We start from the raw sequence: 144,179 nt of genomic DNA on the forward strand, positions 1-144,179 counted from the left end.
AGTATAAGAGTTGTATGAAAAATAGCAGAACATGTGCAGTAATCTCTAGCCTCTTAAGTGTGCACAGCTCCATAGAGAGCCAGTAATACAATTTTGGACAACCTAGACTAGAGTGTAACATTTCCCTCCGAGTTCCGAACTGAAAAAGGAAGTGTTTTCTATAGTAACAATGGTCTTTCACTTGTGTACAATGGAGCAGACATGTTTATAAAGTCTCAAAGTCTAAGTCTATGAAATCATTCTGACGTCGTGTAGTTTGATCCTGATTACACAAAATTCCCACAAGAAGGGAAGTACCTTTAAGCTAAAAGCCATTCAATACTAGTACAGGATATCCTCTACTTGTTGATAATTTCCTCTGTACAGACGAACATAGAGCACATAGGATTATTGAAAGAGACAGGTTGTCATTGACTGTGTATAAGGAATATTGTTCCGAGCACTTAATGTTTCCTTTTGCATGTTATTAAGCCATTATATTAAGTCAAAATGTTAATGCCAATTATACAACATAGGAAAAAAATATTTTGAGCTGTATATATATATGTACTTCTATGCATCAGAAATAGAAATGCCAGTCATTATAGGGCATCTAAAATTAATTAAAAAAAATTTAAAAAAATTGTATTTCACTTGTCTATGGCCAAATGTTACCAAAGCCATTTGTAAAGCTGGTCATACACATAACCTAGCTGTCGGCTGACCTCATATCGGAAAAGTCAAACATACGTGCTTACTTCAATGGAGAGGGAGAATAATCTGCTAAAAGACCCCTCTGGCAACGGATTATCTCCAATATTGACACAGGATCAGGCATGTCGTAATAGTCATAACGTGGGAAGCCAGAACAAATGGCTGCTATGTAGTACCTCATGGGTACTATGAAAGATTCAAAGACATAATTTACAATATACTGTAGAAGTGCTTCAGATTCAACCAGTTTATTTAAATACTAGGCATTTTAGTACTGGGTACTCATGGGTACTATGAAATATTCAAAGTATATTCAAATATTCAAAGACATAATTTACAATATACTGTAGAAGTGCTTCAAATTCAACCAGTTTATTTAAATACTAGGCATTTTAGTACTGGACCAGTGCAATAACCATGCATAATGCCTAAAGAAGGCACTAGTAGTATGCCTGATGAAAGTGCAGTGCCAAAACGCGTACCATTTCTACAGTATGGTCATCTTTTAAGATCCCACAGCACCCAGCACCCAGAAAAGTTGACCAGTTGCCTACAGCAACCAATTAGATAGCTTTTTTCATTTTTCAGAGGATATTTCAAAAATTAAAGGAGCTATCTGATTGGTTGATATGAGCAACTGGGCATCTTTTCCTCTGCACAAGTTTTGATGATTAACCCCTTAGGGACTCAGCTTATTTTCACCTTAAGGACAAATTTTCGTTTTTGCTATTTCATTTTTTCCTCCTTCCCTTCTAAAAATCATAACACTTTAAATTTTACACCTACAGACCCATATAAGGGCTTGTTTTTTGCATCACCAATTGTACTTTGTAATGACATTCCTTATTTTATAATATAACCTGCCGCGAAATAACAAAAAAATTATTTGTGGGGTGAAACGAAAAAGAAACGCCATTTTGTACATTTTGGGGGCTCCCGTTTCTACTCAGTGCACTTTCTTGTAAAAATGATACCTTATCTTTAATCTGTAGGTCCCTATGGTTACAAGGATACCCAATTTATATAGGTTTCATTTTATTTTAGTACTTAAAAAATTATAAACTACATGCACCAAAATTTGTATGTTTAAAATTGGCATTTTGTGACCCCTATAACTTTTTTCCGCATGTGGGGCATTATGATGGCTAATTTTTTGCGCTGTCATCGGTAGTTTTTATTGGTACCAATTTTGTTTTGATGGGACTTTTTAATCGCTGTTTATTAATATTTTTATGGTATAGGAAGTGACCAAAAATGCACAATTTTGGACTTTGGTATTTTTTACGTGTATGCCATCGACCATGCAGTTTAGCTAACCTTATATTTTAATAGTTCGGACATTTATGCAAGCGGCGGTACCCAATATGATTATTTTTATTCTTTATTACATTATTATATTTAAAAAATGTAAGGTGTACTTTTTTTTACACTTTTTTCTTTTCTTTATTTTAGCCCAGCAGGGTTACAGCATGCAATCTTCTGATTGCTTACACTGTTCAATGCTATGCCATTGCTTAGCATTGATCAGTGTAACCGACGATCTGCTGCTCTAGCCTGCATGGAGCAGTAGACCACCGATCGGATGACGGAGAGGCAGGTGATGACTCCCGTTGTCCGGTAAGCAGATCAGGACATCGCGATTTTGTCGCAATAGTCCCGATCAGCTCTGCTGAGCTGCCAGGATTCTTTTACTTTCGCTTTAGACGCCACTATGAACTTTGATTGCGCGTCTAAAGGGTTAATGCCGGGCATGACGTGGGTCCTGGCTGCCCGTAGCAACTGGGACCCACTGGTTTTAACCAGTTCTCCAATGGTGAGAATGGTTTAAACCCGTTAACCTGGACCAAGTCGTACAGGTACACATACGCCCTGTGTCCCCAAGAGCTTAAGGGTACACTCACATGTACAGGATCCTGCGCAGATTTGATGTGCAGGATTTGTAACTGCCGATTAGAAGTTGTGCTCAGTCATTTATTTACATTGAAATCTGCAGCAGAAAATCCTGCGCATCAAATGCTGCACATCAAATCTGCGTACGTGTGAGCGTACCCTAAAGGAGAAATGAGGTGAAAAACTTTTACCTTCCCCTGTGCCCGAGCTGCACAAACAAACAAAAACAAACTTTAGCTCACCTTCCTACATTCCCCCATTGCTCCGGTATAGGTGTCCCGTTCCTCCGGCGCTGCTCGGGTCCCTGCTTCTTAGGTTCGAAACGTCACACTGCAGTCAGTGTATTGCCTGCCGCAGCCATGTCCCGCCTCAGTCGGTGATAGGCTGAGCACACTATCATGTAAGGAGCCGGCCGGCCCGTAATGTTTCCCCACATTTTGCTTTTCTGGCATAAATTCTTCAGATACCTGGTATCTGAAGAAGAAGGTGGTCCGCCTTTATAACGCGTTATATGTGTACATTAAATATTTTTTACCTTTTTCAAGTCACTTTTGGTTCCAACTTATTTTATCGGTTGCGCTCGGTGATCTCTTAGGAGGAGAGGTGGATGTCTGGATTCCATCTAGATCCTGGTCTGCTACAGGATTCAAAATAAGGACTGGCATAATTTCTGTGTCCGGTTCCCATCTGTGGCACTATTTCCGGTTTTCTGACTTCATCACATGACAAAGAACAATGGCATCCCAACAGATTCCATTAACTTTAATGGGGTCTGTTTCCATTTTGGTTTTCATCATTTTACTAGAAAAAAATATATCCTACTTTTGACCGAATCTGTAGGGCATGCTTCTTATTGACTCCCCAAGCACTGTTCTACCGGCAGGGGCACTTTTTTCACATACAATTTGTCAACAGTGCATTATGAGAACCAGATATGCCCATTAATATATCCTGCTGATAGTACAATTTAGAATAGCCTTTTCATAAAATCCCCTTCTCTTAAACTGTTTAGTGTCATAAGTGTTTATTTAAAGCTATGGTCCCAGTGTTGAACACCACACCATTGTACAAATATGGCGCATGTAGAAAGTTTAATGGTTAGATGCTCGAAAGTCATGTCTTTTGCAGCTTACAACAAGTGATATGTGGTGAATAAAAGCAGTGGCATTGTTGTTACCTTTCCTGGGCCCAGTAATTGAAGGGTGTAATGACCTCTTGGGTGCTATATTAGCACAGATTTACCAGTCTATCTGAGACAAAAATTGCCTAATTTGCCCATAGAAACCTATTAGAACTCAACTTTAACTATACTAGGTCAACTTAAGGAGGCTGAGTTGTGAGTAGGAAAAACTAATATATATATTATATATAATACATGAAATACATAGAAAGAAAAAAGGAAAAAATCACATACATATGCCAACCGAAACCATCATCATAGCCAACCCACTCACCTGACACTTATTTTTATTTATATAATAAAATAAATAATTTTTGTGAGAATTTGCTCACTTAAAATATAGAGTAATACAAAATAAAAAAATGTAACATAAAAAAATTTATATACCCTATATAAATATAATGTATGAATGAAACAATAAACTACCCTACAAGTCTCAAAATATTGGTACAAAAATTATTTTAGAAGCCCTAAAAATAAAAAGTTAGGATCATGTTAGTCAAATTGAGTATCTTCATTTGTTTCATAAACCTTTGTCGTAAGTCTATGGATTAGTTAGCAATAGTTTGTTACCACTGCAGTATAAGTATAAGTAACAGTGTCCACAACAATTATATAGGATTTCGACTGTCATTGTCAGCAGGTCAGCCATTATTGGTCCACTGTAGGTAAATGTCAGTCATAGTGACGTCACGACAGTGGCCTGTGTCTGGCTTGCTTATGTGACATGTCACCCCATATGGAAAATATTGTCCGCACATATGTGGAGAGAACGAGGAGGATACGATGAGCATCAGCAAGTATTTGGTAACGTTCAACAGGGACGTGCACAGAAATTTTAGGGGGCAGGGGCTCAAGTGAAAAAAGGGCACTTTTTTTGTTGTGTCGTAGCAATAAATTTGAGGACCTCCCAATGAGACCTACTGAGAGGGCTCCTACATACACTGTCATCCTCCACACATGTTGTCCTCCTCCACGTTGTCACTCCTCTAAACACACTGTCACCCTTCCCCCTTCACATAGCCGCACTTACATTAAAGAGGTTATCTGGTGGGAGTTTTTTTTATTTTATATTTTTTATTGTGAATGATGTCCATTCTACATTATATAAAAATATTATCCTTTACTCACCTCCAGCACTCCCACAGTGCCTCTAGTGTCCTGATCCAGTCCCTGGTGCGATCCTTTTCCTGAATAGAAGAATTGGGCCCTGGCACCAGAAAGAAGTCCCCAGCCTCAGTTCAATGTGTCATACTTGTGCTCAGCCAATCACTGGCCAAAGTGATTCATGTTGAAGGAAGAGGAGTTCCCTGGAGACCACCACTCCCACCAGGTCACCCCTTTTATCCCCTTCTAATCCTGTCACTCCCACACTCTCCAATTATAACACACTCTCCTTTCCTCTCCGCCTTATAAAAAAAAACTATACATAATAGTTACTGACTTGTTCTTAACCCATTAAGGGCTCAGCCCATTTTCACCTTGAAGGGCTTATCCACCATAAGGTGAATTTAGTATTTACCTGCCAGAACTGGGTATTTCCTGTTGGTTTTTTTTCTCTAAACTACACATCCCACAGTTCCATTCTTGAAAGTTTAAGTTCACTTTCCTTCCTCCCACACAGCAGCCACCCCACCCATAGAAACATAGTGTTTTTTAAACCGTGGGCCTACAGCTGTTGCAAAATTGAAGCAGGACAGGCTCCCTCTGATCACCTGACTAGTGATGTCAGGTCTTGATGCAGTGTACCCTGGGAAATCCCGAGACATGAGTAATTTTGTATGCTGTTAAAAATTAATATTGGGGCGATAATCTCAGAAGAATTGTGAGATGACCATCACATACAGGTACAGACACTGTTGTAATGTCCTTGTATTTGTTTTTGTATTTTTCTGTTTAGATGTGTATTCACACTGTTACGTTATGCGCTCTGGCCACACACGCTGGCCGTGAGTGCATGGTCCCCACACCTTCTGCTGCCAACGGGGCTGGGACTTGCATCGCGGGAACGCGCCCGCATGCAAGCTCCAGTCCGTCTCTCTCCGGCTGTTTCTCCTGCCTCAGCCTCTCTGCTCCGGCACGCGTGTCCCAGTCCCCTAGGGCACGCACGCGCCGGAGTTTTAAGATTTAGAGGGCAAGTATGCTCATTAGTGTAATCCACCTGTGGCTCATTTATAAATTCCACCACCATCCTCAGTTCCCTGCCGGATCTTTGTTGCCTTGTGCCTTTGAGAAAGTGTTCCTCTGTATTGCCTTGCCGTGTATCAGATGTCTTGCACTTGTGACTTGACCTTGCTCCTCTGCCGCCTGCCTACTGAACTCCTGCTTCGCTTTGACTATGCTACTGTGCCGCCTGCCCTGACCTTCTGCTATACAGACTATGAGATGCCTTATCCCTCCTGTGCCTCGCATCTCCTCAGTGGCCTGTGTGGTCGAGTCGTGCCAGGGGTAGCGACCTGGGTGCCACCTGCAGCAGCAAGTCCATCCCGCTTTGCGGCGGGCTCTGGTGAAAACCAGCGGCACCTTAGACTCCGCTGCCTGATATGGTCCGAGTCATCTGCCACACAGGTCCAGCGGATCCACATACACCGGGTTCCTGTCTTCAGAAACGTGAGTGTTACACACACACTAGTTTGTTCAGAGCAGTTTGCTATTCCACCTGGATAGGGAATGGTTAATGCTCTGAACGAAGGAGAACTCAGGTGGAGTTATTTAGCCAGAGTTCTCCTGCATTCTGGTGCTGGTTATTGAGTGCAATACTACTATGTCTGTTTGTGCTATATTCTGACTATGTCTGCTTGAGCATTTACCTTGTATTTATCTTGTCTTTTTATCTGGGTTTTTAGCCATGGTTATATAGCATGCTCCTCGTATTTTAGTCTGTTACATTAGTCAGTTTTAGGATTATGTTTGTTTCTTTGTTCTGCTCTGTCTGTGTTCACACTGTATCTGAGTCTTGCTTGTACCCTGTGCTCTGTATGTTATATTCCTGTTTGGTATTCTGGAGTCTATTCTGGAGTCCGGTTCTAGTCTAGTGTTTCATGTATTATATTTCCGTTTCCTACTGGGTCAGCATTTTGTCCACACGGTGGAGTGTGTCCGTTGGCCAGTAGCCTATTTGGCTTTGTTATTAATGGCTACTCCTTTTGTGGAGTGGGGTGTCCAGTTTGTTTGTTCTGTGTCCCGGTGTGAACAGTGTCTTTTGTTTCCTTATCAGTTTGCCTCTTTATATTCTGCCCTGTTAGTATTTGTATTCTGTTTGGTATATCTGGTTGTCTAGTAGTTTTCCGTTTCTGGCCTGTGACCGACTATGTATATTAAATGTCTTTATGCCACTGCACTTTAGCGCAGGAAGGGACCGGTGCCCAGTTGTCGATCCATCGTTTAAGATGGATGGGCAAGTAGGCAGGGAGAGTCTTTTTAGGGTCAGTTAGGGCTCACTCTCCCTGTCCCCCAGTCGGTCATGACACTATATTATGAACTACACTAACTTTACAGCCCCTGTAACACAGTGAAATAAAAAAATTCCTGGAATACCCCTTTAACCCCTTAAGGACTCAGCCCATTTTGGCCTTAAGGACTCAGACAATTTAATTTTTACGTTTTCATTTTTTCCTCCTCACCTTCTAAAAATCATAACTCTTTTATATTTTCATCCACAGACTAGTATGAGGGCTTGTTTTTTGCGCGACCAGTTGTCCTTTGTAATGACATAACTCATTATATCATAAAATGTATGGTGCAACCAAAAAACACTATTTTTGTGGGGAAATTAAAACGAAAAACGCAATTTTGCTAATTTTGGAAGGTTTTGTTTTCACGCCGTACAATTTATGGTAAAAATGACGTGTGTTCTTTATTCTGAGGGTCAATACGATTAAAATGATACCCATTATTACATACTTTTATATTATTGTTGCGCTTAAAAAAAATCACAAACTTTTTAACCAAATTAGTACGTTTATAATCCCTTTATTTTGATGACCTCTAACTTTTTTATTTTTCCGTATAAGTGGCGGTATGGGGGCTCATTTTTTGCGCCATAATCTGTACTTTTTTTTGATACCACATTTGCATATAAAAAACTTTTAATACATTTTTTATAATTTTTTTTAAATAAAATGTATAAAAAAAGTAGGAATTTTGGACTTTTTACATTTTTTTTCGTTCACGCCGTTCACCGTACGGGATCATTAACATTTTATTTTAATAGTTCGGACATTTACGCACGCGGCGATACCAAATATGTCTATAAAAAATGTTTTTTACACTTTTTGGGGGTAAAATAGGAAAAAACTGACGTTTTACTATTTTATTGGGGGAGGGGATTTTTCACTTTTTTTTTACTTTTACTTTTACATTTTTTTACATTTTTTTTTACACTTGAATAGTCCCCATAGGGGACTATTCATAGCAATACCATGATTGCTAATACTGATCTGTTCTATGTATAGGACATAGAACAGATCAGTATTATCGGTCATCTCCTGCTCTGGTCTGCTCGATCACAGACCAGAGCAGGAGACGCCGGGAGCCGCACGGAGGAAGGAGAGGGGACCTCCGTGCGGCGTTCTGAATGATCGGATCCCCGCAGCAGCGCTGCGGGCGATCCGATCGTTCATTTAAATCGCGAACTGCCGCAGATGCCGGGATCTGTAATGATCCCGGCACCTGGAGGGTTAATGGCCGGACGCCCGCGAGATCGCGGGCATCGGCCATTGCCGGCGGGTCCCTGGCTGCGATCAGCAGCCGGGATCAGCCGTGCATGACACGGGCATCGCTCCGATGCCCGCGGTTATGCTTAGGACGTAAATGTACGTCCTGGTGCGTTAAGTACCACCTCACCAGGACGTACATTTACGTCCTGCGTCCTTAAGGGGTTAAAGACTCAAAACTATTTTAATTTTTGCACATTTTTCCTCCTTCCCTTCTAAATTTCATAACACGTTCAGTTTTGCACCTACAGACCCACATAAGGGCTTATTTTTTGTGTCACCAATTGTACTTTCGCATTATCTATATGTGAACAAAAGGAACAGCAGAGCCTCTCATTGCGTAGTAGTCTTCAAAAAAAGAAACAGACTAGTGGATAGTTTAAGACCCACTCAACTGTTGTTGTTGTTGTTGTGTGGGTAAGACACAACAACTTATAGCGTTTTGTCATATGCAGTGCAGCCACCAGGTGCCGGATGAAGATCCACTGATCCACCGTGAGAATCCAAGATAACAAACACACAACGAAAAAACCCAGGTCCAGGCGCAACCGCAACAGCGGTTGCGCCTGGACCTGGGTTTTTTCGTTGTGTATTTGTTATCACCAATTGTACTTTGTAATGACATCGCTTATTTTATAACATAATCTGCGGCGAAACACAAAAAAAAATATTTGTGGGGATGGAATAAAAAAAAACACCATTTAGCAAATTTTGGGGCTTCCGTTTCTACGTAGAGATGAGCGAACTTACAGTAAATTCGATTCGTCACGAACTTCTCGGCTCGGCAGTTGATGACTTTTCCTGCGTAAATTAGTTCAGCCTTCAGGTGCTCCGGTGGGCTGGAAAAGGTGGATACATTCCTAGGAAAGAGTCTCCTAGGACTGTATCCAACTTTTCCAGCCCACCGGAGCACCTGAAAGCTGAACTAATTTACTGTAACGAATCGAATTTACTGTAAGTTCGCTCATCTCTATTTCTACGCATTGCACTCATCTGTAAAAATGTAACGTTATCTTTATTCTGTAAGTCCATACGGTTACAAGGATACCCAATTTATGTAGGTTTTATTTTATTTTACTACTTAAGAGAAATGATAACTACATGCACCAAAATTAGTATGTTTAAAATTGTCATCTTCTGACCCCTTTAACTTTTTAATTTTTCCGCATATGGGGATGTATGAGGGCTCATTTTTTGCACCGTGGTCTGTTGTTTTTATCGGTACCATTTTTGTTTTGATGGGACTTTTTGATCGCTTTTTATTAGTTTGTTATGGTATATGAAGTGACCAAAAATTCACAATTTTGGACTTTGGTATTTTTTTTACGTGTACGCCATCGAACATGCGGTTTAGCTAACCTTATATTTTAATAGTTTGGACATTTACGCATATTTTTATTTTTTATTACATTATTTTATTTAAAAATGGGAAAACGGAGTGATTTAAACTTTTAATCTTCTGATTGCATATATTGATCAATGCTATGCCATAGCATTGCATTGATCAGTGCTCTCGGTGCTCTGCTGCTCTAGCCTGCTGAGCAGACTTGGACCAGTAGATTGCCGATCAGATCAACTCCTATGAGCTGCCGGGATACTTTTAGTTTCGTTTTAGACGCCGCAATCAACTTAGATTGTGGCATAGAAAGGGTTAATGCCGGGCATCGGCCCGATTGGTGGTGCCTGGCATTAACCGTGGGCCCTGGCTGCTGATAGCAACCAGGACCCACCAGGTTTAACCCATTCTCCTCTGGTGAGAATGGATTAAACCCTGTTAACGGGACCAGGTTGTACAGGTACACCCTGAGTCCTTAAAGGAAAACTGTCAGCTTTCTCCCCCTGCACTAACTAGCGGTACTGGCTAGTAGTGCGGGGGACACTGATCAGTTTGATCCTTACCATGCCCGGATCCGCTGCGCCATTCGGCCGTAATCTTCTATTATCGGTAAATTCAAATGAGGTGCTAACTGGCACTCTGACGTCAGTGCTGGGCCGCAGCGCTGCCCAGCTCATCAATATTCCTCCCCTCCCTCCGCCTCTCCCTCTTCTCCTTGCTCTGTAATGAAGAGAGAGGGGAGGAATATTGATGAGCTGCGCGGCGCTGCGGCCCAGCACTGACGTCAGAGTGCCAGTTAGCACCTGATTTGAATATACCGATAATAGAAGATCATGGCTGAATGGCCCAGTGGATTCGGGCATGGTAAGGACACAACTGATCAGCGTCCCCCGCACTACCAGCCTGTACCGCTGGTTAGTGCGGGGGAAGAAAGCTGACAGTTTTCCTTTAAGGATTTGTGAACGGGGACGAATGCGTATGCCCTGCATCCCCAAGGTGTTAATTACTTTTACAATGAAACAATAATGTTATGTATCCCGCACGGTGAACAAAATAAAAAAAAAAGCCCAAGAATCACTCATTTTGGTCCGAAACTTGAAAAAAAAATAACAAAAGGTAGCATATGTCACATAAAAATGGAACCAATACATAGTACACCGCATCTCGCAAAACAAAAGTTCCCACGCAATGCAATATTTTTAACACCAGCGGAAAATATGGCTGCATTGCAATAGTAATCATCTTTGCTTTATGGTGTTGGTCTGAGGGGTTATAAATGGGCTTGGTCATTAAAGAAGATCTTCGTCGAAAAAACGTAGATGACACAACTGGTAGATGACACACGCTCCTTACTTAGAGCACCAGGGTCCCATCCCGGTCAGCAGTCAGACCCTCACAATCAGCTACTTATCCCTTATCCTGTGGAGTGCTCCTTTAAGGTCAAATCAGGAGCATCCTTAACCCCTTAACGACGCAGGACGTATATTTACGTCCTGCGCCGGCTCCCGCGATATGAAGCCGGATCGCGCCGCGATCCCGCATCATATCGCGTGGGTCCCGGCGCTAATCAACGGCCGGGACCCGCGGCTAATACCACACATCGCCGATCGCGGCGATGTGCGGTATTAACCCTTTAGAAGCGGCGGTCAAAGCTGACCGCCGCTTCTAAAGTGAAACTGAAAGTATCCCGGCTGCTCAGTCGGGCTGTTCGGGACCGCCGCGGTGAAATCGCGGCGTCCCGAACAGCTGATCGGACACCGGGAGGGCTCTTACCTGCCTCCTCGGTGTCCGATCGACGAATGACTGCTCTGTGCCTGAGATCCAGGCAGGAGCAGTCAAGCGCCGATAATGCTGATCACAGGCGTGTTAATACACGCCTGTGATCAGGATGAGAGATCAGTGTGTGCAGTGTTATAGGTTCCTATGGGACCTATAACACTGCAAAAAAAAAGTAAAAAAAAAGTGTTAATAAAGGTCATTTAACCCCTTCCCTAATAAAAGTTTGAATCACCCCCCTTTTCCCATAAAAAAAATAAAACAGTGTAAAAAAAAATAAAAATAAACATATGTGGTATTGCCGCGTGCGTAAATGTCCGAACTATAAAAATATATCATTAATTAAGCCGTACGGTCAATGGCGTACGCGAAAAAAAAATCCAAAGTCCAAAAAAGCGTATTTTGGTAACTTTTTATAACATTAAAAAATGAATAAAAAGTGATCAAAAAGTAATATCAAAACAAAAATCATACCAATAAAAACTTCATATCACTGCGCAAAAAATGAGTCCTCATACCGCCCTGTACGTGGAAAAATAAAAAAGTTATAGGGGTCAGAAGATGACATTTTTAAACGTAAAAATTTTCCTGCATGTAGTTATGATTTTTTCCAGAAGTGCGACAAAATCAAACCTATATAAGTAGGGTATCATTTTAACCGTATGGACCTACAGAATAATGATAAGGTGTAATTTTTACCGAAATATGCACTGCGTAGAAATGGAAGCCCCCAAAAGTTACAAAATGGCGTTTTTTTTTTCGATTTTGTCGCACAATGATTTTTTTTTCCGTTTCGCCGTGCATTTTTGGGTAAAATGACTAATGTCACTGCAAAGTAGAATTGGCGACGCAAAAAATAAGCCATAATATGGATTTTTAGGTGGAAAATTGAAAGGGTTATGATATTTAAAAGGTAAGGAGGAAAAAACGAAAGTGCAAAAACGGAAAAACCCTGAGTCCTTAAGGGGTTAAAGGGGTACTCCAGTGAAAAACCTTTTTTTTTTTTTTTTTATAATCAACTGGTGCCAGAAAGTTAAACAGATTTGTAAATTACTTCTATTAAAAAATCTTAATCCTTCCAGTACTTATTAGCTGCTGAATACTACAGTGGAAATTCTTTTCCGTTTGAAACACACAGCTGTCTGCTGACATCACGAGCACAGTGCTCTCTGCTGACAGCTCCGTCCATTTTATGAACTGTCCAGAGTAGGAGAAAATCCCCATAGCAAACATATGCTGCTCTGGACAGTTCCTAAAATGGACAGAGATGTCAGCAAAGAGCAGTGTGCTCATGATCTCAGCAGACAGCTCTGTGTTTCAAAAAGAAAAGAATTTCCGCTGTAGTATTCAGCAGCTAATAAGTACCGGAAGGATTAAGATTTTTTAATAGAAGTAATTTACAAATCTGTTTAACTTTCTGGCACCAGTTGATTAAAAAAAAAAAAAGTTTTCCACCGGAGTACCCCCCCCCCCCCCCCCAACTAAGACACTAATATTGTAATAGGCCAAGGGCATACTGGAAGTTTAGCAACAGCTGGAGGCGGCCTGGTTTGGAAACACTGGTGTGTCTGTGTGTGTGTATAGATAAATATCTCACACACACTCTCCCCCTACCCCTCCTTCCCTGAAATTCAAGATAAGGCACTTTCAAGAGAGATCTTCAGTCTTCCTCACAGCAGGCGGGCAGTGTATACAGGACAGAGATAGCAGACATCCCCAGCATGCTTGTGGGTTCTGCTCAGATTTCTTCTTTTTTTTTTTTTTTTTTTTTTTGTTAAAGGGCCAGAACTTTTATTTTAAAGGAAATCTGTCACCAGTGTCACCTGCACTAACCTGTCGGTACCGGTGCAGGTTACACTGGTGACAACGGTACTCACCTTGTCCCATTCTATGGCAGGGATCTTCTGCAATCTCTTCCTTTAGCTCCCGCTCCAGGCACCAGGCTTGGTGCATGGGTGGAGTTTAATTATGTAACCGATGCTGTTCTCTCCCAGCGGGACTCAGCAGGGAGCATCACTAAGCTCCGCCCATGCCCCAAGCCACTGCTGTTCTCTTCTGGGTCCCACTGTGAGAGAACAGCAGCGGTAACATCAGTAAGCTCTGCCCGTGCCCCAAGCCGGGTGCCCTGAGCAAAGCTAATGGAAGAGATTAATGGAGATCCCCGTCATGGAATGGGACAAGGCATGTACCATTGTCACCAGTGTCACCTGCACTACCTGTTGGTACTGACAGCTTAGTGCAGGTGATATTGGTGACAGATTTCCTTTAAAGAAGATTTATTAAAAAATGAATAGATGCAGAGCAAGGGCGAGGAGGAGGAGACAGCTGAGCTGCTTAATTTATGCTGTCTCCTCTCCTAGCGGAACCAGAAGTGCACGGAACAGCAGAGGATAGGGAGCCAAGAAGAGGACATGTGTGATCCCAGTCCCTGCATCTGTCCCCCCTACCCCCCCCCCCCCTTTGATAGTCTGGAGTAGTGTTGGGTGCAAATATTCGCGATACAAATATTTATCGCGAATATCGCATATTGACGAATTCGCGAATATTACGAATATAGCGCTAAATATTCACAATTAGGAATATTCGCTTTTTTTTTTCACAGTACACATCACAGTGATCGTCCCTCCCTGCTTCCAGCTTGTGGTGTAAACAAGGCTCCAATACTAGTTACTGTATCATACTGACGGGTGCTTGAAAATTTCCATATGCGAATATTCGCATATGCGAATTTTCCCACATATTGGTCCCTCCCTTCTTTTAGCTCTTTTATTACGCGATATTGCGCATGCAAATTTTATTGTGAATGCGCATGCGAATTTTATGGCGCATAGTAAAAAAAAGGCCGCGAATATGCGAATTTTGTGAATATATAATGAATATGCATCCATATATTTGCAGAATATCGTGAATTCGAATATGGCCTATGCCGCTCAACACTAGTCTGGAACAGCCTGGCCGGGAGCCAGCACTTAAAGCAGGAGCTGCTGCACAGTACAATTCAGGAGCGCCAGAGGATGGGACACAGAAACTACACAGTACAGCCTCCAAAACACCGCCCTTCCCTTGCATGGTGAGGGTCCTGCACATATAACATTTTATTGATATAATAAACCATATTAAACCAAAAAGGGCTCCTGACAGAGGGGCATCAAAAGGGCAGGGGCTCAAGCCCCCTTTCTAGTCTATGTGTGCATGTCCCTGTATTTCTAATATAAGAATATATGGGGAGATTTATCAAAACCTGTGCAGAGGAAGAGTGGTGCAGTTGCCCATAGCAACCAATCAGATTGCTTCTTTCATTTTCCACAGGCCTCTAAAGAGGCCTGTGGAAAATGAAAGAAGCAATCTGATTGGTTGCTATGGGCAACTGCACCACTCTTCCTCTGCACAGGTTTTGATAAATCTCCCCCATAGAGTAGTTTATCATTTTACCATTTTGGGTGGAAATAAAAAATGTTATTTTCTTTTCTTTTTCAATAAACCCCCATATCTTTAAATCCCTTTCCAAAAGCCATCAGCCTAAACTCCTGGCACACTAACCCACATAGTTGGGAAAATTAACAAAGGTCTTTGTTCATGTAAAGGAGTTAAATGGTATCATTAACTTTCTAGAAATTCAGTGTAAATATAATCCAACTTGGCTTCTCTAAAATGTAACCAATAGGCCACACTGAAGAATGTGCCTTTTATGTAAGTCTGAAAAGATGAATATTGTATTACAATATACACCTTGTGCCTGAAAAAGGATGTTCTATAAATTGCCTCCGAATGCATTTCTTTATACAAAGTAACGGAAATTCTCTTTGTAAGGCCTAATATTTCAAGACGATTGACATCCGCATTCAGTTATATGCTGCCAAAGCTCTATACAGCGGAGGGACAGAAAGCTGAGAAGGAATCTGTATCAAACATTAGACATCTCCTTGTGTTTGCAATGCTCATATAGACGTAGACTGGGCTACAACTACTGTCTTGTAGACTGGACTTCTGGGATCTGATAATGACGTAAAGAGAGGTTCAGGAACTTGGAGATGTATATACTTGGATATATATAAATACCAGCTCATCCACCACTTATAGGAAAGTCATAAGGGGCAATTGCCCAGAAGGCGCCAACACCTATGACCTTCACTAGTTCCTTCTAGTGATTCCCAGACAATATATCCTGTATTGCTGGGAAGAAGTGTTGGGAAACAAAGGACCTTGGTGGGGGAAGTATCTGTTAAGAAAGTTTATTGAATTTTTATCTAAAGCCCCTAAGTTAAACTTACATTATTTAACACATTTAGGGTATGTTCACACGACGGGTTATTCATTTCCACAAGTAATACCTAAGTAGAACAGATACTGGCACTAAAGTCAATTAATAGCATTATTTGGAAGCGTTCATTAATCAGAATAGGTGCTCACATATGATGAAGACCCAGTCTGGAGCCAGAAGAAGCGCTATACAGCGTGAAACAATTGTCGCTCCTCCGTTTGTCCGTCCACCCCCGCCTCATGTCTGCACCTGTATACCTTGCTCCTTGTCATGTCTTGTAATGTCCAGTATGGAATAAACACATTTCTTGAAGACTTCATACCGGGGTGAGTGCTCCATTTCTTCCAAACCTCTTGCTGCAACTGGTTATTAATTTCCCGCTGCAGGTTTGAGCCACGGTGTCTTTTACAAACCCACAGCAGGAAAGTTGCAGGTAATCCGCCCGTGTGAACAAACCTTTACAATAGTGGGGGCCCCCACCAATCTTAATCCAGGTTCGATACCAAGTGTGACACCTGGCTGGACAAAGTGTCCATTTCAGATTCAAGCTACACAAAATGGGAAAGACTTAGGCTGGGTTCACCGCAACGGGATTCCACTGCACAGTGCATACTACGGAATTTTCAAGGTGCACTTTACGCCCGGAAAATCTGCTCGAAAAATTCCACCAGAACATTGAACTTGCTCAATGTTCTGGCAGACTTCTGCCCTGCAGACATTGATGTCTATGGGGACAACAGTGTCTGCACGGTCCTTGTGTCAACTGATTCAGTCGCCGCTGGTTACACTTGGAATCTGAAAAGTAACCCTGTCTTTACCATTACAAACGTCCCAGAACACTGGTAAAATTTGTTCCAAAATAGTGGCTTACATGACTTTCACCACATTTATTATGTGTTTTTAGACAGTTTTAGTTTTTCTTTTTTTCTGGTGTTTTTTATATTAGAAAAAGTCAGAAGTGGATCCAGTAGGAAGGAGAAGTATGCCTCCGTCCTTTATATTTCCCATTCCTAATTAATACACTTCTGGCTTTGGCTCAAAAACTGCAGTGGAAGTTTTCCATAAAACACCAGAAAAAATCCTGTGTGGTAACCTAGCCTAAAGGTAAAAGGGTAGTGACTTTGTTGAAAAGAGGGTGTGTCCTAAATGTGTCATTGTTCACCAAAATGCATGAAAAGTTTGGTGTTCTGGTGTAAAGTGAACCAATTTAAAGTTCATCTAAACTTGGACAAATGAATGCAAACTTAGACTAGACACTCTAGAGAGGCACCAAATTGTCCCTTTAATAAATGTGGTATATCTGAAGACTGTTCCTCTAAGGGTATTTTCACACTGCGGAATCTCCGCTTGCGTCAGGCGGCCGCCGAAGATATTTTGGCGGTAGGACCACGGGGCACTGCGCCGAAACCATTGACGGCTATGCAGCACTCACGGAATTCCGTGCAAAGAATGAACATGTTCTTTCTTTGAGCGGAACAATTTCAGCAGCGTCGCTGAAATTTCGCATTGTGAACGGGTCTCGCGGAAGACCCGTTCACACTGATGGGACTGTTCGCTGCGCGGGATTCTACTCGCAGAATTCCGCAGTGTGAACATACACTAAGTGTGCACTGTCTAGGAGAGTGGTCTCAAACTGTGGCCCTCCAGATGTTGCAAAACTTCAACTCCCAGCATGCCTGGACAGCCGTTGGCTGTCTGGGCATGCTGGGAGTTGAAATTTTGCAACATCTGGAGGGCCACAGTTTGAGACCACTGGCCTAGGACAAACAGTATTAGGGTGCATGCACACCACATTCTTGCTATACAGTTCCCGTATACGGTTTCAAGTTAAAAACCGTACGGAACCGTATAGAAAACCGTATGCATTGTCTTAACATTGTAAACCGTACATCATTCGGTTTAGCCTGTTTTGCGTCGTTTTTTTACCCGTACCCAAAACCGTAGACTACCATTTTTTTTGGGTCCCGGTGAAAAACCGTATTGAACCGTATCATTTTTTTTTCTTAACATGAGAGTCAATGTACCATCCGGTTTGCACTATACCGTTTTTAACTTTGCACTTTTTTTTTCTTCAAATTTCAATCAAACAAGTGAAACTTTATTCAAAATGTAGTGAAAGGTTTAAAACGTATACTTTTTTTTTCTTAAAAAACGGATGCAAACGGACATCATTTTTCAAACCGTATACAGTTTTTAATCGTATACGGGTTGAAATTTGTACACACGTTTTGATACAGTTTAGTCCAGTTTTGAGGAATCCGTTTTTCATCAAAAACCAGATACGGGAACTGTATTGCAAAAACGTGGTGTGAATGCAGCCTTAGTAAATTGAGGAAAGGACTTCCCATGATAGTTCTTCAGTGGTCTCATAGCTGCTGATAATACAGTATCCAGACGGTGCTGATATGGTGATAGGTCCCTTCTCCATTTTTCTGTCATCTTAGGTCCCTTCTCCATTTCTCGGTCATACAGGAGTGAGCTAGGAAAGGTTACAAAATCAGAGCGTATTATGGCACAGGAGGAAAATCTCTCACACACTTATTCCCATTGCTTGGTCATGTGTTTCTTGAGCAGCTTTTCAAGTAAGCAAAGTAGGGAGAGAGTCAGATGGGCGAGGTAGAGCATTCCATGAATGGAGTAAAATGTGGGAAAAAGCTTGAGGGCATTGGTGAGAAGGTTATACGAAAGAATGAGAGCAATAGGTCATTGTTGTAGCACGGCGAACATGTAGGAGTTTATTAAGAGATTATAACAATGAACTGAGAGGGAGACGAATGATTCACAGCTTTGTAAGTTGGAGGAGATTGACATTCACTTGGGAAAATACAGGAAGTCAGGGCTGGCACTGGCATAGGCGGGAAGCAAACGTGGCATGACGAGACGTGGACAAGTTTAATAGTAACATTGGGGGAGATTTATCAAAACCTGTGCAAAGGAAAAGATGCCCAGTTTCCCATAGCAACCAATCAGATCGCTTCTTTCATTTTTAACAAGGCCTCTGCCAAGTGAAAGTAGCGATCTGATTGGTTGCTATGGACAACTGGGCAACTTTTCCTTTGCACAGGTTTTGATAAATCTCCCCCATTGAGCACAGGATGGACATTGGAGCAACAGATGACGTATTAGAGCATTATGGTGGTCATGCAGAATAGTATAAGACAATTATACAATATTTTATGGAAACCTCAAGTGTAAAACGTGATGAACAGTGCCCTCCACATTCATAGGATGGAATACATTTGTGCTCGCGCCAAGTACCCAGTGACCACTGCTTTGCAGATGCTGAAATATGACAATACAACTATAATATTACATTCACCATATTCCATTATAGACAATGGGGGAGATTTATCATTGCTTTTAGAGCATTTTTTTTGTCTATGTTTTGGCGCAGTTCAGACGCAAGCAGCATATTTTGAGACTTTTATGCGCCTTTTGATATAGACAGTTTCACTCTTTTTGCCTACCCGTAGAACTTTTTCTTATTGACCATGCGGTGGTCCCATATTTATCATTTGCGACTTTTGTCAAAAGTCGCTATTGTGTGCGCAAAGGTACTTTTTAGGCACAAAGCTTCACCACCTACCAGTAGGCGTGAGAATAATTTCTACCTTCTACAATTCAACCTTTAACCTCTTGTGGACAACAGCGTCCCACTCCCCTTCTATGACACATGCTCAGGAGCTGAGTGCGGGTCATAGCTGGGTAGTCCTGGCGGCGATCTGCCACCAGGACCCATCTCTAATGCCAGACATCACCGATCACGGTGATGCCCGGCTTTAACCCCTTAGACACCACAATCGTCTAAAATGCAAGTAAAAATGTCCCAGCAGCTCTGTGAAAGTAAGTAAAAACACCGAACCTGCCAAATTCAGGACCCGGGAAAGTGTCTACTTCCCTCCCTCACAAGCGTCTAGAATAAGTGTATGTGGTAGAGCTTTTCCCACCACAGCAGAGCTGCGCAAAATTCATCATCCTGCTGCATCTTCTTGATAAATAAGATGCAGGCTAGTCAAACCCACCACCCAAATAAACGTGGGAAAATAGCTCTACCATAGACATTCTTTGATAAATCTGGGCCTATGGGTGAAATTTATCGAAACCTGTCCAGAGGTAAAGTTGCTGAGTTGCCCATAGCAACCAATCAGATCGCTTCTTTCATTTTTCAGAGGCCTTTTCAAAAATGAAAGAAGCAATCTGATTGGTTGCTATGGGCAACTCAGAAACTTTTCCTCTGGACAGGTTTTGATAAATCTCCCCCTTATATTCCTATGGACATGGAGACCACCAGTCTACAATATTTACCTAGGGGGAGATTTATCAAAACCTGTGCAAAGGAAAAGTTGCCCAGTTGCCCATAGCAACCAATCAGATCGCTTCTTTCATTTTAGAGAGGCCTTGTTAAAAATGAAAGAAGCGATCTGATTGGTTGCTATGGGCAACTGGGCAACTTTTCCTCTGCACAGGTTTTGATAAATCTCCCCCCTAGTGTTTATATGGGCAGCAGGGGGTCAATTGAAAACTGGCGTCAGGTATGAATAAATGTAGATTTGTAAGTGGCAGTATCATCTGTGCTTCTATCTAGATCAGTGTTTCCCAACAAGAGTGCCTCCAGCTGTTGCAAAAATACAACTCCCAGCATGCCCGGACAGCCAAAGGCTGTCCGGGCATGCTGGGAGTTGTAGTTTTGCAACAGCTGGAGACACCCTGGTTGAGAAACACTGATCTAGACAAAACAGACCGGCTGATGTCATCTAGATACAGAAAGTGCTATCACAGTGCGTTGGGTAAACAGGGCACAATAGGAGGAAGCCACATAAAAAAGGAAGACAATATAAAGCTAAGAGAGGAGCAGGTATGAAAAGGACAAACCGATCTTCAATGGGACTAGTTACAAGAAGTCCATAAAATGGTTCCTCCATCTCTGAGATGAATGATATCAGCAGTGGTGTATGCTAGGATAAAGGGGGGGCCATACACAAGCTGAAGGACATAGACAATTTCAACTAAAGACGCCCAAGCTTTGTTCACACAGCATAAAATTTCGCGGTGTATTTTATTTTACATGGGCATTTTTGGCCATAATCGGATTGTGGCCATAAATGTGCAAGTAAAAATAAAGGGGTACTTCGGGGAACCGAAACGAATGACCCATCTACAGCCCATTATTTACCGAATATAAAACTTTAATAGCAAAGTTAATGATTAAAGGGGTACTCCGGTGGAAAACTATTTTTTTTTTTTTATATATCAACTTGGTGCCAGAAAGTTAAACAGATTTGTAAATGACTTCTATTAAAAAAATCTAAACCCTTCCAGTACTAAGCTGCTGTATGCTACACAGGAAGTTAAGTTATTCTTTTCTGTCTGACCACAGTGCTCTCTGCTGATGTTCATGTCAGGACTTTCCAGAGGAGGAGCAATTCCGGGTGTAATGAGGGGAGATGTTGTTACCCTAGGGGCAGATGGCATTAACCCCTTGTATTCGTGACGCCAGGTTTAGCCTAAAACCACCCGAAGGTATACCGCTGGATCCTGGGCTAGGCACAGGGGCAATGAAGAGTCCGATGCCAAGTTACGGACAACGGTAGCTTTACTGAGGTTAGACAGTTGGTAAAGTCTATACAGTTCAGCCAGGGCCTAAGGAGGGGACAAGTGATGCAGAGACCTTAAGAGCTTGCTGGGACTTGTAATAGGACTGGACAATTGAATGCAGACCACGCTGACTTGTAAGATGACAGGAACTGACTTGACTCAAGCTGTGACTTTAGATTACTTGACTTGGTGGTGGCTGCAGGACTGGACTTTGAGGTCTCCAACACTCTGGACACACACACTAGGCACGACTGCTCTGGACCTCAGCTTAGCAAAGAGCAAAGCTCAAAGAGAACTGTAATGTCCCAGTACAGGACATGGTCCTGCACTACACTTAGGCCCTGTAAGGTTGAGTCCCTCAGTGACCTGGGGGCTCTCCTGAAGTGTCTCCCCTGCTGTTATTACAAGTTTCATTTATGGTTATAGGATTATAGTCAGTGTCCTAATGTATAGCTAGTCTAAAGGGCCTGTGAGATGTCTGAAGGACCTGTGAAATGTCACATGTTATGTTATGTTGTCATAGGATGTTATCCAGAGAGCACCAGCTTAACCTATGACCCACAGCTTGACCAATGGGCTTTGGCTCAGCTCCCTTCTATATAAGGGGGCAGCCATTACAATTCTCTCAGACTCTTCCTTTACTGAGAACCAGCCAGTACAGTTGTCTCAGTGCTAGTGACCAGCATCTGGAAGACCACAAAACTACAGTCATTCCAGTAAGTCAAAAGTCTATGTCTGCTGTCACATCAAATAGTCAAGTCCAGTCTATACTCAAGCCTGAAGTCAAATCTCTAAAGTTTATTACAAGTCTAATTGGTCCCAGCAAGCTGTGAGGTCCTTCTGGGTTCCTGGCCTCCTCTCTGGGAATCTGGCCTAGCTGTGAAGATAATTCCTTCTGTCTTAACTCAGTAAAGCCTCCGTTAAACCATAACTGGTTGTGGACTCTCCTTTCACTACCTAGCTAATGGAATAGCGGAGATACCGTTCATGTGGTTAATTCCATCTAGCCCCACCACTACACCGTTACACCCCTTGGTCCCGCCATACACCGTGGGTCACCACAGAACAAAACGAGCTCCACCCATGGCTTATATGGGGGAGGTTAGCAGGGAGCCCATAGGTCACTCTTGGGATCACCTGATCACTGGTACCTCCTGTGTAACAATCACATGACATATCACATGGTGTAACTATTAAAGCAACATTACATTTTATAACACGTTACATCGTAAAACATATATGCAATGGGGAGACACTGAAGGAGGCTGCCTGACAGGACAGCAGGAGCACGGGGTAACACCTCCCGTACTGGGCCACCAAATGGGCATTTTTTTTTATATCAACTGGTGTCAGAAAGTTAAACAGATTTGTAAATTACTTCTATTAAAAAACCTTAACCTTCCAGCACTTAGCTGCTGTATGCTCCAGAGGAAGTTGAGTTATTATTTTCTGTCTGACCACAGTGCTCTCTGCTGACAGCTCTGTCCATAGCAAACCTCTCCTGCTCTGGACAGTTCCTGACATGGACAGAGGTGTCAGCAGAGAGCACTGTGGTCAGGCTGGAAAGAACACCAACAAAGAACTCAACTTACAGCAGCTGACAAGTACTGGAAGGATTAAGATTTTTTTTTATAGAAGTAATTTACAAACCTGTAGAAATATATATATTAGGGCTCAGGGTTTGAGACAACTGGACAGGTTGTGTTTAAAGTAATATTTCAATTTATTGATTGTATATAATGTGACAATTGAATATTAGATAAAATGTAAATAGCAGCAACTGCGTCTCACAGGGCCCTTGTGTAGGCGCAGCACCAACTATTAAGAACTATAGCATATGTATAGTACAGTATATAAAATATAAAAATATACTTGTAAAAAATTTATAAAAGATATAAAATAAGAATATAGAGACCACCATAAACATATATATAGAGAGGGATCTGGGTGGGAGAGTCTTAGACCATCCTCTATGGTAAATAATCTCCTCTCATAAAAAAGTCCTGCTCATATAGACCGATTCTGGTATTGTGGTAACCAATGGCAACCATAAGGTTAGTAACCCGTAGCAACCTTTCTGATGAGTCCGGCTATTTAAGCACTTCAACGTTTAAGTAGAAGATAAACTTGATATTTGTAGACAATATTCAACATGAACAGCTAGTGTGCAGTCACTGTTAATATGCATGCATATTTGTATGATACTTTGTATCTCACCGCTCCCGGACACTGATGCGCTGAACTTCACGGGGATGCTGCGATCTCCTCCTGATGCGCTGTGTAATCCTGCAGTGTATTAGCACTGAGTAGCTGTCTTGGTAAGCGGCAGCATCACCGGAGACTCGGCCGTCTCCCACAGTGGTGATGTTGGTAGATGGTGGGTTGCGGGTGGTGTTGTCGCAGTGGTTCTGCGGATGCGCACGTACATGTGCCGGTGGCGTCCTCGTGGCAGCGAGGCGCGGATGTCTCCTTCACCGGGTGTCGGGTGATTGACAGTTTATTGTCCGGTATCGGACTGCTATTGACTTAAGCAGGGCAAATATACTGGTGGTCTCAATAGGTATTGAGGGGACGCTGGATGCGTTTCAGGACTGTCTCAGTCCTTTCTTCAGCAGCAAAGAATAAGTGTAATGGGGGGTCACTGTGTCGTATTTTATACATTTAACTCCTCCTCTATCAATTAGTGACATCAGATCCAGAGTAAACAAAGTAAACAAAACAAAATAGTGGCGTTAGATTTATGAATGAAAGTAGTAGAGCTCAGTACTAAATGAATAGGACTGTCTTGAATTACATATAGTCTGCTGTGTAATGCATTGAAAATGAAATAAAAAGACCTGTATTCAATAATATAAGTGAGTGAATTACAAAGTGATGTCTTTTTGTGTGAATGGAATGTTTGAGATATATAAAGTAAATTCATTGTGTGCCAATTGTTGACCATAAGTATAAAATCATAGTATCTGTGTACAATTGTATAAAAGTATGAGTACTATGTGAAAGTCTAAATATTGATGATAATGCAAATATTTAAAATATTGGGGTAGTGTGAAATGGGATATATATTTTGCTTGTGAGTATAATTGTGATGGTGAAACCTAATATGCAAATGTGGTGATTGTGGATTACTAGAGACCAGGTGTCTGAAGAAAAGTATCTATACTCTTAGTGTCCTACAGTCAGTATATCTGTTGCAGTATAGAAGAAGGGACTAGATAGTGTACATAAGGCATATGGTTGAATACAAAAGTTATAGACAATGGAGATATAAATACCCAAGTTGTGTGGATAAAGGCAAGGGCCCGATAAAGGGTCCGTCAGGGTGCTGATAGTACAGCCAGACCCCGACGGGCCGTCCAAAGGGACCTCACCCATCTTTATTCCAAAAAGCCGAACAGTTCCAGGTCATTATTCAAGCCCTTGGGGGCTAGTGACCCAAATTTGAATATCTTGCGAGATTCTGCCCTAGACATTTTCCCGATAAAATTCCCTCCCCTCCAATCTTTGTGTATCAGTTGTAGTGCCGTATATCTTAAAAGGTTAGGGTTACCTTGGTGGACAGATTTAAAATGTGCCGATAAGGGGTGTTTATCATTTTGTTTTTTGATGTTGTATCGATGCTCCAGAATGCGTTATGGAATGCCAATAAACAAATATCAGATCAAACTAAATTATCAAATAATCCACAAACACAAACTTATAGTGTACCCACATCCAACAAATACACAGCATTAGCTACAGATAATGCTTTTTCAGGGGTAACTCCCCAACAGCCAAATGCACCATTTTCCCCATATGCCACGAGACACAAACCAAAATATGGACACACAGCACATCAAACATATCACCGTTCCAATTCCCAGACTTATCCTCAGAGCCCTCGGTCTCCGTATTTCCCACACCCCAATTGGAGACAACCCAGACCATATGCTTCACACAAACCACGTCACCCAAAATTCAATTACACACATCACTACCCAACACCCCAACACACCCCCTCACACCAATACCCAGCTCCCCAACATTATTCCAACAGACAACTTCCAGAACTGATGTCAGTCCCAAACCCCGCTCAAGTCCCAGAACCACGCAGGATTATCAAAACAGTGGAAACCGTAGCTCAAATTCACCCGACACCATCAAACAGCATGGGAGTACCAACCCCCAACAGAAAAAGAGAATACGCAGAGGACACCATAGAAGAAACCGAAATACCAAAATCCAAAATGAGCAAACCATAAGTGACACAGATAGTGCTATTTTTAATCTTAGTTCCAAATCTCTCAATCCAGATCAACTCAAATTACTTAATAAAGGTCTAAAATATGCGCCAAGCCAACCGTTAGACAAATTTGGCACATACATTGGTCTAGAAAAATATATTCGCAAGTTATGTTTAAAAAAATATTTTATAAAAAACCCCATTCCGACTCCCACAAACACATCGATTTATAGCCATTCTATTTTAAAAAAGAAATCTTGTTTCTTCCCCTACCAAGAAGTTAGCACAGATATGTTATCATTCAAAAAAGCTATAGAGAATGAATTGAGAAAAATCAAAAAACCTAATAAAACATGGAACAATTTATCTCAGGGTGAAATAAAAGCCATCAAACAATTCCAAGAAGAGTTGTCCATCACTGTTAGGCCGGCCGACAAAGGAGGCGGTATAGTAGTGATGGACACTCCCACATACATGGCTGAATGTATATCACAATTGAATGACACAAACACCTATAGTAAACTCAAAGGGGACCCCACTATAGAATATTTTGAAGAATTGAATACTTTGTGCACTACAGCTAAAGAACAGGGAATCCTCACCAAACAGGAATATGAGTTTATTACTAACACTCCAAAAAGACTTCCAGTTTTTTACACAATCCCCAAGATCCATAAGAATCCCACCAAGCCCCCGGGCCGCCCGATAGTATCAGGTATAGGATCTATCACAGCAAATTTTTCTCAGTACATAGACCAATTCTTGCAACCCTATGTAAAAGAAACAAAATCCTATATACGGGATACCACACAAGTAGTACAAATAGTCGAGGCGATAAGGTGGGATCCAACCTGGATCTTGGGGACACTAGACGTCAGTTCCCTATACACAGTAATTGATCACCAACAAGGAATTGCTGCCATCCAATCCACCCTCACAAAGAAATCCGACTTACATCCAGACCAAATACAGTTTATTATTGATGGTATTCATTTTATATTATCACATAACTATTTCTCATTTGCATCTGACTATTATTTACAGACCAACGGTACGGCCATGGGCACCAGATTCGCCCCCAGCTATGCCAATCTGTTCATGGCAGATTGGGAAGACACCACCATCTATCCACAGCTGGGGACGGATCTGGTGTCCTGGCACCGTTATATAGACGACATTTTTTTCATTTGGCGCGGCTCTACCACAAACTTAGACCTATTTATTAATTCACTCAACAACAATAATTTAAATCTTAAATTCACCCCCAATACCAGCTCTGTTTCAGTAGAATTCTTGGACCTATTAATCACCACTAGCACTGACAGACTCATCTGTAGCACTTTCCACAAACCAGTAGCCAAAAACGGATTTATTCTTCACACCAGTTGCCACTTACCACAGTGGTTGACCAATGTACCAACAAGTTAGTACCGTAGACTTAAACGCAACTGCACACAGAATGAACAATTCGAACTGGAAGCCGCAACTCTCACACAACAATTCCTAGACAAATTATATCCATCAGAAAATTTGACACAATCATTAGAAAAGGTTAGAAACCTAGACCGAACAACCTTCTTTCTCCAAAAAAGCCCAGAAGCTCAAAATACCACCAATATAGACAACTCTAAACTAATCATCCCATATAATACTCAACACCGCAAAATAGCAAACATTATTAAAAAATATTGGCCATTACTCCAACAAGGTAAAACAATTGGGAGCCTCATCCCTGAGAAACCTCCCATTATATACACAAAGGCCCCCAATCTCGGCATCAAGATAGCCCCCACTATACGTCCCAATCAAAAACGTACCAAACCAGACTCTACTCTGGTTGACTTAAAAGTTTTTTTTAGATGTGGACAATGTCCGAATTGTAAATCCACGAGATTCGACAAGAGAACCGTGACGGTAAAATCTACAGTAAATGATTACACCTTTACTATTAAAGAATTTTTAAACTGTGCCAGTAAGGGGGTTATTTATCTAATTGAGCGTCCATGTCATAAACAATACATAGGACGCACGTCACGTGCACTTAAAACACGCGTTCTGGAGCATCGATACAACATCAAAAAACAAAATGATAAACACCCCTTATCGGCACATTTTAAATCTGTCCACCAAGGTAACCCTAACCTTTTAAGATATACGGCACTACAACTGATACACAAAGATTGGAGGGGAGGGAATTTTATCGGGAAAATGTCTAGGGCAGAATCTCGCAAGATATTCGAATTTGGGTCACTAGCCCCCAAGGGCTTAAATAATGACCTGGAACTGTTCGGCTTTTTGGAATAAAGATGGGTGAGGTCCCTTTGGACGGCCCGTCGGGGTCTGGCTGTACTATCAGCACCCTGACGGACCCTTTATCGGGCCCTTGCCTTTATCCACACAACTCGGGTATTTATATCTCCATTGTCTATAACTTTTGTATTCAACCATATGCCTTATGTACACTATCTAGTCCCTTCTTCTATACTGCAACAGATATACTGACTGTAGGACACTAAGAGTATAGATACTTTTCTTCAGACACCTGGTCTCTAGTAATCCACAATCACTACATTTGCATATTAGGTTTCACCATCACAATTATACTCACAAGCAAAATATATATCCCATTTCACACTACACCAATATTTTAAATATTTGCATTATCATCAATATTTAGACTTTCACATAGTACTCATACTTTTATACAATTGTACACAGATACTATGATTTTATACTTATGGTCAACAATTGGCACACAATGAATTTACTTTATATATCTCAAACATTCCATTCACACAAAAAGACATCACTTTGTAATTCACTCACGTATATTATTGAATACAGGTCTTTTTATTTTATTTTCAATGCATTACACAGCAGACTATATGTAATTCAAGACAGTCCTATTCATTTAGTACTGAGCTCTACTACTTTCATTCATAAATTTAACGCCACTATTTTGTTTTGTTTACTTTGTTTACTCTGGATCTGATGTCACTAATTGATAGAGGAGGAGTTAAATGTATAAAATACGACACAGTGACCCCCCATTACACTTATTCTTTGCTGCTGAAGAAAGGACTGAGACAGTCCTGAAACGCGTCCAGCGTCCCCTCAATACCTATTGAGACCACCAGTATATTTGCCCTGCTTAAGTCAATAGCAGTCCGATACCGGACAATAAACTGTCAATCACCCGACACCCGGTGAAGGAGACATCCGCGCCTCGCTGCCACGAGGACGCCACCGGCACATGTACGTGCGCATCCGCAGAACCGCTGCGACAACACCACCCGCAACCCACCATCTACCAACATCACCACTGTGGGAGACGGCCGAGTCTCCGGTGATGCTGCCGCTTACCAAGACAGCTACTCAGTGCTAATACACTGCAGGATTACACAGCGCATCAGGAGGAGATCGCAGCATCCCCGTGAAGTTCAGCGCATCAGTGTTCGGGAGCGGTGAGATACAAAGTATCATACAAATATGCATGCATATTAACAGTGACTGCACACTAGCTGTTCATGTTGAATATTGTCTACAAATATCAAGTTTATCTTCTACTTAAACGTTGAAGTGCTTAAATAGCCGGACTCATCAGAAAGGTTGCTACGGGTTACTAACCTTATGGTTGCCATTGGTTACCACAATACCAGAATCGGTCTATATGAGCAGGACTTTTTTATGAGAGGAGATTATTTACCATAGAGGATGGTCTAAGACTCTCCCACCCAGATCCCTCTCTATATATATGTTTATGGTGGTCTCTATATTATTTTATATCTTTTATAAATTTTTTACAAGTATATTTTTATATTTTATATACTGTACTATACATATGCTATAGTTCTTAATAGTTGGTGCTGCGCCTACACAAGGGCCCTGTGAGACGCAGTTGCTGCTATTTACATTTTATCTAATATTCAATTGTCACATTATATACAATCAATAAATTGAAATATTACTTTAAACACAACCTGTCCAGTTGTCTCAAACCCTGAGCCCTAATATATATATTTCTACAGACAAACTACAATCTGACACCTTGGGTATAAGTGTCTAATTAGGTAGCCCGGGTTTATTTGGTGGGTAGTCAGACAAGAGCCTCTCCAACTCTTCTAATTTACAAACCTGTTTAACTTTCTGGAATTGATTTAAAAAAAAAAAAATGTTTTCCACCAGAGTACCCCTTTAATACCTTCCCGCAAATTGACGTATATGTACGTCCATTGTGGGCTTCTTCTGTATGACGCACGCTCAGCAGGTGAGCGCGCATCATACACGGTTGGTCCCGGCTGATATCCGCAACCAGGACCCACAGCTAATGCCAGACATCGCTGATCGGGCTGATGTCTGGCATTAACCCTTTAGACGCTGCTATCAACTTTAAGCGGTTAATTTCGTTCCCGGATAGCTCAGTGGGCTGATCGGGACTGCCGCGGTGAAACCATGGCATCCTGATCAGCATCCCTGCTGTCCTATCGATAACACTGCCGTCCTACCGATAACACTGATCAATGCTCTCCTATAGAGAAGCATTGATCAGTGTATGCAATCTAAAGATTGTATGGTATAGTCCCCTATGTGGACAAAAAAAATGTTTTAAATGTAAATAAATATGCATTAACCCCTTCCCTTATAAAAGTTTAAATCACCCCCCCCCCCCCTTTTCCCATTTTTTTTTTTAAAAGGGGAAAAAAAATAAAACCTAAACATCTGTGGTCCCGATAAAAACTTCAGATCATGGCGCAAAAAATGAGCCCTCATAAATCCATACATACAGAAAAATAAAAAAGTTTTAAACATACAAATTTTGGTGCATGTAGTTATAATTTTTTTAAAGTAGTAAAATAAAATAAAACCTATATAAAGAAGGTATCCTTGTAACAGTATGGACCTACAGAATAAAGATAAGGTGTCATCTTACTAAAAAGTACACTGCGTAGAATCAGAAGCCCCCAAATTTACAAAATGGGGTTTTTTTCTTTTTCAATTTTGCCCCACAAATATATTTTTTCTGGTTTCGCCGTAGATTTTGTGGTGAAATGATTGATGTCATTACAAAGTAAAATTGGTGGCACAAAAAACAAGCCCCATATCGTTCTGTAGGTGGAAAAATTGAAAGTGTTAAGTTTTTTTTCCTCCTCACCTTCTAAAAATCATAAGTTCAAAAATTAAAAATGTCCCGGGCAGGAAGGGGTAAAGTATGGAAAGTGTTATATATGAAGTGGAAGACAGTGTCATTTTGTTTCTGATTTTAGTTATACACTTTACAAAAAGATATACGTAAAAAAAAAAAAAAGGTGCATCAGGGTTCATATTATGATGGCAAGCACTTGCATTGTCGACGCCAAAATAATGTATCTGACCAGATCCTGTTGTTCCATGGGACATAAAAATTAGACAAATCCCTGTTTATCTGTCCTCTTGAAGAAAAAAAAAAAAAAAAAAAAAGATCCAGACAGTAACATGTTAAACATGTTTAACCATGACGGAAGCTGCAATAAAAACCTATGAATTGGAATGTTTTGATAGGATAGTCAAACATAAAAACCTATCCTATAATGTCTATAACTATAGACATTACTTATGTAAAAAAATTAAAAAAAATTTTTTATTGAAACTAAATATTCACTTCCCTCTTATTGTAACATTGTAAATATCACTCGTGGTCTCAAACGAGCAGTGGTAGTACTCTACGTGGCCATGTGATGGCGACCATGTATAAGGATATTACAGATGGCTTCAAAAATGCTGCTTTGTGAACATAGTTGAGGCCATCCCATTACTTAGGTCAGTGTTTCCCAAGCAGAGGGCCTCCAGCTGTTGCAAAGCTACAACTCCCAGCATGCCCGGACAGCCTTTGGCTGTCCGGGCATGCTGGGAGTTGTAGTTTTGCAACTGCTGGAGGCCCCCTGCTTGGGAAACACTGACTTAGATAAACATATATTGGGATATTTGTGTGTAAATAAAATGAGTAGCTACTAAAAGCATTGCAAAGACTTGTCAGTGCTCAAATCCAACCTCGAAAACCTCAACACACCATCATAACAATTGTGCTACAGAACAGTATTTTTTATTTTTTTGAATTTTATTTAAAAACTAAACTATTTGTCCTGTATTTGACTCCATATAAAATTGACTCCATAAAATGAGCTACTGTATATCATAGAACATGATACAGTAAACTACAATAAGTTATTGATGAGAGGACAGACGCCTTCTGATATCAGGTCACTTGACCACAGTCACATGACTTCTGGAAATAATAAGGCATCGTTTACACTCCGGAAGGATCTAGTAGAAACTGAATTTACGAAGAAACAGAGTTATAAAACAGTTGAAAGGCAGGGTCACACGTGTGTATTTTCATTTCCATTATTGATTTTGCTACTCATTAAAGTCATTGGATGGCAAAATCCCCCGCAGAAAATCTGCAGCAACATATGCACCCCAAGGGTCTATTAACACGTACAGTATTCTGCGCAGATTTGATGCGCAGGATTTTCTGCTGCAGATTTCAATGTAAACTGAATGACTGAGAACAGCTTCTAATTCTGCGCATCAAATCTGCGCAGAATACTGTACGTGTGAATAGACCCTAAAAGAAGAACTTTCTGTTGCCCATAGCCACCAAATCGCATCACAGATTTAGTTTTATTTAAATACAAAATGAAATCTGCGCTGGGAATGGTTGCTATAGAAATATTTAATACATTTTCTTCCAAGCGTGTTATATAGCAGTAGTAGTGCTGGGAGTTGTAGTCTCACAGGAGGCACAAGTTGCAGATCACTAATTTATTTACTTACCGTCTTCACGACCTTAAAGGGGTACTCCAGTGGAAAACACACATATATAGATATATATATATTTATTTTTAAATCAACTGGTGCCAGAAAGTTAAACAGATTTGTAAATTACTTCTATTAAAAATCTTTACCCTTCCAGTACTTTTTAGCAGCTGTATGCTACAGAGGAAATTCTTTTCTTTTTAAATTTCTTTTTTGTCTTATCCACAGTGCTCTCTGCTGACACCTGATGTCCGTATCAGGAACTGTCCAGAGCAGGAGAAATCCCCATAGCAAACCTATGGTGCTCTGGACAGTTCCTGACACCGACAGAGGTGTCAGCAGAGAGCACTGTGGACAAGACAAAAAAGAAATTCAAAAATAATAGAAGTTTCTCTGTAGCGTACAGCTGCTAATAAGTACTGGAAGGGTAAAGATTTTTTAATAGAAGTCATTTACAAATCTGTTTAACTTTCTGGCACCAGTTGATTAAAAAAATAAAAATAAAGTTTTCCACCGGAGTAGCCCTTTAAATGAAAACCAATGATACTGTCTTTTAAAAGTATATGATATTACAGCCCCCACAGGAATGATAGTGTAACTAACAGTATTGTACAGGGAGACATAACTAAACCCCTGGTTTACAGCTTTACGTACCTAAATATGAGTGTGACACACTTTGATATTTGTAGCACACACAATATGCATCTAATGTAGCATGTCATTGGGTTACATGACAGGTACTAACATATAGGGATGCCACACAACTATAGGTAAATATTATTTCATAAAAATACTAACAATCAATGATGCCCCAGGGCTGGCTAAAGTCATAGCACCTGCATTATCTATATTAGGTAGTGTCACCCTCTTGCCTGGCCCTAAAAGGAACATTCTTTATCATTGCAATAAAAGTAAAATTTTAGTACAGTATGCCTCCAGCTGCTGCAAAACTACAACTCCCAGCATGCTTGAACAACCTTCGGCCATGCTGGGGCTTGTAGTTTTGCAACAGCTGGAGGTACACTGGTTGGGAAACACTGCTTTAAGAAAATATGTAGAATATACACTTGAAAAACATGGGTGGACATTCCACACGTTTGCACAATCCGGTGGGCATCAGGACTGTTTGGAAATGCACCGTCCCGCACAGACTCCGCAGAAAGAACAGACATGTCTATTTTTTTCTGCGGACTTCGGAATCATGATTTCTGCGGCAGAAAAATCTGCCGTGGAAATTCTGCCGTGTGCACAGTGCAGAAGAATCCCATTGAAATCAATGGGACTTTGCTGCAGCGGAATGTCCATTTGGAATTCTTCACAGAAATTCCATCATGTGAACTTGGGGTGCAGACAGGGGTAACACCCGCAACTGTTCCATTCATTTAAATAGAACTTTAAGAAATTCATTGAAAAAAAATAAAAAATAACACAGAGATGAATGGAAGTGATTTAAAGGGGTACTCCGGTGGAAAACTATTTTAAATTAACTGGTGCCAGAAAGTTAAACAGATTTGTAAATGACTTCTATTAAAAAATCTTAATCCTTCCAGTACTGATTAGAATCTGTATACTACAGAGAAAGTTCTTTTATTTTTTTTTCTGTCTGACCACAGTGCTCTCTGCTGACACCTCTGTCCATGTCAGGAACTGTCCAGAGCAGGAGAGGTTTGCTATGGGGATTTGCTCCTACTCTGGACAGTTCTTGACATGGGCAGAGGTGACAGCAGAGAGCACTGTGGTCAAACAGAAAAGAAATTAAAAAAAGAAAAGAACTTTCTCTGTAGTATGCAGCCGCTAATAAGTACTGGAAGGATTAAGATTTAATAAAATTTATGAATCTGTATAACTTTCTGGCATCCGTTGACTTAAAATTCTAGATGTGAATCCCTCTTAATTGAGCATCCAATAATTTAAGAATTTACGTGAATTTAAAGGGGTATTCCAGGCAAAAACTTTTTTTTATATATCAACTGGCTCCGGAAAGTTAAACAGATTTGTAAATTACTTCTATTAAAAAAATCTTAATCCTTCCAATAGTTATTAGCTTCTGAATTTGAGTTGCTGTTTTCTGTCTAACTGCTTTCTGATGACTCACGTCCCGGGAGCTGTCCAGCTCCTATGGGGATATTTTCCCATCATGCACAGCTCCCGGGACGTGACATCATCATTGAGCAGTTAGACAGAAAACTTCAGAAGCTAATAACTATTGGAAGGATTAAGATTTTTTAATAGAAGTAATTTACAAATCTGTTTAACTTTCCGGAGCCAGTTGATATATAAAAAAAAGTTTTTGCCTGGAATACCCCTTTAACAAATCTGGAGCAAAGCAAAAATTTTAACTTGACAATAAACCTGTTAATAATTTTACTAGGTAACATAATAAGCGTAAGCAAAACATTGAAATGATCACACTTGGACTCGTTTATTTAGTCACAGTAGACCAGTACAACAGTGATTAAACCCAGTACAGCAAAAAATAAAATTAAAATAAAAAACAAAAGGGAAAAATAAAAATCACCTTTCAGGCAAGTAAAAATGCATTCAGTGAGATATATACAAGGAGAACGGGAGCTCTTCTTAAATTAGTCTACCTGTTAAATAAGGTTCTAGTGCAGCAGACTGGGAAATAGATTAGAAGATAGGGCTTGGGTTGGATATTCCAGACTTCTGTGACAGCAAAGTAGCTTCAATGGGCACTACCCGACCTGCACTGGGTAAAAGCTGGTACTTGTGATTTGTCAACGCATGGCAATAAAAATTCAAAGAATAATACTTTACATATCAAGGAAATCTCTCATAGAATATCTCAACTGGAAAATATTAGCAAAAACTTAAAAAGTACAGTGTTATTGCTGAATGCGAATTTTGTCACAAATTAAGACTAAAATAGGTCATCGTTTTAATAGGAAGATTGTTCAAAACGTCTAAACTATGGGTTAAGTGCCCTGACACCAGGGCATGCACTGCTGAAAATATCACAAAAGCAACTTATAGTAAATCTTCAGCTGGGACCTGTATGTCGTGTGTCGTCGGTCGTTCCTGAAATGTACAGTGTTTTGTGAAATGATGAAAAAACATAAAAAGGTCATAGATGGGGAATCATTTGCAATGGTACCATAGTATCACACAGATTGGCAAATACATTGTAAATGTCTCAATGAGATGTCCAGCACAGCTGGACCATCAATCCCCCTCCCCCAGATCACCCCTTGCATAAAAACTATATTCAGTTCATGGAAATGTCCTAAAAGGCTCCAATCTCCGTCCCCCAGGGTCTGTAGGGTTTGCCTGTAGGTGCCGGTGCTGTCGGGCTCAGTGCATTGGGAGACAGTAAGTGGAAGGATCCAAAGGAAAATGGGAATGCTGAGAGGGAGGCCACCGAGGAGAGCAGCGGAGGAGACAGTTTGGATGGAGTCACCACTGGAAGAACTGACGTCAGGCTCCCATTGGAGGAAACCCGTAGAGTGGAAGAATCAGCGTGCGGTGACCCGGGAAGTCTGCTCTGGTGGTGAGCTTCTGTGGAGGAGGTCGTGCTGCTTGCATTTGTATGTGGAGTCTGTGCCAGGAGTAGAGGGTGAGATAGATGAGGATGGGGCCCAAAGGCGCCTCCCCACGGTATGTGTCCGATGCTGGTGTGGGCACTGCTGGCAGCTTCTCTCTGGGAAGCATAGTTGTTGAGATGGGAAACCAGTCGTACCCGGAGGGGGTCAGCATTGTCCAAGCCTTCAATGATACTCAGATACCGGGCAACCTCTGCAAGACATTCTCGGAAACCCAGGCTGCGATAGTCCATGGCAAGGGCGTGGGCATCAAAGTAACCTAAAAAAAATAAAAAATAAATAAAACACAGTCATGTTAAGGTTTTTACTAACTATGTATGGGCTTCCTTCATTATCTACTATACCTATAAAAAAAAAATGTAGCAGGGCTTAGTCCGTCAGTTTACATAAGGCTGTGTTCACACACAATAGTTTGGTCCAGATTAGGTCATTTTGATCCAAAAAACAGAAGTGGAACCATCATGGAAAGATTTGCAACTTTTTCTGTGTTTTGGACCCACTCATTCTTTTATGTGTAAAACTATATAGGGAAATGCACTCTTACTCATATAGTTAATACAAATGCAGCACCAATGACAAATGCAGCTCTGCTGCATCTATATATGCACCACACTAAAAACCAGTTCCATCATCTAAGCCAGTGTTTCCCAACCAGCTCTTGCAAAACTACAACACCCAGCATGCCCGCACAGCCATTGCAGCTCTAATGACAAATAAAGCTCTGCGGCATCTATATAAGATTATATTTATCATTCTTAAAACCAGTCCTATCATCTTAGCCAGTGCGCCTCCAGCCCGGACATGCTGGGAGTTGTAGTTTTGCAACAGCTGGAGGCACTCTGGCTGGGAAAAACTGATCTAAGCAGTTAAGCAGCAAAGTCCTGTACAGCAGTCCTGTATAGCAGTGGTCTCCAACCTGCGGACCTCCAGATGTTGCAAAACTACAACTTCCAGCATGCCCGGACAGCCTTTGGCTGTCCGGGCATGCTGGGAATTGTAGTTTTGCAACATCTGGAGGTCCGCAGGTTGGAGACCATTGCTGTATAGGATAAAGACTGACTAGAAACCCCATCAGGGCACCATATAACACAGCTGTACCCAGTCCAATAGTGTATTATATGCAAGATAAGAATCTGGATTGATGCGGACAATATATAGTTATTGTGTCAGACATACATATATATATATATATATATATATATATATATATATTTATTTATTAATAATAATTTTATTTATATAGCGCCTACAGATTCTGCAGCGCTATATATATATATATATATATATATATATATATATATATATATATATATATAACTCCAAAAAAGGAAAGCGGCACTCCAATGGCAGAAAAAAGGTGTATTTATTCACCCATCAAGTCAAAAGCATTTGACTTGATGGGTGAATAAATACACCTTTTTTCTGCCATTGGAGTGCCGCTTTCCTTTTTTGGAGTTGTTTAAGAAGGGTTTGGAGTTTGAACCTGCGAAGGCTGAGCACCCGATCTGGACTTTAAGTCCCATTGTACAGTGCCGGTTCCCTCAATTTTTCTTTATATATATATATATATATATATATATATATATATATATATATATATTTAATTTTTTTAAATTAATTAATTTATTTTTTTATGTCTATTTTCCTTACCTTTCCCCCCTGCGGTATGCAGCATCTTGAGATGATCAACAGTCATCTGAAGAATCTCGGCTTTTTCCAACTTTGCTGAACCCTGCAAGAAATGAAGAGAAGAGTGAGATGCCGCAGATCAGGTATCTATAGAATAATCTACAACACATGGATGTTAGATCTGTTAGCCATTACAATATAAGAAATATATCCAAGGTACTGGCACAGCACCAAAGAGTTCAATAACAGATTCAGCTCTGCTGCATCTGTCTAAAACTATCATCACTGTAAAAAAAAAAAAAAAAAAAAAAAAAAAAAAAAAATGGTTGGCGACACCGACACGTTTCATGTTTCCTAACTACCGGCGTCAAGAGCCCATACGGTATAATTACCTGTTTCTCAAAGGCGCTGGGCACTAGTCTCCGCAGCTCAGACAGGCTGTTATTAATCCTGTCCCGCCGGCGCTTCTCGATGATCTGGAGAAGGAACACAAGAGAGTTTGTTTTAGTGACAAAAAGTCAAATGACAACACATCCTGCAGAGCACAGAGGTAGCAGGCCAGCACTCACCCCTCTGCGCCTCTTTCTCGCTAAAATCTGGGACGTCGTCGAAGGAGACATAGAACCGGGAGGGGAACTCAGATTCCTGCAATAAAAAAAAAAAAAAAAGGATAATAGGAAATGTAAATATTTTAGAAATTAATTTATAAACAGACAAGTAAAGTTTGCAGGATTTCTATTATGTAAATATAACCAACAAAACGGCAGCAAAGATAGAGAAGCAGAGCTGAGTAGGTTATTGAAAAAACAACTCCGCTCTGCTACACTCTGATCACTAGTCCTGTAGATATGTAGACATAAGGGACAACCAGTGTTCCCCAACCTGAAGCTGTTGGAAAACTACAATTCCCATCATGCCCGGACGGCTGAAGCTGAATAGGTTATTGAAATTGTGCCCAACAAGTAACTCAGCTCTGCTACATTAGCAAACACAGCCCTGCTACTGTTGATTCGTCGCTTCTGGAGACATGTAGACATGGGACAACTCAGTGTTACCCAATCTGTGACTTTCGACAGCTGTTGCAAAACTACAACTCCCATCATGCCCAGACAGCCTTCGGCTGTCTGGGCATGATGGGAATTGTAGTTTTGCAACAGCTGGGGAGAGCCACAGGTTTAGAGAACACTGATCTTCACTCTTCTATTATAAAAGGCATGTTCACACAGGAATAAAAAGCTGCAGAGTTCATGCCTTTTTCATTGCGAACTTGCTGCAGACTTGTTGCATATTTGCAAAACTACAACTCCCATCATGCCAGGACAGTATATGGGAATTGTGGTTTTGCAGCTAGAGAGCTACAGGCTGGGGAATCACTGATCTACACTTGGTATTATAAGGACATGATCACACAGGACTGAAATTATTTTTATTTGTTGCCTCTTTATTTCATATTTGTTGTAAAATTATATATATTTATTTATTTATTTTTTTCTGCATAGCTGTATAATATTTGCTGTATTTTTGTTGTATAAAATTTGATATATATATATATAATATAATACAACAAATACTTAACAATTATGCAGAAAAAAATATATATATATACACACACACAATATTTATTTTTCTGCATAATTGTTCAGTATTTGTTGCATAATAAATATATTTTATACAACAAATCTACAGCAATTATTTAACAGCTATGGAGAATATATATATATATATATATATATATATATATATATACCTATACTGAAGATTTTGATTTCCAATTTAAGTTTTTGGGAAAAATCCGCAAATAAAATCTGTGCATCCTTTCAGTCCTGTGTGAACAGCCCCATAGAGGTGATTCCCCCCCTAATATCTAGTCGTGGTCCCCTCAGTGCAGTGCCATGCCCCTCTCACCCATTCTCGTCGGCACTCTCCTTCTCCACCTCGATGTTCTCGTCCAGTTCGCTGTCGGACGAGCTGTAGTCGTGCGTCCTCTTCATGGCTGCTGTGAGGAGAAGTGGCGCTGCTGTCACCCGGGCTCCTCTGGCTGTCTCTTTCCCACGGTTCGCCTCTTACATGATGTGTGGGAGAGGGAGGGGGAGGCCGCGCACTGGCGCCTGCTCCTGGAACACAATTATCTTCTTGTAGCCAATAATCCTTCTCCGGCGCCCCGCCCCCTCCTCCTCCACGTGACGTCACGTTCTGGGATATAAAAAAAAATAAAAAATAACCGTCTTGGAACCTTCTTCATTCTAAAAATGAATGTTGAGTGACAGGCGAGCGGTGTGACTCGGCCCCGCCCACGGAGCGCTGATTGGCCGGGCGCTGCGCCAAGCCCGGAGTCTGCAGGACGGCGTGTTAGCACGCGTAGGGCGTGGGAAAGTGGCCTGCCCGGGCGATGGGAGCCTGCGGCCGGGAGCCGGGAGTGACCCGCCACCGGCGTCCTCCTCTGTAATGTAATCTCGGCTCCGGGGAGGGAGACGGCGCTGTGTGCACAGACCAAGGGCAGCGCCTGACTGTCCTGACAGAACCCCCCCCCCGGCAGGGAACAGGTTAACCACGACTGGCACCGTGTGTGGTTGCCACTATTTAAAGGAGACATGTCCCTAAATAGTTCTGTGGTCACGTACAGCGACTACCTGTGGCTCTCCAGCTGTTGCAGAACTACAACTCCCAGTATGCCCGGACAGCATTTGACTGGAAGGACCCATCATATGGGGGAGACCTATCTTCAGTGCAGATTTACTTCACAATGCCAAAACAGCTGCAGACGTGTGTGGTTTTTCCCTGTTGCGCAAAATTTATTATGGGATACTCCGCTGCCCTGCTTCGGAAGCTCCGCTCCCCAGCGTCCGGGAGTTTCTTGTTCCGAATGCTGCGCGCGGGCTTCCGTGTCCAGGGCCACCCCTCGTGCTGTCGCACCCCCTTCCCATAGACTTTCGTTGAGGGGGCGGGCGTGACGTCACGAGGGGTGGCCCTGAACACGGAAGCCCGCACGCAGTGTTCGGAACAAGAAACTCCCGGACACTGGGGAGCAGAGCTTCCGAAGCAGGGCAGCAGAGTAACCCTTTAATAAAATAGTGGGCATGACGGAAAGTGTCCTTGCGGAAATTCAGAATTGTGAAAGGGAGTGCGGAATCCCATAGAAGTCTATGGGCTTTAATGTGAGGAAGAATTCCGCAAGCAGAAATTCGGCCACGTGAAAAGACCCTTAGGCTATGTTAAAAATGCAAAATGTCTGTGTGGAATTCCGCATGAATATACCATACGGACATTCTGCATCATCGTCCAATGGGATTCTGCTCCGTTCACATGGCAGAATTTCCGTGCAAATCCTGATTTAAGCATCCCCCAAAAATGGAACCTTTTCAATGTTTGTTTTGCGGATTCTGCACGTAAATGCATTGCCGTCTATTAGATAGCACATTTTCAAGTGGTCCTAAGCTGTCTGTGGAGTGTCCGCGCACAAATTTTCCGTCAGGGAGGCATTCCTCCGTGTGAACATAGTCTTAGTGGGACATTTATCAATGTTGGTGTAGGTAGACATCTTTTTTAGATCATTTTGGTTGGTCTAAATTTGGTGTAATTGCACCAAATTTACCATACTTATGCTAGCCACATGATAAATTTTGTGCAAAGTTCTAAATTTACACACAGTTCTATTTGTACACCTGGGGGGGGGGGATTCATCGAAGCCTGTGCAGAGGAAAAGTCGCCCAGCTGCCCATAGCAACCAATCAGCTCGCTACTTTCATTTTGTTAAAAATGAAAGTAGCCATCTGATTGGTTGCTATGGACAACTGGGCGACTTTTCCTCTGCACAGGCTTCGATGAATCTCCCCCCTGATCTACAACTCACAGGAAAAGTGGACACAGAGATTTTGCTCTATTGCTTTGAGGCTCGGATTCAATTTTTTTTTGTCCACCAGCAAAAAACGCCATAAAAACTGTCACAGCTTTTTCTTGCGTCTTTTCTTGCATTTTTGCTGGTGTGCGGAAACAATCATGTTTTTTACCCTGTGGCGATTTTTTTTCACTGCCTTCAGGTACCGCTCTGAGTCAGATGCAGAGCGCCCGGTCCTCAGAGTGTAAGAAGGTGAGGAGTGATGTATAGCATATACATATACAGGGTGCAGAGCATCACTACTTGCCTCCACTGGCTGTATAGTATACAGGGTTGCATTGTGTACCCATGTATACTATACAGGAGCCCAGCAAGGAAATCGTTAACCCACGTTGCTGTTGAGCAGTTCTGGGTTAAGTCTTTGTGCGCTATCCTGTATATACACCCATCTATAGATAACTATATATACAGGATACAGTAGGAAGACGTCAACAATTGGGGGCTCCCTGTTACACTGCAGTATGGGCGCACAACCCAGGGGAGAGCGACAAAAATTTAATAACCTTTTTTCTTTCTTTTCTTCTCATTTCAGATATGTGAATGTGGTGGACTACGTCAGATTCGGTGGATTGCGACAATGACCAGTGTTTTTTTTTATGTCAATAAAAGGGTTAATGAGGGCTGTGGGGGAGTGTTTTTCAAATAAAAATTTATTTTTCAATGTGTCGTGTTTTTTGTAATTGAATTTTCAGGCTTAGTAGTGGAAGCTGTCTTGTAGACAGAATACATTGCTAAGCCGGGGGCTTAGCCCCAAACCAGCTAGTGCTAACCCCCAATTATTACCCTGGTACCCACCGCCCCAGGGGTGCCGGGAAGAGCCAGAGCCAACAGGCCCGGTGCATCAAAAATGGCGCTCCTGGGCCTAGGCAGTAACAGGCTGGTGTTATTTACTGAAAATATGGGGAACCTTATGCGTTTTTTTTTATTTATTTATTTATAAAAAAAAAAAAAACACAGGGTTCCCCGTATTTTCATTCTCAGCCAGATACCAACCAAGCAGCAACAGCCTGACATTACCAGGGTGGGCGAGGACCATTGTTACTGGCCCTCCCAGCCTAAATAATGCCAGACTGTTTCCACAAAGGCCCAGGAGCGCCATTTTAGACGCTCCGGGTCTGTTAGTACCAGCTCTTCCTTGCACCCCCTGTGGCGGTGGGTACCAGGATAATAATTGGAGGTTAGCGTTAGCTGTTTTTGGTGCTAATGCTAAGCCTCAGCTTAGTAAGGGATTCCGTCTACAAGATGGCTTCCACTACTAAGCCTGAAAATTCAATTATAAAAAACATGACACATTGAAAAAGACACTCCCCCCACAGCCCTTGTTAACCATTTTATTGACATAAAAAAAAACGCTGGTCATCGTCGCAATCCACCAAATCTGACGTAGTCTTCCGCATTCACGTATCTGAAATGAGAAAAAAAAGAAAAACACAAAAAATGGGTTAGTATTTTTTTTTGCGCTCTCCCCAGGGGAGAGCGCACATAATGCAGTGTGTTCCTAAACAGGGAGCCTCCAATTGTTGCTAAACTACAACTCCCATCATGGGGGCTGTAGTTAAACAACAGTTGGAGTCTCTCTGTTTGGGAACACACTGCCAGAAAGGCTCTGTTCCCATTATGCAAAACAAATAATGAGAACAGAGCCAAACTTACCACCCTGGCTTCAAGCCTGGACTGTGTAGCTCTGCCCCCTAATTATGTCATCACTAGGGGGCGGAGTAGTAAAGGTCGCAGGGGGTCTCAGGAATGAGACCCAGTGCGATCTGTACCTCTGCCGATCTGTCCCTTGGACTACTACTCCCATCATGGGACATTGGGGGATATTTATCAAAGTTGTCTATGTTCCGCATCAATATAGACCAAACTACAGAGGGTTAGGCCGGTCTATTGTGCATCTAATTTATCAAAAGTCACACGGCTCTTGATAAATTCTGCGCACAGACTTCGGGATCTATGCTTTAGTCTGTATTTAAACCTGCTCCAGTATGGTCTGACATTTCGGCATACTTTCAGCCGATGCGACTTGTTGCAGAAAAGTCGCTTTTGATAAATTCAGCACCAATGCATTTTCCAATGCATTTCTGTCTAAAATAGACTAGAATGCATCATGTTCTAAAAATCCTCTAGAGCAAAAGTCACAGAAAAGTCGCACATAATTAGACTGCGACTTTCTGTGCGACAAATTTTGACAGGAAAAAACAGTCTAAATCCTTTGATAAATATCCCCCATTGTGTCCCATGATGGGAGTAGTTGTAGTACCGCAGTGCTGAGGGACGGCTCTTGCACATCCCCCGGCTGCGGGACTCTATTGGGACTGTCAGGACTACTACTCCCATCAGGGACATACTCTGCTCATGATGGGAGTTGTAGTCCTGGGGCTGAGGTGCAGATCGCAGCAGGTCATTCTGCAGAGACCCATTGCGATCCGCAATTATTAATTTAAAAAGCCAGCAGCACATGCGGCTTCACTGCGCTGCCGTCGACTCCTGTATACACTGTCATAATTCATCCCCGCCGCCAGAACACGGGAGCGCTGATTGGTCAATAGCTATCCACCAATCAGAGCTCCCGTGTTCCAGTGGGGATTATGAATTATGAGAGCATATACAGAAGCCAGCAGCACGTGAGGCTTCACATAGTCATAATTCATAATCCCTGCCGAAACACGGGGGCTCTGATTGGTGAATAGTTATTAACCAATCAGAGCTCCTGTATCCCGGCGGCGGGGATTATGAATTATGACAGTGTATACAGGAGCCGGCAGCAGCGCAGTGAAGCCGCATGTGCCGCCGGCTTTTTAAGTTAATAAATGCGGATCGCTGCGGGTCTTTGCAGATTGACCTGCTGCGATCTGCACCTCAGCCCCAGGACTACAACTCCCATCATGGACGGAGTCTGTCCATGATGGGAGTAGTAGTCCTAACAGTCCCAATAGAGTCCCGCAGACGGGGGATGTGCAGGAGCCAGCCCTCCGCACTGCGGTACTACAACTACTCCCATCATGGGACAGATTCTGTCCCATGATGGGAGTAGTTGCAGTATTGCAGTGCTGAGGGCTGGCTCCTGCATCGTCCGGTTGTGCTTATATGACACCCCTTTTAAATCATTTTCCAGGTGGCAAGGGGAGAGAATGTAGAAATACTGCTAGATGTGTGTTACTTACCAATAATGGAGGCCACAGCCGTAGGAGCCCGCTTGCCAAGTTTTAAGTGAAAGCTTATTTTAGTCATTAGGCTGGGGCTTTGTTTCCATCCACACGTGATCCGCCGAGCGGCGTCCTGTACTATTGAGTTAATTTGTACGTCTCATTTAATAGTAGATGTTATAGAACGAGGGCTCGTCCCTCAGCGAGGAACACATTTACAGCGGTTTCTATCTGGAGCGGCCATTGTACGTTCACTTCATTATTCTTGTTTCCTTTGTGAGAGACATCCTGTTTTGTATTGTATATTTTTCTGCGCGAGATAATGGAAATACACACTAGATTGGTGACAGATCAGTTTTCTTTGTTGTGACCTGTATTTAATGGCTGGGAAAGAAATGGACATATGTGAACTACTGGAGCAAACCATTCCTGTGCCCACATTACTGGTGGAGACAGCCGGAGTGGAAGTGCCCTGCCTAATGAAAGCCATGATGATGAAAGAAAGTCATAACATTATCCGGGTGGGTAGCCAAGTGACAAGACAGTAGTGAGATCCGTCCTGGTTTCCTAATTGACACCCATAGCTGAATATACTACCCGACCCGTAGCCAAATTATTTCAGAAACATAAGGGGATACGTGGCTGTGTATTATAGTGACAACTGCTTATCTCTGGAGACCAGGGCTCAAGTCCTGTAGGTATGCATGGGAACTGAGTTCCTGCACTTAATCCACAGCGGGAACACCTTCCCATTAGCAGAAGTCCTGCAGGACCAACCCTTATGTAGAAGAGTTCCCACTCTTTTTTTCCAGGACTTGACCCCTGCTGGAGACCAACATTCGATAGGGAAAAATGCAACATGTCCTACGTACACTACTTTTGTAAGCAGCCCCCTGCTGAAAATCTCTCAGTGTTTCCCAACCAGGGTGCCTCCTGCTGTTGCAAAACTACAACTCCCAGCATGCCCGGACAGCCTTTGGCTGTCCGGGCATGCTGGGAGTTGTAGTTTTGCAACAGCAGGAGGCACCCTGGTTGGGAAACACTTCTATAGACATTAGACTAAAGGGGTACTCTAGAGAACTGGTGCCAGAACATTATACAAATTTGTAAATTAAAGAAGAGATACTGACGCTCAAAGTTAGAAATAGATATATGTACACAGTAAATAAGATTAAAATTTACTTTACTGAGGAACATCCTTTTGGAAGGACCGAAACGGGTCTAAAGAGAGATATTTTATCCCTTATTACCAAGGCTGTGGAGTCGGAGTCGGACTAAATTTGGGGTACTTGGAGTCGGAGTCGGCAAACAATGCACAATGCAAAGTTATAATAAAGAATAATAAGTTATAATAAAGAATAAAGACCAATGCATGCAGTGCCTCACGTAACCTCAAAACGAACACGTTAAGTGACCGTGAAGAAGCAGGCTTTTCATGTGCTTCACTATATGGCACACAACGCACAATTAGGAGCGGCAATACTTATACTTTCCATAGTGTTGTGTTCTGCTTTTACAGACTAGAGACACTTGTATAAAAACCATTGGAAAAACTGCTGCCATTCAGCTAAGGCTAAAAAAACTTGTAAACTCTGATTGTTAGCTTAAAGGGGTACTCTGCCCCTAGACATCTTATCCCCTATCCAAAGGATAGGGGATAAGATGTCAGATCGCCGGGGTCCCGCTGTTTTTTGGACCCCCGCGCTATCATTACTGCACAGAGCGAGTTCGCTCTGCACGTAATGACGGGCAATACAAGGGCCGGAGCATCGTTACATCATGGCTCCGCCCCTCGTGATGTCACGGCCTGCCCCCTCAATACAAGTCTATGGGAGGGGGCGTGGCAGTCGTCACACCCCCTGCCATAGACTTGCATTAAGGGGCTGCTCCGTCCCCTGTATCGCCCGTCATGCAGTAATGATAGCGGGGTGCCGCAGCGGCGATCCCGGGGGTCCCCAGCAGCGGGCCCCGGCAATCTGACATCTTATCCCCTATCCTTTGGATAGGAGATAAGATGTCTAGGGGCGGAGTATCCCTTTAAGCTTTAAACATGACTATTGGAATCTACTAGGGAAATCATGTTTTATAATAAATGCCTCTTCCTGGATCCTCCCACTGCCCTATCTTCAGCAGCAGATCAGCACACAAAAAGGAGAAGGCAGCAGCTTCTACCCAACTACCTCTCTGCTAGAAGAGCTTAGAAGAACTTGGTGGAACAGCTTCTTGGATTCAACTGTGTTTATAAACACATTTGCATATTAATACAGAGGAGTCGGGCAGTCGGAGTCGGCGTACAGAAAACTGAGGAGTCGGAGTCGGAACATTTATCTTCCGACTCCACAGCCCTCCTTATTACAGAATGTTTTAATATACCGATATCTGAGATCGGCTTCTGCGGTTTCTTCTACTTTTTTGCCTGTAAAGTGCTAAGCGGCGCTTGGCGCGCAATCCTTCTACAAGGTCGTCGGCAGTACAACTCTAATCCACCAGTGGCATACTGCTTCAACCTGTCTCGGACTATACCATCTTCCAGCGAGAATTCTTCTTCTTACCCAGTAATCAGGTCTGCACACGTGAACGGCTCACGGGACCCCTGCTCGTAGTTGCGCCTGGTGCATGAACCAGAAGATTCACGTGCAGAAAGGGTGAGCATTACGCTGTACCACAGCTTTATTTGCCGGATAGCAAACCTCTTCTACTCTGTGCAGTTCCCGAGACAAGCAGAGATGTCAGCAGAGAGCACTGTTGCCAGACAGAAAAGAACAACTCAAATTCAGCAGCTGATAATTATTGGAAGGATTAAGATTTTTTTTAATAGAAGTCATTTACAAATCTGTTTAACTTTCTGGAGCCAGTTGATATAAAAAAAAAAGTTTTTTCCTGGAATACCCCTTTAAAAATGTGACACAGTACCTTATATGGATTTATCTTGACAATTTGAGGACTACGCTGCTTTGCATACTTTGAGCTTGTGATCTTTTGTTAAATTTTTTATTCCACGGCCGCTTAGTCTACAGTGCCAGTTATTCTACACATTATTTAATAAAATGTGGTGATTATACTTTACTCTATTTTTTAACTATTATTATCTTTTGGTCACCCACACGACTAATAAATGTTTTTTAATCTTAATTTATTGTGTACATACAGTATATCCATTTTTAACTTTGAGCACCAGTACCTCTTTATTGCATATTTCCCCCACCTCAGCACCACGGGTATAGGTGCATCCTCTGGCTAACTCGGTTATTAGCAATTGCAGGTGGTTAATTTAATTTCAGCCTGGTCTTTTCTGAATTTGTAAATGACTTCTATTTAAAAAATTTTAATCCTTCCAGTACTTATCAGGTGCTGTATGCCTCAGAGAAAGTTGTTTAGTTATTTCCAATTTGACCACAGTCCTCTCTGGTGACACCTCTGTCCATGTCAGGAACTGTCCAGAGTAGGAGCAAATACCCATAGCAAACCTCTCCTGCTCTTGATAGTTCCAGATAATTTTTTTCTCCAGAGTACCCCTTTAATTGAGGATAGCAATAATGGAATTAAAAGAAAGGATCTACTTTGTTATCCATAAACGGCACCACTATCGTCCATTTGCTTTGTCTGTTACTGCAGTGGAGCCCCATCCTGTAGAACACTATTCTTCATTCTGTGTCCTTCCAGCAGTTGCGAAACTACAACTCCCAGCATAGGTAGTTTCACAACAGCTGGAGAGTCACCTGTTGGAGATGACTCCTGTAAGATAAGACACAGCTCGTGGACAAGAATGGCACTGTTTTTGGAATTTCACACAACCATTTATTGCTATTCACCATCACTCTAAAGTCTGTAGGGCAGTGTTTTCCAAGCAGGGTGCTTCCAGCTGTTGCAAAACTACAACTCTCAGCATGCTCAGAAAGGCAAAGGCTGTTTGGGCATGCTGGGAGCTGTAGTTTTCCAACAGCTGGAGGCAGACTGGTTAGGAGACGCTGCTATAGGGTATAGGAGATTCATAGAAAAGAGCTGCTACTGGGATGAACAGGTTGCATTTTTTGCTTTTATTATTTATTTTTATTTTTTTCCCCAGAGATAAGCAGCTGCCGGTGTAATTGGGAACTGCTTATCACTTCCTGCTTTTAGCTCTGAGTTTCAATGCTTTCAGGCAGTCCGAGGTGTACAGTACATAACTGGTGTACAGTACATAACTGATGAAATGAGGCCTTGCTTTGAATGTACAAATATGATCCTTCTATCCAACAGAGCAAAGAACAAGGTAAAGTATGGTGGCATATTGCAGTGAATGGGAGGACATTCCATCCTCCCAGCAGATGACACTGTCACAAACAGGTGTACACACAGAGCCACCCAGGCTCGCTCCATAGGTGGCTGCATACCTCACTTGTGGACAGCAACATTCTTTACGTAATAACAGCATTCCTCACACACTAGGGTACATGCATATTTCGAAAAATGTACAGAAACAATATTATTCTTCATTTCCCGAGGCCTATAAGTCCATCCCTATATTATGCATGGTGGCCCAGTATGGGATGGTGTGTTCCCGTACTTCTCCTGCCCTGTCAGGCAGAGTTTCTCCATGTCCCCAGGGCCCCCTTTATGTGTTATCCCCTATGTACATAAGTTGTATAATAAAATGTACTGTTACTTTAATAGCTGTTACCATGTGATTGTTACCCAGGAGGCACTAGTGACCAGGTAACCCCCTTAAGTGACCTATGGGCTCCTTGCACGTCCCCCCTAAAAAAACAAGGGAGAGGCTGGAATCTTTCTCTTGGAGCTCATAGCTCTTGTTCCTGAGGTCCAGTTCAGTCAATACATCTCAGAGTGTTACCAGAGCATTGGAGGCCTCAAGCCTAAAGTCTGCAGCCACAAAGTCAGCTCAAGTAAGCTCAAAGTCATCTTCATGTCAATTGTCAAGTCAGTCAAGTCAAGTCTCCTATAGAGTCACCGTGGCCTGCACTAAAGTGTCTCTACATACTGCAAGTTCCAGCAAGCCTGCGAGGTCCCCCTGTGTCACTGGGTTATTGGCTGTACTACAAAGACTAAGTCACCTGTCTACCCTCAGTAAAGCTACCGTTGTCCGTAACTTGGCGTGGGTGTCTTCATTGCCCCCGTGCCTAGCCAAGGACCAACGGTATTACCTTTGGGTGGTTAAGGCTAAACCATGCCCTGGCATCATAACAAGAAGGGTTACAACATCTGCCAGCCATTGCACCTCGCTATACCACATATGCATCTATTTTGTTTGTATTACACAGCCCAACAATGTTTAAATTAATTAAAGGAAACCTGTCACATTAAATTAGAAGATCACTTTATAAAGCAGGAGGAGCTGAGCAGATCGATATATAGATTTGTGGGAAAACTTTCAGGATAATGTGTCATTTATTTATGTACCTTTCTGCTCATTCTGGGCTTAATAGTCAAGTAGCAGTCCTACAGCGATTGACAGCTATCTGTATATAAATGTGTATTAAGGGGGAGCTCCAGTGGAAAACTTTTTTTTAAATCAATTGGTGACAGATGCGAATCACGGCCCGGCCAGGGGAGCGGGGCGGTGAGCGCTCATGGCCGATCCGTAGTGCACACCGTAACATCGCCCCCCCCCCTTGGTCTCACATTCTTTGGTCTCCCCCTCTTTTTGGAGGACAAGAATTTCTGAATGAGGTCACGGTCCAAAATGTTGTCCTGCGGCTTCCAAGACCTCTCCTCAAGCCCAAATCCTTCCCAATCCACAAGGAAAAGCGTTTTCCTCTGATAAACTTGGAGTCCAAAATCTCTTTAACATCAGAGGTACCAGAGATCGGAGTAGGTGAGATGTCTTCTTTAGAAAAGCGGTTGTGGATGACAGGTTTCAAGAGGGAGATATGGAAGGAATTCGGGATCCGGAGAGAGGACGGCAGATGGAGAGAATAGGCCACAGGATTTAGACGTTCCTTAATCTTATAAAGACCCAGATAGCGCCCAGTTCATAACTGCGTATCCTGAAGCGGATATACTTGGACGACAACCAGACTCACCAAGAGAGAACTAGGGAGGAGGACGCCTTTCTGCTTGAGACATCATACGAGACGTGGCATTCAATAGAGAGCAACGTGTCGTCTGCCAAATGGTGGAAAAATTCTGCACTTGCTCATCAACCGCAGGAACTCCACAGGAAGAAGACAAGGGAAGAGGAGGACGAGGATGAAGTCCATATACCACAAAAAAAGGCGAAGTCCTAGTGGATTTAGAATCCCTATGGTTGTATGTATTTTGCCCAAGGAAGTAAATTGGCCCAGTCGTCTTGACAAGGAGAGATGAAATGACGAAGATAGTCTCCTAAAACCTGATTCACCATCTCGACCTGTCCATTGGATTGAGGGTGATAGGCTGAGGAAAAATCCAGCTTAACTTGGAGACGTGAGCAGAGGGCCCGCCAGATCTTTGAGACGAACTGGACTCCACGGTCGGATACTATAAGAGAAGGCAATCCATGTAAGCAGAAGATGTGGCAAAGCAAAAGCTTAGCAAGCTGCTGTGCAGATGGAAGTCCAGGCAGCGGTACAAAATGAGCCATTTTAGAAAATCGGTCCACTACCACCCAGATGACCGTATTGCCACCGGAAGACGGAAGGTCAGTAATGAAGTCCATAGCAATATCGGTCAAGGGGAGCTCTGGGACTGGAAAAGGCTGTAGAGGACCTGCAGGTTTAGAACGAGGGGTCTTGTCCCGTGCACAGACCAAATAGGAACGGACAAAATCAACGACATCCTGTTTTAAACAAGGCCACCAATCCTGTCTGGAGATGAGCTGCAAGGACTTATGAATTCCGGAATGACCGGCGAGGAAAGAGGAATGGCCACACTTCAAGACTCAAAGTCTAAAATAAATGTAAGTCTTTCCAGGGGGCAGGTGCTGAAGACTTGCTGGCGCTACAGAGATGAGACGCTCAGGAGGAATAACATACTGAGGAAGAGATTTCTGGTCATGAACATCAGAAGACCTGGAAAGAGTGTCTGCCCGTAGATTCTTCCCTGCTGGACGGAAGTGAATGTAGAAGTCAAATCTGGAGAAGAACCGAGACCATCAGGCCTGGCGTGGGTTGAGAGGATGGGCTGTCTGAAGATAAAGCAGGTTCTTGTGGTCAGAATATATAGTAACCGGATGTACAGAGCCCTCCAAGAGATGACGCCATTCTTCCAAAGCCAGCTTTATTGCCAAGAGTTTGCGGTCTCCAATAGTATAGTTTTTCTCCGCAGGAGAGAGAGTTTTATAGAAAAAAACGCAGGTTACAATTCTTCCCTTAGAAGACTTTTGCGTTAAGACAGCACCAGCTCCGACTGAAGAAACATCCACCTCCAAAAGAAATGGCTTGCCTGGGTCAGGTCTTGACAAAACCGGAGCTGAAGAGAAGGCAGACTTTAACTGTTCGAAAGCCTATTCAGCCTCTGGAGTCCAGACCTTGGGATTAGAAGTCTTCCTGGTGAGAGAAACAATGGGTGGAGTAATGAGGAATAAATTGCCTATAGTGATTGGCAAAACCAAGAAAGCGCTGAATAGCTCTTAACCTGGAAGGTTGAGGCCAGTCCAGTACAGCGGAGAACTTGTTAGGGTCCATCATTCGAAGACCTTGACTAGTAACGATATAACCCAGAAAAGGAAGACAGTTATTTTTGAAAATACACTTCTCAAGTTTAGCATAGAGAGGATTGTCTTGGAGACGTTGTAAGACCTGGCAGATGTGTGATCGATGAGTCTGAAAATTGGGCGAGTAGATGAGACTATTGTCCAAATAGACCACGACACAGGAGTATAAGAGGTCGTGTAAGATATCATTGACAAACTCCTGTAAGGAGCATAACAGAGTCCGAACATCATCGCAAGATACTCAAAATGTCCATCACGAGTGTTAAATGCAGTCTTTCATTCGTCACCTTCTCATATGCGAATTAAGTTATAGGCACCACGAAGGTCAAGTTAGGAGAAGATCCTCGCTTCACGTAGACGATCAAATAATTCAGAGATCAACAGTATTGTTGCTCGCGAATATTCGCAATGCAAATTTTATTCGCGAATATCGCATATTTGCGAATATAGCACTATATATATTTTTTTTTTCACAGCATCACAGTGATCATCCCTCTATGCTTCCAGCTTGTGTGGTGTAAAGAAGGCTCTAATACTACTGTGTGAGACCGGCGTGCGAATTTTCACATATGCAAATTTTTGTATATGCTAATTTTCACATATGCAAATTTTCGTATATATGCGAATTTTCGCATATGTGAAAATAAAACGTGAATATTACGAATATGCAAATTTAGCGAATATATGACGAATATTCGTCCATATATTCGCGAAATATCGCGAATTCGAATATGGCCTATGCCGCTCAACACTAATCAACAGAAGTGGGTAGCGGTTCTTGACAGTAATTTTATTCAAGCACCGATAGTCAATGCAAGGTCGCAGAGAACAGTCTTTTTTTTCCACAAAGAAGAATCCGGCTCCAGCAGGGGAAGAAGACTTCCTGATAAAGCCTTTTTGAAGATTTTCTTGGATGTATTTTGACATGGCCTGAGTTTCGGGAATAGACAAAAGGTAAATTCTGCCCCGAGGATGTGTGGTCCCAGGCAATAAGTAAATAGGGCAATTGTAGGGACGATGAGGTGGTAAAACTTCAGCTTTTTTCTCACTTAAGACATCAGCAAAGAAGAAACGATGGCAAACCTGGCAGAGGAGTAGAAGGAGACACAAACTTGGACGGAAGTGTTTGAATGCAGTTGTTGTTACAGTAAAGTCCCTTAACGGAGTACTTCACCAGTTTTCCAATCTAGCTGCGGGGCATGGAGTTGCAACTAAGGAAGGCCAATCAGAAGATCGGAGGTACAGTGAGGAAGTACATAGAAGGACAAGTTTTCCTTATGCAAGACTCCGACCTGCATAGATAACGGTTCAGTGTGAAATAGCACAGTACAGTCCAGATTTTCTCCATTGACTGAAGTGATGTACAAAGGCTTCGACAGGCGAGACACCGGCAGACGATACCTATGTACTAAGGGGGCATCAATAAAATTTCCTGCGGAACCAGAGTCCAGGAAGGCAAGAATGGAAATAATCTCTCTGGAGGGTAGAGAAAGCTGGACCATCAAATTCAAGCTTGGAGAGGAGGGATTCACACCTAGGGAAGCCTCTCCCACAAACTCCAGGTGCGAGCGTCTCCCTGTGACTGAGGAAAATCTTTGAGGAAATTATCTGCACTGGCACAGTAAAGGCAAAGATTCTGAGCTCGTCAGCAATTTCTTTTCTGCAGAGTCAGGCAAGACCGATCCACCTGCATAGCTTCCACTGCAGGCAACGTAGAAGGTTGCGGTGGTTGCTGAAAGACTGGTGCCAGTCGAGGAAAGTGCCGAGGTCATGCAGACTCCCTTTCCTGACGTTGTTCCTCATGTCGTTCAGAGAAACGGATATCAATCCAAGAGGCCAGCTGTATGAGATCACTCAGAGTAGAAGGCAATTCCCAGGCAGCAAGGACATCCTTTTGATGTCCTCTTTTGAAAGTGGCGCAAAGAGCTTCATTATTCCAGGATAACTCTGGTGCCAGGGTACGAAAACGGATGGCATACTCGCCCACAGGAGTTGCCCTGCGAAAGACTCAGCAAGGCCGTCTCAGCGGAAGAAGCTCATACAGGTTCTTCAAAGACACCTCGGAATTCTGTCAAGAAAGCCTGAAGACTAGCAGTGAGTGGATCACTGCGATCCCATAACGGGGTTGCCCAGGCCAGGGCCCTTCCAGTTAACAGACTGACGACAAAGGCCACCTTCGCTCGTTCCGTAGGGAACTGTTCCGCCATTAGCTCAATGTGCATGGAGCACTGATTCACAAATCCACGACAAGACTTGGGATCCCCCTCATATTTCTCAGATAGAGACAGATGGAGCTTGGATTCTGAGATGACTGCAGGAGCAAGAGGCAATACTGGAACAGTGTGGCTGCTGCGGTTGTTGCTGGGTAGAAAGCAACTGCTGCATCATGGCGAACAATTGGTTTAACTGTTGTGCCTGCTCAGCCAACTGCTGCAACTGGAGAGCCACGATAGAGGCGAGATCCTGATTCTCGGGCAGAGGTACCCAGCGGGATCCATGGCCAGATCTTACTGTAGTGGTGCTGGATGTGGATCCTCTGACCTATGTGGCTGATGTCTAGGGCCATATAGGGGAGCAGAGTCTAAGGTGCTGCTGGTCTTCACCAGAGCCCACCACAAGGCAGGATGGACTTGCTGCGGCAGGCGACACCCAGGTCGCTACCCCTGATATGACTCGACCACAAAGGAAGCTTGGCGAGGTACAGAAGGATGAGGCAAAGGTGAGGTCGGACTTAGCAGAAAGGTCAAGGCAGGCGGCAAGGATGTGTAGTCAAAATAACGTAGCGGAAGGGTCAAGAACATTGGCAAGCAAACAGACAAATGGAACGCTTAATCTCAGGCTATGGGGCATTGAAGATCCGGCAGGGAAGAGGGGGCCGAGCTGTCTAAAATAACATGGCAGAAGGACCAGGCACCAATCAGCTGGCCCTTTAAATCTCAGGAAGCCAGCGTGAGCACCCTAGGAGGCGGGGGCACACACGCAGGGAACCAGAGAGCAGAGCAGGAGCAGGTGAGGAACAGGTCGCGATTTGCATGCGGGCTCCTCCCGCGTTGCGAATCACGGCCGGGGGATCCGGGGCGGTGATCGCTACCGGTTGGAGCACTGGAACGGAGCGCACACCGTAACACTGGCCACTGTGCCATAAAACTCATATTGGTGGAGTGCAGTAGTGATGGTGGACCTTCTGGAAGTTTCTCCCTCCTGAACACAGGATCTTTGCAGCTCAATCAGGCTGACTGTTGGGTTCTTTGTCACTTCTCTTACCAAGCCTCTTCTCCCCTAATAACTTGTTTGGGGGAAGGCCAGCTCTAGGTTGTTCCAATCTTCTCCTTTTTATGAATTGTGTAGGCCACTGTGTTCCACGCAATCTTCTTCTGAGCTTTACAGGCAGTTATTACCTCCTTGGCCTGGTTTTTACCCTAATATGCATTGTCAACTGTGATACCCTATGTGGACAGGGCTGTGACTTTCCAAATCATGTCCACTAAACTGAATTTACCACAGGCGACTCCAACCAAGGTGTATAAACATCTCAAAAGGTGATCAAGAGAAATGGGAGGCCCCCAAAGCTTAATTTTTAAATGTCACAGCAAAGGGTCTGAATACTTATATCCATGCAAAATTAAATTTTTTCTCTTTTAATGAATTTGCAAAAAGTTCAAAAAATGTAAAAAAAAAGAATGTAGAAAAAGAAAATAGAAGGAAATCACTGCTTTTCTTGCAAATTAAAATGTCATCTTTTTTTATTCCGTTTAAAAGCATAACAGGTCGAGCAGAGCCAGAGGTAAGGAGCCGTTCAGGTGATGGCCATTGTGCATCTAATCTGATGGCTTCTTAAAGGGGTACTAGACATCTTATCCCCTATCCAAAGGATAGGGGATAAGATGTCTGATCGAGGGGGTCCTGCCACTGGAGACCCCCGCGCACCCCCGTACATCAGCTGCCTGCAGCGATGTTTGCTCCATGGCTGATGACGGGCGATACAGGGGACAGGGTATTCTAATGTCACGGCCCCGTCCCCTCATGACCTCACTCCCTGCCCCCTCAATCCAAGCATATAGGAGGGGGCGTGATGGCCACCACGCCCCCTCCCGAAGGCTTGCATTGAGGGGGCGGGGCCGTAACATCACGATACCCCGTCCCCTGGATCGCCCGTCATCAGCCACGGAGCAAACATAGCTGCAGGCTGCTGATGTACGGGGGTGCTCGGGGGTCTCCAGCGGCAGGACCCCCGCGATCAGACATCTTATCCCCTACACACATGAAATACTGCAGTTTTTTTTAAAAACAATATGTGCAATGACAGACACTTTTTCATAGACTTTAGAATACATTATTAAAGGAAAAAAACTACCGGTGCTTATACCAATTGTTCTGCCTTTTTTCTTTTCATTTTATAATATGTGAACTTAACCAAAGGATAAATAAATCATATTATCGCAAGTTTTAAGAGTTTGTGTGTACTGCATATACATAACAGTATGATGTTATAAATTAGCATTTTCATTATATTCAGCACCATGGATAGTACAAATGCTTTCGAAGACATATGCTTTAGAGTATGTAGACTTTAATGGTTTCTTACTTTGCTAGGTAGAGTCTGTCCCTTGTTATGGCTCAGTCCTTCATTTAAAGGGGCATTCCCATCTCAACTAACATAGTTGTAGGGCATGTCAAGCTAAATATCTTTGCAAATACATTAATTTACCAAACTTGCCTTCTCCAGATATTCCTGCTCCTTTCTCCCCTTGATGACATCTTCTTGTCTAGGTTACCAACCACCACTCCACTCTAGAAGTGATGATCGGACTGGAACACATATGAAATCTCAATGGACCGAAATGTGCTCCTAGTGTCGGAAAGCTTGGTCTCATCACTGCTCATGGGTCCTCTAACAGGATAATGACCCAAAACACAAAGCTAAAAATATCCAAGAATGGGTAAGAATGAACATTTAGACAGATCTGATCCTATTGAACATCTGTGGAAGGAGTTGAACCCTGCAATCTAGAGAAGGCTGGAGCAGGATCTTATGAGGAGTGGACCAAGATACCTTCGGTCTGGAGAATACACCTGAGACAGCTGGAGCAGGATCTTATGAGGAGTGGGCCAAAATACCTACAGTCTGGTGAAGATACCTTCACACCTGAGACAGCTAGAGCAGGATCTTATGAGGAGTGGGCCAAGATACCTGCAGTCTGGAGAAGACACCTTCACACCTGAGACAGCTGGAGCAGTATATTATGAGGAGTGGACCAAGATACCTGCAGTCTGGAGAAGACACCTGAGACAGCTGGAGCAGTATATTATGAGGAGTGGACCAAGATACCTGCAGTCTGGAGAAGACACCTTCACACCTGAGACAGCTGGAGCAGGATCTTATGAGAAGTGGACCAAGATACCTGCAATCTGGAGAAGACACCTTCACCCCTAAGACAGCTGGAGCAGGATCTTATGAGGAGTGGGCCAAAATACCTGCAGTCTGGAGAAGATACCTTCACACCTGAGGCAGCTAGAGCAGGCTCTTAAGAGGAGTGGACCAAGATACCTTCAGTCTGGAGAAGGCACCTTCACACCTGAGACAGCTGGAGCAGTATATCATGAGGAGTGGGACAAAATACCTACAGTATGGAGAAGACACCTTCACACCTGAGACAGCTGGAGCAGTATCTTATGAGAAGTGGACCAAGATACCTGCAGTCTGGAGAAGACACCTTCACACCTGAGACAGCTGGAGCAGTATCTTATGAGGAGTGGGCCAAAATACCTGCAGTCTGGAGAAGATACCTTCACCCCTGAGACAGCTGAAGCAGTATCTTATGAGGAGTGGGCCAAGATACCTGTAGTCTGGAGAATACACCTGAGACAGCTGAAGCAATGATCTTATGAGAAGTGGACCAAGATACCTGCAGTCTGGGGAAGACACCTTCACACCTGAGATAGCTGGAGCAGTATCTTATGAGGAGTGGGCCAGAATACCTGCAGTCTGGAGAAGACATCTTCATACCTGAGACAGCTGGAACAGTATCTTATGAGAAGTGGACCAAGATACCTGCAGTCTGGAGAAGACACCTTTGCACCTGAGACATCTGGAGCAGTATCTTATGAGAAGTGGACCAAGATACCTGAAGTCTGGAGAAGACTGCAGGTATCTTGTCAGTATCTTGTCATTTTTGTTAGTGTTAAGATATTTCAGGGAGAATTGTGTGTTTTTCTGTCTTTAATGGAATGGATACCAACAATTTTGCCCACACCTGTATAAGGATATAGCCTGAAATAGACATAACATTTATATAGGTAAACATTATAGTTACTTAAATTGCCAAAGACTTGGAATTCCTCCAATGTATTGGGGAGTCAATAATGAGCGTTAGAAAAGAATATAAACAGGTTGTCTACACAAATCACAAGGTTACACGAGTAGTCACCAATTTTCACTCCTTGAGTTGTTGGCTCTAACTGTTTTGTGAATAATATTTGACTTGGCAGTCAAGAAAGAGAAACAAATGTTAGATAACAGCACACTAGATGTAGAGCCATTTTAAGAATATGAGAAAACTGCTAGGATTTTGGGCCCTGGCCCGCTCACGTACACTGTTTTAGCAAAAGAAGTATGCAGCTCTCTCCTACCCCTCCTCTGTGGATTACCAAAGAGGAATCACCTCCATTCACTTAATAAGTGAGGATCCTTGTGGTGGGACCCCATGGGCCATTTATGACATATCCTAGGAGTTTCCCTTTAAGCCCTTAAGGACGCAGCCAATAAAATTTTTACGTTTTCATTTTTTCCTCCTCACATTCAAAAAATCATAACTCTTTTATATTTTCATCCACAGACTTGTATGGGGCTTGTTTTTTGCGCAACCAGTTGTCCGTTGTAATGCCATCACTCACTTTACCATAAAATGTATGGTGCAACCAAAAAAATACTATTTGTGTGGTGAAATTAAAAAGAAAACCGCAATTTTGCTAATTTTGGAAGGTTTTGTTTTCACACCATACAATTTACGGTAAAAATGACGTGTTCTTTATTCTTTGGGTCAATACGATTAAAATGATACCCATGATAAAATACTTTTCTATTACTGTTGCGCTTAAAAAAAATCGCAAACTTTTTAACCAAATTAGTACATTTAAAATCCCCCTATTTTGAAGACCTATAACTTTTTCATTTTTCTGTATAAGCGGCGGTGTGAGGGCTCATTTTTTGCACCGTGATCTGTACTTTTTATTGATACCATATTTGCTTATATGGAACTTTTAATCCATTTTTTATAAAAAATGTTGGGAATAAAATGTTATAAAAAAGCATCTATTTTGGACTTTTTTTTTATTTTTACGTTCACGACGTTCACCGTACGGTATCATTAACATTTTATTTTAATAGTTCCGATAGTTACGCACGCGGCGATACCAAATATATATAAAATATTTTTTAACACTTTTTGGGGGTGAAATAGGGAAAATGGGACAATTTACGTTTTTATTGGGGGAGGGTTTTTTTCAATTTTTTTAAACTTTTTTACTTTTTTTACTTTTATTTTTACACTTTAATAGTCCCCATAGGGGACTATTTATAGCAATCACTCGATTGCTAATTCTGTTCAGTGCTATGTATAGGACATAGCACTGATCAGCATTATCGGTCATCTTCTGCTCTAGTCTGCGGGAAGGCAGATCAGAGCAGAAGACGCCGGGAAGGCAGCGGAGCCAGGTGAGGGGACCTCCGTCTGCCGTGCTGGATGATCGGATCGCCGCGGCAGCACTGCGGGCGATCCAATCATTCATTTTAGTGTCCGCAATGCTGCAGATGCCGTGATCTGTATTAATGCTCGCGGTTATGCTTAGGACGTAAATGTATGTCCTGGTGCGTTAAGTACCACCTCACCAGGACGTAAATTTACGGCGCTCGTCGTTAAGGGGTTAAGCCGGAAAGGTCTCTACATTAGGGCTTATAGAACCTTTTTTTTTTACAGATTCCATTATAAGTGTGGTCTGTCACTGGTGGCATCTGAAATGAAATGGAAACTTCTACACAAATGTGAACATAGCCTTACACAGATTAAATAAAATGAGTTCAAATGTTTGCAGTGTTCACAGTGGTTCATGCTATATAAACTTTTGACACAGCTTTAGACACTTTGATCTAACTTTATACTGCCTATTGACTGGCTTTCTTTTTGCCAGAATTTGTGCTTTAGTTTTTGGCACAGTGTTGCATTTCCACTAAGCCACACCCTATTGTCTAAATACTAGGTTGACCATATGTCCCGTTTTGAACAGGACAGTTATGTTTTTACTTTATTGTTAGATTGTCGTGTCTTTTTATTACAATTGTTAAATAAAACAGAACAGAACTATACATTTCTCCTTTTTTTTGTTCTGCAGCAGCACTGGTCACTGTTCTTAAAGTGGCCACAGCCCATGCTGCCTGATCTTGAAATGGCAGCCTGCGGTGTGGCCACTTTAAGTCAGTGAGCAGTGGCTGCCATTGTGTTGTGATGCATCACACCCCTGACTCTGAGGAGCAGGATGTTAGGGGACATCAGGACTGGAGACAATGTGCCTGAACCCTAGCATGGACCCAGGAGGTGTCAGTTCCAGTCATATATATGGGGGCAGCATGGGGGCCTACAACTATATGAGGCAGTATAGGGGCCTAATGTCTGAAACAGCACAATTGTCCACTTTTGTCAGATGTAACTAGCCCAGTCCTTGGCTTAACCTAGTGCAAAAGGGAAAACACTTCGGTCATAAAAACATAATTTTATTGGTATACAATTAAAATATTAGCACACATAAAATAATAAAGAATATCAAACAAAAAGGATACAAAAAGTTATATTTTTTACAATTATTACAGCTGATCCTAGGTACTGATAAGTCACTAGGGTTAGGCTGTACTGGCCCTTCTAGTCCAATAGGACCCCCAACCTGTTACTGCAGGGAGGCCTTCCTAGAGAATGCCTACCTGCAACAGGAATCTCCTAGCTCTCCCTGGTTCTGGAGGGAATGGAAGCATCGGGTGCAGTGTGTACAGCAAGCCACTAGTAATAGACTAGCTGGTTTGTAGAAAACCTCCACAAAATATTCGGTGAGTATACAGTTTGCAATCACATCAAATTTTTGTACAATGCTTGCATACAATATTGGTACAATTCAAGCCACATATTTCCAACGCGTTTCATTGTGGCGCATTTTTAGAGGGGCACAACTCTTCAGGGAAAAGTGCACAGCAGGCAGGAGTGTAGTTTTTCCTGTCACTTATCTCACTGAATACATTAAATAGTTGTGCTACGACAAACAGAGGTGTAGATAATATGTTGGTGTGCTAAGATAAAGAAGCCCAGGTAGGATAGATTAGTTGGTGATGGTACGGGAATAGTGTTCCCTCTTGTGAATAAGTATATGTCGTCCTGTGGGTGAATAGAGATGGTAAATATAGCAAGGTGCTTAGCTATGTACATGTAAGTTTAAGGATAGTTTCCATGACCTACCTCTCACTGATGCGGCAGGTGTGTAAGTGCAGGGCGGTCGGTGCACAAATCACTTGTTTAAGGCTGATTTGGGGCTGATACAGATGAGACTACCAAAAATTAGTTTGTGTATTAGACATACCAATGGTAGGGTGGATATGTATGGGGTTAAAAGGTACATGTATTTACCTTTAGTAAGAGGGCATTCATGTATGGTCACCCACAAGGAGATGATCCTACCAAACAGTTAGGGCAGTACCTGTGGGTGGATAGTAGGGTCTTATTACTGGGACAACATATACAATGTAGGGTATATAAATTGTATGGGAAGGGTTTAAATATAGGTACAGCATATACAGACATATAGGATTAACTTATATAGAATTAGTGCCTACCAGATGGCGTCCAAGTAAGGATGTTGGGAGCCATGGAGATGACATGTCACCTGCCTAAGGAATAAGGTATGGTTTCCTATGTTTCAGAGCCTTAGTGAGGGGGGGGGGGGGGTTACGTTAAGAGCAAGTAAAACAGGGAGGACTTACAGTTAGCTGAGTAGATAGGCAGCATCTGCAGGAAACAAGGATGGCGCGGCATCTGTTAAGTGCCGGCCTCCCTGTGTTTAAATATCCCCAGCGTAGACGTGCAGAGCGCGCGGGGACCAGAAGTGACGTCACTGCCAGCTTGCGCATCACAGTGGAGCACATGAATACATAGCTCGTCTATGTGCGCAAGCCGGATAGGCCTTGCGCTTCACGCTGGAGCGCAAAGGGCCAGTGGGGAGCACATCGCCGTGGGCGCATATAGGACCATAACCTGTGTGTTTAACAGCAGTGAAATGGAGAATGCCAATACTATAAAATGGAGACTCCTAGTGATGCACTGGTTAAACCGTATGTTTATATAGGTATAATTTAAATAAAGCTGGCAAAATGTTACTGTTCATTCAGTCCATTTGGATGTACCGTTCCAAGGGTAAAAATCCATTGTGTTTCTTTCTGTGTAACAATTTGGTCAGTATCTCCTTTCCTGATTCCCATTTTGACTGATTCCAACGCTTTGAAAGAGATGCGGGTCAGATCTCTGTCGTGTTTTTCATTTACATGTCTGGCCACTGGCTTGTCTCTTCAATTGTTGATATCCCCTATATGTTCCAAGATACATACTATAAATTCCCTTATCGTTTTGCCTACGTACCTAGCACCACATGTGCAGATACAAATATAGATCACAAACCTTGTACGGCAGTTGGCAAAGGTCCTGTCGGGAAAAGTCTGATTTAGGTACGTATCTGTGTAGCTCGGGCCTGGGTTTATAAAACGACAGGCTCGACATTTACTACATTTGAACGTGCCCGTTTTTCTTCAATCAAGCCATGTTGATGTAGTGGGCTGTTCATAGTGGCTTTTAACTAGTCAGTCTTTTAGGTTGCGTCCTCTCCTGTATGTAATGGATGGAGTACTGGAGAGTGTGTCAGTTAGATCTGGATCCATTAGGAGAATATTCCAGTGTTGTGACACGATGTTTCTCATTTCTATTGATGCGTCATCAAATGTCCCTATAAGTCTAGTGATTTTGTTATCTGTATCGCAATTTCTTGGCGTAAGTAGAGTACTTCTAGGAGTTTGAAGTGCTGTTTGCATGGCTTCAACCAGACAGTTTTTTGGGTAACCTTGTTCGGAAAATCGATCCAAAAGGGTCATTGCGTCTCTCCGATATTCTTCAACAGACGAGCAATTTCTTCGTAGCCGCAAGAATTGGCCTTTGGGGATCCCCTTTCATAGGGATCTTGGATGTGCACTTTCCCATCTTAAAAGGGTGTTACCTGCTGTCGGTTTCCGATACAGAGACGTCTCTATTCGGTTATCAATGCCTCTTTTGACATTCTAAAGATGAAAGGCTAAGGCCATGTTAACATGATGAAATTTTCATTCAGAAATCTGTATTAGAATTCTGCATGGACATTCCATTGCAGCAGAGTCATGTTGATTTCAATGGGATCCTGCTCTACTGTTTCTGCCACTGAAATCCCGATTCTGGAGTCTGCAGAAAGAATAAACATGTCTATTCTTTCTACGGAGTTTGCACGGAAATGCATTGCTGTCTATGAGATGGCACATTTCCGAGCGGTTCTAGCACTGGCATGTTTATGCTGGCGCTCTGCTGTTGGGTGAATGCCTGCAGGGAAGTTTTCTGTGCCGACATTCACCTGTGTGAACAAAGCCTATTGGTGGCTATACATGTTTAATAATTGTTGGCCAACATTCGTTTAGATGACATTCGTTCAGTTATCTCTCCAAACCTACCCATACACATACGTATGGCGCGGCCAAATGTTCCCTCTATGTGGAGGGGAGGGTAAGCCACAGGCACATAGTTCTGGTGCTGGCTTGTCCCAGCCAAAATAGTAGGGTCAGCCGGTGACAGTCCAACAAACCTGAGCCTTCTCTCAATCTACATCATCTGTCAGAGGAGAGTTTGGAAGCCTCCGTACACTTTAGACAGCCAGTCGAACTCTACTTTGGTCTAAGATGCATAGTTACCATAAAGAAATTGTCCTGGGAGCAGAAAAGGTCTTTCCGAATCTGCTCCCCAATGCTTACTGCTGCACTCTGCACTTTGCAATCGTGGACATCATGTGTGGCCCGGTTTTGCCCACACACAAGCGCAACTGTCCCCCGTCCCCTCTAATCTTGGAAGGTGTACTTCAATGACCTGCAGAGGGCGTAAGTAAGCACCGGGAGCAGAGCAAGTAAGACCTGTTCTGCTCCCCAAACAACCCCTTTAAGTGGATGTCTGACAACCACCTATGTCCCTCCTATTAAAAGGAACAGGCATGCACATCTGAGTTAAAACCAAATACTGTATTTATTGGATAATTTTTTTTTTTTTTACAAGACCAGTTTCAGGGCCTATCCATATGTAAAATTCCTGAGAGAACTTATTACAGGCCCCATGCAAACAGTGGTCCAGTGGGAAATACAATCAGGACCCCAGAAAAATTTGATCCTTCCACTTCCAAGTCAGCGGCTGACATAATAAGAGGAGCTTGTAATTTCTGCTGAAGTGCTGCATCTTTCCAAAGTCTAGTTGACCCCTGCTGCTTTCTTATGTCCAGTTTGGGCCATAATACCTGTTCTGTTATCACTCTGCCTAGGTAGTTAACTTGCTGCACGGAAACATTATACACAATAGTCCTATTATGTTCCTCCAGAAATGCTGACTGGGAAGCTAAGGCTGAAGTCTTTTCACATACGTAATGCCCACCAACCGTTCAACTTGGCAACAGGACAACAAGCTGCAAATGTTACCTAGGAGCCTATCAATCTGACAGCATGGGACATGTGCTTGTAAGCTGTCTCAGGCAGGATATTTCATTACCCCTTCTCTTTTTTACTCCCTTGTCTCGTCAACAAAAGTTAAATGACCTCCCCAATGACCTGGCAAGTGCTGAGATTCCTAAAACACGTTCTCCCCATCTTAGCCCCCTCTTTGCTGTTAAGTCTCTGCCTGCCTATACACTCAGGTCCCGGAAAGAAGGGGCTTCAGAGACACTTGATTGTGAGGATAAAAGGAACTGCTTGTGCTTGGCTGAAATGTGAAGGCTGCGTTCCACCACAAACTCGTTTCTCATGCTGCCAGTCTGCCTTTGAATGCTATTGTTATTTATTTGTTTATTTTTTTTTTTAGAAGAGAGTTTTTTGTAATTGCAGTTTACACTAGTTTCCCACGCCACCATTGTTTGCTACAGTGTTTCCTATTCACATCACGTGTGCAAATTAGTTAGAGCTGCTGGCTGGCTGGGAGGCGTGTGTCTGCACTGAGACTGTCTATCTATCTCATATCTATCTCACATCCATCTATCTATCTATCTATCTATCTAATTATCTATCTATCTATCTCACATCTATCTATCTCATATCTATCTTCTATCTCATATCTATCTCATATCTACCTATCTCATATCTATCTATATCTCATATCTATCTATCTGTCTAATATTCATCTATCTATCTATCTCATATCTATCTATCATCTATCTATCTCATATCTATCTATCTATCATCTATCTATCATCTATCTATCTCATATCTATCTATCATCTATCTATCTCATATCTATCTCATATCTATCTTCTATCTCATATCTATCTCATATCTACCTATCTCATATCTATCTATATCTCATATCTATCTATCTAATATTCATCTATCTATCTATCTCATATCTATCTATCTCATATCTATCTCATATCTATCTATCTATCTCATATCTATCTATCATCTATCTATCGCATATCTATCTATCATCTATCTATCTCATATCTATCTCATATCTATCTATCTCATATCTATCTATCTATCTATTATATATCTATCTCATATCTATCTCTATCTATCTCATATCTATCTCTATCTATCTCATATCTATCTTCTATCTCATATCTATCTCATATCTACCTATCTCATATCTATCTATATCTCATATCTATCTATCTAATATTCATCTATCTATCTATCTCATATCTATCTATCTCATATCTATCTCATATCTATCTATCTATCTATCTCATATCTATCTATCATCTATCTATCGCATATCTATCTATCATCTATCTATCTCATATCTATCTCATATCTATCTATCTCATATCTATCTATCATCTATCTATCTATTATATATCTATCTCATATCTATCTCTATCTATCTCTATCTATCTATCTGTCTATCTGTAAGGTGTTGGAGATGATGAGATACGTTCCCCCAGCTTCCTTCCCGGCTTCTGGGAAGAGATACGGATCTGGATCTCTACTGCTCATAGGGTTGCCACCTGGCCAGTATTTTACTGGCACAGCCAGTATTTTGGCCTCCTTGCAGTATTTTTATATAAAAAATCCTGGCCATGCAATGGCCGTTATTTTTCCAACCAATCCTTCAATTCCTGGAATGTTGCACCATATACTATACCAGTGTTTCCAACAAGCGCGCCTCAAGCTGTTGCAAAACTAAAACTCCCAGCATGCATGGCTTTGTAGTTTTTCAACAGCTGGAGGCACCCCTGGTTGGGAAACATTGACCTATACTATATACTACTAAATAGTCCAACATGCTGGAAGTTGCAGTTTTGATTCAGCTGGAGGCACCCTTGGTGGGGAAACATTGACCTATACTATATACTACAATATAGTCCAACATGCTGGGAGTTGTCGTTTTCATTTTGGGGCAGCTGCTGAGTAAAAGGCTGTATCAGGGCATGCTGGGAGTTGTAGTTAGTAACTAACTACAACTCCAAATTTAATTTAAAAAAAGCAATAAAAAAAATCATACCAAAACAAAAATGGTACTGCTAAAAACTACAGATCATGGCACAAAAAATGATCCCTCATACAGGCCCGTATAAGGAGAAATAAAAAAGTTATAGGGGTCAGAATTGGACTAAATGTCCCCCCGCATGTGTATCCTGTGATGTTACGAATAAATAATTAATTATGCAAATGAGCATGGCCGGTATTTTTTGCAACAAAGGTGGCAACCCTAGCTGCTCACCGTATTGATTAGAACCATGGTTCTGTCTTTTTGGGGAGAAGAAAAGGCCAGGCCCCACGAAGATGTTAGCAGTGATGGGGCCTGTGTTCTCAGAAAAAGTGCTAATTCCTTCTGTCATGTGAGCAGTGATGCAACTAGCATGTTACTCACAGTGTAGGAAAAGGAGGGGGCCATAGAAAAGTGCTGTTGGGCACCATTACAGTAGAGTGGCATGAGCCGCTGGAATGCAGGCATCTCCTACTATTAGGCACTGCTGCAATGGCTGCTACAGCAGGAGAGAAGAAAGCAGCCTGCATTGTGAGAAACAAGCTGAAATGGGCAATGGCTGTGGACCTGCTGTGCCACCCCACAGTAGTGGTTTGAGCCACACTCAAGGGCATTGTTTAGATAGCCCCCTGGTTTTCACACTTTAACTCTCTCCCAGGAGGATCTGGTCTTCACTGCAGGGGAGTAACAGGTTGGGCAACTCCGGGAGCATTCCCGATGCGGTGACATGTGGCCCAGGCAGAAGTCTAGGGTAGCATATCAGCCTAATCAGAGACTGGTAGACAGGTTGGGCATGTGGTAGTCCGAAGTTAAAAGGCTCAGATCATACACTGAAAAGCCATAGGTGTACAAAAGGCTAGGTTCACATTGCCATTTGCATCTTTTTCGCCATTTGCATCTTTTTTGAGCCGATCGGACCTTGAAATGGGTTGGATGCAAACGGCTACTTCTGAGTCTCAACAGACCCAATTCACTTGCATGGGGCCCGACGTTGATTCAGTAATTTTACAGGAATTTAGCAGAGAAAAAAAATTGTGCTTGCACAATTTTTTTCTCCGCTTAACTTGACAGAATTGCCGACGTAGCTGCACCTATGGAACCCGACGGCAGTGTGAACGAGGCCTAAGAAAGGAGGACAGAGATAAAACACTTTAACCTAACACATACACTGCTCAAAAAAATAAAGGGAACACTTAAACAACACAATATAACTCCAAGTCAATCACACGTCTGTGAAATCACACTGTCCACTCAGGAAGCAACACTGATTGACAATCAATTTCACATGCTGTTGTGCAAATGGAAGAGACAACAGGTGGAAATTATAGGCAATTAGCAAGACACCCCCAATAAAGGAGTGGTTCTTCAGGTGATGACCACAAACCACTTCTCAGTTCCTATGCTTCCTGTCTGATGTTTTGGTCACTTTTGAATGCTGGCGGTGCTTTCACTCTAGTGGTAGCATGAGACGGAGTCTACAACCCACACAAGTGGCTCAGGTAGTGCAGTTCATCCAGGATGGCACATCAATGCGAGCTGTAGCAGGAAGATTTGCTATGTCTGTCAGCGTAGTGTCCAGAGCATGGAGGCGCTACCAGGAGACTGGCCAGTACACCAGGAGACGTGTAGGAGGCCGTAGGAGAGCAAAAACCCAGCAACAGGACCGCGACCTCCGCCTTTGTGCAAGGAGGAGCACTGCCAGAGCCCTGCAAAAGGAACTCCAGGAGGCCACAAATGTGCATGTGTCCACTCAAGTGGTCAGAAACAGACTCCATGAGGGTGGTATGAGGGCCCGACGTCCACAGGTGGGGGTTGTGCTTACAGCCCAACACCGTGCAGGAGGTTTCATCTGTGAAGAGCACTGGCGCCCTGTGCTCTTGACAGATGAATGTAGGTTCACACTGAGCATATGTGTAATGTCCCAGTACAGGACATGGTCCTGCACTACACTTAGGCCCTGTCAGGTTTAGTCTCTAAATGACCTGGGGGCTCTCCTGCAGTGTCTTCCTTGCTGTTACTTTAATGTTATTTATTGTACTATGTGAATAGTCAGTATACTAATGTATAGACAGTATAAAGGACCTTTGGAGGACTAATGTGATTGTCTAAAGGACCTGTGAGATGTTACATTATATGTTCACATGATGTTATCACATGTTACCCAGAGAGCACCAGCTTGGCACATGACCTGCAGCTTGACCTATGGGCTTCTGGCTCAGCCTCTCTTTATAAGAGAGGGAGCCATATCAATCTCTCTTTTTCTGCTGAGGACAGCAAAGCACAGACACCTTAGATCCAGCATCAAGTACACCTGGAGGCCACCAGCCTGCATATGTCAGTAAGTCCAGCCATACATGTCTACTGTCTCTGCCTACAACTCAGTCAAGTACCATTCAAGTCGATCATAGTTAGCGTGGCTGCATTGAAGTCTGATCCAAAAGTATTGCAATCCCAAGCAAGCTGCAGGGCCCTTTCCGTGCTACTGGCTTACTCTCTGGGATCCTTGCTTAGCTGTAAATACTATAACAACTGTCTGACCTTAGTAAAGCCTCCATTAAACCATAACCTGGTCATGCACTCTCATTTCACTGCTTAGCCATTGGGATAGCGGAGATATCGTTTGGGTGGTTCCTGACACCCAAAAACCACTCTGGCGTCACGAACTTTAGGGGTTAATAACACCTTGCCCCTGGGGTTGATACCATCTCCCCAACCACCTACACCGCTACACCCCGTGGTCCCGCTATTCACCGTGGCTCACCACACATGTGACAGACGTGACAGAGCCTGGAGACGCTGTGGAGAAAGTTCTGCTGCCTGCAACATCCTCCAGCATGACCGGTTTGCCGGTGGGTCAGTAATGGTGTGGGGTGGCATTTCTTTGGGGGCCGCACCGCTCCATGTGCTTGCCAGAGGTAGCCTGACTGCTATTAGGTACCGAGATCAGATCCCCAGACCCCTTGTGAGACCATATGCTGGTGCGGTTGGCCCTGGGTTCCTCCTAATGCAAGACAATGCTAGACCTCATGTGGCTGGAGTGTGTCAACAGTTCCAGAAAGAGGAAGGCATTGATGCTATGGACTGGCCCGCCCATTCCCCAGACCTGAATCTGATTGAGCACATCTGGGACATCATGTCTCGCTTCATCCACCAACACCACGTTGCACCACAGACTGTCCAGGAGTTGGCGGATGCTTTAGTCCAGGTCTGGGAGATCCCTCAGGAAACCATCCGCCACCTCATCAGGAGCATGCCCAGGTGTTGTAGGGAGGTCATACAGGCACGTGGAGGCCACACACACTACTGAGCCTCATTTTGACTTGTTTTAAGACATAACATCAAAGTTGGATCGGCCTGTAGTGTGGTTTTCCACTTTGATTTTGAGTGTGACTCCATATCCAGACCTCCATGGGTTGATAAATTTTATTTCCATTGATAATTTTTGTGTGGTTTTGTTGTCAGCACATATATGTAAAGATGAAAGTATTAATGTTCCCTTTGTTTTTATTTTTTTTTGTTTTTTTTTTGAGCAGTGTATAACACCTAGGGAACCCAGTAAGGTGAAGCTGCCTGATATAGGTGGTGCTTAGGAGGGATTGGCTGAGGACTTGGTTTTGGGTGCCTGCAGCGACCTTTTAAGATGCATATGCCCCATAGACTGCACTGAATAATGCAGAAATGGCAGTAGTAACATAGAGGGAGAAGGAGTCCCAGCCTGTACCACACATAAGACAGGTAAGCGTGGTGGGAAGTGACTGTCCAGAGCATTAGAGAAGAGAGATTCTTTCTCCTGTGTGAGAGTCCCCTGTGTGGAGCAAGAGGACCTGAATAAAGAGAGGGAAACTCCCAGGGTGTCTCTATCCTGCTGGTAAGCCATGGAGAAGAGCACTAGTGGGAAAGGCTACTACAAATGCAATGGCTGTTGTGAGGATTTACAGTGAAGCTGACTGCACAGAAGGTCCCATTCAGGACAGTAGATAGTAAAGTTCAAGTAAGGATGGACTGTTCATATGTTAATTTTGTGGCTAGCGGACCTGTTAGGACTGTAACTTTCATGTAGAAGTGCCATCCAGAGAAGAGACTCTGTGATAAAATTAGATGTGTGTGGTACCAACGAGGAGGATAGGAGTAGTCTAGGGCAGCTGAGGGTAATTGCCTCTTGGGCATAGTAAATAGTTATGTCACAGATAGAATGGTGATTTTGCTCATCTTCTAAGTGAGCCCATGCAACTTTTGTATATGGGGATCTTGCACAATTTAGCTAGTCCTTAACCCCAGGGTATACTTTTCCAGGTGTCTAAGGGGTGTACCTGTGATGGTGTGTGTAGTAGTAATATTGCAGACACAAATGTAACTTGCAAACAAGGTTTAGCTTTACTGAAGTCCTCTATCGAGAATCCAAACAAAATGTCTCCTCATAGCACAGGGTAGCAAGTCACAGTACTCCAGGACAGATGCATGGAAATGGGCGACAGTTCTCTTTAGGTTGCTTTGTATGCAGTTACACTGACTGAGTGTCTCTAGATATGCTTTGATGTTGCTAATGAAGATATGTGTTCAGTTCAATTAGGTGTTTCTCTAATGTAGAAGGCCTACACAGTTTGGTTTACTGTGGTGTCGATACAATGCATTAGTAAAGTCTTTAGATCCTTAAAAAAAAAATTTTTTTACACTTTGTTATGTTGAGGTCTTATGCTAAAATACAACAAATCAAGTTTGTAAATAGAAAATGTGTCATCTGCAGCATGTGCTTTCTCTAAGAGCCTTGGCCCCATTCTGGAGATCACAAGGGAGGGGGGGGGGGGTTCCAAGTGGTCGGACCCCCACAATCGGCCACTTATCCTGTGGATAGGAAATTATTTTTCACTTTCACTTTAAAGGGTACCTCTCATCAAATAAACTTTTGATATATTTTAGATTAATGAATGTTGAATAACTTTCCAATAGCATGTTAATGAAAAATATGCTTCTTTCTATTGTATTTTTCCCGATCAGTCCTGTCAGCAAGCATTTCTGACTCATGCTGGAGTCCTAAACACTCAGAGCTGCCAGCTTGCTTTGTTCACAGCCAAACAGGCTGTGGACAAAGCAGGCTGGCAGTTCTGAGTGTTCTCCTTTGTGAACAAAGCAGACTGGCAGCTCGTAGTGTTTAGGACTCCAGCATGAGTCTGAAATGCTTGCTGCCAGGACTGGTAGGGAGACCCCTAGTGGTCATTTCTTCAAAGTGGAAAATTAAATAGAAAGAAGCATATTTTTTAATAACATGCAATTGTAAAGTTATTCTACATACATTAATCTATAATATATCAAAAGTTTTTTTTGGATCAGAGGTACCCTTTAACTCTGGGGACCTCCAATCTCGCTTGATCATCTCTGAGATGTTTCTACACCTTGGTTGGAGTCACCTGTGGTAAATTCAGCTGATCGGACATGATGTGGAAAGACACAGCCCAGTCTATATATCAGATTTTACAGCTGACAAAGCAAGAGCAAAAACCAAGCCATAATTGTCTGTAGGCCTCAGGGACAGGATTGTGTGGAGGCACAGATCTCTAGAAGAGTACAGAAAAATATTCTGCTAAACAGAAAATTTCAAGAGCACAGGGGCCTCCATAATTCTTAAATTGAAGAAGTCTGAAACAACAAGGACTCTTCCTAGAGCATGCTGTCCCACCAAAGTAATCAGGGAAGAAATGCCTCGGTAAGAGAGGTGACCAAAAACCCAATGGTCCCTCTGGCTGATCTCCAAAGATGCTGCATGCACAAGAGATAAACGTTCACAAGGTCAAATTTTACTGGGCTTTATGGCATGGTGACCAGAAAGAAGCCTTTCCTCAGTACATAACATAAGAAAGCCTCCCTGGAGTTTGTAAAAAAAGCACCTAAAACACTCTTAGACAAGAGTATCTGGTCTAATAAAACCAATATTTAACTTTTTGGCATCTATTCTACTCATCATGTCCAGAGGAAACCAGGCACTGATCAGTACCTACCCAATTTCTTCCCTACAGTGATACATGGTGATTGCAGAATCATTATGTGGAGTTTTTTTCAGTGGATGGGACAGGGAGACTGGTTGGGATTGAGGAAAATCTGAATTAAACAGGGAAAATCATAGCAAAAACACAGAAAAATAACTCAATGTGTGAACACATAAGTTATAACTACATTATAACTAATATATATCCTGATCCCATAGAGATAGCAGAGGGGTGTGAGAGGTAGAAGGAGGGTATCTATTAGGCAATGCCATCCTGTAGTCCACAGAAAGTCAGAACCCAAGACTGACATCCTGTCCTGACACGTTAAGGGGTACTCTGGGATATGAAAACGTATCCCCTATCCTAAGGATAGGGGATAAGTTTCAGATCACGGGGGGTCCGACCGCTGGGACTCTCCGCGATCTCCCATTTGAGGCCCCGGCAGTCCACAGGAAGGGGACGTGTTTGACCACTGCACAAACTAGCGGCTGACACGCCTCCGCAATACAACTCTATGGGAGAGCCGGAGTGCTGCATTCGGCAATCTCCAGCTCTGCCATAGAGCTGCATTGAGGGGGCGTGGTGGCCGCTGCTTTGTGCGGTGGTTGACACATGCAATTTGGTCGGAGAGCTGGGGCCCCGTACAGGAGATTGCGGGGGTCCCAGCGGTCTTACCCCCTGCAAGGATAAGTTTTCATATCCAGGAGTACTCCTTTAAGCACTGGAAGGTTTGGAGTCAGACTGGTGATCACATGACCAAGTTATAGTTATAGATACACATAGATGCAGGTGTACTGGAATAAAACGAATGGCGGTGTACGACTATTGATGGTAAAAAGTATTTAGGCAGATAGAAATGCATGTAAAAATGGATCTTTCATACAATGAACTATAAATGTTAGAGACATTTATGATTTGACCATCCAAAAAGCTATGAGGTATGATATGTGTACTGTCAAATGCTTCTATTGCTCCAATCCCAAAGTGTCATCTCTTTGGCAGGATCCATGGGTGACGCCATAAGCATGCCGTGGTATATGTAGGTATACCTTTTGGATAGTATTCTGACATAAAATACCTGTGATGTACAGACAAAACTGTATGTAAGTGTCCCCTTAACCATTTGGACTGCCATAGTGAGTATATTGGAACGTGAGAACAAATCTCTAAGGTGAGAAGATGTCTAGTGCCCAGTTACTTCACAGTTATTTTTGTATTCCTAAAAACCCTTCTCTGTTAAACAGAACACAGTCTGGTCATGGTTTTTCGTACATTACACCTCAAGCACAGGTGAGACATATGGATCTATACCCTTCTGTTAATGTACAACAGGACATATAAGGAGAATTCACATCTGGCTTTATGGTGAAGGATATAAGGTGAAAAGTAAAAACTTTCTATAAAGCCTGATAAATCTGGGACATCTGTTACTTTCCTAATTCAACCAGCGTTTCTCTAATAGCTCTCCTCTTATATTCTTACTTTCCTCCCCCAATCCGCTGAAGCCGTTCTCATCTTTCATGTCCTTTTCTTAATGTGTTGCCCCATTCCGGCCTGTCTGAGAACTCGTTTCGATTTGTGTGGTCTAATAAGAGGTCCCATTGGGCTCTACAAGGAGGACCAGAGTTTACAGGAAATAAACTATGGAAATCAGTGCATCTCAGCTGGTGTCTGAGGAACAAAGGAACCGGGTCCTCCGGGGCACAGACCAGAAGCAACACGTCTAATTGTTTCCATGTCCTCCTATATAACTACTGCTTCAGACATATTTAATTCGAACAACATGCTTCTCCTATCCAGGAGAACACATCGCACAGACGTAAAGTACTATAGATTACTGCCAATATCTAAATTTATACATAAACTTATTTGATAAAAAATGATATAACTGCTACAATTTCTGATATTATTGATTCAATGTTAATATGTGTATATGATATATTTACATTTTTATTATCACATTGTTGCTGTTATTACAACTAGTATTTTGGTGAACAGTACACCTCACTCCATTCAGATACGTAATGCAGTGTTTTTACCAAACGGGGTGTTTCCAGCTGTTGCAAAACTACAACTTCCAGCATGCCCAGACAGCCAAATGCTCGAGCTGACAACCGGCCGCAGCAGGAAGCTCGCTCTGCAGTCTGCAGCATTAAATAAGTGTGTGACCCTGCCCTAATGGAGTACTCCGCTGCCCCAGTGTTTGGAACCTTTGGATAGGGGATAAGATGTTTAGGGGCGGAGTACCCCTTTAAGTCTTTTATGTTCTGTTGGAGCATAGCCCCTTGGTCACTCCAAATATTTACATCCATTGTAGACAAGAAGCCAACAAAGCTCTTCAATGCATTGGTCTTTATTCTTGTCTTAAAGAGGTACTCCAGTGGAAAAATGTTTCATCAACTGGTGCCAGAAAGTTAAACAGATTTGTAAATTATATTTATAAATATAAATCTTTATCCTTCCAGTATTTATTAGCGGCTGTATATTACAGAGAAAGTTCTTTTGTTTTTGGATTTCATTTTTTTTTTATGACCACAGTGCTCTCTGCTGACTCCTCTGTCTGTATCAGAAACTGTCCAGAGCAGAATAGATTTGTTATGGGGATTTGCTCTTGTTCTGGACAGTTCCTGATACGGACAGAGGTGTCAGCAGAGAGCACAGTGGACAGAGAAAAAAAAAAAAGAAATCCAAATAGAAAAGAACTTTTCTGTAGTATATAACGGCTAATAAGCACTAGAAGGATAAAGATTTTTTAATAGAAGTAATTAAAAAATCTGTTTAAAATTTCTGACACCAGTTGATTAAAAAAAATGTTTTCCACCGGAGTACCCCTTTAACCCCTTAACGACCACAGACGTAAATGTACGTCCTGGTTTGGCGGGACTTCCCGCACCAGGACGTACATTTACGTCCTGTCTATAACCGCTAGCATCGGAAGGGTGCTCACGTCATACACGGCAGGTTCCGCTGGCTAGCAGCAGCCGGGGACCCGCCCGTAATGACTGACATCCGCGATCGCACGGATGTCCGCCATTAACCCCTCCGATGCCTTGATCAATACAGATCACGGCATCTGCGGCATTGCGGCACTTTGATTGGATGATCGGATCGCCCGCAGCGCTGCCGCGGGGATCCGATCATCCAGCATGACAGCCGGAGGTCCCCTCACCTTGCTCCGGCTGTCTCCCGGGGTCTTCTGCTCTTGTCCGCGATCGAGCAGACCAGAGCAGATGATCACCAATAATACTGAGCAGTGCTGTGTCCTATGCATAGCACTGCACAGTATTAGCAATCAAACGATTGCTATAGATAGTCCCCTATGGGGACATAAAAAGTGTTAAAAAAAAATTTGAAAAATGTAAAAATAAAAAGTAAAAAAAAAGTGAAAAATCCCCTCCCCCAATAAAAATGAAAATTGTCAGTTTTTCCCATTTTACCCCCAAAAAACGTAATTTTTTTTAAAAATAAACATATTTGGTATCGCCGCATGCATAAATGTCCGAACTATCAAAATATAATGTTAATGATCCCCTACGGTGAATGTTGTAAACGTAAAAAAATAAAAAAAAGTCCAAAAATGCTGCTTTTTATCACATTTTATTCAAAAAAATTTATAAAAAATAATCTAAAACTTTTATATATGCAAATGTGGTATCTAAAAAAAGTACAGATGACGGCGCAAAAAATGAGCCCTCATACCGCCTATATACGGAAAAATGGAAAAGTTATAGGTGGTCAAAATGGAGCGATTTTAGATTACTGATTTTGTACAAAAAGTTTTAGATTTTTTTTAAGCGGTACAAAAATATTAAAGTATCTAGCCATGGGTATCATTTTAATAGTATTGACCCACAGAATAAAGAACACATGTCATTTTTACCGTAAAGTGTACATTGTGAAAACAAAACCCTCCAAAATGTGCAAAATTTTGGTTTTCATTTAAATTTCCTTCCTAAAAAATTTTTTGGGGGTTCGCTGTACATTTTATGGTAAAATGAGAGGTTTCATTACAAAGTACAATTGGTCATGCAAAAAACAAGCCCTTATATGGGTCTGTACATGGAAATATAAAGGAGTTATGGATTTTAGAAGGCGAGGAGGAAAAAACGAAAACGCAAAAATAAAATTGGCCTGGTCCTTGAGGTGAAAATGGGCTTGGTCATTAAGGGGTTAAAAAGCCTATTTTATTATACCCTTTTAGGCAATTATGAGTTAAAAGAGAAGGTTTCCTTGCTCAGGATACTCAAGGCTAGGCCTACCATGGGTTCCACTGGATCCATTGGACCCAGGCAGCAACTTGGCAGGGGGTGGCACCCAACCGCCTCATTGACACAGGCGCTCGCTCACTCATGGGGAATCCAGGACGTTTTCCCAGCCCAGCAGGAGGACACTTTGTTATCAGCTTATTTTCAAGGAACACCACTCACAAAAAGGGATTGTGAAATGTGGGCAACCCCTTTGTACATGGTCCCAGTAGTTGGACTCCACAATAGGTGAGTGGATAGTTCATAAATGCTTCTGGGTATAATATCCCTTTAGGGAAATAAAGGTTCCTTCCAGGGGTCCCTGTCTATAATCTACATATTGCATGAAATGATACATGTAGACAACTCCTCTACAAACATAAAGGTTGAACATTGAAATCCATAACATAGATTAGACTTACCGTATCATCCTTTGATGGCATATGTAGTTGCTGTGGGTTACAGCACAATATTACAGCTTGTCTCAAGCCTTTTATACTCCGAAGGAATGGAACTCCTCAGCCAAATCACTGCAGATACCTTCAATGGAAAGAGTGAAGGCTGCTCGGGAGCCGCAGGACTAATGATAGGTGCCCTGACATTTTCAGGAGCTCTTCTTTGTAGTGTATGATTTCCCTTTAATTAGGAAAAAGAATGCACAGAAGAAATTCACACCGGTAGAAACTTGAGTCATTTTCATGGAAAATATGAAAAATGTCATTTGTGTACTATCCACTGTGAAAATAAGAACATGCACACAATGGGGCCTCTACAATCCCTGTTAAATTTGATGGAATAATTATTAGCATGGAACAGTGAGGTGTGAAATATAACAATACAAGGTACGGTGTACATTAACATCCACATCATTACAGTCACCCCGATTTATAAGGAAAATGTAATTGTTAGAAATACATAATAATATAATAGTTTCCTATCCCTGTCATTTGCATAGTGTGAGCCAAACTGTTCCCTCACGTCTAGAAGAATGAACCTTTTCAGTGCCGTGATCAGAAAGTGCTGTGGGAAGTGAGTCGACATTATACTTTTTGTACTTTACATATATATATATATATAAATATATATATATATATATATATATATATATATACATACACAGTGGGGCAAAAAAGTATTTAGTCTGCCACGAATTGTGCAAGTTCTCCCACTAAAAAAGATGAGAGAGGCCTGTAATTTTCATCATAGGTATACCTCAACTATGAGGGACATAATGAGAAAAAAAAATCCATAAAATCACATTATCTGATTTTTTAATTATGGAGGAAAATAAGTATTTGGTCACCTACAAACAAGCAAGATTTCTGGCTATCACAGACCTGTAACTTCTTCTTTAAGAGTCTCCTCTGTTCTTGTTACGTGTATTAATGACACCTGTTTGAACTTGTTATCAGTATAATAGACACCTGTCCACAACCTCTAACAGTCACACTCCAAACTCTGCTATGGCCAAGACCAAACAGCTGTCGAAGGACACCAGAAACAAAATTGTAGACCTACACCAGGCTGGGAAGACTGAATCTGCAATAAGCAAGCAGCTTGCTGTGAAGAAATCAACTGTGGGACTAATTATTAGAAAATGGAAGACATATAAAACCACTGATAATCTCCCTCGATCTGGGGCTCCATGCAACATCTTACCCCGAGGTGTCAAAACCACACGGGGGGACCTAGTGAATGACCTGCAGAGAGTTGGGACCAAAGTAACAAAGGCTACCAGTAACACACTACGACGCCAGGGACTCAAATCATGCAATGCCAGACGTGTCCCCCTACTTAAGCCAGTACATGTCCGGGCCCTTCTGAAGTTTGCTAGAGATCATTTGAATTATCCAGAAGAGGAATGGAAGAATGTTATATGGTCAGATGAAACCAAAGTGTTTTTTTTTTTTGTAAATGATGCTGTGTTGCATCTAAAGAACACCATTCCTACTGTGAAGCATGGGGAGGAAACATAATGCTTTGGGGCTGTTTTTCTGCTAAGGGACAAGGATGACTGATCCATGTAAAGGAAAGAATGAATGGGGCCATGTATCGTAAGATTTTGAGTGAACACCTCCTTCCATCAGCAAGGGCATTGAAGATGAAACGTGGCTGGGTTTTTCAGCATGACAATGATGCCAAACACACCACCCGGGCAATGAAGGAGTGGCTTTGTAAGGAGCAGTTCAAGGTCCTGGAGTCGCATAGCCAGTCTCCAGATCTCAACCCCATAGAAAACCTTTGGAGGGAGTTGAAAGTCACTGCTCTAGAGGACAACTGCATGGATGAATGGGCCGAAATACCAGCCTCAGTGTGTGAAAACCTTGGGAAGACTTACAGAAAATGTTTGACCTCCGTCATTGCCAACAAAGGGTATATAACAAAGTATTGAGATTAAATTTTGTTGTTGACCAAATACTTATTTTCCATCATAATTTGCAAATAAATTCTATAAAAATCAGACAATGTGATTTTATGGATTTTTTTTCTCATTCTGTCTCTCATAGTTGAGGTATACATATGATGAAAATTACAGGCCTCTCATCTTTTTAAGTGGGAGAAATTGCACAGTTGGTGGCTGACTAAATACTTTTTTGCCCCACTGTATATATATTACAAAAAGTAGAATGTCGACTCACTTCCCACAGCACTTTCTGGTCACGGCACTGAAAAGGTTCATTTTTCTAGACGTGAGGGAACAGTTTGGCTCACACTATGCAAATGACAGGGAAAGGAAAATATTATATTATTATGTATTTCTAACAATTACATTTTTCTTATAAATTGGGGTGACTGTAATGATGTGGATGTTAATGTACACCGTATCTTTTATTGTTATTCTTCACACCTACTTATCTAGTCTAATGCACCCAAAACCCGATCACGGTCCTTGTAGATAACCATAAAACAATGGCACAGCACTCAGGTATCCAATAAAATGTACAAATGTGTTCACATATATCACAGCAATGGCACAACATGTCAGCTTCTCCATTAAGCCTTTATCAATATATAATATATATGTTACACGTAGCGCCGCTGGCCATGGGCAAACTCTCTGCCCTACCCCCACACAGACCGCAATGCGCTTCACATGATACGATGCAATAGCACTCGGTCCGCCGGTTCTCACCTACCCCCCCATCTTCCTGCTTCCTCTGTCCTCCCTAAGGCACGCGCTTGCCGGTTCTCAGAGATTTAAAGGGCCAGCGCACCACTGATTGGTGTTTCCCTGGAACTGACCCTAGTTTACCCCGCGCTTCAAGGTGCCTGCAAGGTGCCAAGGTCTTCTCCAAACGTGATCTGCGAGGAGCATACAACCTCATCAGAATACAGGAAGTAGATGAATGGAAGACGGCCTTTAAAATCTGTGGCGGGCACTTCGAGTAACTTGTGATGCCATTTGGTCTCTGTAACTTCCCGCCATTTTTCAAGAATTCGTCAATGACATCTTCCGTGATCTTCTCTACACTTGTGTCGTGGTGTATTTGGATGATATCCCGATCTTCTCTCCCAAGTTGGAGTACATCGCTAACATGTGCGTCAGGTCCTACGATGCCTACGGCATAATCGCCTTTACGCCAAACTTGAGAAATGCCTCTTCGAGAAGACAAGTCTTCCATTTCTTGGATATATTGTCTCCAACCAAGGCCTCCAGATGGACCCTGACATGCTGTCTTCGGTTCTTAACTGGCCTCGACCTTCTGGCCTGCGGGCTATACAATGCTTTCTGGGGTTCGCCAATGATTATTGACAGTTTATACCACACTTCTCCTTGTTGGTTGCACTGATTGTGGCTCTCAATAAGAAGAATGGTAACCTCAAATTCTGGCCTCCTGAGTCCGAAGAAGCGTTTTCCCGACTGAAATCGGCATTTGCCTCTGGACCAATTTTGACGAGACCCAATCCAGAAAAAACCTTCTTCCTCGAAGTAGATGCCTCTTCTGTAGGAGCCGGAGCAATATTGACTCAAAAGACTTCTGGGGGTAAAACCGTGACTTGTGGGTTTTTCTTCAAGAACTTTTCGCCTGTCGAGAGGAATTATTAAATTGGAGACTGTGAACTTTTGGCCATTAAGCTCGTCCTGGAAGAATGGCATCATCTACTGGAAGGATCTTCTCATCCAGTCAGTATCTACACAGATCATAATAATCTTTTGTATCTTCAGTCTGCTTAGCGTCTGAATCCCTGGCAGGCCAGGTGGTCTATTTTCTTCTCCAGATTCAATTTTCTTATTCATTGTCAGCCCACAGATAAGAACATTAAGGCCAATGCTCTCTCCACTGCTTCTGATGTGGTGGGTCTGGACTCCTACCCTCGTCACATCGTGCCTCCTGAATGTTTGATCTCAGTCGCTCCTCTTGACCTACAGCAAGTTCCACCGTGAAGCTTTTGTGCCATCTCGCCTTAGAATTAAGGTATTAAGGTATTGAATTGGGGACACTCTTCGTTACTGGGCTGGCATCCGGGAATACGAAAGTCCACTCAGCTCATCTTCCGACATTATTGGTGGCCGAATTTGGAGTGAGATGTTTCAAGTTTTTCTCCGTTCCCGTGTTAACTGTGCCCGGGACAAGACGCCTCGACTTAGACCTGCGGGTCTACTACAACCTCTGCCCATTCCGGAGTGTACTTGGGTACACATTGCCATAGACTTCATCACTGATCTACCATCCTCCTCTAAAAACACGGTCATCTGGGTTGTCACAGATCATTTCTCCAAAATGTCCCATTTTGTTCCTTTGCCTGGACTTCCCTCTGCTCCACAGCTGGCAGATGAATTCTTTTGCTGTATTTTCCATTTACATGGTTTACCGAGGGGTCCAGTTTATCTACAAGTTCTGGCAGGCCCTCTGTTCTCATCTCAAAGTCAAGTTGGACTTTTCTTCTGCATACCACCCGCAGACCAATGGCCAGGTAAAGAGAGTGAACCAAATTTTGGGAAACTGTCTCCGACACTTTTTTTCTGCACAACAGAACAATTGGGCCAACCTACTTCCTTGGGCGGAGTTTTCTTATAATCACCATGATTCTGAGGCTACTAAAAAATCACCATTCTTTATAGTCTATGGCCACCATCCTCGCCCTCCTCTTCCTCTACCAGCTTCTTCTGGCTGTGAATGTTGAGGTCCAGGACTTCATGGCTATTTTACCTCGACCCTCATGAAGTCACAGGCCGATAAAAGAAGAAGACCAACCCTGATCTTTTCTCCTGAAGATAAAGTCTGGCTGTCTGCCAAATATGCTTGTTTAAAGATTCCCAGTTACAAACTAGGTCCTCGGTTCCTTGGTCCCCAAGACTGTCAGAGGGAGATGGTTTTTTCTGGTTGATTGGAAGGGCTTCGAGCCGGAAGAGAGATCTTGGGAACCCGATGAAAACATCCTGGACCGGGATCTTGTGCGTAGGTTCCTGTAGCCTAAAAAAAGGGGGAGATCTAAGAAGGGGGTACTGATATGTGTAGCGCCACTGGCTGTGGGCGCACTCTCTGCCCTATTCCCCACACGGACCACAATGCGCTTCGCATGATGCCATGCGATAGTGCTCGGTCTGCTGGTTCTCACCTGCCCCGCCATCTTCCTGCTTCCTCCTGTCCTTCCTCGTGGCCGGCGCATGTATACCCGCCGACTAGGGCGTCCACATGCCGGTTCTCAGAGATTTAAAGGGCCAGTGCACCACTGATTGGTGTTTCCCTGGAACTGACTCTATTTAACCCCGCACTTCCTCCCATCCCCTACCGGATCTTTGTGCCCTGTTGTCTAAGAGAAGTATTCCCTGTGTTCTCTGCTATTCTGTGCACCTGTTCTCTTGGTACGTTTCCTGACCACAGTTCCTTGCCGCCAGCCATGACCTACCTGTATGTCCCCGACTCTGAGTACATCTCTTCCTTCTGTGCCACGCATCACCTCAGCTGCCTTTGTGGACGAGTCATGCCAGGGGTAGCGACCTGGCAGCCGCCTGCCGCAGCAAGTCCATCCCACCACCAAACCAATGGCTCCTTAGACTCCGTTCCTTGGTGTGGCTCATGTCATCATCCACAGATACAGCGGATCCACACCACCAGCCGTTACAATATATATATTAATAGATAATTGTATAATACAATAGGTACTGGATCAAAATATGTACATCTCCTAGGGGTCCCTCTAGATCAGTGTTTTCCTGTACACATAAATAATTAAAGATTTTTTTTAATTAATTGACATGTAATGCTTACACTTCTGTTTTAGATGGAGACTTGTTGCATATGTTGGGTTTTCCTATTAAAGTTAACTGGGAAAATATTCAGCAAATCGGCAGCATGTGAATGTACCCTTAAAAGGTGTTATACAAAATCAGTTGACTTTAGTAATTAAGTGTCATACAGTAATGGACATGCTTACCAAGGATCTGTGCTTGTGTTGGTGGTAAATGGTTCTGTACTGTGTCCTTCATCATGCTGCTGGTTTGTTTTTGGGAACTGGCTAATTCCTGTTTCTGTGGCCTTTTTCAGACTACAATCCCCAGGATCCTTTGCTTGCATACACATGTGCGCCGGTAACTTCATCAGGGAACTGGCTTACACACAACAGACAAAGCAGTCAAGCCCCCTTTCAGCACTTGACTTGTGATGTATTGCCTCGGGCCGCACAGCAAGCTGGGAAATGTCCAAGACAACAGTCATATTTTAGGCTACAGAAAATGAACTTCAAGGGAAAAGAAAGATAAAGAAATTCCATACCAGCCACCATACACAGGTAAGTAAAGTATATTAGTAACTAAACTAACTTTGCTGCCGCTGTCCCACATTCAAAGAACCAAAAATCCCGGAATACTTCTTTAAAGAGGTTATCCAGCTTTGTCGGTAGGCGTGCTGGGCTTATCTTGAGGATATGCAATCATTTTAAGAGTCTGCATAATCCATTCCATAATACTGAAAAAAAAATGAAACAAAGGCCCAGCACAGAACACACAGTTTCAAAATGTTAAAGGACAACTGTAGTGCAAGGCTTTTATATATTCCTGTGCTCGGGCCTCAAAAATAAACAAAATAAACACCAAACCTTCCTACATGCCCCCATTGATCCGGCACAGGCCTTGTGGTCCAGCGGTGCTAACCTCATTCAACTTCCTGGGGACGGGGACGTCGCTGAGCTGTCGGCGTTTCTGAGCCCACTGTCATGTAAGGAGCGCTTGCCAGCTTCTTACATGACAGTGGGCTCGGCCTATCACCGGCCGGGGCGGGACATCGCTGCGGCCGGTGATACGCCGACGGCTCTGCGGCATCCCCAGAAAGTTGAATGAGGTTAGCACCGCTGCACCGTGAGGCCTGTGCAGGACCAACGGGGGCACATAGGAAGGTCAGTTAAAGTTTATTTTGTTTATTTTTGAGGCCCGGGCACAGGAATATATAAAAGTCTTGCACGACAGTTATCCTTTAATATGGTAAGATTAAACATCAGGAAAATGGAAGTAGTGAGTAGCTCAACTCAGACTAGAAAACAGAAATATATGTATCCGAGGTAAACTGGTGGTGCTTCACCCAAAAAAAGGCCATATAGTCAAAATAAATCAAAAAATGAAATTGATTCAGCAATCAATTCATAAAACCAGTCCTCAAAGATACATATGGAAAAAGGTGAAGAAGGATCTAATAAAATGTATAGAATTTATTCAAATAATTCAAATATAATAAAATAGTAATAATTGTAATATTATTCTGTTGAAATTAATAAGTCTTCCGCTTCCCTAGCAGGGCCCGTGCATCGGGCGAAGGAGCTTAAATAAATTGTACAACCAGTAAGATACAATGTGAGAGTAAATAGCCACAAATTTAACAATATGTATACCAAATGGATTATGTATCCAACCTAAATGCCGGCTAGATTTCTGCTAATAATTAGTTCAGTAAATTGGTGCATTGGTGGTACAGTAGTTCAATAATAAAGGTGCAATGTTCATTCCAGCAGTAAATGCAATAGAGGACAGTTCCACAGTTATGCAATATGCAAGGATTAATGCAGAGTTAGAACAATGTGTGTGCATCACACAGTTGGTGCACGGCACCACTCACCGACCGTAGATATGTTGTAGACATAGACAGTACAGGCTGGCACGTAGGCGTCTGACACTATAGGTAGTGCCCGTCTGTGATGCGGTGTCTCGTGGTCTGCGGCTGGCATGGACAGGGCATCCGGCCTGGATGATGGAAGAGTTGCCGAGGTGGATAACGTGGAGACAGCACTAGGTTGAAATGGTACGGGAGTGGATGCCGACGTACGCATGTCTGTGATGCGCTGGATGCGGGCGAATGAAGGTGGTCCCGAAATAGGGGGCATCCAGCTGTGGCAAATGGCAAATGTAGGCTGAGGGTTGGTATTAAGTTGGTATACAGAATATATGAATAAGCTAGACGCGTTTCAAGGCCTCGGGCCTTTTCTTCAGCAGCAGTATAATAGTGTTAAAGGTATGGATAACATGTTATATATAGTCTTAGTTTAATGATGTATTGAGTAATACAAAAAATATGGAATGGAACGATGGAATGGTGTATATCAGAGTTATAACATTGGATCCAAATATAGTAAAAGAATTAAGAAAGAAGAGATAGAGTTGTTGAAATAAGATAGAATAGAATAATATAATGACGAACATAAATAAATAAAAATATGTAGGAATTTTACATAAAAATATATATATATATTTTTTTCTTCCATGAAAAAATTCTCTATAGAGAAAAAAAATTTGATGGTATGAAATACATTACGCAAATAATAGTGTAAAAATTTGGCATGATGAGATTCTGACTTCGTAGAGAATAATTAGTAGATGTACCACTGATGAACTTATTCTAGCACCAATTTACTGAACTAATTATTAGCAGAAATCTAGCCGGCATTTAGGTTGGATACATTATCCATTTGGTATATATATTGTAAAATTTGTGGCTATTTACTCTCACATTGTATCTTACTGGTTGTACAATTTATTTAAGCTCCTTCGCCCGATGCACAGGCCCTGCTAGGGTGGCGGGAGACTTCTTAATTTCACCAGAATAATATCACAATTATTACTATTTTCTTATATTTTAATTATTGAATAAATTCTATATATTTTATTGGATCCTTCTTCAAGATTAAACATCAGACATCAGGCATGGTTAAAGGAAGTCGTATGACACGTTTCAGGTGTTCATCACCCTTACTCATATGATGTGTGATTAAGGTTGATGAACACCTGAAACACGTCACATGACTTCCTTTTACAATGCCTGATGTTTCATCTTACCATAATAACATTTTGGAACTGCACCTTTTTTCCTGTTTCTTATCTGTATTGTGTGCTGTCAAACACCGTCCAGGACCCCGAGAGGCTAAGGAGAGTGAAGCTGGACACACAACATGTTTGTATTCCATCATAATGTAATGAAACCTAGCAACATCTTTATTTTTACAGTAAATTCTCACAATCTTAAGTAGAACATGTCTTCAGTAACATTTGGCATGCGTATTAACAACACATTTGTCATCTGAATAATTACAAACTCTTCTTTCTGTCTTGTGCCCGACCTTAAATTGTTGTCTTATTTTACCCTGCACAACCCCAGACCAGGTGGTAGATCAGACGGCCGACGTTGTGACCACACAATGGAATGTGTGCAGGAAGTTCTGTTCAATTACTGTCTTGACAAGTATTAATTCATTCATTTCTCAGGACCAGCCAACCCCTTCTTTATCAAAGCATTGCAGCGTCTACCTCGGCGCTGTCCACATTATATTGTGTTTTAGTAGTTAGCTCAGGTTTCTTTTCTGGCTCAATCTGCAACCTGAAGCAATTAAAGGCTTCACTTTTTGGGGTTTTTAAAGAATCCCTTTCAATGGTTTCTACATTATTAAATCTTGAGTACACAAGGATGGCAACAAAACAAAAATCCCAGATTCAAATACGTTCATATTGACTGGAAAATCACAGCACTCCAGTTATATTCATTCTACGGGTATGTTCACATGGCGGAATTCTGCAGACAGAGGGCAAACATTCAAACAGGGGGATATTCTGTAGACAGCGTGCACCAGCAGAACATGTCGGCGCTAGGACCACTCGGAACTGTGCCATTTCCATTGACAGCAATGCATTTCCGACCATATTTCGCCAAAGAATCAACAGTGGCGGAAATCGGAATTTCCGTCGCAGATGTTTGCGTGCTGTGTGCACGTTGCAGCAAAATCTACTCAGCTGCAACGGAATTTCCGAGCTGAATTTTTCTTCCGGATTCGGCTCAGAAATTCCACTGTGTGAGCGAGACTTAAGAGTAAATTCTGTACCACACACATCCAATGGACGTACCAAAACAAAACCAATTGGGCTCAATGTAACATATGTTTTTGTTTGTGGTTTACATTTGTATACATTTTAAATGTATACTTTTTTGTTAATACTTTAAACTATGTAAGGTTATATTCACACTGCCAGTTGTCTCCGGCAGTGTGAAGCCTATTATTTTAGGATCGAGAAAAGCCGGAGAAAAAATAGTGCTTGCACTGTCTTTTTCTCCCGCTATTCTCTCCGAAAATAACAGCCCCCGACTGACCCCATTGACTATAATGGGGTCCATCGGGACCCGTTATGGATCCGTCAAAATTACGTCCGTCAGACTGCAAAAACTCTTTTTGCGCCCGAGGCAAGTTCAGAACATTGCGCCTCCCCCCCACTTTTTGACAACTATCCCCTATTCTTTGGATAGGGGATACATTTTTCTAACCTGGTATAGTGAATCATATAGTGACAGGATAATACTGCCATACTATTACTGAATAAAACCGCTATAAGGCTAAGTCTCCACTTGTTTTTTTGCACTGCGTTTTTAGGGATTAAAAAAACGCCTGAAAAATCACCAGTGCAAGTGACGTCATCATGCGTTTTTTTTCTTGCGTTTTTTTCTGGCGTATTTTTCCGGCGTTTTTTTTTTCATTTGTGTGGAAATTGCACCTTGGCTTTTTTTTTTTTTTTTGGTACCCAAAATTTCTTTGGTACCCAAAAAAAAAAAAGGATGCAGCAGTGATGGAAAAATTTTTATTAAACGCAATGTATATATTTTATAATCCAATTTTTATAATTTTTTAATAAAGTGTGTGTTTCACTTTTTTTTTTTTTTTTTTATAAATTTTTAACATGTTTTATGTAGTACTACTACTCCCAGCATGGAACAGACTGTTCCATGCTGGAAGTGATAGTACCTGTACTATAGACATATATCGTCCATAATATAGCAGAGAAGCGAGCGGGTCTATACATCGCTCGCCTCTCTGCACTATACTCCGGCCACTGATGTCAACAGAAATTCATATTTCCCACCCAGAGCTGTGATTGGCCGGATGGTTGCAGCCAATCACAGCTCTGAGGAAAAGATGAATGAATGAGTGGCCGGCCCAGAGTATAGTGCAGAGCAGGGATGTGAGCGATGTATACAGCCGCTCCATCTCTGCTATAGACAGGACGATCACAGAGGGTGTCAGTAGGGACATCCACTATGATGTGTCCTTAAGCAGGTACTCCTACCCCCAACTTGGAGTACACTCTGCTCCATTCTGGGAGCTGTAGTACCTGTATTAATAAACAGATCGCAGCGAGTGTAACTTCTGACACCCGCTTCGATCTGTCTATTAATGCAGGTACTACAGCTCCCAGCATGAGGCAGAGTGTACTCCATGTTGGGAGTAGTATTACCTGCAGTTATGGAAAGATCACTGTGGGTATCACTCCTGACGCCCACTGTGATGCTCCTGTATAATGTATAGATGCAGCGGCCGCTCTCCTATGGTCCCCTGCATGGCTGTATATATACACATATTCCTATTTCTCACAGAGAGCTGTGATTGGTTGGAACCATCTGGCCAATCACAGCCTTGCGGGAAATATGAATAAGTGTAAATATACGTCAGTGCAGGGGACCATAGAAGAGCAGCCGCCGCATCTATATATTATACAGAAAGATTGCAGCGGGCGATCTGTCTATTAGTACAGGTAGTACTACTCCCATCATGGAACAGTGTGTTCCATGATGGGAGTAGTAGTACTAACAAAAAAAAATTAAAAAATAAAGCAAAAAAGTGAAAAACACACACACAATACATTTTTATAATTGTCGGCTACGTTTTTATTTCCCCGCACACATAAATTGATCCCTGTTTAAAAAGTAATGTTTTTTTTTTTTTTTTTTTTTAATAATATACATTTCGTTAGATACAATTTTTTCCTTCACCACTGTATATTTTTGAAAAAATTTTTTTAATGGTACCCTACGAAATGTTATTATAAACAGCTATCTACATCACTTTTTTGGATCGCTAAACTCCAAAAAAGATTAAAAACCGCCTGCAAAAACGCCAAAGTTAAAATCCACATAGCGTTTTTATTGGCGTTTTCTCACTCCCATAGACTTCTATTGGAGCAAAACACCACGATTTTGACAAAAAAACGGTTTGAGGGAACTACAGCGTTTTTTTCAAAACGCCAAAGAGCGGAAAAAAATGCAGAAAAAGTGAAAAAACGCCAAAAGGATAAAAAAAAACGCCAAAGTGAAAAAACGCTAAGTGGAATTCGAAATTAGCGATTTCTCATTGACTTACAGCTAACATCTGGCCGCAGCATTTTTTGACCAAAAAAACGCCATGCGGCAGAATTGGCGTTTTTCAAAAAAAAAAAAAAAAACAAGTGGAGACTTAGCCTCACACAGACCAATAACTATACATTAGTTCTAAACAGATACTTTGCAGCCATTACTAGTAGATAGTCATAGTATTAGAGATCCTACATCTGTTTACACCCTACAAAACAATAGGTCACTCTATATAATAACTTTTGTACCAAGAAAGTCTATAGAGGCAAAATGATCATTTAGAATAAAATTACAATCTTTATTTAGAAAACATCTATAAAATCATTTGCAAATATCACAAGTCATGTAAAAAGTTGGTGTTTGGTGAGAGAATCCACAACACTGGATAAAATGCACACAGGAGAAAGGTGCTTATGCGGTATAACTCATATATTTGTGTGTGGGAATGAGCTATGCTATGACTGTCCAGCTATGGCTATTTCCTAGCTCTATAGGGGTAGCATTAACTACTCCCCAATCTGGGCAGGTGCAAGTGAAAATATTGTCTAAACCAGCTCTATTATCCCACAGCACTTCATAAATACAACCCAGAGGGGTGCAATGTCATTATTGGTATGGGTAGGAATTATTTATGAAGTGCTGTGGGATAATAGAGCTGGTTTAGACAATTTTTTGCACTTGCACCTGCCCAGATTGGGGAGTAGTTAATGCTACCCCTATAGAGCTAGGAAATAGCCATAGCTGGACAGTCATAGCATAGCTCATTCCCACACACAAATATATGAGTTATACCGCATAAGCACCTTTCTCCTGTGTGCACTTTATCCAGTGTTGTGGATTCTCTCACCAAACACCAACTTTTTATATGATTTGTGATATTTGCAAATAATTTTATAGATGTTTTCTAAATAAAGATTGTAATTTTATTCTAAAAGGTCAATTTGCCTCTATAGTCTTTCTTGGTACAAAGATATAACAAAGACCACTATCATGAATAACACCACTGTACACAGACCAGTATGACCATTATCACCACTGTACACAGACCAATATGACCATTAATACCACTGTACACAGACCAGTAGGACTATTAACACCACTGTACACAGACCAATATCACCATTACCACCACTGTACACAGACCAGTCTGACCATTAATACCACTGTACACAGACCAGTATGACTATTAATACCACCGTACACAGACCGATATGACCATTAATACCACTGTACACAGACCAGTATGACCATTAACACCACTGCACACAGACCAGTATGACCATTAACACCACTATACACAGACCAGTATGACCGTGAACACCACTATACACAGACCAATATCACCATTACCACCACTGTACACAGACCAGTATGACCATTAACACCACTGTACACAGACCAGTATGACCATTAACACCACTATACACAGACCATAATGCTTATTAACACCACTGTACACAGACCAGTATGACCATTAACACCACTGTACACAGACCAATATCACCATTACCACCACTTTACACACAACCAGAATGTCCATTAACACCACTGTACACAGACCAGTATGACCATGAACAACACTGTACACAGACCAGTATCACCATTACCACCACTGTACACAGACCAGTATGACCATTAACACCACTGTACACAGACCAGTAGGACCATGAACACTACTGTAGACCGAGCAATATCACCATTAACACCACTGTACACAGACCAATATGACCATTAATGCCACTGTACACGGACCAATATCACCATTAACACCACTGTACACCCACTGTACACGGACCAATATCACCATTAACACCACTGTACACAGACCAGTATGACCATTAACACCACTGTACACAGAACAATATTACCATTACCACCACTGTACACAGATCAGTATGACCATTAACACCACTGTACACAGACCAGTATGAAATAATTTAAAAAAAGCGCAAAAGGAGTCATTTAATTAAAGTCTAAAATATATGTAATTTTATTGATAAATATTAAAAACATGCAATTCATAAAAGATAGGGGGGGGGAAACTACAACCACTGGGGGAGGTTGAACAAAAAGGGGCGACACTACCTGCTTGTGTATCAATTCATAACAATAAATAATGTGTATGACAGGTAAACAAATTTAAAGTGCATAATAGGGGCTTGCAACAGCTTCCATAAGGTGCATTGACATGAATAAATACCAGCATACATACCAAAGTACAGATGTAAAAGTGTAATAGCAAAACCAAGCAGGAGTGACGCCACCCCAACGATCGTTTCGGTGATACCTTCGTCACCCCCAGGACCGAATAGATAAGTGCCTGTAGGTAGGTCCCCATGTAGATACCTCTTGGTATTTACTCCCTGTAGGCAGTAGCAGCCTCCTGTAAGTAGGGGTTACTCCCTGTTGGTAGGTCCCATTGTAGGTGGTAGCCCCCTTTATTAAATTGAAGTCCCAGTACTGATGATTGCAGCCCCCATATATAGTAGTAGAAAGCCTCCCACATATAATAGTAGCAGCCCCCATTTAGGTAGCAGTAGCCCCTCTAGGTAGTAGTCATGGAAGAAGCCCACTTTAGCTAATAGTAGTAGCAGCTCCCTTTAGGTAGTAGCAGCCCACTTTAGGTAGGTAGGTACACAAAGCTATCATACACACATACATACAAACATCACACATACATACATCATACATATCCACACATCATACCTACACAAACATACATACATCAGTCTAACTGTGAAGCTAGATGTCTAGAGTCTAGCTTCACATCCATCATACATAGGCACATCTATCATACATACACACATCATACAGATACATGCATAATACATACACATCATACATACATACATACAGTTTACGCAAAGCTATCATACATAAACACATCATACATGCATTACATACATACACACATCATACATACATGCAGACATCATACATACACACATATCATGCATACATATATCATGCATACACCCGCCACTGCCCCCACATCCTACATTACCTTACATACACACATCACACCTACACATACATCTATACAAACACACATCATACATATACACACATCATGCATACACCCGCTGCTGCCTACCCCACATCATACGAGACATGCATACACACATCACACATCATACATACACACATCATGCATACACCTGCTGCTGCCCCCCACATCTTACATTACATACACACATCACACATACATATATACAAACACACATCATACATACACTTGCTGCTGCCTACCTCACATCATACGTTGCATACATACACACATCACACATATCCATGCATCATATACACACACACATCATGCATACACCTGCCGATGCCCCCCACATCATACATTACATACATCTATACTCAAGATGACAAGAACACAAAAAATGCAGAATATCTATTTTTTTCAGTGTTGAATACAAACTATTGTTTTCTGTAGCCATCTACACAGGTTGTTCAGCTAATGTGTTCTTCAACTGGACTAATGACAGGTAGTCTCAATAGCAAACTCAAAGGTTTAGTATCAGTCAACATATGAAGTGTTTGGTTGACATCGCCACCATTATAATGACAAAGCTCAATGTTTGTGCATGTGCCATACTATGAATTCCCATCTGCTCTTATATCTTTCCAGTTTTTGGAAAAAAAGAGGAAATCCAGAAGGGAATTTGCACCCTAATTATAGGTACAATACAATAATATTCCACATAAAATGTAAGAGTGTACTGACCAGCCGAAACATTATAACCATCTACCATAAATTAAGTGGTTTTCCTACAGCAAGGCATGGACTCTGCATGATTCCCCTGAAGGTGTCCTGTGGTATCTGGCATTAGCAGGTGTTAGCAGCAGATCCTTCAAGTTCTTTAACCCCTTAAGGACTCAGCCCATTTTGGCCTTAAGGACTCAGACAATTTAATTTTTACGTTTTCATTTTTTCCTCCTCGCCTTCTAAAAATCATAACTCTTTTATATTTTCATCCACAGACTAGTATGAGGGCTTGTTTTTTGCGCGACCAGTTGTCCTTTGTAATGACATAACTCATTATATCATAAAATATATGGCGCAACCAAAAAACACTATTTTTGTGGGGAAATTAAAACGAAAAACGCAATTTTGCTAATTTTGGAAGGTTTCGTTTTCACGCCGTACAATTTATGGTAAAAATGACATGTGTTCTTTATTCTGAGGGTCAATACGATTAAAATGATACCCATTATTACCTACTTTTCTATTATTGTTGCGCTTAAAAAAAATCACAAACTTTTTAACCAAATTAGTATGTTTATAATCCCTTTATTTTGATGACCTCTAACTTTTTTATTTTTCCGTATAAGCGGCGGTATGGGGGCTAATTTTTTGCGCCATGATCTGTCCTTTTTTTTGATACCACATTTGCATATAAAAAACTTTTAATACATTTTTTATAATTTTTTTTAATAAAATGTATTTAAAAAGTTGGAATTTTGGACTTTTTTATTTTTTTCGTTCACGCCGTTCACCGTACGGGATTAATAACATTTTATTTTAATAGTTCGGACATTTACGCACGCGGCGATACCAAATATGTCTATAAAAAAAAATGTTACGCTTTTTGGTGGTAAAATAGGAAAAAACGGATGTTTTACTTTTTTATTGGGGGAGGGGATTTTTCACTTTTTTTTTACTTTTACTTTTACATTTTTTAACATTTTTTTTTACACTTGAATAGTCCCCATAGGGGACTATTCATAGCAATACCATGATTGCTAATACTGATCTGTTCTATGTATAGGACATAGAACAGATCAGTGTTTTCGGTGATCTTCTGCTCTGGTCTGCTCGATCTCAGACCAGAGCAGGAGACGCCGGGAGCCGGACGGAGGCAGGAGAGGGGACCTCCGTGCGGCGTTCTGAATGATCGGATCCCCGCAGCAGCGCTGCGGGCGATCCGATCATTCATTCAAATCGCGCACTGCCGCAGATGCCGGGATCTGTATTGATCCCGGCACCTGAGGGGTTAATGGCTGCGGGTCCCTGACTGCGATCAGCAGCCGGGATCAGCCGCGCATGACACGGGCATCGCTCCGATGCCCGCGTTATGCACAGGACCTAAATGTACGTCCTGGTGCGTTAAGTACCACCGCACCAGGACGTACATTTACGTCCTGCATCCTTAAGGGGTTAAGTTGTGAAGTTTGTTTTTTTTTTACTTATTTTTTCACTGATGGTCTTCTGGATGAGGATCTGGGGAATATGAAGGCCAAGTCAACACCTTGACTCTTTGCCATGTTCCTCAAACTATTCTTTAAAAATGTTTACAGTGTGGCAGCAGGGAGTATTATCCTTCTGAAAGAAACCACTGCCATTAGGGAATACCACTACCATGAAGGGTTGCCATGTCCGGACGAAGCGCTTAGTGCCCGAAATCACCGGTAATCGCCTTTCTGAACGCTATGCACCGTCGACCTCCCGGATTCCACGGCATCTCTATGTAGGAGCAGTCGGTCACATACCTTGCGGTGTGTGCGGATATCTATCTTTGTTTCTGCTTACCCCATATATATATATTTGTGTTATTATTTTTAATGAAATAGTAACATGCAGCACATTAACTGATGCAATGTAAGAAGTAGTACTGTGTGTCATATTACATATACAAAAGGCAAATTTGTAAGACTAAAAGATAATTTGTAAAGCTACATTAAACTTTATTTTTAGGAAGTGCTGATAAATCAAATGTGTCATAACCATGTGATCAATAGGGGTCTGGCTCCTGGGATCCTATCCATCCTGAAGACAAGACGGTCCTGTTGTTCTATGGTAGAAATTGGCCATGCATGTGTGGTCACTCTCCATTGAAGTGAGTTGGAGTTACGGGAACCTCTCAATGCTCTTACACAGTTTTCCTAAACTCCTATTCATTTCAGTGAGGAATGTCCATGCATGCGTGGCCACCTCTTCACTGAGATTGGGACACTCTCTCACTAACATGTCATAAAAATGCCTCCCAGGACAATGTAACTCCAGGCCGGCTGTTGTAGTAACATTTTCTTACTTGGCATTCTGCCAGCTGGAGCCTAAGTCTCAAGAAAAGAAACATTCTTCTATATCATTACTTTTTTGGAGTTAAAAGTTGACTCTTTTTTTTAAAGGAAAACTTGACAACTATATAGACATCTTCCCTGGTAATGGTTAATGGAGTTATCTGATGTTTACACCGTTTTAGATATCCTAATAGGGATTCTATTCAGGACCCACCCACAAGGACCCTATTAGCCAAAATAGAGACCGGCTACAAGGAATGCTTCCTGCTAGGAGACTTAGCACATCTGTCTATCAACGTTCTGTTCCTATAAATCTAGTATCCATAACCTGTAATGTTATTACTATCCAGAAACACAACACAAATAGAGAAACACGGCCGCACATCCACCATTTGTATTTTCATCTATTTGCTTCTCAGCAGAATTAAAAAAAACGAACAGGTTATTATACATTTTGATCAAAAAGTACAAGCCACCTAGTCAGAGTGGGTCCCTAACCTAACACTGCCGTAGCACCATGTGGCGACCACCGCCTCCGACACACCATGCCCACAGGGAGAAAGACCCATTGGCCAGGCAGCCCCATCGCTGCCCGACCAAAATACAAATGGTGGATGGGCTATCCAGGAACACGTTGAGGCCCCTTTAATTAAGTTCCCCATGACCACTTCCTCTGGAAGAAAGTTCCATAGTCTCACTGCTCTTAAAGTAAAGAACCCCCGTCTGTGTTGGTGTAGAAACCTTTTTCCTCTAGGACCATGAACTATAGCTATCTCTATGTTCAAGCAGTGAAATTTCTGTGCGGAATTCCACATGGAGATTCCGCAGCAGAGTCCTATTGATTTCAATGGGACTCTGCTACGCTGTGCACATAGCAGAATTTCCATGCCAGAAACATCTGGCGCGGAAATTCAAATTCTGGTGTCCACGGAAAGAATAGACATGCTTATTCTTTCTGCGGAGTCCTCACGGAATTACATTGCCGTCTATGAGACGGCGCATTTCCGGGCAGTCCTAGCGCCAGCATTTTCTGCCGGCGCTCCACTTTCGGGGAATGTCTGGGCAAACATTTTACCTTGTGTGAACATAGCTTTAGTGTCCAGTGGGGGTCCCGTCAACTTTTTTTTATTTTCCCTTAGTAAACTAGGCTGAGCAGTGTATAGGCCAGTGTTGCTAAACTACAATTCCCAGCAAGCCCGGACAGCCAAAGGCTGTCCGGGCTAGCTGGGAATTGTAGTTTAGCAACAGCTGAAGGCACCTTGGTTGGGAAACACTGGTACAGGCTAAAGCACTTCTAAGGGTACGTTCACACAAGTGGATTTTCGCTGCATATTTTGCTGCGGATCCGCTGGTGAAGGCCCGCTCTATGTTGTCTTTACATGTGCCTGCTCGTAGCAGCAATACGCAGCTACGAGCAGACACACTGCGATGTGCGAGTCTTAGTATACTCGCACATTGTGAGAGCTCTCTGCCTAGCTCAGAGCAGGGAGAGTGGCCGCGATGTGCGAGTACGCCGCGCACATCGCTGCAGTGTGTCTGCTCATCGCGGCGTATTGCCGCTACGAGCAGGCACATGTAAAGCCAGCATAGAGCGTGCCTTCACCAGCGGATCCGCAGCGGAAAATACGCTGTAAATCTGCTCGTATGAACGTACCCTAAGAGCCTGTACACTTTTCTGCTCAGCTCTCCCAGGGAAGGTTAAAAAAATGTGCATTTTCGGGACCCGGACCCCAACTGATTAAAAATTCCCTTTGACATGTCAAAAGCTTTCAAATAAAGGACATTCTGTGGGTTAAGGGGTAAATGGAGGAAGAACAACAAAGGAAAAAGTATATAAATAAATAGTTTAAAGAAAAAAATATACATAGATATACTGTAAACACACACACACACACATATATATATATATATATATATATATATATATATATATATATAGTATAACAGGCTTGACAATGGCAGCGTGAGGGTGCCGAAACGTAGCTCACTATGGAGTGAATAAAGACACCACTTTTTCACCTACTTGGAGTTTCACTGCTTCTACTTTGCTAGTATAACATAGATATATATATATATATATATATATATATATAGTATTACATATTTATTTATATATATATATATATATATATATATATATATATATATATTATGTATAGTAGTTAGGAGTAGTCGTAGTAGGCTGGGTTCACATATGTGCGGCGTCCAGCACAGTTTCCCTCTGGTGTGCACCGGAGGGAAACTGATGCTACAACTGATCCCATTCACAGATGCTGGAACAGTCCACAATCATCCAGCTTCTCAATTTTGATGCCAGATGGTTGGACACGCCGGAGGGCACCGGACAGCGTTCCCCTGTCTGTTGCCCAGAAACAATGGACGCCGGATGCTATACAACTGATGACAAGTTGTCATCAGTTGTGGCATCAGTTGCGTCTAGATTTAGGCTGAGTTCACCTATGCTGGATGCTGGACATATGTGAACCCAACCTTAGTCCAGTGATGCAAATGCAAAATCATAGGATGTTGCAGGATCTTGTAATACCTTTTTAATTGGACTAACAGTATTTTGTAAAGACAAGTTTTTGGGATTCCTCCCTTTATCAAGTCAAATGCAGAAATGCTTGTCTTTACAAAATACTGTTAGACATATAAAAATGTATTACAAGATTCTGCAACATCTTATGCTTTTGCATAAATATATATATATATATATATATATATTATAACAAATATTTCAATATCTTAAGGGGTTAACTGTACAGGTGTAATGTCAGACCCACGGTTTCCTACCTGGGGGGCAGTAAAGAAGTTCAGTAAAGAAGTTCATACCAGCCCCTGAAGCTGTGAGGATTAATCATGAGCCTATTAAGCAAACACAGCCCGAAAGCAGACAGCCTGAAAAAGTTGAACATTTTATGACATGTTGAAGCATGGACACATAAGAAAAGGGAATCAGTTTTGACATTCCCCTCTGTATCGAGAGCAGGTAATTGTTACAATACATGTTCCTTAGGGAAATAGAAAAAAAATACATAGAATGACAGAATAAGGACCAGAGCCTATTCCCCTGAGAATGTCAGCGGAGACCTGACAGCTTCCTGATGTGGGGTTGTCCTTGTCTAAGACCTGTCTGCCCTTAACCTATACTTACTTATTTTCACACTCCACGGGCTTATTATTCCTGAGGGACTGTGATGAATAGAAGATGGTAATAGCCCATTTAGACAGGTCGTATTACACATAAGCATCAAAGCCTGAGCACATCAATGCTGGGGCAAATTGCAGCCTCACAAGGTTAATGCTGTGGCCCCCGCCATCAAGCTTCAAATTCTGTTTATTTTCCATAGACAGGTTTATGCTGCCGCTATGCTCTGTGGGTTATGGATCAAAAGTTTGCTGGTGCAAAATTAGAGGAAACAATGTGAAAATATTTACGGGTCCATTGTAGCGTGTGTTAAATCTGGAATCTGAGAATTTAAGATGGTGTTTTATGTACAGTTTTTATATTCTACTACAGTAGGATTACATGCAAATAAAGCACATACCCTTTAGGCCCATTCCCGACTATTATACAGTAGTAGGCAAAAGTTTACTGCTTTAGTGTTTTTAGGACTTTTCCACAGATGTTTCTATAATAACAGTGGAACTCCAAGGTGTGGACAGAATACAAGGGTGCTCGACAACCAGGTAGCAGGATAAAATGTTTAATCACCCACAATGCAACGCGTTTCACAGCACAGCTGCTTCATCAGGCATGATGCCTGATGAAGCAGCTGTGCTGTGAAACGCGTTGCATTGTGGGTGATTAAACATTTTATACTGCTACCTGGTTGTCGAACGCCCTTGTATCCTGTCCACACCTTGGAGTTGCACTGTTATTTTAGTTATTTCTGAAGAGACGAGGAGTGGCTGCTGACACCGTACTTATTCATTTTCCATACCTTGTTCCATTGTTGCACTTGGTGTAACTTACTGTGGTAAGAGCAATATCCACCTTTACTTATTTCTCTGTGCAAGAAACAGTATCACACTATGGAGCGCTGTCTGCCTTTTGTCTTACAGATGTTTCTATGGTAGACTTTTATTAGGCAAGAATATTGGCCTGTTACTTATTTTGTGTATTTTTATATCAACCTGGAGCCACAGAAAACATGTGTGGACATTTGACTAATCCGATGGGTGCTAGGACCTCTCGGAAATGCACCATCATATATACAGCAATACATTTTCTTGTGGAATCTGCAAAAGGAATAGAAATAGAAATTATGCCATGTAAACAGTGCAGCAGAATCCCATTGGAATCAATGGGACTCTGCTGCAGCTGAATGTCCATGGGGAATATTCTGTGCGGACATTCTGCACAAATTCCCCTGTGTGAACATAGCCTAACACACCTGTGACCCTTTGTATGCAGTAATCTGAATGACCAAACTGTGGTATACAGGGCACTCACCAGTGTTGCCTTGCTTGTCGTTACTTTATTGAATGATTAGAAACACATATCATTGTGCAGCAAGTAAGAGACGGAGCAGTGTATGGGATGGGGGGGGGCATTACCTGGGCGATGGACCTTTTAGGATATGTTGTGCTGATGGGACAAGAAATTAAAGGGGTATTGCGGGCAAAAACATTTTATCCCCTATCCAAAGGATAGGGGATAAGATGTCTGATCGCGGGGAGCCCACTGCTGAGACCCCTCGCGATCTCCCTGCAGCACCCGCATTCTATGCATAGAATGCGGGTGCTGCAGGGAGATCGCGGGGATCCCAGTGGCAGGCTCCCCGCGATCAGACATCTTATCCCCTATCCTTTGGATAGGGGATAAAATGTTTTTGCCCGCAATACCCCTTTAATTTATTTACATGGTACCTACCCATCATCTTTAAAAACTTTTGACATCTCATTAGTTTGGATTGTTGGGGTTCAGATACTGAGACCCCACCTTTCAGTAAACAAAGGGGCAGGAGCACTCAGCTAAGCAATGTGCTCCTTCCCTTCTAATCAGCTCTCCTTTGAAAGCTGAGCATTTGATGTTAAATTCGTAGAAAGTCAATAGAATTCAGCTGAGCGCTTTCACCCTTCATTTTAGCCCAGTCACCCACTGATCAAATATTATGATATGCCCAAAGTTTTCAGAAACTACAGGTATTCTTTTTTTAAAAAGGTTGTCCATATCTTAAATACTGATGACCTATTCCTAGGATGTTTGATTACTGGGGGTCTTACCTCCAGGACCCTAATGATCAACACAATTATGGGGCCAATCAGAATTAAGTATCCCGTTCATTGTATACATGTGGCTTGTCCATCCATATGGATAGATGTGGTTACCACTGGTGTTTCTATCATTCTAGATACTGGGACAAGTTGAAGCTGCAGGCACTTGTGCAGATGAGCCGCTGTGCCTGTGTAAACAATTACTAGTGCTGTGGCCCCTTCATTGTGTTGATCTGCGGGGGTCTCAAAGGACAGACGCACCATTGTTCAAACACTGATTGTCAATCCAAATGATAGGTCTCAATGTTAAACTCTGGAAGGACCCATTTAGTGTAACGTATCTATAGGCACTCTCTATATACATGGCACTATCCCATCTGTACAGGGCTGTTTATAGACCTACAACTCATTGATCAAAGATAGGGACAATAAGGTCTCATGCACGGACTTGTGTTGTTTGGATTAATAATATTAGCCATAGACTGCTATAGACTCAAAATGTCCCTCTGCTTGCTTATGTTTTCATATAATAGAACAGAGGGCCAAGAGAAGCAATACAAAGACACCAACAAGTCCAGCATGTGTGTCCTAAAGAGGACCTGTCAGCTATCCTAACATGTCTATTGAAGGAAATACTTTCCAAAAATAACAATTCTGTCAAAGCTTTTCTTAGACCTCCTTCTTGTGCTGTTCATGTGCTGTGCAAGGCAGCGTTCTAGACTTTTCGTCCATCCAGCAAATCCATCCTATTCATGCCATAGGCAGTGAAAGGGTCTGATTTGAGTGACAACTGGGGAGTGTTGTCACGCACTTCACCTGGCTGTAACTCACAATCGCAATGGCTCTCAGGACTGAGACCCGGTGCGATCTCAACTTTTGTCACGTCTGAACAACATGTGAAAAGTTGTTATAAATGACAGTGATGCTTTAAATGGGCACTGTCAGATCCAAAAACATTTTATATGTTGTTTCTAATGAAAATTAAAGACCTTTTGTACTTTGGTTGTTAATTTTTTTAAAAATATTTAGTAAAGAAAAAAGGCCCTTAAAATCCCACCACTAGGGGTCCCCATACTTACTGGGACACTAACCAGTCCTGCAGCAGCAATCACCTCCCACCACCACAAGGGAGGAACACGCCCCACCAATCCACCACACACCAATCACCTCCCACCACCACCAGGGAGGGACACGCCCCCTTCCACCACACACCAATCACCTCCCACCACCACTAGGGAGGGACACGCCCCCTTTCCCTGAGAGGATTTCTAACACTGTGAGCTAATGAAAAGAGGGATTTTTATATTAAATATAGGTGATGGAGGCATAAAAAATAGATGTACATGGTCTGGATTAGGGACTGAGTATTTTTTTTTTTTGATCTGACAGGTACGCTTTAAGGCTGGGTACAAATACAATATTTTAGTCAGTTAGCAGTTAGCATTATGGTTCAGTACTTAACTTATATGTGTTTTAGTTTAGTCTTACTTTTTCTCTATCTGTACCACTTTTATCATGCTAAAGTCACTTGTATAAAATTGTATAAATTTTTAGGTAAAATTTAACAAACCTTGTGCAAAGGATAAGTGGAGCAGATGGCTAAACTACATTGGACTTGGTGTAGCTGTGGATGTTGTGAATTTGGACTTTTCCATAGCATTTACTACCATGCCACACAAAAAGGTTAGTACATAAAATGGGGATGCTGGGACTAGGGGAGGATATATGTAACAAGATTAGCAACTGGCTCAGTGATAGGAAGCAGAGGGGCGGGGGGTATCAATGGAACTTACTTTGGTTGGCTGATAAGTGGAGTCCCGCAGGGGTCAGTATTGGGTCCACTTCTTTTCAATATCTTTATTAATGACCTTGCAGAGGGATGAGGGAGCGGAGGAATGTGAGTTAAAGTTTTTGTTGTTTTATTTGGCAGAATGATGACAATAGTAAAACAATAAATACAGTATCTCAGGATAACCCCTTTAATGTGAATAAATATAAGGTAATGCATTTGGGCCAAGGCAAGGAAATGTACAATTATGTGCTAAATGATAGAACACTGGATAAAACTGGTACCGAAAAGGACTTGGGGGTACTGGTGGACAGTAGGCTCAACTTTAGTGACCAGTGCCAGGCAGCGTCTGCCAAGGCTCATAAAGTTATGGGATGCATCAAAAGAGGCACAGAGGCATGGGACAAGGACATGCAGTAGTTTTGTCTCGGTATAAATCATTACACCACATATGAAATATTATGTCCAGTTTTGGGTACCTTTATATAAGAAGGACATGGCTGGACTGGAGAGGGTGCAGAGGAGGGCAACAAAGATAATTGATGGTATGGGAGGATTATAGGACTAAGACAGGTTATCAAGCTTGGGGTTATTCGAATAAAGGGGAATCTTATTGCAATATATAAATACAGTGATCCCTCAACATACGATGGTAATCCGTTCCAAATGGACCATCGTTTGTTGAAACCATCGTATGTTGAGGGATCCGTGCAATATAAAGTATAGGACAGTGGTCTCCAACCTGCGGACCTCCACATGTTGCAAAACTACAACTCCCAGCATGCTGGGAGTTGTAGTTTTGCAACATCTGGAGGTCCGCAGGTTGAAGACCACTGGTATTGGAGGTTATAGTCACGTGTCCCCGCCGCTCCGGACCGTCACCGCTTGTCACTGCTGCCCTGGATGTTGCCTTCCATTGCTGTCTCCGCATCCCCGGGGTGTCCCCGACCCTCCGGGAAGGTCTCTGCTGCCTGGGAGCGTCGCTCTCCGTCACCGCCATCACGTCGCTACGCACGCTGCTCCTATTGGATGACGGGACGGCGTTCGCGGCGACGTGATGACGACGAAGGAGAGCGACAGCGATGCAGGGGATCCCGAGGAGTACGCTACAGAGTCGAGGTGAGTGATCATCACCGGAGGTCACGGGGCACCGTAAACGGCTATCCGGTGGCAGCTGAAGCAGTCTGCACTGCCGGATAGCCGTTTATGCGATGGCCCCGACATACAAAAGCATCGTATGTTGATGCTGCCTTCAACCTGCGATGGCCTCTGAGAGGCCATCGTATGTTGAAATGAACGTATGTCGGGGCCATCGTAGGTCGGGGGGTCACTGTATATGAATGGACAGTACAGAGATCTATAGTGATCTTTTTATACCTAGGCCGATAATCAAGCATCCTCTACGTCTAGAGGAAAGAAGGTTTCACCATCATCACAGACAGAGATTCTTTACTGTAAGAGCAGTGAGACTATGGAAATCTTTGCCACATGATACTGTGATTATGATAGTTGCTTCATGAAACAAGTTCAAGGCAGACTGGATGCCTTTTCTGAAAAGATTGCAAATCGTTGATCCAGTGATTTATTCTGATGCTATACTTGGAGTCAGGAAGGACAATTTCCTCTGTCATGGAGCAATTGGCATCAGACTTACAATGGTTTTTGGGTTTTTGGGCTGGTGTAGATTTATGACAAACTGAGGGCTTTGGGTCAAATTGTGTGATTTGTCAAACATGATAAATTAATGACCACTGCAAAAAATTTACCAGACTATAGCATTGCTGCGCAATTTTAGAAAAAGCATCCAAAGCAAAAGTCACAATAAAAAGTCTCTAAACATTAACCACAACAAATCATGTGACAAATCAACTCTACAAAAACAGGGTAAAAACTATGATAAATTCTCCCAAAACCAGAAAAATGCCACAAAAAAGGCAGCATTTGTTCTAAAAATTCTTTGTGTGAAACCACCCTGAAGTTCAGTCTAATCTCCTCGAATGAACCATCTATGAAACATGTTCTACTCCCACCAGAAGACAGTGGAGTCTATGTCTTGTTTGTCCAAATTTTGTAGGCAGTCTACTATGGAACCTAATCTCACAGAGCAGTCTATATCTCATTATAATATGTACATCATTTACATTCTTCACGCCCCACTTTTTTGTGCAGCCTGATCCCTTTGCCCCCTGATCCATGGTAATGAGCAATTCTGGTATGCACCAGTGACTCCTTATTGAGTTTAATAGTGTAGGAAGGTGCAGAAGGTCAGCGAGCATTGTTGTTAGCCATTATAATATATGTGAGCGCTTCTATGACAGAATCCTGAGACAATTTCTGATTATATGCACCAGTGCTGATAAAACCCATGTGTACTCACCACCAAAATAGCTAGGCCTACTTATTGACACCTACATATTGTTTTATAGGCATATATACGGAGAATAAAGAGAGATTTATCCTGTGTATGATTAGCCTGGAATGTCCATTGAAAATAAAACAGTATTTAAAAAAAAAGACTTTTGGCCGTAAAATTTGATAAAACGTTAGAAATGATACAGATGTATGGAGTCTTATAGTTTTTATTCTAAAAGAGAGAAAATGTATGACAAGTTACTAGATTTCCATTAAAGGGGTACTCCACTGCCCAGCATTCGGAAGTAAATGTTCCCAGTGCTGTTTTCGCACTGCAGAGGCCGGCCACGCCCCTCGTGACATCACGGCCACACCTCTCAATGCAAGTCTATGGGAGGGGGCACGATGGCCGCCACGCCCCCTCCCATAGACTTGCATTGAGGGTGTGTGGCCGTATGCCATAAGGGGCATGGCCGGCCTCTGCAGCACTGGGAACATTTACTTCCGAACGCTGGCCAGTGGAGTACCCCTTTAAGGTAAGTGTGTGTGTGTGTGTGTGTGTGTGTTAGGAAGAATTTTACAAAATAAATAGATAGAGCATATATCAATACTGAAGATGTAATGCTGCATTTAAGTTGTGTTTTGCAGTATTTGTTTGCCATATGTGCTGAAAAGGTTGCTGGCAAATTCATGAAACGTATCTGTAGCCTCTCATACGCCTAACAGAGGCCAAAAAGAGACCTTTTGGCCCTCATCAGGCAAGTATACCTTGTTGTACTGGGTTGAACTCCCTTTTGCCTTCATTCTTGGTCCATATGAATATGTGACATTACACAGTTGCTGCAGATTTGTCGGATCTATTGGATGAAATCTGGTGACTGTGGAGGCCATTGGAGTCCAATGACCTCATCGTCATGTATGAGATGATGTGAGCTTGGTGACATGGGGCATTATATTGCTGAAAGTAAAGAAAATGCCCCACACACCATTATACCACCAGCACCATGAACCATTGATACAATGCAGGATGGGTCTATGCTTTTATGTTGTTTATGCCAAATACTGACCCTGCCATTTGAATATAGCAGCTGGATTAGAGACTCATCAGACCAGGGAATCTTCAGACTTCCATTGTCCAATTTTGCTGTAGTCCATCTGCTTCATGGTTCGATGTGTTGTGCATATTGTGGTATTCTTCATACCTTGGTTGTAAGGAGTGGTTATTTAAGTTACTGTTGCCTTTCTGTCATCTCAAACTAGTCTGCCCATTCTCCTATGACATCAACAAAGCCTTTTCGCTCACACAACTGCCACTTACTGGATATTATTATTATTATTTTTTGGATGTGCAGGAAAGTACACGTAGATCAGCAGATTAAAAAAAAATTTAGACCAGTCTACGGCCATGCCATGTTCAAAGTTATTTTTTTAAAATATATAATTGTTTTTTTTAAACATTTTTCCAAGAAAAGATGATACATGAAGAAAATACATGAAATAATTCCATTAACAAATAGAAAATAAGCAAAAACATAGGATCAAGAAACCTGAAAAAAAAAAGTAGGTGACAGTTCTCATAGATTCCCATTTTTACGTATCCATCTGAAACAGAATATCAATACAGTATTTCCGAGACATGTATATAAGTTCAAAGTTATTTAAAGGAGTACTCCGGGCCTAGACATCTTATCCCCTATACAAAGGATAGGGGATATGATGTCTAATTGGCTGCAACACCCCAGACATCCAATGCACGGCGCGAACTTCGCTTTGTGCCGGATGACTGGCGATGCCAAGCGGAGGCTCGTGACGTCACGGTCATCCCCCCTCAATGCAAGTCTATGAGAGGGGGCATGACGCCACCACACCCCCTCCCATAGACTTGGATTGAGGGGGCGTGGCCATGATGTCACAAGCGGGACACGGCCATGATATCACAAGCCTTCGGTGCTGCACCTGATGCTCTAAAGAAATGCCGGGTGCAACAGGGAGATCACGGGGGTCCCTAGCGGCAGGACCATGGCAATCAGACATCTTATCCCATATCCTTTGGATAAGGGATAATATGTCTAGGGGCAGAGTACCCCTTTAGGTCTCCTTACTTCCTCATTCTGATGCCCAGTTTGAACTTCAGCAAGTTGTTTTGACTGTGTCTACATGCCTAAATGCATTGCGTTTCTGCCATGTGATTTGCTGATTAGTTATTTGTGTTAAGAAGCAATGAAACCGGTGTTCCCAGTAAAGAGGCCAGGGAGTGTATATGCAGCTTGGTATAGAGCAGGAGTTGCTATTTGTATAACTAGTGATTTATTCATCTAAACCTCTGCTCATTTTGGGCTTCGGAGTCCAGGGTTGGTCCTAATAAGTAATTCACTAGTAGTGCAAACCACTGGACTCCTGAGCTCAGAATGAGCAAATCATTTACTGTGACCAGTGCTGGAATTCTGGTGATGGGAGGCAGATCTGACATTGGACATGCACATCTTTCTGTATATTGCCAATGATTGCACATAACAACATAATACAATTGGCTTTCTTCGACTTTCATTGTCTAATGTATGGCCAGCTTAAAGGGGTACTCTGCCCCTAGACATCTTATTCCCTATCCAAAGGATAGGGATAAGATGTTTGATCACAGCTGCGGCACCCCAGACATCCGGTGCACGGAGCGGACTTCGCCCTGTGGTGGATGACTGGCAATGTGCAGCGGAGGCTCGTGATGTCACGGTCATGCCCCACTCATGACATCACGGCTATGCCCCCTCAATGCAAGTCTATGGGAGGGGGCGTGACGGCTGTCACGCCCCCTCCCATAGACCTGCATTGAGGGGGCGTGGCCGTGACATCCCAAGCCTCCGGCGCTGCACCCAAAGCTCTAAACAAACCCCAGGTGAGCAGGGAGATTGCGGGCGTTCCAAGTGGCGGGACCCATCGCGATCAAACATCCTGTCCCCTATGCTTTGGATAGGAAATAAGATGTCTAGGGGCGGAGTACCCCTTTAAGGGTCCTTTCACACATGTTTTAAACCACTGTATCCAGACCCCTAGTATAGATGGAATAAAAGCAAAGGTTCACCAAGACTGATATCCAAGCGTCTGTTACGCCTAGCGCTCCGGGTCCCCGCTCCTCCCCGGAGCGCTTACGGCGTCTCTCTCTCCGCAGCGCCCCGGTCGGTCCCGCTGACCGGGAGCGCTGCACTGTCATGGCCGTCGGGGATGCGATTCGCACAGCGGGACGCGCCCGCTCGCGAATCGCATCCCAGGTCACTTACCCGTCCCGGTCCCCTGCTGTCATGTGCTGGCGCGCGCGGCTCCGCTCTCTAGGGCGCGCGCGCGCCAGCTCCCTGAGACTTAAAGGGCCAGTGCACCAGTGATTGGTGCCTGGCCCAATTAGCTTGATTGGCTCCACCTGCTCCCAGACTATATCTGTTCTCTGTCCCTGCACTTCCCTGCCGGATCTTGTTGCCTTAGAGCCTAGTGAAAGCGTTACTGTGTTGTCCTTACTGTGTACTTGACCTCCTGCTATTACCTTACTGACTACGATCCTTGCTGCCTGCCCCGACCTTCTGCTACGTCCGACCTTGCTTTTGTCTACTCCCTTGTACCGTGCCTATCTTCAGCAGTCAGAGAGGTTGAGCCGTTGCTAGTGGATACGACCTGGTCACTACCGCCGCAGCAAGACCATCCCGCTTTGCGGCGGGCTCTGGTGAACACCAGTAGTGACTTAGAACCGGTCCACTAGCACGGTCCACGCCAATCCCTCTCTGGCACAGAGGATCCACCTCCTGCCAGCCGGCATCGTGACAGTAGATCCGGCCATGGATCCCGCTGAGGTTCCCCTGCCTTCTATCTCTGATCTCACCACGGTGGTCGCCCAGCAAGCCCGACAGATCGCCCATCTAACCCACCAGCTGTCGGAAGTGTCCACCATAGTGCAACAACTTCAGTCGCAACTTCTGCTACAGCAGCAACCATCTCCTCCGCCAGCTCCTGCACCCCTTCCGCAGCGAGTGGCCACTCCTAGCCTCCGCTTGTCCCTGCCGGACAAATTTGATGGGGACTCTAAGTTTTGCCGTGGCTTTCTTTCGCAATGTTCCCTGCACTTGGAGATGATGTCGGACCAGTTTCCTACTGAAAGGTCTAAGGTGGCTTTCGTAGTCAGCCTTCTGTCTGGAAAAGCCCTGTCATGGGCCACACCGCTCTGGGACCGCGATGACCCCGTCACTGCCTCTGTACACTCCTTCTTCTCGGAAATTCGAAGTGTCTTTGAGGAACCTGCCCGAGCCTCTTCTGCTGAGACTGCCCTGCTGAACCTGGTCCAGGGTAATTCTTCCGTTGGCGAGTACGCCATACAATTCCGTACTCTTGCTTCTGAACTATCCTGGAATAATGAGGCCCTCTGCGCGACCTTTAAAAAAGGCCTATCCAGCAACATTAAAGATGTTCTGGCCGCACGAGAAATTCCTGCTAACCTGCATGAACTCATTCATCTAGCCACTCGCATTGACATGCGTTTTTCTGAGAGACATCAAGAGCTCCGCCAGGAAAAAGACTTAGATCTCTGGGCACCTCTCCCACAGTCTCCGTTGCAATCTACGCCTAGGCCTCCCGCCGAGGAGGCCATGCAAGTGGATCGGTCTCGCCTGACCCAGGAGGAGAGGAATCGCCGTAGGGAAGCAAATCTTTGTCTGTACTGTGCCAGTACCGAACATTTCTTGGTGGATTGCCCTATCCGTCCTCCACGTCTGGGAAACGCACGCTCGCACCCAGCTCTCGTGGGTGTGGCGTCTCTTGAGTCTAAGTCGGCTTCTCCACGTCTCACGGTGCCCGTGCGGATTTTCCCTTCAGCCAACTCCTCCCTCTCAGCCGTGGCCTGCCTGGTGTCTGGTGCCTCTGGGAATTTTATTCGTGAGTCCTTGGTGAATAAATTCCGCATCCCGGTGACCCGTCTCGTCAAGCCACTCTACATTTCCGCGGTCAACGGAGTCAGGTTGGATTGCACCGTGCGTTACCGCACGGAGCCCCTCCTAATGTGCATCGGACCTCATCACGAAAAAATTTAGTTTTTGGTCCTCTCCAATTGCACTTCCGAAATTCTCCTTGGACTACCCTGGCTTCAACACCATTCCCCAACCCTGGATTGGTCCACAGGGGAGATCAAGAGCTGGGGTTCCTCTTGTTTCAAGGACTGCCTTAAACCGGTTCCCAGTACTCCCTGCCGTGACCCTGTGGTTCCCCCTGTAACCGGTCTGCCGTCCTGCCATAAGAAGTGCCTCTCCCCCCCTCCCAGTCCAGTCAGGCAAGCCTCGGTGCCTCCCCATGGCCCCCGTCCTGGTGTCACACTGCCCCGTGCCAGGCCTCGCCCTCTGCCCTCCCTCCCCATTCCCACTCCTGCTGTACTGCCTGCCGTTGAGGAAACCCTCCATTCTTTCCCGGTCTCCTCATCCCAGGGGAGGCAGTTACCGGACAAAGAGAAGGGGAGACCTAAGGGGGGGGGGTACTGTTACGCCTAGCGCTCCGGGTCCCCGCTCCTCCCCGGAGCACTTACGGCGTCTCTCTCTCCGCAGCGCCCCGGTCGGTCCCGCTGACCGGGAGCGCTGCACTGTCATGGCCGTCGGGGATGCGATTCGCACAGCGGGACGCGCCCGCTCGCGAATCGCATCCCAGGTCACTTACCCGTCCCGGTCCCCTGCTGTCATGTGCTGGCGCGCGCGGCTCCGCTCTCTAGGGCGCGCGCGCGCCAGCTCCCTGAGCCTTAAAGGGCCAGTGCACCAGTGATTGGTGCCTGGCCCAATTAGCTTGATTGGCTCCACCTGCTCCCAGACTATATCTGTTCTCTGTCCCTGCACTTCCCTGCCGGATCTTGTTGCCTTAGAGCCTAGTGAAAGCGTTACTGTGTTGTCCTTACTGTGTACTTGACCTCCTGCTATTACCTTACTGACTACGATCCTTGCTGCCTGCCCCGACCTTCTGCTACGTCCGACCTTGCTTTTGTCTACTCCCTTGTACCGCGCCTATCTTCAGCAGTCAGAGAGGTTGAGCCGTTGCTAGTGGATACGACCTGGTCACTACCGCCGCAGCAAGACAATCCCGCTTTGCGGCGGGCTCTGGTGAACACCAGTAGTGACTTAGAACCGGTCCACTAGCACGGTCCACGCCAATCCCTCTCTGGCACAGAGGATCCACCTCCTGCCAGCCGGCATCGTGACAGCGTCATCTCATCTGATATCCAAGCGTCATCTCATCTGATATCCAAGCGTCATCTTTGTTCTCATGTCACATCCCCAAGTCTGTAGTCGAACTCTCCCATCTGCAAAGAGACTGTATATACAATATGTATTGCAGTAAAACTATAGTAAAGTAATGATTTAAACAATAAATACTGGTAAAATGTATCTATGTATGTGCCCTAAATGATGAACTTGGAAGAAGGATATGGCTTTCAGCTATAGCTATTGATAAGTATCCAGTTAATAATCCAAATTCTATTGTACATTACACAAAATTTTACTAAAAACAAAAACATCTTAGGATTCCTCGTATTTTATACGATTTTTAAAGCTTTACATTGATACAAATGACTATACTAAATGTGGCATTTAACTCGAAAGCACCAGCTAATCATCGATCACCGGTCACAGACATTAGTCACATGGAAAACCTCAGGTCCATGAATGATGTAGAAAATAGGACTCTTTAGAGGTGTTTTGAAATCTTTAAAAGTAATAAAGAAAAGCCATTTGGGGACATATTTGTAGGTGACAGAGTTAATGATGATGTACGGCTGTGTATATACTACTTGCTCATATCTAACATCAATGAAAGAGCTTAAAAGTCGGCTGATGGATGACCCAAACAATTTATTTGAGGTTTTGTCTAGACGCTTTGAGTTCTATTCATCAAAGTCAACCAGATGTAAAGCTAGGGTTAACTCCACTCTCTGCCAATTTTATCATTAAATGGCAGCCAATATTCAGAACAAATTTTTCCAGATATTTCTCTTTTCTTTCAGGATTTGAGAATTTCCAGTATAGGGAGGTTTACAATTTGGTCTTCTACCAAGGAAGAATCAGATTTGAGCTCTGGAAAGTTAGTGGTGGAAAAATTGCAGCTTACTGTGTGCCAAATCTTTACCATATTACCATATTACCATATTACCATACCTCCGAATCAGTCCTAGGTCCTGTCCTCTTCTCTCTCTATACAGTCTCTACTGGACAGATTTGGCTTTCATTGCCGTCTTTACACTACTGACACCCGGCTATGTACTTCTTATGATATCACCCCCCATAATTCTGCAGAATCATATCCTCTCTGTTTTTGAGAAAAAAACTTTCAAAAACGAATCTTTTTGTGTTTCCACCGTCTACTTAACCTGATATTTCAATTTTAGTTTGTACTATTACCATACCTTATAGGCAACTCACTCACTGTCTAGGCATCATAATACACTAAGATCTTTCCTTCACTATACAGTGGTCCCTCAAGTTACAATATTAATTGGTTCCAGGACGACCATTGTATGTTGAGACCATTGTATGTTGAGACCATAACTCTATGGAAACCTGGTAATTGGTTCTGAAGCCCCAAAATGTCATCCAAAAATAGGAAAATGTGAGGATTAAAGAAAAATAAGTAGATAACGAATACAGATAAAGCAAATCCTTACATATAAAAGTAATAAAGAGCTGCTGGAAGCTGTAAATCACTGTCTGTCAGTGTTTCCCAACCAGGGTGTCTCCAGCTGTTGCCAAACGACAACTCCCAGCATGCCCGGACAGCCGAAGGCTGGAGGCACCCTGGTTGGGAAACGCTGGTCTATGTAGAGGACAGGAGCTTCTTCAGGGTTTTGTACAAAATACACAATGTCCTAAAAAGGTAACATGGAGCCGCCCTCACCTGGTGTTCAAAGGAGCAGGTAACCCTGGCACAGGTAAAGAGTAGTACAGAACATGTAATACCTCCCTGTACTGTAGGGGCGCTACCAGCCAGTCAGTGCCTGTACTTCAGGAATATAGGGGTTTTGCCAGTAAAATGTCCATTCTGATTGGTCAGTTCTTCCGGGTATTGACACATTTCACAGATCTGGACTGTCTGTACATTGTATGTTGAGTCTGGTTTCAAGTTACAATGGTCCAGAAAAGACCATTGTATGTTGAAACTATTGTATGTTGAGGCCATTGTAAGTTGAGGGATCACTGTATTCAATTACTTGGACATTCATTTTACCTGCATCACAAAAACATCTCCAGAATCCACCATATGTTACTTTGGAAATGGCCAAAACTCTTATTGTTGCTCTGATTCTTTCTCATGTTGATTGATTACAGTTATTCTTTACTGATCGGTCTTCCCTTCTCCAAACTCTTCCATGTCCAGTCTATCCTGGATGCAGCAGACAGACTCATCTTGTTGTTCAGCAGCAATACTGATGCCTCCACCCTGTGCCAGTCACTGCACTCATTGCCCATTTATTCTGAACCTCCCTACATCCAATTCTTCCTCTCCATCTACTACCCCATCCAGGCTCTATATTCTGCCAATTATCTAAAGCTAACTTCCTCCCTTCCACTCTTGTCTCCAAGACTTATACAATACCCCAACCTTATTAAAGGGGTACTCCGGTGCTCCAGAGTTCTGAACATTTTGTTCTGAACACTCGGAACTGGAGGCCATGATCATGATGTCACGCCCCCCCCCCCCCCTACCCTCCATTCATGTCAATGGGAGGAGGCGTGTCAGCATGACAGCACGAGAGGGCGTGGCTGTGATGTCACGACCACTGCCACAGGAACCTGGTGTTTGTTTAGAACGCCCGCTGGGAGATCGCAGGACCCCCACGATCAGACATCTTATCCCCTATCCTTTCGATAGGGGATAAGATGTCTATCAGCGGAGGCCCCTTTAAGTCCCAATGTTCACAGTTTAGGCATTTCCCCAAAACACACCCTTTATTGAACATTGTCCCCCACCCTCATTGTGCACTATTGCACTTTATATCCTGTGGGAGATTAGCTTCGTAGAACCAGTCATATAGCGGCAAAATAGCTGTAACAGACAGGGACATGAAAGTAATGTTTAAACAGGGCTTCTCCTGTTTTTTTTCCAGTAACAAAACAAATACATCTTTAGGTACAAACAAATACAAAATAAAACCTGTGCTAACCACACTAAATATCTCTCTCTCTCTCTGTATACCGTATTTTTCGCCGTATAAGACGCACTTTTTGTTCCCCAAAACTGGGGGGAAAAAGTTGTTGCGTCTTATACAGCGAATACACCCCTATCGCGGCGGTCCCTGCGGCCATCAACGGCCGGGACCCGCGGCTAATACAGGACTTCACCGATCGCGGTGATGCCCTGTATTAACCCTTCAGATGTGGCGATCAAAGCTGACCGCCGCGTCTGAAGGGAAAGTGACACTAACCCGGCTGCTCAGTCGGGCTGTTCGGGACCGCCGCGATTTCACCACGGCGGTCCCGAACAGCCCGACTGAATAGCCGGGTTAGTGCTTACAGGACACCGGGAGGGACCTTACCTGCCTCCTCTGTGTCTTCTCCGTTCAGGGATCCCCTGTATGGCCGGCGCTCTCCTTCCTCGTCATCACGTCGTCGCGTACGTGCGTTGGCGTGCGTAACGACGTGATGGCGGCCACGGAGAGCGAGGATACCCGGCCGGCAGCAGAGACAGTGATGGAGCGACATCCAGGGCAGCGGTGACAGGTCCGGAGCGGCGGGGACACGTGAGTATTACCTCCTCCTGCAGTGGTCTTCAATCTGCGGACCTCCAGATGTTGCAAAACTACAACTCCCAGCATGCTGGGAGTTGTAGTTTTGCAACATCTGGAGGTCCGCAGGTTGAAGACCACTATTGGGTTCAAAATCTTTATTTTTTTTTATTTTGCCCCTAAAAATTGGGTGCATCTTATACGCCGGTACGTCCTATAGGACGAAAAATACGGTAAGTGGCTTAATATCTCCTACCCATCCAAAACAATATTAATTAGCCTCAACATCTGTGCTGACTTTAAGTTCTGCGTTATTGGCACCGGCTCAGTAGGGTCATAGTAGTGGGTGAGGAACAATTTCTACTTATCGAATTTTTTCTCTATACATTCTTTATTGAGTAAATCAGGTGGGTTATAGTAGGAGTTGTAGGAGAAAACCACTCACACAGTAAACAGGTTTGCGCTACAGTAAGTATAGGGTGGGCAATAGGTGGAAGGTGAGTATAGGAAGTATTTCAGAATTTTCAATGAAAAAATAAAAAAAAAGTGCCTCATGATGACCTAAGTCCCCTGTGTAGAAGCTAACTTTCTTTAGAAGGACAAAAACATGTTGCCAAAAAATAAGACACTATTGGACAGCGCCAGAGACAATGAAGAAGATCCGCGTTGGGACTATTCATTTAGAACATTTTTCTCTTCTGTGTGGGAGGCAAGATGCCCCCAGTGATGGTAAGGATATGAAGTTATATATTGTTAATGAATCAATTACAAATATACATACAATAGTATTATCTACATTATATCAAAAGTTTTTGTTAATGACATGTACACTTTAACTACTTCTTGGATTTCCTATTTCTCACCCAGCTTTCCCTGAATTATTTATTTGCTTCTGGAATCCTGGTATCCACATACGTCAGGCACCGGAAACATAGCTACTGTTCCTGTCACTGTCTCACAATCTGTACATACACAAATATCAATTAGTTGCCAAACCAGATGAATGAACTGAACCCCATTTTTCCTCGTCATGGAAAACACAGATTAAAGTAAAAAAATCCTCTTGTCTTCTGGGATTTACAGTTCTGGGGGCCCAGTCATAGAGAAACGTTTACTTCTTCAAAGGGGTATCCTGGCTTTATACATCTTATCTCCTATCCAAAGGAGACCTATATACGAGCAGGACCATAGAGGAGTTAAAGGGGTATCCAAAGGATAGGGGATAAGATGTATGATCGCAGGGGTCCCGCCGCTTGGGACTCCCGCAATCTCGGTGCAGCCCCCGGCATTCTGTGCTGGGCGCTGCCTCAGAGACAGGGACGTGAATGGAGGGGTGTGGCATGATGTCACTAGGGGGCGTGGCCGTGACATCACATCCCTGTCTCAGAGGCAGCGCCCAGCACAGAATCCCGGGGGCTGCACAGAGATTGCGGGGGTCCCAAGCGGCGGGACCCCTGCGATCATACATCTTATCCCCTATCCTTTGGATAGGAGACAAGATGTATAAAGCCGGAATACCCCTTTAACTCCTATATGGTCCTGCTCGTATATAGGTCTATCCACTGGAAATATACTTTTTAGCTGAAGATGAAAATGTGATGAAATGCAAGGAATAAAGGAGCCAGTGTATAGTGTGGGGTCCCGTAATAGACTAGGAAACAGACTATCGTTCATGGATTTACTCCATCCATTATTTCTTGTTTCTAAAATTGTCTACAGTTCTGCTGAGGAACCGATATTCATACAAATTGTAACTTGCACCCTGTAGATTAGGTATCATACCCCCCGCAGCAGTCAGTACTGTGGTGTATGGAAGGATACATAAAATTCTAGACATGTTCTGGGACCTCCCTGAAATAATGATATTGTTGATCCTTCCTATAAGTTGGAGGGAACATGGCGCCAGACTTTCCTTACAGACATGGCCAGCATTGTCTGTGAGGTATCATACTGGGATATGAAACCTATATGCTCAGTGTAATTGTGAAATATGTCATCTGCAGGAGCGGAATCCCCATGTCTTCCTAGATGACGGTATTCTTTACATGCTGTCATGATATAAAAGCGGCATATCGAATTGTACCTCATACAGGCACAATCTCTAAAGGAGACTTCTGCTTCTGAACAGTATCCCATCCTTAGAATCCGCTTGAAAAAGGAAATAACCCTACAGATAATTCATAAAAAGCTATCACTTCTGGATGGTTTTCTATTACCAAACAGGTGTGCATTGTGGGAGCTTAGAATATAGTAGAGGGGTACTGTCACCTTACACACTTATGAAAGATCCACATATGTGGGGGCCCCGGCTCTCTGCATGTCCAGGAGCTGCAGACGCCATGTCATCCATTCATTTATATGGTAGCGCGGGAGACAGGGGTGGACATAGACAGCTGGGGTGCCCTGTGCAAAGAATGTGCCTCCTCCCCCCCTCCCCCACACGTTAATTGTTCAGGAACCCCCGCCTTCATATGTCACTTACTCAGGTGGATCCCCATATGTCACTTGCTGAGGGGGGCCCCCACCCATATCAGTTGCTCAGGAGGACCCCCCTAATATCAGTTGTTAATTATTTCTTAAGGCCCCCATTATGCTGCAGCTCATTCAGGCCCCCATATCAATGCTCTGAGACAGTGACAGACAGTCCCATCAGACCTCAGATCAGACTAAAAATAAATAAATATACCTTTCCTGCTCCACTGCTCTCTATGTCCGCCGGGGTGTCCCGAAGTGAGCGCCGTGCTGGTCTTCAACAGCCAGAGCTGCACAGTCACGTGACCTGACTCAGCCCGCGCTGCACAGTCACATGACCTGACTGCATACAGCGTCAGGTCATAGTACGCGCTGTATGTAGTCAGTCTGGAGGAGACCAAGGAGGAGGCAGAGGCCAGAGGGGTAAGTAGCGCTTCTCTCCACCACCTCTCTTGCATATTAGTGCTTCCAGAAGTGCTCACTAGTATGAAAAAAAGTATTATGCCATCTATGCCATAAAATTGCACTGCAAATCACATTAATCTGCAGAATTCGGTAGGCAGCAGTTCTCTCACATTAGGTAGCATAGTTTCCCCACATTAGGTGGTAATTACCCCACATTAGGTAGCAGTTACCCCCCATTAGGTAGCAATTACCCCACATTAGGTAGCATAGTTTCCCCACATTAGGTAGCATAGTTTCCCCAAATTAGTTAGCATAGATTCCCCACATGAGGTAGCATAGATTCTCCACATTAGGTAGCAGTTTTCCAACATTGGGTAGCATAGATTCCCCACATTAGGTAGCATAGACCACCCCCCTCCTCCCCAACACACAGACAGACACACACAGGCACACACTCATACACACACTTACCTGGCCTGAACAGTGCTGCTCCTCTCTGGCGGCAGCCTGACGAGTGACGTCACTGACCTCCTCCTGCGTGGGTCTGCGGAGGTACGTCACTTGCGCAATGACCCTCGTCAGACCTGGGTCAGCCGGCTGCAGACTCACTGTCTAAAGTGACCGCTGCGCTATTATGCACCATGGCTGCTTTAGAACAGTGAACAGCGGCTGTACAGCGGCAGGGCTGGCCCTACCATGAACCTACTAGGCACAAAAAAAAAGGGGGGCAGTAAAGTGCCCCTGAAAAGTGCCGCCTGGGACTAATGGTCCCACCGGGTCCCATGGTAGGGCTGGCCCTGGAAAGGGCAGTGGGCCCCCTCACACGCTGGGCCCCTGCAAAGTTGAATCAGCTGCACAGGCGATATGTCCGCCCCTGGCGAGAGATACCCGAGAACAGCACTTCTGTGGATAAGGGATTAGTTTTTTTGGGGCTGGACAACCTATTTAAGCCCTCCATACACATTACTGTAATAGCATGTAGAATGATCATTGGTAACATATGTTTACATACATCAACAACTTCATAGTATATAAACAAAGCTGTACCCAGACCAAAAGTTGTCACCGAGACAAGGATGGGACTATTTATAGATATATACCATCAGGACCTTGACAGTTCTGAGAAGCTTGTACTGATCATCTTACCAGCCTGATGAAGTGTAGAGTTGGAGGCCATTAGCTGCCACTTGAGTCTTCATCCTATAATGTTCTCGAGCAACATCGAGTTTATACTGTCTGGGCATGCATAGTAAAGACTCATCCATGCACAGTAAAGACTGTCTATAGGAACACACTGTAGCTCCATGGGATTTCATTATCCTGGAATAGAAAAGCAGAGTTAAGGGAAATCTGTCACCAGTGTCACCTGCACTAACCTGTCGGTACCAAGAGGTGACACTGATGACAACAGTACTCACCTTGTCCCATTCCGTGGAGGGGATCTTCGGTAATCTCCTCCATTAGCTCCACTTCGAGCACCCTGCTTGGGGCATGGGCGGAGCTTAGTGATGTCACCGCTGCTGCTCCCTGCTGGGTCCCGCTGTGAAAGAACAGCAGCGGTGACATAAGTAAGCTCCACCCGTGCCCCAAGCAGGGTGCCTGGAGAGGAGCCAACGGAGGAGATTGCCGGAGATCCCCGCCACGGAACGGGACAAGGTGAGTACCGTTTTCATCAGTGTCACCTGCACTATCTGTCGGTACCAACAGGTTAGTGCAGGTGACACTGGTGACCTGGTGACCATGCCCATTTTGGCCTTAAAGGGGTACTCCGGTGGAAAACTTTTTTTTTAAATGAACTGATGCCAGAAAGTTAAACAGATTTGTAAATTACTTCTATTAAATTCTTTTCTTTTTGAATTTCTTTTTTGTCTTGTCCACAGTGCTCTCTGCGGACACCTTTGTCCGTGTCAGGAACTGTCCAGAGCAGCATAGGTTTGCTATGGGGATTTTCTCCTCCTCTGGACAGTTCCTGATACGGGCATCAGGTGTCAGCAGAGAGCACTGTGGACAAGACAAAAAAAATTCAAAAAGAAAAGAATTTCCTCTGTAGCATACAGCTGCTAAAAAGTACTGGAAGGGTAAAGTTTTTTTAATAGAAGTAATTTACTAATCTGTTTAACTTTCTGGCACCAGTTGATTTAAAAAAAAAAAAAAAAAAAAAAAAAAAAGAAGGTTTTCCACTCGAGTACCCCTTTAAGGACAAGGCTAATTTTATTTTTGCATTTTTGTTTTTCCCTCCTCGCCTTCTAAAAATCATAACTCTTTTATATTTCCGTCCACAGACCCATATGAGGCTTGTTTTTTATATCACCAATTTTAATTTGTAATTACATCACTTATTTTATCATAAAATGTACGGCGCAACCCAAAAAATATTATTTATGTGGAGAAATTGAAAAGAAAACGGCAAATTTAGCAAATTTTGGAAGGTTTTGTTTTCACGCTGTACACTTTCCGGTAAAAATGACATGTTTTCTTTATTCTGTAGATCAATGCAATTAAAATGATACCCAAATTATATGCTTTTCTATAATTGTACCGCTTTAAAAAAAAATCTCAAACTATTTTAACAAAATTAGTATGTTTGAAATTGCCCTATTTTGACCACCTATAACTTTCAAATTTTTCTGTATACAGGGCAGTAGGAGGGCTCATTTTCTGTGCAGTGATCTGTAGTTTTTATCAGTACCACCAATTTTTATAAATTTTTTGGGGAATAAAAAGTGACAAAAAAGTAGCAAGTTTGGACTTTTTTTTATTTTTTTACGTTTACGTCATTCACCATACGGGATGATTAACAATATATTTTGATAGTTCAGACTTTTACGCACGCGGCGATACCAAATATGTTTATACATTTTTTATGCTTTTTTGGGGGGTAAAATGGGAAAATGGATGATTTACATTTTTAATGGGGGAGGGGATTTTTATAGCAATCACTAGATTGCTAATACTGTTCAGTGCTATGCATAGGGCATAGCACTGATCAGTGTTATCGGCTATCTTCTGCTCTGGTCTGCTCGATCTTAGACCAGAGCAAATAAACCCTGGAGATGGCCGAAGGCAGGGGAGGGGACCTCCGACCGCCATGCCGGATGATCGGATCCCTGCGGCAGTGCTGCGGGCGATCCGTTCATCCATATAAAGAACTGCATTGATCACAGTACTGTATTGATCACAGCATATGAGGGGTTAATGGCAGACATCCGCGCGATCCTGCTGATAGCAGCTGGGACCTGCCGCGCATGTAAGTACCAAGGCACCATGACGTACATTTACCTCAATTGTCGTTAAGGGGTTAACCCCTTAAGGACTGAGCCCTTTTTCACCTCAAGGACTCGGCCATTTTTTGCAATTCTGACCACTGTCACTTTAAACATTAATAACTCTGTAATGCTTTTAGTTATCATTCTGATTCCGAGATTGTTTTTTTCGGGACATATTCTACTTTAACATAGTGGTAAAATTTTGTGGTAACTTGCATCATTTCTTGGTGAAAAATCCCAAAAATTTATGAAAATTTTGAAAATTTTTAATTTTTCTAACTTTGAAGCTCTCTGCTTGTAAGGAAAATGAATATTCCAAATAATTATTTTTTTTTATTCACATATACAATATGTCTACTTTATGTTTGCATCATAAAATTGACAAGTTTTTACTTTTGGAAGACACCAGAAGGCTTCAAAGTTCAGCAGCAATTTTCCAATTTTTCAGGTTTGAAGTGGATTTGAAGGGTCTTCATATTAGAAATACCCCACAAATTACCCTATTATAAAAACTACACCCTCCAAAGTATTCAAAATGACATTCAGTCAGCGTTTTAACCCTTTAGGTGTTTCACAGGAATAGCAGCAAAGTGAAGGAGAAAATTCACAATCTTCATTTTTTACACTCTCATGTTCTAGAAGAAATAAAGAAAAGCCTCTTCTCTCCCTATGTATTGCTAAGAACTCAATCATCAGGGACTGGATTATGTGGAGACAAGTACGCCAAAGTCTGGTGCCTTCATATTAGACATTTTCAGCAGTCGACAGAATTAAGCTAAAACATGTCGACCCTCTTTAATATAATACGTCTTCTCTTAAGCTCTTGGGGGATATAAATAGTCGTGTCATACGCAGAATCCTTCCCTCTTATCTCATACACAAAGATTGTTGTCACTTTCCTTGGGAAAATAGATATCACTCGTTCCTTGCAATTCGTAACTGGTGGGAACTGGTTGGCATTCGGCAGCACCAAACAGGTGGTGGTTCTAGCGTAACGCTCGCAGGCAGCCAACAATTCAGTAAGAGCGGGACATCACAGTCCAGGCTTTCCACACATTCTTTGTGCATTGAGGTTTAGGCCCTCGCCACACAAGCAGTAGACTCGGTCAATATTTGTTAAAGATGTTGAGTTTGATAAACTGTGTCTTTTTTAACCCCACATTTCCTCAAAGAGGCACATGGATATGTGATCCGCTACAGACGGAGCAGCTGTGGGACGCTCATTGCTCCTTGATGTCATCGACCTGTCAGAATTGACAGACAGACTGCACAAGCTCCTGCTTGCTCCATCGACCAAACAAAAACCACAGGCCGGCTCCATTTCACATGGATCTTTTTCTGCTGGCTAAGGGTCTAGGAAGCTGCCTTGTTTATAACATTAGGAGCTACATATACTTAGGAGACATGGACGCCGGGTGATAAGTTTACTACAATAACAGGGAAGCCAAGGACCATCAATCAGAGGGTGACTGGTGTAAAGTGGGTGACCATTTATTAAATCCTTGATAGTCGGCTGGCTACTTTCTGGCTCTTTAAGGCCATTGTAAGGCTCGTGTCTTCATATTTCATAAACAGATGTGTGTAATCTAGAAAGTGACGGTTCCAGAATACAGAGACAGATGGGCATAGACATTGGAGTTAGTTGGCCATCTACCAGCCATTTAGATGTGTGGTGAGGGTGTGATGCAGGGCAGATGGAATTATCCTAGGGGCAGATGGCATTAACCCCTTGTGTTCGTGATGCCAGGGCGTGGTTTATCCTCTTCACCACCCGAAGGTATACCGCTACATCCTGGGTTAGGCAGGGGGGCAAATAATGACTCCGACGTCAAGTTACGGAACAACAGCAGCTTTACTGAGTTAGAAAGGTGTAACAGTCTTACAGCTTAGCCAGGCTCAAGGAAGTAACCAGTGACTTCAGAGACCTCAGGGCTTGCTAGGACAATTTGATGCAGGGCCACGCTGACTTGACACAGATTAATCTTGACTGACCTGACTAGACTGACTTCACCCGTTTGTAGCTTACCAGGTTTTTAACATTCACCTGTGGGGCAGTGGACTTGTGGATGCATGGCTGCGGGGTAGGCTTTAGGCCTCCTTAGGACACCTGACACTCTCTCGGGGCTTGACTGTACTGAATCTCAGCAAAGACTCAAAGAGACTGAACTGACAGAGCAAAGACCAAGCCATGAGGGGTAAAGAACTGCCTCTTGAGCTCATATTCTGGGCTTTATGGCAGGGTGGCCAGAAAGAAGTCTCTTGACAGTAAAAGACACATGAAAGCCATGGAGTTTGCAGAAAAAAAGCACCTAAAGTACTCTCAGACTGTGAGAAACAAGATTGTCTGGTCTGATAAAACTAAAGTTAAAATTTTTTGTCTGAGTTCTAAGACTAATATCTGGAGGAAACCAGGAGTCATCACCTGCCTAATGCCATCCCTACAGTTAAGTATGATGATGGCATCATGGTGTGGGGATGTTCTTCAGCAGCTGGAACAGGGAGTCTGGTCGGGGGGTTGAGGGAAAGCTGAAAGAAGAACACCTGATGCAGAGTGCTCTGGAGCTCAGACTGGGATCACTTTCCAACAAGGCAATAACCTTAAAGGGGTACTCCGTCCCTAGACATCTTATCCCCTAGCCAAAGAATAGGAGATAAGATGTCTGAACGCGGGGGTTCCGCTGCTGGGGACCCCCGCGATCTCGGCTGCGGCAGCCCAGACATCCGGTGCACGGAGCGAACTTCGCTCCATGTTGAATGACTGGTAATGCGGGGCGGTGGCTTGTGACATCACGGCCACGCCCCGCTTGTGACGTCACTGCCACACACCCTCAATGCAAGTCTAAGCCTTGCATTGAGGGCGCGTGGCCCCTCAATAGACTTGCATTGAGGGGGCACGGCTGTGACATCATGAGCGGGGCATGGCTGTGATGTTACGAGCCTCCCGCTGCACTGGATGCTCTAAACAAACACCGGGTGCAGCAGGGAGATTGTGGGGGTCTCCAGCGGCAGAACCCTCATGATCAGACATCTTATCCCCTTTCCTTTGGATAGGGGATAAGATGTCTAGGGGCGGAGTACCTCTTTATGCTGACAAGAAAAATGCCCATCAGTACACACATGAAATACTGCAGTTTTTTTTCCCTTTAAGCATATATTCAAGACAACACAGGGGTGGTTTAGGGACAACTCTGTGAATGTCCTTGAGTGGCCCAGCTAGTGCCCTGGCTTGAACATCACTGGGGAGACCTGAAAATGGTTGTCCATCCAACCTGAGAGGATCTGCACATAATAATCACAGATAATCTCCAAATCCAGGTGTGTAAACCTTATGGCATCATATCCAAGAGGATTAGAGGCTGTAATCACTGCCAAAGGTGCTTAAGCGAAGTATTGAGTAAAGGGTCTGAATACTTATGTCAATGAAAATTTTAGTTTTACCTTTTCCATAAATTAGCAAAAATGCCTAACATTCTATTTTCACATCCACATTATGGGGTATTGAGTGCAGTATGATGGGTGAAACAATCTGGGAAAAAATGAAAGGTTCTGAAGACTTTTCAAATGCATTGTATATGTGTCAATTTTTTTTACATGTGTTCATGAAGAAATACAAACAGAGTCACATGGAAAAGTAGTATGTGTCCACGTAGTGTTCTTCTGCTTTAGCAAAACTAGGGCTCATCCCTTCTGTTTTAGAAAAACTAGGGCTTGCCATGGCAGCATCAATGACTTTAATATATACCCCTATGTGGACCAGTGCATTTAGTCCACCCTTCCTGGTTAATACTACTTGGTCACACGACCAAGATTTAAAGTGTACCTCTATGTCCGAAAATATTTTTGCTGCTTCTGACCCAGTGACTGTCATTGTGGTGTTCCAGCACCAAAGGCTGTCCTGTGGGCTACGGATCTCCTCGGGCATGTCTGCTGCTCCTGTTTTGGGCCCACTGTTCTATTGTTTACTGTGTTTATGCACTTTGCTGTATTGACTGTATTATGTTATTATCTGTGTACTGTACCCTTAAGAAGAGAGATGCAGAGTAATCTGGTGACCCTGTTATCCAATGGGAAACCCTAAATTGCCCTGTATAGTGTAGGGGGGGAGCTGCTCCAGTTTAGTTTCAGTTTCATTGAGTGAGTCTTGGTGCAGCATTCCATGTGAGCTGCAGTGTGGAAAGGAGGTAGAAGAAGTGTGAGGTGATCCCGAGAGAAGCCTAATGAAAATCTCTTGTTAAATCAACCCCGCCATTCTGTATTCTGTTCCCCGTACAGGAGTTGGCGAGTCATATCCTGGAGGTGTCAGAAATTGGACCTTAGCAGAACAACTCTTAATCTCCAAGTCTCAAGACTCCAGTCTATCTAACTCATTTGGGTGAAAAGCACCATAAGTCCTAGTAAGGTAGCAGGGTTCCCAAGGGTTACACTGCATCCCTTCTACCTCAGACCGTGTATAGGCCAACAGTGCCCTGGTGTCACGATAAGGGTTACCCTTTAATCATGAAATGCAAACTCAATTTTGTCATAGTGGATTTCATGTGGCCTAGAGATTGCCATTCATGGCCAGCATTCTTACATGGTCACTGACACCTGTCACTGGGCCTGTTTGTTCAGTGCTAACGTCACTACATCCTGCGTCCTCGCACATTTGTCCCTTATTTATTGTGTTGGTAAAGGTCTTGCCCTTAATGAGGAAGAGGCCAAACGTATTCTGAATCTATTTCCCAGCGCGATGAAAACCCTTTCACCGCATATGAATAAAGACATCTTATATACTTATTAACTCTCCGAAGATCCAAACACAGCAGACCAGTCTGAGGACCGCGCACAACCCCTAGTGACTGCAGTAACCCTGTTGATCTGGGCCTTTAATGCTGATATATGATGAAAGACAAGCTACAAAGCCCTGTGGCCATGCAACAGAGGTCACTTTCACATCCCAGGCAAAATATCTGAGGCAGAGCTGGCGTGACCCAGGAGATTAAGTCATGGTGAAACTAGGGATTGTTCCTTCAGCGGTCTACTGAGAAAGTCACAGCGGCAGCTTCCCTCCTCTCACCCTCCCCAGCTGAGCTTCTAAGAGGAAAAGAAATCTTTTGAAGGCGCCAGGGTGTTATTGCACCACAGAACGCTATATGTAGTGTGCTAAGCTTTGTCACTGCTGCTGCAGGTTTCAGTGCCAAGCAAGCAAACAAATACAAACCCTTCTGTCTCCTGGAACTGGCTTCTACCTCCTGCGGGGAGAATTCGTACACAAGCCAAGTCACTTCCTTAGCTTTCCTATTCTTCATAAGCATGCTGCTTTATTTTATTAATTTAAAAATTCATTCTTCATCCCGTCTAGTTTGCAGATGCGATTGCTGACACTTTGGTCAAGTGCTACAGAGTTTTTGACGTACCTGCTCCTTTTGCTGACTGCTATTCGGTAAATAAAGGAACTTTTCTAAAAGTCTGTATGTCAACTAAAACCAGTGGTCTAAAAGTGTGGCCCTCCAGATGTTGCAAAGCTTCAACTCCCAGCCCGGACAGCTGTCGGCCATTGGATATTAGTAACGCAGTATATTATGAGCAATTAGGAGATTGCTTGTCATAGTCCCCTAATGGGACTACACACACCAATATAGAAAAAAGTGCTGTAGCAGAACTGATGTAGCAAATAATGACAACTTTATTGTTAAAAAGACATAAGTAAAAAACATTGACATTTAATTTTTTTTTATTTTGTTTTTTAATAATGTTTTTTAATTGTGTCTTTTTAACAATAAAGTTGTCATTATTCGCTACATCAGTTTGCTACAGCTCTTTTTTCTATATTGGTGTGTGTAATTTTCCGCTGTTATAGCAGGCATCACATGGTCCACCCATTTATGCCCTGGAAGTACTTAAAGGGGTAATCCTGTGGAAAAGTTTTTTTTTTTACATCAGAAAGTTAAACAGATTTGTAAATTACTTCTATTAAAAAATCTTAATCCTTCCAGTACTTTTTAGGGGCTATATACTACAGAGGAAATGCTTTACATTTTAGATTTCTCTGATATCATGACCACAGTGCTCTCTGCTGACCTCTGCTGTGCATTTTAGGAACTGTTCAGAACAGGAGAAAATCCCCATAGCAAACATATGCTGCTCTGGACAGTTCCTAAAATGGACAGCAGAGGTCAGCAGAGAGCACTGTGGTCATGACATCAAAGAAATCTAAAAAGTAAAGCATTTCCTCTGTAGTATACAGCCCCTAAAAAGTACTGGAAGGATTAAGATTTTTTAATAGAAGTAATTTATAAATCTGTTTAACTTTCTGTCACCAGTTTATTTAAAAAAAAAAAAAGTTTTCCATGGGAGTACCCCTTTAACCCCTTAACCCCTTAAGGACTCAGGGTTTTTCCGTTTTTGCATTTTCGTTTTTTGCTCCTTGCCTTTAAAAAATCATAACTCTTTCAAATTTGCACCTAAAAATCCATATGATGGCTTATTTTTTGCGCCACCAATTCTACTTTGTAATGACGTCAGTCATTTTGCCCAAAAATCTACGGTGAAGCGGGAAAAAAAATCATTGTGCGACAAAATTGAAAAAAAACGCTGTTTTGTAACTTTTGGGGGCTTCCGTTTCTACGTAGTACATTTTTCGGTAAAAATGACACCTTATCTTTATTCTGTAGGTCCATACGATTAAAATGATCCCCTACTTATATAGGTTTGATTTTGTCGGACTTCTGGAAAAAATCATAACTACATGCAGGAAAATTAATATGTTTAAAATTGTCATCTTCTGACCCCTATAACTTTTTTATTTTTCCGTGTATGGGGCGGTATGAGGGCTCATTTTTTGCGCCGTGATCTGAAGTTTTTAACGGTACCATTTTTGCATTGATAGGACTTATTGACTTTTTTGCGCGCACGCCATTGACCGAGCGGTTTAATTAATGATATATTTTTATAATTCGGACATTTCCGCACTCGGTGATACCATATATGTTTATTTTTATTTACACTGTGTTTTTTTTTTTTATTGGAAAAGGGGGGTGATTCAAACTTTTAATAGGGAAGGAGTTAAATGATCTTTATTCACTTTTTTTTTCCCTTTTTTTTTGCAGTGTTATAGGTCCCATAGGGACCTATAACACTGCACACACTGATCTTCTATGTTGATCAACGATTCTGCCGCATGACTGCTCATGCCTGCATCTCAGGCACTGAGCAGTCATTCGGCGATCGGACAGCGAGGAGGCAGGAAGGGGCCCTCCCGCTGTCCTGTCAGCTGTTTGGGATGCCGCGATTAGCCGCGGCTATCCCGAACAGCCCGACTGAGCTAGCCAGGAACTTTCACTTTTAGCCGCGCGGCTCAGCTCTGAGCGCGCGGTTAAAGGGTTAATAGCGCGCGGCGCCGCGATCGGCGCTGCGCGCTATTAGAGGCGGGTCCCGGCTTCACTATGACGCCGGGCCCGCCGTCATATGACGCGGGGTTACTGTGTAACCCCGCGTTATATCAGAAGAGCAGGACCAAGGACGTACCGGTACGTCCTTGGTCCTTAAGGGGTTAAGGACTCAGGGTTTTTCCGTTTTTGCACTTTCGTTTTTTCCTCCTTACCTTTTAAAAATCATAACCCTTTCAATTTTCCACCTAAAAATCCATATTATGGCTTATTTTTTGCGTCGCCAATTCTACTTTGCAGTGACATTAGTCATTTTACCCAAAAATGCACGGCGAAACGGAAAAAAAAATCATTGTGCGACAAAATCAAACAAAAAAACGCCATTTTGTAACTTTTGGGGGCTTCCGTTTCTACGCAGTGCATATTTCGGTAAAAATTACACCTTATCATTATTCTGTAGGTCCATACGGTTAAAATGATACCCTACTTATATAGGTTTGATTTTGTCGCATCATAACTACATGCAGGACAATTTATACGTTTAAAAATGTCATCTTCTGACCCCTATAACTTTTTTATTTTTCCATGTACAGGGCGGTATGAGGACTAATTTTTTGCGCCGTAATCTGAAGTTTTTATCGGTATGATTTTTGTTTTGATCAGACTTTTTGATCACTTTTTATTCATTTTTATTTTCATGGTATAAAAAGTGACCAAAATACGCTTTTTTGGACTTTGGCATTTTTTTGCCCGCGTACGCCATTAACCGTGCGGTTTAATTAATGATATATTTTTATAGTTCGGACTTTTACACACGCAGCGATACCACATATGTTTATTTATTTATTTTTTTTACACTGTTTTATTTTTTTTTATGGGAAAAGGGGGGTGATTCAAACTTTTATTAGGGAAGGGGTTAAATGACCTTTATTAACACTTTTTTTTTACATTTTTTTTGCAGTGTTATAGGTCCCATAGGGACCTATAACACTGCACACATTGATCTTTTACACAGATCACAGGCGTGTATTAACACGCCTGTGATCAGCATTATCGGCGCTTGACTGCTCCTGCCTGGATCTCAGGCACGGAGCAGTCATTCATCGATCGGACACCGAGGAGGCAGGTAAGGGCCCTCCCGGTGTCCGGTCAGCTGTTCGGGATGCCGCGATTTCACCACGGCGGTCCCAAACAGCCCGACTGAGCAGCCGGGTCACTTTCAGTTTCACTTTAGAAGCGGTGGTCAGCATTGACCGCCGCTTCTAAATGGTTAATACCGCACATCGCCGCGATCGGCGATGTGTGGTATTAGCCGCGGGTCCCGGCCGTTGATGAGCGCCGGGACCGACGCGATATGATGCAGGATCGCGGCGCGATCCCACTTCATATCGCGGGAGCCGGCGCAGGACGTAAATATACGTCCTGCGTCGTTAAGGGGTTAAGGGTGTTAGGTTCCCCTCCCTACAGGTAGGGCTTTCTGCTCGTGTTATTGGTATTTATACCCTTATGGGACTAATAGGAAGTATAAAAGTAAAGTTTAATGATATCAAAAAAATGAAATAAAAATCCCCCCCCCCTAAAAAAAAACAAAAATAGCAATTTATGGCTAACATTTTTTATATAAAACAATATAAAAAATTATTATAATACATATAATTAGTATCGCCATCCATAACAACCTAAACTTAAAAGGAGTTTTTCGGGTTAGAGAAATCTAATTCTAAGGATATCCCTTCCATACGTCTCTAAAGCCAGATCACTGTACTCCGGCTCTCCAATAGAGATGCATGTAGGGCGTGCAGGACACCGCTTCGTGCAGTGGTCAACACGGCTCCATTCATGAAGAGAGCCAGGGTGCCGAACGCAAGATTGCGGGGGGGAGAAGGGTCCCAGCAGTCAGCCCCCTGGAAATCAGGCATTTATCCCCATGCTAAGAATAGGTTATTAGTGATGTCCCAAATAGTTCGCCGGCAAATAGTTCCCGGTGAACATAGCTTGTTCGCGTTCGCCGCAGCGGGCGAACATATGTGATGTTCGATCTGCCCCCTATTCATCATCATTGAGTAAACTTTGACCCTGTACCTCACAGTCAGCAGACACATTTCAGCCAATCAGCAGCAGACCCTCCCTCCCAGACCCTCCCACCTCCTGGACAGCATCCATTTTAGATTCATTCGGAAGCTGCATTCTTAGGCTGGGTTCACATCACGTTTTCTCCCATACGGAAGCGCATACGGCAACGGGGAGCTAAAAACATGCGCTCCCATATGCCTTCGTATGCGCTCCCATATGTAATTCATTTCAATGAGCCGGCCGCAGTGAAACGTTCGGTCTGGTCGGCTCATTTTTGCGCTGTATGCGCATCAGAGGATGTAGATAACAGGGATATGTCTCAGTCAGGCAGCATTACACACATGTACGTATGGTGTGATGATGATGATGATGTTGTACCTGCTGCTACTTCCTTTGGTGAGTTGTCAGATACAAGTGAAACGGTTGATGATGAGGATGTGTCCGTGGATGTCACGTCGGTGCCCGTTAGAAGAGAAGAAGAACAGGGGGAAAGTTCAGATGGGGAGACAGAGAGGAGGAGGAGACGAGTTGGAAGCAGGGGGAGGTCGTCGCAGGGAGCTAGTGGCACAGTCAGACAGCATGCATTGGAAACCGGGATCAGCCAGACAGCACACCAATCAACGCATGCTGTTGCCACCACCAGAATGCCGTCATTGCAGAGCTCAGCAGTGTGGCATTTTTTTGTGTGTCTGCCTCTGACAACAGCGATGCCATTTGCAACCTGTGCCAAAAGAAACTCGTGTCGAGTCGTGGGAAGTCCAACACCCAACTAGGTACAACTGCTTTGCGAAGGCACATGATGTCACATCACAAACTCCTATGGGATCAATACGTCATTACAAGCAGCACACAAAGTCAAAGCCGCCATCCTCCTCCTGGTCCAGCATCTTCAGCCACGTCAACCACTGCTGTCCTCCTTGCCCCCTCTCAACCATCCGCCTCTCCGTCTCTCGCCTTGAGCAGTTCCTGCTCATCTGCCCACAGTCAGGTGTCTGTCAAGGACATGTTTGAGCATAAGAAGCCAATGTCACAAAGTCACCCCCTTTCCCGGCATCTGACAGCTGGCTTGTCTGAACTCTTAGCCCGTCAACTTTTACCATACAAGCCGGTGGAGTCTGAGGCGTTCAAAAAATTTGTCCCCTTCCACCGGGACACCGCAGTGGAAGGTACCCAGCAGAAATTTCTTTGCACAAAAGGCAATCCCCAACCTGTACTCGATTGTGCAAAAGGAACTAATGGCATGTCTGGCATACAGTGTTGGGGCAAGGCTCCATCTGACCACTGATACCTGGTCTGCAAAGCATGGTCAGGGCAGGTATATCACCTACACTGCGCATTGGGTAAACCTGCTGACGGCTGCCAAGCATGGAATGCGTGGCTCTGCAGAGGAGTTGGTGACACCACCACAACTTGCAGGCAGGCCTGCTGCCACCTCCTCTACTCCATCCTCTTCCATAACCTCCTCAGCTGAGTCCTCTTCTGCTGCTGCGTCTTGCTCCACATCAACGGCACCCCCCAGCTCCCCAGGTACTATTCCACATCCCAGAAACGTCAGTGTCATGCCGTCTTGGGGTTGACTTGCCTGAAAGCAGAGAGTCACACTGCACCAGCATTCCTGTCCGCCCTGAACGCACAGGTGGATCAGTGGCTGACTCCGCACCAACTGGAGATCGGCAAAGTGGTTTGTGACAAGGGAAGAAATTTGTTGGCGGCATTGAATTTGGGAAAGTTGACACATGTGCCGTGCATGGCACATGTGTGTAATCTGAACGCACAACACTTTGTGCATGAGATCCCAGGCTTACAGGACATCCTGAAGCAGTCCAGGAAGGTGTGTTGACATTTCAGGCGTTCCTACACGGCCATGGCGCACTTTTCAGATATCCAGCGGTGAAACAACATGCCAGTGAGGCGCTTGATTTGCGACAGCCCGACACGTTGGAATTCAACACTCCTAATGTTCGACCGCCTTCTCCAACAAGAAAAAGCCGTTAACGAATATTTGTATGACCGAGGTGCTAGGACAGCCTCTGTAAAGCTTGGAATTTTTTTGCCACGTTCCTGGACGCTCATGCGCTATGCCTGTTGGCTCATGTGTCCTTTTGAGGAGGTGACAAACCTAGTCAGTCACACCGAAGGCACCATAAGCAACATCATACCGTTTGTTTTCTTCCTGGAGCGTGGCCTGCAAAGAGTTCTGGATCAGGCAGTAGATGAGCGTGAAGAGGAAAAGTTGTGTTCACCATCACCACCAGAAACAGCCTTATCAGCATTGCTGGACCTGCGGCAACGCTGGAAGAGGATTGTGAGGAAGAGGAGTCAGAGGAGGAATGTGGCTTTGAGGGGGAGGAGGAAGACCACATTTGCCCCACAGAGCTACGGCAATGTCTGGTCCCCGTATGATCCCATTGGTCGGACCCCGATCAGACACAAAGGGGGAGTTTTATCAAAACCTGTCCAGAGGGAAAGTTGCCCAGTTTCCCATAGCAACCAATCAGATTGCTTCTTTCATTTTGCACAGGCGGTTGCTATGGGAAACTGGGCAACATTTCCTCTGTACAGGTTTTGATGAATCTCCCCCAAAGTGTCTATGGCTGCAGTACTCCTTTAAGTCATTGGAGGTTTTCTGCAATAAAACATTCATACATCAGTGCACATGGATGGCTCTGTTTTTGGAAGAAAGCAGACACTGTTTTCTAAATAGAGCAATTTTTTTTTTCCAAAAACAGCACCAGCGATCCTCAGGTTTTGTGTGGTATTACAAGCCGGCTCTATTCACTTCAATGGAACTAAGCTGCACAACCTCAGGACAGGTGTGGTGCTGTATTTGAACTCAGCTCTGTGTTTCTATTCCTGGATGACCCCTTTAAGTAAAACACCATTAAAGCAGTAGGATTAGAAAAACAATCTGGTTTTTTTTTCTGGAAAGAGTGCCACTTTTATCCATGGATTGTGCCTGGTATTGGAGTTTGCATGCTGAAATTATCTAAACTCTGTTTTATCTATGTAAGCCACTTCTCCTTGATGCCCCGGCAGGCATGTATGAAACACACGCCACTCTGTGACTACAGCAAAACACATTTATATGTATATAGACAGTGGTCCCTCAACATACGATGGTAATCCGTTCCAAATGGACCATCGTTTGTTGAAACCATCGTATGTTGAGGGATCCGTGCAATGTAAAGTATAGGACAGTGGTCTCCAACCCTCGGACCTCCAGATGTTGCAAAACTACAACTCCAAGCATGCCCGGACAGCCAACGGCTGTCCGGGCATGCTGGGAGTTGTAGTTTTGCAACATCTGGAGGTCCGCAGGTTGAAGACCACTGGTAGAGGAAGTTGTACTCACCTGTCCCCGCCGCTCCGGACCATCACCGCTCGCCACCGCTGCCCTGGATGTCGCCTTCCATCACTGTCGCCGCTTCCCCGAGGTGTCCCTGACGCTCCGGCAAGGCCTCTGCTTCCCCAGCATCTTCGCTCTCCGTCGCCGCCATCACATCGTTGCGCACGCCGCTCCCATTGGAAACCGGGACGGCGTGCGCAGCGACGTGATGACGATGATGGAGAGCGCCGACGATGCAGGGGATCCCGAAGAGGACGCGCCGGAGCCCCGAGGACAGGTAAGTGATCGTCAGCGGACCACACGGGGCACCGTAAACGGCTATCCAGTGGCAGCTGAAGCAGTCTGCGCTGCCGGATAGCCGTTTATGCGATGGCCCCGACATACAAAAGCATCGTATGTTGATGCTGCCTCTGAGAGGCCATTGTATGTTGAAATGATCGTATGTCGGGGCCATCGTCGGTTGGGGGTTACTGTGTATATATATATATATATATATATATATATATATATATATAGTTGTAAATAGCATTAGAAATAAAGTTGGCAGAGGCTGTTGGAGGAGCACTCAACACTTTTATTCTTCAAGCATTGAAACTCTTTCATGTGGAAGAATGTATACACATAAGCCTGGTTTTAGCCCCGGGATCATATTCGGAATAGTTGGGGGCTTGTGTACGTTGTGGCATGCATGGCGCAGACTCCTGGCCAGTAATTAAGTTAACTGGTAGCTGGTGACTATTGCAGCGCAGCTGCCCGCGGCCTCTCCCCTGTGTGACTGAGTGTGTCAGTGGATGTGTGTGTGTTTAGGAGGTGCTGTTTCCCACAGCTCTGATCTAATTCAGCTGTAATTCAATCTCCGTGTGACCAATACACAGCCAGCGCTCTCCCAGCCGTCCACAGTCTCCTCTCTCCCAGCCGTCCACAGTCTCCTCTCTCCCAGGCTGTGTGTGATACACATTTACACTGTCACTCTGACAGGCTCCCCTCATACAACCTCTGTGGATAGACTTACAATGTCAATTGCCCAGTGGTTGGGGGCTGTCTGCGGCACTCCTGTGACCCCCTCCTCCCCTGGCCAGCCTGTGCCCTGACTGCATACAGTAGACACCCTATACCTGTCACTCAGACTCTGCAAAGAGACCTTTGTTTGATGGCATTCAGTAAAAGCGGAGGAGGCAGCTGAGCCTTATAATAAAACTGAGGCCCTGGAACAGATGTAAGACACATCAATGAACAGTTTTGAGCTGATTTCAGCCATTTTTCTGAGATTTATTGTGCTTATTAGCTGCTGTTCCATAAACACCACATTACATAGGGCCACGTAGGATGAGCTTATATATGCGTCAGAGCTTCTTTCGGGGGGGCCCTGTCACAGAATCAGTTTAGGATTGGAGAAAATTTTGAAAGTAAGTTCCTCTACAGTAAGGCGCTGGTTACCAGGATTTTAAAAGGTTACTTCTTTATTTGCTACGCGTTTCGATCCCAAACCGGGATCTTCGTCAGTTCAGGATCGAAACGCGTAGCAAATAAAGAAGTAACCTTTTAAAATCCTGGTAACCAGCGCCTTACTGTAGAGGAACTTACTTTCAAAATTTTCTGCAATTCTATTCCACGGTCCGACTGACGTCATATCGGGAAGTTCCTCGTGGCAGCGGTTCCACCTGTCTCTCTCCATCCGGACACCATTGTAGGTGTTGTGCTCTGAGCACAACACCTAGGGGTAAGAACCCATCTTTATTTTACTGTTTCTTTCATGCCAAACGGTTCTCACTAGGTGCGCACCTCCTGCTGCTTTTTCGTTTATATAACAGAATCAGTTTAAATAGAGGGATATGAGCAAAAAGGAAAAAAAAGCTTCAAGCGGTATTTTTTTTTGTCCACTTAAATCCTGCTAAATAAATAGACACCAGACACAAAGCGAACAGACCCCATTAAAAGGGTAGTCCAGGAAAAAGTGTTTTTCTAAAAACATGCCCAGGCTGCCTGCTTTAAAAAAAAAACTGTACTTACCTCCCTGCACTAACCCCCCCCCCCCCTAGAGCGCCCTCTTGATGGGGGCGTCGCTCTGCCAGCTGCAAGAAAGTTAGTAGCCAGCCAGCATCCAAAGCACCTGCCACTCATCTGAAGCACCCTCCCAACCAGCATCACCGTCGCACCCCTCAACCACCCCCCTCCCCGTACCATAATAATCTGCATTCTTTAGCCTGTTGTAGAAGAGCAGTGCCACCTCTCAGGCCAGACAGGCAGGTCAGGTCCGTCCAGCATCCTGACATCGCGCGTGCCACCATTTATCCGTCCCATGAGGAGAAGGTTTGTTACAGTGTGACATCCCAGTAGTAAGGTGGGGCGTGTCAAAGGGCAGAGCCAATGAGCGGGGTCAAAGGGCGTCAAAATTAGCTGGTGGCAAAAATCCTTGCGCCAGCCCTGCCTGTAACCTCTTGCATCACTGCTCCTGGTCTCCGCCACAACACACTTCTTGGTGCTGGGGCCCGATACATGAGAGTGCGCTCAGCCAATCACAGGCAGGACACCGCTGGGGCTAGTTATTGGCTGAGCGGATATGTCTTGCACTCTTCAGGAAACTTCACTTTCTGGTGCAGGGGCCCAACCAATCACTGAACGCAGCGGTGACCCCCCCCACCCCCTCAGCCAACCATTTGATAAGCAGCACTGCCATGGGAGGGCTAACCTCCATACCCCAGGAGCCAATGAACATATAATAATTAAACTCAATGTTAATACTAAGGAATAAAGACACACACCATTTTGGATAAATCAGGCCGCGGTCCTCATTTATTAAGGAAACCAATAACATAACAGAATAATAAACGGTACTAATAAATATTAAAATCAGAATATCAACAATGTGATTCTTACCACCTGTCCGCCCAGCCTAGCTGGGTGACACCCTACTTAACAAAATTGAACCGCGACAATGGAAACAAATAAAAACAGGGGGGGCGGGGGTTCTTCACTCTTGACACGCCGACTTCTGACTGGAATAGATCCCAGACACCTGTATTTATAAATAAGAAGAGCTTCCCGCCATTGTCCAGCGCCCAATCCAGGACCAGCTGAACATCTGTCCAGGAGCAAACATCTGCCTAGATACAGGGTAAGGAACCAATCACATCCAACCACCTATCACTGTTATAAATATATAAGCACACACATATCTCTTTTTTTATTTAACCCTCACTATTCCCAACTGCTCCAGGGGATGGAGGCGCCTCCCATGTGGCCCTACACTGAAGGCTCCGGGCCCCTGGCAGGAACAGCAATACCAAGCCATATGGGGGTTGTTTTTTGTGGGACCAATGGTAGTTGGCGCACTGACACCCTTTGTGTTCTCATAAAATAATAAAATATACTGCCAAAGAGGAAAATACATTATTTTAAGCTGAAATTGAAAATAAAATGCTTTGCAATTTTGTTTTTAGTGCTGTTCACTGTGCAGTAAAATCTATGAAGCTGTATGGGGGCTCATATTTTTTGTGCCATAATCTGTTTTTATCTTTTAGTGCAGCATTTCCCAAACAGTGTGTCTCCAGCTGTTGCAAAACTACCACTTCCAGCATGCCCGGACAGCCGAAGGCTGTCCGGGCATGCTGGGAGTGGTAGTTTTGCAACAGCTGGAGACACACTGTTTGAAAAACACTGGTTTAGTTAACTGAAAATTGTGTGATTCCATTTTATTGTTTTAAATTCATTGTCCTGAAAAAATTAAGCCCCCATAAGACTCTGTCAATGGTAAAATAAAAATATCTTAAAAAGGTAAGAGTGAAAAAAAAATGTGTGAAAAGAAGGGGTTAAAGCCAACCTTTTTCCTTCTTCTGTGCTATGTTTAACATCTCATTTAAAAAAAAAATATATATATATATATTTTTTTTTTCTTTCGGTTTCTTCTGTATTTGTATCTGTCATAATGATCACAGAGGCTTAGTGATTAGCGCTGGAGTCTTGGGTTCAAATTCCACCAAGGACAACATATGCAAGGAGTTTGTATGTTCTCCCCGTGTTTGTGTGGGTTTCCTCCCACACTCTAAAACATACTGATAGGTGAATTTAGATTTTAAGTCCCAATGGGGACAGGTAACCAACTTGAGTGTACAGTGCTGCGGAATCTGTAGGCGCTATGTTATTAAAGAAATAATAGCATGGTGGCTTAGTGGTTAGCACTGTTGCCTTGCAGCACTGGGGTCCCGGGTTCAAGTCCTACCAAGGACCACATATGTATATAGGAATTTTAATGTTTGTTTGGGTTTTGCTCCCACACTCCAAAACATACTGAATTTATATTGTGAGTCCCAATGGGGACAGGTAACCAATTTTAGTGTACAGTGCTGCAGAATCTGTGTGCGCTATATAAATAAAAAAAAACTATTGTTATATATTATGAGCCGCCTGTCTGGATGATGGGGGAGATTTATCAAAACCTGTGTAGAGGAAGAGTGGCGCATACCAGACATGGCCATAAATGTTGGCAACCCTGAAATTTTTCTAGAAAATGAAGTATTTCTCACAGAAAAGGATTGCAGTAACACATGTTTTGCTATACACATGTTTATTCCCTTTGTGTGTATTGGAACTAAATCAAAAAAGGGAGGAAAAAAAGCAAATTGGACATAATGTCACCAAACTCTAAAAATGGGCTGGACAAAATTATTGGCACCCTTTCAACATTGTGGAAAAATAAGATTGTTTCAAGCATGTGATGCTCCTTTAAACTCACCTGGGGCAAGTAACAGGTGTGGGCAATATAAAAATCACACCTGAAAGCAGTTAAAAAAGGAGAGAAGTTCACTTTTGTATTGTGTGTCTGTGTGTGCCACACTAAGCATGGACAACAGAAAGAGGAGAAGAAAACTGGCTGAGGACTTGAGAACCAAAATTGTGGAAAAATATCAAGAATCTCAAGGTTAAAATTCCATCACCAGAGATCTAAATTTGCTTTTGTCCACAGTGCGCAACATTATCAAGAAGTTTGCAACCCATGGCACTGTAGCTAATCTCCCTGGGTGTGGATGGAAGAGAAAAATTGATGAAAGGTGTCAACGCAGGATAGTCCGGATGGTGGATAAGCAGCCCCAAACAAGTTCCAAAGATATTGAAGCTGTCCTGCAGGCTCAGGGAGCATCAGTGTCAGCGCAAACTATCCGTCAACATTTAAATGAAATTAAACGCTATGGCAGGAGACCCAGGGGGACCCCACTGCTGACACAGAGACATAAAAAAGCAAGACTAAATTTTGCCAAAATGAACTTGAGTAAGCCAAAATCCTTCAGGGAAAACGTCTTGTGGACAGATAAGAACAGACAGAGCTTTTTGGCAAAACACATCATTCTACTGTTCACCGAAAATGAATGAGGCCTACAAAGAAAAGAACACAGTACCTACAGTGAAATATGGTGGAGGATCGATGATGTTTTGTGGCTGTTTTGCTGCCTCTAGCACTGGGTGCCTTGAACGTGTGGAAGACATCATGAAATCTGAGGATTACAAATGGATTTTGGGTCGCACTGTACTGCCCAGTGTCAGAAAGGACAATGACCCCAAAGAAATGGATGGTAACAAAGCGCTGGAGAGTTCTGAAGTGGCAATCAATGAGTCCAGATCTAAATCCCATTGAACACCCGTGGAGAGATCTTAAAATTGCTGTTGGGAAAAGGCGCCTTCCAATAAGAGAGACCTGGAGCAGTTTGCAAAGGAAGAGTGGTCCAACATTCCGGCTGAGAGGTGTAAGAAGCTTATTGATGGTTATAGGAAGCGACTGATTTCAGTATATTTTTCCAAAGGGGGTGTAACCAAAAGTTAAGGGTGGCAATAATTTTGTCCAGACCATTTCTGGAGTTTGATGTGACATTATGTCCAATTTGCTTTTTTTCCTCCCTTTTTTTGTTTAGTTCCAATACACACAAAGGGAATAAACATGTGTTACTGCAATCCTTTTCTGTGAGAAATACTTCCTTTTTACTAGAAAAATGTTATGGGTGCCAACATTTACGGCCATGACCGTAGCTATCAATCAGTTTTCTTCTTTCATTTTCAAAGAGGCCTGTAAAAAATGAAAGAAGCGATCTGATTGGTTGCTATGGCCAACTGCACCCCTCTTCCTCGTCACAGGTTTTGATAAATCTCCCCCGATGTGTCTAAAAACAGACTGGGGCTACATGGCTACTTTTGGTGGCGCATCAAAAAATCACTGTGTTGCCATACCGAATCGAAGGAAATTGGAAATCATGCAAGTGAATGGGGTAACTCTGCAATCGCGACCCCGAAGTCACAAGAAATCCATTGAAGATCCATTCCATTTATTTACATCAGTAGCGATGTCGCCCCGTTTGGCAGCATGACACAGTGCTTTTTGGTTGTGCTGTGAAGCCCCAGCTTTAGGCTTTAGCTTTAGAGTTCACACATTGTTAAATCAGAACCAAAACTGCAGTAAAATAGGTGTAAAAACTGCTGTATCTCTTAACTCTTAATTATTTTCTATTAAAGGCTATGGAAACACGGCCATCAGTGCACACATTGGCCCTCATTTACTAAGAGTGTTGTGTAGGTTTCCTTGTGGGTTTTAATTCCCTACAATTTCCACGGTATTTACTAAGGTTTCCCTACATTTTGCTTTTTTTTTTTTTTTACACATGGTCTGATCTGTCGGGTTTTCCTCAGCTCAAATCCATCACATTTTATGTGGAAACCTTAGTAAATATGTTGGGTTTTTGTGACTGTCGGGAACACGCCCCTTTCCTGGCAGCCACGCCCCCTTTTCGGGTTTTCTTAGCAAAACGGAGAGTTAGTCGGGGTTTTTTCAATTCGGGCGCAAAATCTGGCACAAAATCTTGTGCAGACAGAATTTCTGGCGCAATGCGACAGAATCTGGCGCACAACCCGACAAAACATGTAAATGAGGGTCATTGTTTTACATTGGAATTACTGCAGTTTTTTTTCTTCCTACAATGTGTGCACAGACGGCTACAACAATGTGTGAACTGAGCCTTACAGCTAGGAAGTCAGTGCCTGTCCCAACATATTCCTACCTGTAACAACAGCCTCACTGCTACTTCTCACTATCAATCCTATCAGCACCTGCCAAAAGCCACAACCCCAAGTGACCAGTGAAATTTATTGCTAAATCCTGCGGGGACGCACTGTTTACATTAACGCTTGTCAGGCAAAGATGTAATTACTCAAATGCGAAAATTCACTGAAATGCGAAACTCCAACCATAACATTTTTTGACATCGTCATAGATTTACTATCGGCATTCCTGGAACCCATAGGGGACCGTTTAAAGAATCATGTTAGGTGTATAGATTTTTATTTAAAATAACCTATTAAGCATATTTACTATTTTGCGTTTGGCTTACATTTAATGCAACCTGCTAGGCGTTTCTGACACCTTTTTTGGCTCACGTTCTGAAGAAATTTGGTCTATTTTACGAAGCCTTTGAGCCATACCTCTTTTCTATCCACATTTTAGAATTGTCGTGGCAGACGTAAAAAGTGCCTAAAACACATAATAAAATGTAGAGCTTGTCGTGTACTCAACTCTTTTGTCACTTTTTCTTAATAAATCTTCTGCATGGTCTATTGTAGGTAAAAGAGGTCTCAAGAGGACAGATTAGGCTAAAAGTTAAATATTTTTTATTATTATTAATAAATATTTTATTTTTATAAATTTATAATTTATTTTAAAATTCTAAGTTATATTACAAATTTCCACTTTTGGTAAAATGTTGCCCAAAAGTGGAGCTCTGCAACAATGATGGAGGAGGCACTCCCTCCAATGGTGTGACCTGCTTGTGTGAATTATTGAGGATATAAAGCAGTGTTTCCCAACTAGGGTGCCCCCAGCTGTTGCAAAACTACAACTCCCAGCATTGCACTGTTATCATTATGGGAAAAAAAACTCATACCTGCCACATCGGCTAACACAGGTGAGCACCAGGCATACACAAGAACCTCTACATCAATGTTTCCTAACTGGTGTGCCTTCAGCTGTTGCAAAACTACAACTCCCAGCATTGCACTGTTATCATTATGGGCAAAAAAACTTATACATGCCACATTGGCTAAAACAGGTGAGCACAAGACATACACAAGAACCTCTACATCAATGTTTCCCAACCGATGGGCCTCCAGCTGTTGCAAAACTACAACTCCCAGCATTGCACTGTTATCATTATGAGCAAAAAAACTCATACCTGCCACATCGGCTAACACAGGTGAGCACCAGGCATACACAAGAACCTCTACATCAATGTTTCCTAACTGGTGTGCCTTCAGCTGTTGCAAAACTACAACTCCCAGCATTGCACTGTTATCATTATGGGCAAAAAAAGCTCATACCTGCCACATCGGCTAAAACAGGTGAGCACAAAGCATACACAAGAACCTCTACATCAATGTTTCCCAACCGGTGTGCCTCCAGCTGTTCCTATGAGTTCTAGGAATTATTGAGGATATAAAGTATTGTGTGAATTATTGAGGATATAAAGCAGTGTTTCCCAACCAGGGTGCCCCCAGCTGTTGCAAAACTTCAACTTCCAGCATTGCACTGTTATCATTATGGGCAAAAAAAACTCATACCTGCCACATCGGCTAACACAGGTGAGCACCAGGCATACACAAGAACCTCTACATCAATGTTTCCTAACTGGTGTGCCTCCAGCTGTTGCAAAACTACAACTCCCAGCATTGCACTGTTATCATTATGGGCAAAAAAACTCATACCTACCACATCGGCTAAAACAGGTGAGCACAAGGCATACACAAGAACCTCTACATCAATGTTTCCCAACAGGTGTGCCTCCAGCTGTTGCAAAACTACAACTCCCAGCATGCCCAGACAGCCTTTGGCTGTCTGGGCATGCTGGGAGTTGTAGTTTTGCAACAGCTGGAGGCACAGCGGTTGGGAAACACAGATATAAAGTGAAGCCCAGTCTTTATTATTAGTCTATTGACACTGCCTAATGCCGCTGTTCTCTTTGGGCTGTCTGCTAGAAAAGCTTTCCGACTGATACAGCATGACAATTTCCCTTTCTAGGATTACACTGCTGCCTTTTATTGCCTTGTTATCCATCATAGGAGTAAGTCCAACCCATGGTTATAGGGATCTGTGCTTATGGGAACTGTGAGATCAGATTGACAGTATAATGGCACAATGGTACCCCAATGGCTGGCACTGCTGCTTCGAAGCACTTGAATTATATGATTGAAGAAGTGATCTAGGGGAAGAAAAATATAGCGACTTTCTTTCCGAAACAATGGCACATCTGTTCATAGGTCGTGTCTGGTACTGCAGATCAGCTTCATTGAAGCGAATAGGACTAAGCTGCAATACCGAACTCAACCTCTGGACAAAAGTGGTGCTGTTTTTGGAAGAGAGCAATCGATTTTAGACACCTTTAAATTTGAAGAGGGCAACATCCACATATAGTGCGGATATATCTCAAGAGGACAGATTAGGCTAACAGTTAAATATAATTTTTTAAATATAATTTTTTATTATTATTAATAAATATATATTTTTTCATAATTTTATAATTTATTTTATAATTCAAAGTTATATTACAAATTTCCACATTTGGTAAAATGTTGCCCAAAAGTGGAGCTCTTTTATTCTTCATACCTGGTTTATGCAACGTCCACATAGGATCTGTATGTTTTACATATTTTCATATGTTTACATATTTTCGGTTTCCTATGGACAGTGGGGTTCTCTACCACACTCAAAACGCATGCTTTGGCAGGACCAGGTCAAGGAATGTGGATGCCATCGGGCACATTGTGTGGTGCCTCTTTATTTTGTATAGAAATGAATTAAAGCTGGAAAGAAAGTAACAACTGTACCATACATATCACAGATTGTTTCTGATAAATATGTAAATGATTACACGTGTCAGACACTGGGTCTTGACACAAGAGGGCATAAAAGTCTTGCTGCCCTATCAAAAGTCTCTCAGAGGCTACTTTTGAGTAGTGTACCTTTTGGTGCGAGATACCAGTAGTTGACTGGACATGCACAAAGACATTTTACCCGGTTGACACACTTTGAGATGGGGGCAGCATTGGAATGAGAGAAGCAGGATGGTTATTTTGGCACATTGCCTCCCATCTATGTGTTAAAAGATGTTTGAATCAGTGGTTACATTAGGGCATTGGAGGTAAAGTGTCGGCACAATCGTCTGTTGGAGGTG

At 43.1% G+C, this 144,179-nt stretch overlaps 1 protein-coding gene and 1 long non-coding RNA gene across 2 annotated transcripts; one reads left to right on the top strand and one right to left on the bottom strand.

Annotated features, from left to right (window-relative positions):
• Positions 1-34,869: 34,869 nt before the first annotated feature.
• On the bottom strand, positions 34,870-40,006 carry HEY1 (hes related family bHLH transcription factor with YRPW motif 1). Its single transcript, XM_056522211.1, has 5 exons — positions 39,558-40,006; positions 38,222-38,297; positions 38,045-38,128; positions 37,674-37,755; positions 34,870-36,282 (listed from the first exon to the last, which is right to left on the bottom strand). Exons 1-5 carry the CDS (start codon positions 39,641-39,643, stop codon positions 35,708-35,710), a joined length of 903 nt encoding a protein of 300 aa, XP_056378186.1. The 5' UTR covers positions 39,644-40,006; the 3' UTR covers positions 34,870-35,707.
• On the top strand, positions 37,693-95,420 carry LOC130274188 (uncharacterized). Its single transcript, XR_008844276.1, has 3 exons — positions 37,693-37,795; positions 83,826-84,069; positions 95,238-95,420. It is a non-coding gene; the product is annotated as an uncharacterized LOC130274188 (long non-coding RNA).
• Positions 95,421-144,179: the final 48,759 nt, after the last annotated feature.

Source organism: Hyla sarda, chromosome 5, assembly GCF_029499605.1.
Source record: "Hyla sarda isolate aHylSar1 chromosome 5, aHylSar1.hap1, whole genome shotgun sequence".
Lineage (NCBI taxonomy): Eukaryota > Metazoa > Chordata > Amphibia > Anura > Hylidae > Hyla > Hyla sarda.

Coding starts and splice junctions, on each gene's coding strand:
- HEY1 (XM_056522211.1), bottom strand. CDS start 39,643: ATGAAGAGGACGCACGACTACAGCTCGTCCGACAGCGAACTGGACGAG. Junction 38,298..39,557: donor GAGAGTGCCGACGAGAATGG/GTGAGAGGGGCA, acceptor TTTTTATTGCAG/GAATCTGAGTTCCCCTCCCG. Junction 38,129..38,221: donor CGAGAAAGAGGCGCAGAGGG/GTGAGTGCTGGC, acceptor TTCCTTCTCCAG/ATCATCGAGAAGCGCCGGCG.